The sequence below is a fragment of the Erpetoichthys calabaricus genome, chromosome 9, assembly GCF_900747795.2.
Source record: "Erpetoichthys calabaricus chromosome 9, fErpCal1.3, whole genome shotgun sequence".
Lineage (NCBI taxonomy): Eukaryota > Metazoa > Chordata > Cladistia > Polypteriformes > Polypteridae > Erpetoichthys > Erpetoichthys calabaricus.
In genome coordinates, this window is record NC_041402.2 from 181,234,218 (window position 1) to 181,372,509 (window position 138,292).

Below are 138,292 nucleotides of genomic sequence, written 5' to 3' on the forward strand. Positions count from 1 at the left end.
GACCTCCTCCTAAAATCCTATCACTGTTTATACATAGCAGAAAAAAAGAGAGTGCCTTTTCAAACCCAATTACAACAAGGAAGGAGACATTAAAGGTGTGAAACTAAATAGTTAGTTATGCTCAGTGCTCTTGGAGTTGGCATACAAAAGCACATTTATAATAATAATTTTTTGAATTTATATAGCGCTTTTCTCACTACTCAAAGTGCTCTCCACTAAGGGAGGACCCATGAAGTGAACCCACAATCTCCTTACTGCAGATCAGCGGCGCTACCACTGCGCCACCATTTCTGAGCCTCTTCCTTCAGGTTCTGCTCTGGTATAATGTAAAACTTGACAAAATAGACCGTATTCTGAGATTTTAATCATTTTTAGCTTCATTTAAGCCTAAAAGATTATTTCTAAATCTAAAAAACATTTATGATTGCACCACTTTGTTTTCTGTAAATGTTTTTTGGTAATAGTAATAATAATAGTAATAGTAGTAGTCCCCTAGGTAAGTCAAAACAAGACGTTCACTTTTGGATGTAAAAGCCCAATAAAACCTGTAAAATCTATTCATATTAATTTGGTGAGTAGGTATTTTAAATTTTAATGTCATTTGAAGAGACAAGTCTGCATAATAGTGGATATGAAAAATGAGTGTAGCCATTGCAGATTACTGTGCAGCTGTGGGCTTTTCCAAACAACAGGGTCTACTTTATAGCACTTGTTTTTTTTTGTTCTCCCCCAAAGGCTCGATGGCTCCTGGCAAGAGGCTGAAAAAAGAAAAAGTGGAGCTACACTGCGAGTGGGGCCCCTGCCAGTTCAGCACAGCACACATGGAGGACTTCTGCAAGCATGTCGAAAGACACCTGAGTGAAGCTGTGGGGGCTGACGAGGAGGAGGCTCTGGGTAAGTCATATGTATAGCTAAATTTAGGACCTCCCACAGCATTTACTTTTGGAAGACTGTCAATGCAAAAAGTACACCATTATTTTAGTAATTGTAAAAATGGATGTTTTTAAATAACATGAATAAAAAAGCATAAAGCTTTTATTCGTAACATTTTACATGTGTTTGTAAGTTAAGAAATATAAGTTCAGGGTTACAAAAGGGAGTAAAATATGAACAATGAACACTTCATATTGATAAACACTGCTGTACTTAGTTGATTTGTTTCTTGATGTTGTCACATACAAATGATTTGAAATTAGTCTCCTATTCCTTGTGTTCATTTGGTAGCTTCTGGCCACAAGAGGCAAGTTTCATGAAAAGAGAATTTGTTGCGCCACATTATCTTAAATACTCCGTGCACACCACAAGGGAAATAAGATTTATATGACATGCACTCTGAAATGAATGGCAGTGGTTGTGACAGCATGGTTGCTCTCTTATTGAGTTCTAATCCAGTTGGAAAGGTTTTCCATAATGTGAGACTGTTTGATAGATACTTTATTAATCCCCAAGGGGAAATTCACATAGTCTCTATTGTAGGAATGGAGCTGGACAGTTTGACATCCGTGGCAGAGCGACAGGCACTCAGCAGGCTCCTATCAATTATGGAGAATCCAATGCATCCACTAAACAGTATCGTCTCCAGACAGAGGAGCAGCTTCAGCGGCAGACTGCGGTCACTGTCCTGCTCCACTGACAGATTGAGGAGATCGTTCCTCCCCCAAACTATGCGACTCTTCAATTCCACCCGGGGGCTTAAACTTTAACATTATTCAAAGTTGTTGTCTGTTTTTACCTACATTTTTATTACTCTTTAACATTGTTTTTTTTGTATCCGTATGCTGCTGGAGTATGTGAATTTCCCCTTGGGATTAATAAAGTATATCTTATCTATGTATATCTATCTATCGATCGCAGCATACTGATAAAAACAGTATTCATTAAAGAGTGATAAAAATGCAGGTATAACAGACAGTAACTTTGAATAATGTTAACGTTTACCCCCCCCAGGTGGAATTCAAGAGTCACATAGTGTGGGGGAGGAACGATCTCCTCAGTCTGTCAGTGGAGCAGGACAGTGACAGCAGTCTGTCACTGAAGCTGCTCTTCTGTCTGGAGATGATCCTGTTCAGTGGATGCAGTGGATTCTCCATGATTGACTGACAGGAGCCTACTTAGCTCCCGTCGCTCCGCCACAGATGTCAAACTGTCCAGCTCCGTGCCAACAATAGAGCCTGCCTTCCTCACCAGTTTGTCCAGACGTGAGGCGTCCTTCTTCTTTATGCTGCCTCCCCAGCACACCACCACATAGAAGAGGGCGCTCGCCACATCCATCTGATAGAACATCTGCAGCATCTTATTGCTGAGGTTGAAGGACGCCAGCCTTCTAAGAAAGTATAGTTGGCTCTGTCATTTCTTGCACAGAGCATCAGTATTGGCAGTCCAGTCCAGTTTATCATCCAGCTGCACTCCCAGGTATTTATAGGTCTGCACCTTCTGCACACAGTCACCTCTGATGATCACGGGGTCCATGAGGGGCCAGGGCCTCCTAAAATCCACCACCAGCTCCTTGGTTTTGCTGGTGTTCAGTTGTAGGTGGTTTGAGTCGCACCATTTAACAAAGTCCTTGATTAGGTTCTTATACTCCTCCTCCTGCCCACTCCTGATGCAGCCCACGATAGCAGTGTCGTCAGCGAATGTTTGCACGTGGCAGGACTCCGAGTTGTATTGAAAGTCCGATGTATATAGGCTGAACACGACCAGAGAAAGCACAGTCCCCTACGGCGCTCCTGTGTTGCTGACCACAATGTCAGACCTGCAGTTCCCGAGACGCACATACTGAGGTCTGTCTGTAAGAGAGTTCAGGATTCATGCCACCAGGTATGAATCTACTCCCATCTCTGCCAGCTTGTCCCTGAGGAGCAGAGGTTGGATGGTGTTGAAGGTGCTAGAGAAGTCCAGAAACATAATTGTTACTGCACCACTACCTCTGTCCAAGTGGGAAAGTGATCGGTATAACATGTAGATGATGGCATCCTCCGCTCCCACCTTCTCCTGGTATGTAAACTGCAGAGGGTCGAGGGCATTGCGGACCTGTGACCTCAGATGGTGAAGCAGGCCTGAAGTCATTCAGCTCACCAGGATGTGATACCTTTGGGACTGGGGTGATGCAGGATGTTTTCCCAAAGCCTCTCCCCTGTTCCAGGCTCAGGTGGAAGATACGCTGTAAAAGACTCCCCAGCTCCAACGCACAGGCCTTCAGCAGTCGTGGCGATACTCCATCTGGACCCACTGCTTTGCTGGCACAAAGTCTCCTCAGCTCTCTGCTTACCTGGGCTGCTGTAATTGTGGGTTGGGGTAGACTTTCTCCTATACTGGTATCAGCAGAAGGATGGGTGGAGGGTGCAGTACTCTGAGGTGAAAGTGGGTTAGGGTGGTCAAACCTGTTAAAGAAGTTGTTCATCAGGTTTGCTCTCTCCACGTCTCTCTCGAAGGTGGCTCCCTGCTTCGAGTTGCAGCCAGTGATGATCTTCATCCCATTCCACACTTCCTTCATGCTGTTATTCTGCAACTTTTGTTCCATCTTTCTCCTGTACTGCATCTTCGCCGCCCTGAGCTGAACTCTGAGTTCCTTTTGCACACACTGATCACCGCCTTTAAAAGTCCTTTTTTTTTTTTTTTTTTTTTCCTGGTTCAAAAGGCCCTTAATGTCACTTGTAATCCATGGCTTGTTGTTATCATAGCAGCATACTGTTCTTACTGGAGCTACAATGTCCATACAGAAGCTGATGTAGTCAGTAGTGCAGTCAACAACCTCCTTATTGTTCTCACTATATGATCCCTGCAGGATATCCCAGTCCGTAGTTCCAAAGCAGTCTCTCAGAGCCTGCTCTGCCTCAGGGGACCTCTTCCTGAATGAGCGTGTGGTTGTAGGTAACTCCCTCACTCTGGGTTTGTAGTGAGGTTGAAGCAGAACCAGGTTATGATCTGCTTTCCCAAGCGCAGGCAGCAGGGTGGCGCTGTATGCGTCTTTAACGTTTGCATACAGTAGGTCAATAATCCTATTTCCCCGGGTGTTACAATCCACATACTGGGAGAAGACGGGTAATGTTTTGTCCAGCGTCACATGGTTAAAATCTCCCGAGATTAGCACGAGAGCCTCGGGGTGCTGTGTTTGTAGTTTAGCAAAAGCAGAATGGATGATGTCACCCGCTATCTCCACGTCTGCCCGAGGAGGGATGTAAACAATAAAAACCAATGACGTGTCCAAACTCTCTGGGCAAGTAATAGGGACGCAGACTTACGACCAACAGTTCGATGTCCCTGCAGCAAGTGGAGATTTTGACGTTTACATGTCCAGGGTTGCACCACCTTGTCTTCACATAGAGAGTGAGTCCTCCTCCTTTCCGCTTCCTGCAGGTATTTGCGTCTCTGTCCGCTCTAACTGTGCTAAACCCGGGTAGCTCCACGTTAGCATCTGGGATTCTAATTGTTGGCCACATTTCACAAAAACGCAACACTGCATTCTCTGTAGGTCCTGACATTTTTCACCAGCGCAGCCAGTTCGTTGATCTTATTTGGTAGAGAGTTCACATTTCCCAGGATCACTGAAGGCTTGTATCGCCACTTCCTCGTTAGTCGCTTAGCCTTTAGCTTCGCACCAGTTCTGCTGCCACCAATGCCGCCTTCTTACCTCGTCAGGTAAATAGGGAACCACACCGGCACGGGCCTTTGTTCTCGGGGCTTGAAGTTGACTACCTAAATAGACGAGTCTCGCCGTGTAAAAATCCATTTCCAAGTAGTAAAAAGTGTCCAGGAAATGAGTCCACATAAAAGAAAGTGGTAGGAGTGATCAGAAAAATAGAGAAAAAGGTAGAAATACAAATTTGTACGCGGAGCTGCTGGAAAGGCTGCCACTGTTGGTGGTGCCCGAGTCAACCTCACGTCAAGCACATTTGTGAAAATACGTCAGTTTCTGCTCTGTGCATATGTAGTGTCCACAAGAACACTCATCCTCGTTGAACCATCGAGCAGCTGACCTGTTGCCATGTTAAGTAGACTATTCACATACAGTCTGCTGTCAGTTTGATGTGCTTTATTTAATATGTTCTCTTCACTGGACAAAGGTGAGAGAAATCCCAGAGTTCAGGTCTATAGCCCTGTCAAATCAGCCTTACATCACAAAAGGGTTAGTGCTTAGTTTAGGTTGAAATGCTAACCGATAGAGTTTAACAGAGCAAGCCATACTCGGTTATAAATGGGGAATAGTAAACCTTCACAGGCAACCATAATTAAGTTGGACTTAAACATATTCTTTAAAGGGCAATGTAATAGTATTGTAACAGTCGGAGTGTACAGGAGCAGGTGGCAGAGAGACAGCCCGCCAGGTGGTTCCACAGAAGTGCAAATGTTAGGTGGCATCTCGTCACGAGGATGAGATGGCTGGTTAATCATTTGAAGGTCACCATTTTGTGATTAGGCCATGACGGGCAGTACTGAACTACAAACACCATAGGTCTGAATATCAACTGTGTTTTTGTTACAAAAAGACATTTGCATACACCAGTGATGTTCAGTAATACTGGGAGCGACACAACAGCATGCTACAGGTGGTTGTATTTCAATTTATGCTAATGTTCTGGTTATATAGACCACACACCCTTGAAAGAGGAAATATGTGGGTTATACAAGGGGGTTGCTTATAGGATTTTTGTTTTAGTAAAAAACCTGAGGTATGTAAGTTACACTTGGATACGGTTTTATTCAGCGGCTTGGGGGAATATGGTAATCGGGCAATATTTGCACTGCATAATTGAGAACGTAATCATTTTTCTTTTAAATTGAAATCTTTTGTGGGGATGTTAATGCTTCTTTTCATAGTGACCTCTATCTGGTTCTTGTATTTACACAGGCGGCATGTTGAAAAATATAACGTAGGCAAATGGAAGAAAGCCTAGACATGTGACGTCCTATTTACTTGGTACTATTGACATTCCGGTTTTTGCAAACAAAGCTGTTAACTCTGTACTGACGTGGTGCTTTTTTTTCTCTTTGCCCATTTAATTTCGTATTAAATCTTTGTATGTGATTTCTAGTAGCCCATTTTTGTAATAGCCAGAGTTTTTTTTTTTTTTTCTCTCAAATATGGTTTTATTTCTATTCCATTTCTGTTTTTATTCATGCAGAATCTTATGATTTTGGTCACCTCTGCCAATTCTTTTGTCATCTGTTGTTGTTTCCTTTAGGTACATTATTAATGATGCAAAATTTAGTTGTTTTGCATGAATCCCATCAGGGCACCATATAGATAGCCATTCTGAATATTGAATCACATTGGAATTCATTATTATTTAGTATTTTTTTTATATATTATTTAGTACCGCTATTATCAAGCTCAGCCCTCAAGGCCCCCCCACTACCTCCACGCCAGGTCCCTAAAAAATAGGGAATCTCCCTCTTACGATAGCCCAATACCTGAGGTAACCAAAATGACACACTGGAAAACGGGGGACCGGTGTCAGTGAGAGGGTTAAGTACATCCTACCAAAGCTAAGGTTTGGATTAGGGGTGGGTGATGGTTGTGGGTTTGATGGTTTGTCTCATCAGAGATATTTCAGAGTGATAGAATGGGTATGTACCATCACACAATGGGGGGGCGGGGGATGGAAATTGCTAGATAGAAAAAAAAAAAAAAAACAAAAACCCATGTTTAACAATGAGGCGGAGGCGGGTTGAAAAATAACCCAAATCACAAGCCCAAAAAAAGCAGCCCGCAAAAGCCCTTTTTTTTTTCTCCACAGATGGCAATCAAAAATCAGCCCAATTGGCCGAGAGTACCGCAGACCTGGCAATGCTGCCCCACCCAAACCTTACTCACTAGTGTCTGCAAGCTTTTATCCCAACCAATTTCATCTTTTAATTGGACTCGCTATGTTAATTAGGCAAGCTGTTATTTCTAAGTGGTTATTTTTGTCTACTGTGTGGCCTACTAAAGGAAGTTGACTTTGGAATGGCCACAAATGGCTTGCTTTGGGACACATTTCTCATGATACTGCGTAAAACTTGTGAATTTCTGTCTCATATGCACAACTAGCCGTGTTACCTGGCTTTGCCCAGGATATTTTGTAAGGCTGTGGGCCTCAGTTAATTACATAGTACCTCTCTTACACCTGATTAACTGCCGGCACAATAACAAAGTACTCTTCTGCATGAAGTATTTGTATGGTGATTTTTTGGTGTTCTAGTGGTTAACGTTTACTCAAGGTGATGAGATCCAGCAACTGCACTCTGATATCCCCCCCGGCTTAAGACATCCAGTTAACCATATGGGGCCAATTTAAAATCACCTATATGATAGTTTAAGTGTAAACGTGTGTGTGCGTGGCACTCCATCCAGGTTTGGTTCCTGCCTTGTAGCCAGGAAATTCACCTGCTCATCATGACCATGAACAGATGAGTGATTCCTGAAATCCTGTCCGGTTATGTTTTTCACCAAACCAAATACCTAAGCACTGCCAGTGGGAGTAGGCTGGGATGAAGCTTTATGCTTTTTGATATTAAATGTGTACCAGGATGTGACTTCACATAATGAATCAATATCCATACTAGATGTATAAACTGATTAGAGATAAAAATTTGTAGGTGGCAAAAAAGTGCCACAGATGAACTGAGACAGCTGTACTGGGTAAATGCTTTGTGGTAATAGTATGTTTTGTATCCAGAGGAATACAGCTGCTTGTGGCAGGAATGTGGATTTTGTGTGATGGGTAACCCGGCAGATCTGGTGCCACATGTCTACTTTCACTGCTACCACACCAAACTGAAGCAATGGGGACGCCAGGTTCTTCAAGGACAGGAGGAGCTGGGCTCCTGCAGCCTTGATGTGCAGAACAGAAACATCATCCCTGACATTCAAGAGAGTTTCACTTGCTTGTGGGAGCATTGTGAGGTGAGTGACTGACAAGGTTGTATATATAGTTGGTATGTTCTGAAGCTGTAAGAAGGGAGGACAACTTGCTGGGCAAAGAGATTAACCATCATGCCTTGGAGTGTGTCGTTCTAACCTTCCAGCTTTTTACTTTGCAGCAAGACACCTTTGAAAACCCTGAATGGTTTTACCGTCATGTGGACATGCATGGCTTATGTGTGGAGGTGCCCTCTGGTGCCAAAGAGGATGCAGCCTTAACCTGCGGCTGGCGGGGTAAGAAATTTCAAGGTGAAAAGTTACCATGTGAGGAGTTGTTCTTGTTGAGTGCCAACTGATGCTTTGCCTATCGTCTAGCCAGGATGCGAGGCTGCTTTCAGGAGCCGCTTTAAGCTCAGGGAGCATTTGAGGAGCCACACGCAGGAGAAGGTGGTTGCCTGTCCGACTTGTGGGGGCATGTTTGCCAACAACACGAAGTTCTTTGATCACATCCGACGGCAGACGTCCATAGAGGGTGAGCCAGGAATACCAAGTGGCTTTTTAATGCCCTCTTCACGCATCTCAGAATTTACTGTTTACCTCCTTCAGGCCAACGCTTCCAGTGCTCCCACTGTTCTAAGCGGTTTGCCACAGAGCGTCTGCTTCGGGACCACATGCGAAACCATGGTGAGTTTCTTGAGGAACTTTTGTGTAAGAAGGAGTGCATTTGTGACCAGGGTATTTTGGAGTAATTTATTAAACAAAGCTTCAGACTTCACCTTTTAGATTTACTATATGGTATTGTTTCCCATAACAATTAGTTACAAATCTGTTACTCTAATTGGTAGGGGATTATTAATGTAGAGCATAGGGTCTTAAACTATGGGCCATGGGCCACAAGTCATCTGAATTTCGGTTACACAGTGAAGTGGTTCACAATTGTAGTCCTTCGGGTCACATGTGTTTTACAGAGTGTCTCTTGCGATGGATTAATCAAACTTTAGTGCCTTCTCATTAAACGTGGTGGCGATTCCCCGATGGTGGAATGGACCTGTGGCAGCGATTTATCCAAGGGGAAACCTGACACCTACATCAGCGATTCTGCCAGCAGGACCCTGGGTCTCAAAGACACAATAAAGGCCAAATTGCGTCGGAAGGAAAAGTTTTAAAAACCACTAGCTTTAGAGTCTTGTAAATTATGATGCACACACAAATGGGTCCCATGGGGCTCAATGTAAAACTTTTCGGTACAGGATCTTTTTCACTTGTATGTGGGGTGACAGTTGGTTATTAGTATTAAGAGATATGGGATTACAATAATGTGCAGTAAAACTCCACTTAAAACATTATTTTGAATATAAACAAACACAAGTGCATTATAATAAAAGAGAAGTATTCAAATTCCACTCAAAATGCTGTTAATTTTATATTTCCAAGTACAAGACATTGAAGCATATTAAGGAAATAGTGTAGACAGATGTGCAAATACAATTCAAACACAGTATAGCGTCATGTGGTGGGTGCGGCTCCCAGCCTGGCCTGGTATAGCACAGTAAAAGACAGGGATGTCTGGCATTTGGAGCAGGCTGTCGATGGTGTTTTGTCGTGTACAGTCTTATGGTTTCCCTATTTTCCCATTTTATACTGTTTATTGTGTAGACTTGACCAAAATGCCTCCAATCACATTCACTTACCACTCTGTGGTCAGATACACAACTCCCATTTCATCACTTCCACCACCTTTCCATCTTTATCTATAACCTCAGGCAATTAGAGTGAGAGCAAATATGAAGGAGAAAGAACTACACTTTTAACTCTGTATTATAGGTAATAAATTTTATTCTAACTAGTGCTAAACAAGCAAATAGAACGTGGCTTTTAAACTAAGACAGTGCAACCTGATATTGCTAGATGGGTAATTTCAGATGGCAAAATGACTTATAGTTGCATTTGATTCATTTTGGTCCGCTCATCATCAGCACAGGCCCACACAGCCTGCTTTCGTCAGGATGCAACGTGGCAGAGAGACAGCAATCCTCTTTATTGTCCCTGATAATTGCTCCTTCCTGGGCCATTTACCAATAAAATAGCTAAGGCACAGCTCATCCCCCAGTTGCTTTGTTAAGGCAGTTTATGGCCTTCTAGGTTCATTTGCCTCCAGGCACAGTCACCTCTGCCAGACTGGTTTGATACATGTTCCATTCCACAAATCCCTCATCCCCCACCTCCTTTCCACTGCACATAAATTTCACATCCCGAGTCAACCTAAAGACTGGAGGAGATGGAGTTGGTTAGGTAAATATCAAAGCACTGCTGTTCTCAGTGAAGTAAGACGTGCTTCTGTGAAGCACTATCTAATATTACATTTTGCTTTGTCTCTCTTACAAATAAAGATACAAAATATTTTTCAAATTATATACAACATGTCACACCACCACAAATAGTTTTATGGGAAGACTGTTCCAGAGATGCGCGTAATGGGACTCCATGATAGTAGTAAGCATGGAATAAAATAGTGAATTTTGTTGAATGCTTGACGACTGCTAAATTCTTTACTGACATTGCTGCAAAATAAAGATTTGTTTCACTAAAACAGAAATCTGTTAACTTTTAAATTGCACTTATTGCTTGTTAATTTGGATGCGGGGAACTGAATTAATTAAACACTGTGGCAGAGGGAGCAGTCAGTGCATTTCTGGGAAAGGGATTAAAAATTATAATCCAGTGCACAGCTCTGTGTGTGAGATGTACAGTTGATTTAAAGTGTTCAGAGCCTTTTCACTTTCTGCACACTTTATGCATCCATCCATTTTCCAACCCGCTGAATCCGAACACAGGGTCACGGGGGTCTGCTGGAGCCAATCTCAGCCAACACAGGGCACAAGGCAGGAACCAATCCTGGGCAGGGTGCCAACCCACCGCAGGACACACATAAACACACCCACACACCAAGCACACACTAGGGCCAATTTAGAATTGCCAATCCACCTAAACTGCATGTCTTTGGACTGTGGGAGGAAACCGGAGCGCCCGGAGGAAACCCACGCAGACACGGGGAGAACATGCAAACTCCACGCAGGGAGGACCCGGGAAGCGAACCCAGGTCCCCAGATCTCCCAACTGCGAGGCAGCAGCGCTACCCACTGCGCCACCGTGCCGCCCCACTTTATGCATTGTAGTTTTCATTTTAAATGGATACATTTGCCAGTTTTGGTCATCAGTATACACTCGGTAACCCATAAAGACAAAGTGAAGACGTGTTTCAGAAAGATCTGGAATTCGTTTCAAAATGCATCTCATTTTTACTTTCTCTTATACAAAGTATAGGGAAAGTATTGTAATCGTCCAAAAATTTGATTTCAAGATATTGATGAATCTGTTTTAGACCTCCCTGAGTCCGAAAATGCCATTTTTGCAATTTTGTGTGTGTATGTAAACACAATGAGTATGCATTCATTTAAGTCAACCAAATTTTGCATACAAGTACAGTATTCAGTACAAAACGTAGATTTCTATCAACTTTTGAGCTATTTCCGCTAATCGGAAGTGGTAATTTTACCTTTTATTCATGCAGCTGCAGAGTCAGATTTATTGAACCTTTATATAATAATTGTTCAGTATATTATTAAGTTGATTTGTTTTGTTGTTGATGGTTCTTTAATGTACATAATGTAAAAATATAATCATTGTCTTGCGGTTTACTCCTCATATCAGAGTATACTAGAAAGTCTAGGGGAGACTACTCTCGATTTTTTTATACTCGAAGCCTGAGTCTGGAAGGTGACCAAGAAGCCAATGGTCACTCTTAACAGAACTTCAGACGTGTTAATAATACTTTTTATTTATATAGTGACTTTGCGATGCCCAAGGTACTTCAGAGTCTCATTAAAAAAAAACAGCAGGTATATAACATTGGAAACGGATGCTTCCTAAATAGGACATTAAAAAAGATAGATCCAGGATATACAAATGCATTAAATAGAATTAAAGTTAATAAAGCAGAGTAAAATGCAGTAATCCCTCCTCAATCGCGGGGGTTGCGTTCAAAAACCCCCTGCGAAAGGTGAAAATCCGCGAAGTAGAAACCATATGTTTATATGGTTATTTTATATTGTCATGCTTGGGTCACAGATTTGCGCAGAAACACAGGAGGTTGTAGAGAGACAGGAACGTTATTCAAACACTGCAAACAAACATTTGTCTCTTTTTCAAAAGTTTAAACTGTGCTCCATAACAAGACAGAGATGACAGTTCCGTCTCGCAATTAAAAGAATGGAAACATATCTTCCTCTTCAAAGGAGTGCGCGTCAGGAGCAGAGAATGTCAGAGAGAGAGATAAAGGCAAACAATCAGAAATCAATAGGGCTGTTTGGGCTTTTAAGTATGCAAAGCACCGCTGGACAACGAAGCTGGTAGGAAGGGAGCAATGTAATGGTAGTCTTTCAGCATTTTTTTAGAGGAGAGCGTCCGTATCGTCTAGTGGTGTGAACAGCCCCCCTGCTCACACCCCCTCCGTCGGGAGCAGAGAATGTCAGAGAGAGTGAGAGAGACGGGGAAAACAAACAATTAAAAATCAATACGTGCCGTTCGAGCTTTTAAGTATGCGAAGCACCGTGTGGGAAGCATGTCGCTTGACAAACCAGCTGCAAGAAAGGGAGCAACGTGAAGATAATCTTTCAGCGTTTTTAGATGAGCGTACGTATCGTCTAAGGGTGCGAACAGCCCCCCTGCTCACACCCCCTCCGTCAGGAGCAGAGAATGTCGGAGCAAGAGAGAGAGAAAGGCAAACAATCAGAAATCAATATGTGCTGTTTGATCTTTTAAGTATGCGAAGCACCATGCAGGAAGCATATCGCTTGACAAAGCAGCCACATTTAAGCCCAGCAAGGAAAAGAGCAATTTGAAGGTAATCTTTCAGTGTTTTTTGAGGAGCGGCCGTATCTTCTAGGGGTGCGAACAGCCCCCATGCTCACAATATATTTGAAGAGTTTTATTTAATAGGTAATACGCGCTCTGGTTGGGTAGCTTCTCAGCCATCTGCCAATAGCGTCCCTTGTATGAAATCAACTGGGCAAACCAACTGAGGAAGCATGTACCAGAAATGAAAAGACCCATTGTCCGCAGAAATCCGCGAAGCAGCAAAAAATCCGCGATAAATATTTAAATATGCTTACATATAAAATCCGCAATAGAGTGAAGCCGCGAAAGTCGAAGCGCGATATAGCGAGGGATTACTGTACTAAAAAGAGAGCCTACCAAACAACTTATTTGTGATATAATGTGCACACACAAATTACACTGAGCATCTGAACAGAGAGGAAGACTGAAAGAGGAGGCAGAATGTCCGGTTGAGTTAGAAGTCTTCCTGATCAGATCAGTTGTTTTGTTTTCATTTTTAAAAGAATGAATGGAGCCAGCTGATCTAATTTAGGGAGGTCATTCTAACGTCGTTCTCTGTTAAGATGGGAGAACCTGTCAAAAGGATGGCCATCTCATCAGCGCTCCATCAAACAAACCTGTTTTAATTTTTTTTATTTTGGCTATTAAGTTTAGATCGACAGGCTAAAATTGCAAATTTTATCGTTAGTGTTATAGATTTAATAAAGTGTGCAAAAAGTGTAGGGGTCAGAATACTTTCTGAATTCATTGTATGTACATCGTGTTGCTGTTCTGGCATTCTGACATTTAGTTGTACATTTTAATTGGAATACTTTGCATAAATGTTGCAGCTACTTTCACCTGGCTTGGTTTGGGGTGGGGGGTGTCAGTTCTCTTGTTAAGGATTTACACTCTATTGCCAAAAGTATTGAGATGCCTGCCTTTATATATAATATATATATATATATATATATACACACACACATGAACTTCAGTGACATCCCATTCTTAATACACAGGCTTTAACATGGAGTTGGCCCACCCTTTGCAGCTCTAACAGCTTCAACTCTTCTGGGAAGGCTCTCCACAAGGTGTAGCACTGTGTTTATGGGAATTTTTGACCATTCTTCCATTTGTGAGGTCAGGCACTGATGTTGGACAAGAAGGCCTGGCTCGCTCGCAGTGTCCAATCTAATTAATCCCAAAGGTGTTCTGTCGGGTTGAGGTCAGGGCTCTGTGCAGGCCACACAAGTTCCTCCGCACCAAACTCTCTCCTCCATCTCTTTGTAGACCTTGCTTTGTGTACTGGTGCGTGTGCAGTCATGTTGCCATCAAACTATTCCCACAAAGTTGAGAGCATGAAATTGTCCAAAATGGCTTTGTATGCTGAAGCATTAAGAGTTCCTTTCACTGGAACTAAGGGACTAAGCCCAACCCCTGATAAACAATCCCACACCATAAACCCCCTCCACCAAACTTTACATTTGGCACAATGCAGTCAGATAAGTCCTGATCTCCTGGCAGTCGCCAAACCCCGACTCGTCCATGAGATTGTGTGATTTGTCACTCCAGAGGACATGTCTGCACCGCTCAAGAGCCCAGTGGCGGTGGGCTTTACAACACAGCATCTGACGCTTGGCATTGCACTTCGTGATGTCAGGCTTGGCTGCAGTTGCTCGGCCATGAACACCCATTCCATGAAGCTCTCTCTCTCTACGCTGCACTGTTCTTGAGCTTTTAGAGGTCTGTAGCTATTGACTCTGCAGAAAATTGGTGACTTCTGCACTCTGTGTACCTCTGCATGCGGTGTCCCCGCTCTCTGATTTTACGTGGCCTACCACTTTGTGGTTGAGTTGGTGATGTTCCCAATTGTTTCCACTTTGTTAAAATACCACTAACAGTTGACTGTGGAATATTTCGTAGCGAGGAGATTTCATGAATGGACTTAATGCACAGGTGGTATCCTATCATGGTTGCCAGGCTTGAATTCACTGAGCTCCTGATAGCGACCCATTCTGTCACAGATGTTTGTAGAAGCCGTCTGCATGCCGAGGGGCTCGAGTTTATACACCTGTGGCCATGGAAGTGAGTGGAACACCTGAATTCAATGACTTGGAGGGGGGTCACAATATTTTGGGCATTTATAGTTTAGGGTTAAATCAAATGACGTTTGCAGTTGGCAATAGGTATGTTTCTATGAGTGTGTTGGCTACTAAAACTAAACAATTGACAAATGTCCGTTGGGGTGTCAGCTCTACTTTTTAAAGGGTTTCCCACTCAAGTGCTGGTGGCAGAGTTGGATAAGAGTGGCGTCAGTCCAACTCCTCAGCCCTGATTGTGAAGCAACATGAAAACTAATTGATATCTAAATAATTGTGAGGCTGAAACTTGTCAATTACTGACTGTAAAATGAATATGAAAAATCAACTAAAACTGTTGCCTCTTGTGTGCAGTGAATCATTACAAGTGCCCACTGTGTGACATGACTTGCCCCTCGCCCTCTTCCCTGCGGAGTCACATCAAGTTCAGGCACAGTACAGAGCGGCCTTTCCACTGTGAATACTGCGAGTACAGGTACAGCATTCTTCTTACTTGAGGGGTTTGTGGCCGAGTGCCAACATCTGCACATCTCATTTCTGTGTGTGTGTGTTTCTTAAGCTGTAAGAACATGGTGGACCTCCGTAAGCACCTTGACACGCACAGCTCAGAGCCAGGGTACCATTGTGAGTTTGCAGGCTGTGATTTTGCTGCACGTTCCCTCTTCTCCATCAAGACCCACTTTAAAAAGGTTCATGAGGTGAGGATGTTCAGAAATGTGACGGTGAAACACGGTCTTCTCTTGACATGACTTCAGTTCTACATGTGGTTTTTGTCTTTTTAGGGAGATCTGGTGCCACGCTATAAGTGCCATGTGTGTGATAAGTGCTTCACTCGAGGAAACAACCTGACTGCGCATCTGAGGAAACAACACCAATTCAAGTGGCCATCTGGACACCCCCGCTTCAGGTGCCACATAATGAGTGTCACTTCTCCTTCTAAGCTTGTGTCTACCCTTGTCCCTACTACTTTATCATCTTAAAGGATAAGTTTGGTATTTTTCAAGTTGAAATTATTTCTTGACAAACATGGTATCTATGCATTTGCCACACAATTGTGTTCTAAAGTTAAGCGCTTTTTATAAATTAAATATATATCGTGCCCACTCTGGTGCTTTACAATGGAAGGTATTGGGCACGGAGGAAAAGCTTAAAAACCAAATGCGTCCATTCTTCAAGACCATTGAGTATTGATTCGCATCTTCCACCGCATGTCTTTGAAAACAAATGGAATCTGGAAATACTGATTGCTTTGCATATTCCTCGTAAGAATACGTCGTCTTCTCGCTTGTGTGAATTCTCACGTAAGTAAGGAAGTAAATAAAAACAAATCCCATCACCATAAACCTTTCGTGCCACTTGGTTGGGTCTGTCGGGAGGAAACAGCAACCCGTGGGGAGGATGAAAGGTTGTTGTGCCGGAAGACTAATTGCTGAGCTATCACGCAAGGCTGGGCTTTTCTTTAAAATGGCAGGATCTCATGATGTTGGTGATTTTTTGTTGAAAAATGCCATGAATAAGCTATTTTACAGTGTGTGTAATCGCAAGACATGGGTCAATACACGACAACTGACTTGGCTTGAAAAAATAGATGTACTTGGTAAGTTTTTAACCTTTTCCTCCATGCCCCATGGACTATAATGTAAAGTGCTTCATTTTTTATATATATAAATTTTACACACCCCAGTAACGGCATGCAGTGAATCCACTTGACCTGAGCATTCCTAGTTTTCCTCCTCTTTCTCTGTACGTTTATCATTCGTTTGCTCAGAGGTTGATGCGCTTGCTGCTTCCTGAGCAGCTCTTCTTTTCTCCACCCTAGCGGCCCGCTTCTCTCGTCAGCATCTTTTCGCGTTAAAACAAGATTAAGTCAGTATTTGTGTTTGCAATTATTTACTACGTTTTGCTTAATTTTTCACTTAAGCTGGCACTTAAGTCTTCCATCTGTCTCAAGATATGAAGAGGTAGGGGAAGTGATGGCGAAGGTGGTAAGGTTGAGAACGGCGCCCATACGCATGTGCCGCCCGGCTATCCTGCTGGCCAAGAGTTGATTCTACAATAAAATAAGAAGAGGAATAACCGGACAGTAGACGTCACGTAGTATATTTGTACCAAATTTCAGGTCAATAGATCAAACGGTTTATGAGCGATGGGTGATTTTAAAATCCTGGACGGACAAACGGACAGCCATGGTAGCGTATTATATATATAAAAATTAGCAAATTATTTTTAAGATACTGTGTGTGTCTATGTATGTATATATAATAAAAATTGTAATTTTTAGGAAGTGATTAACTTAAGAACCCAATTTAATGTGGCAAATGAATATATAATAATACATTTTATTTATATAGAGCCTTTTCCATGCTCAGGGTGCTTATACAGTATAAACAGCAGGGTATTTGTAACATAGGATACTAACATTTTCTACATAAAACTGTAAACAGATAAATACAGGATATACAAATCATTAAGTAGAATAAAAGAAAACAAACTAGAGTAAAATACCAATTTCAATACTAAAAGAAATGCCTGAAACAAATAACCTCATTTGTGATATAATAACACACATACAAATTTATGCTGAGTTCCTGGACAGAAAGGTAAACTTAACCTAATATTCTGGTCCCTCTTAAGTTAAAAGCCTTTCTGAAGAATCGGCTGACCTTATTAATTTCAGAAGTTCGTTCCAAAGTTGAGTGCTATACAGCTGAAGGCCTTGTCACCCGTAGAGGGCAGGTTAGTGTGGGGCACAACAAAATTGCAAGAATCGGAGGATCTTGGTGGACGAACAGGAGCAGTGGCAATGGAGAAGGACACGGATGCAGGCCAGTGCGAGGCCATTTAAAGTTTTTGTAGGTTATTAATAATACTCGGTTCAATTCTGTAAGGCATAGGATGTTTGTGAAGAAAGTAGTTTGACTTGAATAATCCCGAACCTCCCCTTTAAGCCTAGGCTCTAACACCAACACTTTGTGTCTTGTGTTTAGGTACAAAGAACATGAAGATGGTTTCATGCGCTTGCATCTGATTCGCTACGAGAGCATGGAGCTCACTGAGCAGCTGATGCGGGAGAGAGAGCGGCTGTCTGGGAGGCCAGACGGTGAAGATGGCTGTACGGAGTATGTGATGCTGGGAGCAGCCGAGGCTGATGGGGGAGGTTTAAGAGGTATAGTACTCGATAATGAAAATCCAGCAGTGGCCAGGAGTCCAGAAGATGATGAGGTTCTTGCCCTCGATCCCATTATTCGTGTAGAGAATCGGACCAATGAACACGGCGATAGTGAAACGGTGTATTATGTGCTAAGCAGCTCGGGCCCTGAGGCAGCCAGCACTGCTTCAGACGTTACTGCACACAGCCTGCTGCAGCTGGACAGCGGTGTGCCATCGGACCTGCATCCGGGGATGATGAGCACATGAGGGGAGTGTTTATCGACGTGTGCCTGAGGACTCGCACGGACACTTGTGTTTAAATTTAAATAAAGTTCTAATTGTATGGAAATCCTTTCTTTTGGTTTCTCAGTACAGAAGCCACTTTTATCGACCCATTCTTATTTTTGAAAATGTTTGTTTGACGGGAATTTTTTAAATTCCTTTTATCAATTCAAATTTGTACTTCTTTTGAGATCTGAAGTGTGGTTAATGTTCAAAGTATGACTTGAAGATTGGTGACTTGTCTTTCACTTCGTATTATCTCAGCATAACTGCTGGTTGGCGGCTCGTGATCAACGGCCTTGGTTTTTCACGACATATTTGCAGCAGAATATGAACTCTGAAGAGACTGTTAGCCTGGCCTTTGCTTAAGAGATTATTTCTGATCAATTTCCTCCAACTAGCTGTGAACCCCCCCTAGTCTCACTGAGATTGCACCAGCTGGGGGGTTGGGGGTTGGCTGTAGGGATCTGTGGTATCCAGAATGAACTCCAGGCTGGTGGTAAGGCTGTCCTCCTGGCATTGCAAGAAATCTTTGATTCCATTCAGGAGACTGGCGTCAATCCAACTGACTGGAAAATGGGACTTGTCCTCCCTCTCTGGAAAGGGAAGGGTGATCGCCTGGATTGTGGCAACTACATGTGGATAACACTGCTCTCGGTGCCGGGTAAGGTCCTTGCTAGGGTCGTCCTCAATAGGATCAGTGATCACTTGCTCACCTTCCAGCAACCGGAGCAGTCTGGTTTTACATCTAAGAAGTCTACCATCGACCGCATCATGGCACTGAGGGTTCTCATGGAGCGCAAATGCGAATATTAGCAGAGTTTCTTTGCAGCCTTTGTCGATTTTTCTAGAAGTGTTCGACTCAGTTGATCGAGCTGCCCTGTGGGACATCCTGAGGGTTCGCAGGATCCCCTCGAGGTTGCTGGACATCATGGCCGGCCTGCACACTGGTACTGTGAGTGCTGTGCAGAGTGGAGGCAGGACCTCTGCGTTTTTCCCAGTTGATTCTGGGGTTCATCAGGAGTCTGTTCTGCTCCTACTCTGTTCAGTGCTTGGACTGGGTGTTGGGCAAAGTCATGGGGTCCAGCGGCTGTGGGGCATCTGTTGGTGAGGAAAGATTATTATAATAATGAATTTTATTTATAAGGCACTTTACATTAGCAGTAAATCTCAAAGTGTTATATAAGGTTTCACGGATCTTGAGTTTGCTGTGATCTTCGCAGAGTCAATGGAGGCTCTGATTGGGGCGCTCGAGAGACTGAGTGAGGAGTCTGTGTCTGGGCTTGCGAGTGTCCTAGTAAAAACCAAAGGTCCAGGCCTTTACTGACCTCTTGGGCACAGCCATCAGCAGTGTGTCTGTCTGTGGAGAGAGAGAGAGAGTCGACCTCATCAAGAGGTTTACTTACCTTGACGATGACCTTCATGCCTCTGGTGACTCTTCCTATGACGTCAGTAGAGAGATTGGGAGAGCTTTGTCATGAGGTCACCGGAAGGGGGTGTGTGGCGCTCCTGATATCTTTTAAAGACTTGAACCTTCGTCCTTTGACAGAGTCCTGGTGCTGCCTGTCTTGCTATATGGTTGCAAGACATGGATGCTCTTCAGTGACCTGAAACGAAGACTGAACTCCTTTCTATTCAGAGAATCCTTGGGTACCGCAGGTTTGACTTTGTGTTGCTCATGGAGTCCCGAATGAGGCACATGACCTGCATTGTGAGGGAGTGTCAGTTATGGCACTATGGCCATGTGGCGCGTTTCCCCGAAGGTGATCCAGCTCACAGGACCCATGTTGTTGGGGACCCGAGTGGCTGGACCAGGCCAAGGGGATGTCCACGTAACACCTGGTAGAGGGTCATTTCCGGAGGGTGGGACCGGACCGCATATCTGCCTGGGGGGTTGCTAACTGGGATCCTGCGCTGTTTCGTCATGTGGTAGGTGCGACAACACACTGTACCGGTGCCTTGACTTGAAACTCAAAAGCTGAAATTGCATTTGGCTTTCAGGGTCTACTCAACGTGCACAATTATTGGCACCCCTGGTGAAGGGGGGGGGGGGTGTCACGTTTTGTTGAATTACTTTAATCTCACACTGGACATTAATGACAGAATAAGTCCGGTCTTTAATTGAAGTAACTTTGTTCATACAAATTTCTAGGGATGCCAATATTCCTGGCACATGTAATCCCTGCTCAAGAATTTATTTTTTTCAAAACTACACTTTCTCAGAACAAAGTGTAACTGAAGCATTTCTTCCATTTATATCAGAATTTTTGGGGTCGATCAGAGTGTGTAGGAACTTTAAGTCCTGTGTCACTGGGGTAGAAGTATGAGGTGGTGCTGAGGACAAATTATCTTCTTTATTTATCAGCACAGAAAAGATAAGAGAACACAATTCAAATGAGAGAAAAGTGTGCTGACCTTCAGCAGTCAGGGTATGGATATTAAAAAAAAAAAACAAATCACCACTTGCTTGAAAATGGCCACAACTAGAGTTAGAGCAATAATTAAAAAGTTCAAATCAACTGGAATTGTTACGAAGTTGCCTAGAGGACGACCCAAGTTTATGTTGCCCCAACACACACTGAGAGCAGGATGGTATGAGAGCTAAACTGTAAACTCCAAGGGTCAATGTTAGAGAAATACAGAAAAGCAGAACATCTCGGGGTCACGAATTCCCCAAAAACTACCATGACAAGTCGCCTCCATGCCCAGAAATTATTTGGAAGGCAAAAGTCCTTTCATTTGACTACAAGTGCCTGGAGTTTGCTAAATGCTACTGGATGTCTGAATGTAAACGAGTTCAAAGGTCGAATGAAACAAAAATTGAGTTTTATATGGCAACAAGAACAAGGTGGGTTTGGTCTAAGAAGCAGGACGGCTCTACCGAAACAAACCTGATCTCCACTGTCGGATATGGTGGACGTTCTGTGATATAGTGCTGTTTTTCCACCAAAGGCCCTGGTAACCTTGTTAAGGTTTATGGCATCATGGACTCCATGGGAGATTTTAAATTTAAATCTGGCTGCCCCAACCAAGAAACTATAACTGAGTCCTCTTTGGATCTCCCATCAGGACAATGATCCAAAACACGTGTCCAAATCAACGCAAATACGGTTAAAGGAACACAAAATCAAGCTTTTACCATGGCAGTCTCAGTCCCCGGATGAAAACCGCATTGAAAACCTGCGAGGGTGGGGGCATTGGAACAGTCCAGAACTCCCACCACCTGACCAGCGTGGTGAAAGCGATAGGGGTGCACGTTCAGTGATTGCACTGACTTCAAGGAAAGGAGCGGGGAATGGGCTGGTCGTGAGTTTCATAAACGGCGCCCCTCGATGTCCATTGTGCGCGTTTAATATCGTCAGACTTCGAGGACCGCGGGGTAGGGGCAGTGACGTAGCTGTAGTACGCGCCAAAAGGGGCGGGGCTTCAATTTGTCGCCCTCCAACGTATGGTGGGGATGAGCAAGAACGCATTCGGATTGATAACGAAACGAAATTATACATTGTGAATTAGTTGTTTATCTTCCTAGAAATTATTATCGGTGTAATGTTTCTGTTTATTTTTGTTATTGCCTCATAAATTTCAACTGCCGTGTCTGATGCCGTCACAAAAGGACCATCTGAAAATTATTTTTGAAGCATTTGTGGATGAAAATCAGGGAATTGTACTTTTTTTTCATTTGAGTGATATTTTTCCGAACCCTGCTGCTTACACATGAAGTGTTCTGAGGCTTTTGGCCAATAATGCCGCACCCCAAAAATGTGCCGCCCGGGGCGGACCGCCCCCAGCTCCGCCACTGGGTAGGGGTGACCCCCCTCGGTGTCCGAAGTGCGCGTCCCTTGAGTTGTTGGATCGGCGCCCCTCGATGTCCATAGCGTTGACGTTGGTGGGTTGTTTCACGGTCTGGAGCGCGTACCGCTTCAGTTTCAGAAACGGTGCTCCTCGACCATATCGTAGTAAAAAGGTCCGGAGCTCGTACCTTAAATGACGCCCCGTATCGTTCATTCAGTATTATTGGACTTCGAGGACGGGGATCGGAAGCCGTGAGTTTCATAAACGGCTCCCCTCGTGTGACGGAGCCCTAAAGAGGGTCGCCTAATGGACCGACCGGCTCCGTGTTCAACGGTTTGGGGACAATATTTTTAAATTATGGTCTTTGTGTGTGTAGTTTTGGGAAACTGGTATAGCATTTTGGGGAAATGTGTGTATCCTAATTGGAAAAATCTGTAATAGGAAAACAAAAGGTGAGTTTTTCATTTAAAGCTATGACAAAAATACAAAGATTCTCATGTGTCAATCCGACATTACTGCACTTTTCTGAACGCACAATAAGAGGAGGAAGACAGACCAGCGAATTAAACCGTGAGATAAACTTCAGGTAGACATGGCACACTGATCAATAACTTTTGATCGTGCCCGACCATGCAGGACCCACTTTGTTACAAACAAATAAACGAAGAGAACGCTATGTGTGTCTTCCATGGTGAACGGTAAATGTGAGATCAAGAGGCTGTGCCGTGGCTGCTCGTCTCCTGCCAGAATCCTGCTTGATCCCCCTTGAGTAGATTAGCAGGCCTGGGTGGGGGCTGCCGTCAGCAAGGACCGGCCGAGTTGATCTTCACAGGTTGTGCTCGGAAGACTATGAAGTGCACCTTTGCCTGGAGCTCCTGAGTGAAGATGAATGTACGGCTTGTCCTGCTGCTCACCGGGTCCGTCCTGGCCTGTGCCGAACAAGAGCCGGGTGGAGATGCAGGTAACTCGGTTCAGATGTTAGATGGAGTTTTAGAAGCTCGTGGTCGCCGGCATCGCTCCTCTATTTGCCCTCCCAGCCCAGCTGGATTGGCTGCCATGATGAGGAGCTGATTACTGTATCGCTATGCCGAGGGCCACTTCTAATTCTTATTTTTATATTTAATGAATTGTTTTTTTTTCTGGTTTGGTATGATATAACACCAGCACCTGGCACGTATTGGTCAGGAACTGCCCCCTTGTGTTTGGGGGGCTGCAGAGGAAAACATAAAGAGCTCAAACAAGACCTCTGCGGGGATGGCAAGTGCTGCTGGCTGGGATCCAAATCCTACTGCAAAGGTATGGCATTGCCACTCGGCAAGGGGGCGCTAGAGAGCGCTTATCTTGTGCCTCACTCCCTCCTCTTTTTCAATTTTTATTTTCTTCAAATCCAGTGAACTGTGGGAAGCCGGACGCAGACTTCAATTCTCTCGTTTTTGGAAATGATTGGTGGGTTGGCTCGGTGGTGCGTTACGCTTGTCGCCCGGGGTTTTTGTTGGTTGGGGATCCCGCTCGGGCTTGCCAGTCCAATGGCAGGTGGACCCCCCGACCCAGCTGTCTGCGTGAGTATAAACTGCATTGAGGATTGAAAAATTAGGCCGAAGTGTTGCTCTACCTCGAGCTCACCCACTTTGATGTCTGTCCTCCCTTGCTCAGGGATCTGTCTGCGTGGACGCCTAGAGATCAACGAGAAGGACATCGATGGCAGCTGTTCATCCACATGTTCAGCTAAAACCCACCTGGGCTCCCCCAATCATGGCTGCATCAAGATTGACCACTGTGTGACCAAACAGTCGGGCTGGAAGCGCTGGTTTGTGCGCTGCGACTTCTGTGAATGCGACTGCTTCGTGCCCTGCAGTGAGTCCCTCACGAGTCCTCTACATTAATGACCAGCAGGGGGCGCTGCTAACCCACCTCACCAGTGCCTCAATATTCCCTTTTTTTTTTTCTTTTTAGGGTTTTCTGGCTGAACTGCCCTCTTGCCACAGAATATGAACATGCCTGTCACCAGGCTAAGACTCTCACAACTACCGTGCCATCCATCGCTGGCCCGCCATCTGTAATCTGATGGATTAGGAATGAGCGATTTGTGGACGGCCGCCCTGCAATCTGCTGCTTCCGAGCCGAATCCTCTTAGCGGCTGGTTTGGATTTGTTATGGTTTTGAAAAAAGGGTCAGTTAAGCTGAAGGAGGGCCTTCCTGGACTGCGTGTCATCTTGTAGACTTTACATTGACCACAGTGGACATTATCTGTTTAAGCGAGGCCGTAATGAGAGATGATGAGAACTGCGCAGCCTGGACTCGAAAAAAACTGGAGCAGCCTGAAGTGGAATAAAAATCTCATTGGGTTTTTAATGTGCGTGCGGAGCGCCCTCTTGTGTGCGCCGGTGGCTACTGCAGTTTGTTAAAATGCGCCTGGAGAGGAGTACAGTAATCGCTTCTTCCAAACGCCCTAATCCAGAGCAGAGGTGTGACCAGAACATCATGTGTGGGTGGGCATTTGGCTTGTCTGGGGGGGCAAAAAATATCCATCCCCATTTTTGTAGGGGGGTCAAATAATAATAACCACATAGTTTTATATAACATATAAAAGCAAAAATTGTGGCATAAATCATAACCCATTGTTCAATAAAATTAACAGAGGCAATGGAACATGTATTATTATTTTTTGTGAACAAATATAGAACTACATCTACAAGGTAAATATCAATAAAGTCAAATGTGTACAACATATGAGAGCAAGAACAGAAACGTGGCTTATTGTAGTCATGGGAGGCTATAGGACATCAGTTTCCAGTGTTTAACATGGATGTTATCTACAGGACCAGTCTGCGGTTACTCTTGGCAAATTCTGAAATAAGTTCATTCATGTCTAGATGTTGTGTGATGTTTTTCTCATGTGTCAGAATGACTAAATTTCTCTTCCTTGAATGCAGCATTGTTCGGCGGAGTGGAGTGAGAATGCGGTTCAAAGTAGAGAAAGAGCTGAAGACACACCAATGATGAGTGCTGTGATGCAGACATGGTTCTGACGTGCGGAATACTAGACGCGTGTTTGTGGAAGCCGCCACCGTCTTTTTCTAGAGCTTTTTTCCAATTAGTGTAACCGTGTTTGGTGAATATGTCCTCGCGGTCCGAAACACTAAATTTGCAGCAGGCAAAGCAAAAGCTGCCATCACGGACAACAGAATATTCAAGCCACGGTCGAGACTGATACCAGCTTGCACTAAGACATCTGAGTGTCTTTCCGAATGCGCGCTTGAGATAATTGATTAAAACTTGCTGGGATGGCCTATCCATATTTAAGTCAGGCAGACCGGACTGTATATTTTGTTGAAGGCAGAGGTTTGGAGTACCCGACACGGGCGCAGAGCTGGAGGATTGTGTAGGCTTATCTACATCTTTTGCAGTTTCAGTTCCCGTCGTGGGTGTGCTGTGCTCCGTGTCGGTAGCAGCGGTGCTGGGCTCAACTGTGTAGCCAGCAGCTTGCGGAGGGACAGAGGTTGAAGATGTCTGCTTTTTAGTAAGCCACCTATGCATGGCCTTTGGTGTTACCAGCCAGAAAATAAAAGAAGAATGGAACGTATACACTGTTTTAATTAAAGAATGCGGTCAACAAGTTCAAAATGTGCTGCAAAATGTGTGGCAAAGTGAACCGTGAGCAGCACGGTGCCTGTCTAGTGGAGGAGACACTGACGGATACGCCGCAAATTCAAACGGGCCGATTGGAAAGCAACTCAGTCTTGAAAATCAAATGTTATTCTTCTCCAGGGTTTTCATTGGACAGACAGAGCATTTCGCAGGGGGGCACGGCTTGTCTCTGGGTGGGCAGTGCCCACCCCAGCCCCTCTGTGGTCACGCCTCTGATCCAGAGGTGGGCAAAGTTGTTCCTGGAAGGCCGCAGAGCCTGCAGGTTTTTGTTCCAGCGCAGTTGCATAATGAGAAACCAATCCTTGCCAAACTCAGTCCTTATTTAATTTCATGGCTTGTTTCGTACTTTACAGTAACTCTGCCATGTCAGGTCATTCTCATATCCTCGATTATTTTTTTTTCCTCTCTAAGGATATCATAAAAATGATTTGAAGTCTAAAATGGATAAGCAATTCTCAGTCCTTCACTTTCCTTCCAAGTATTTAATTAAAACAAATAGTGCATGATAAATACACACGGGTGTAAATGGAAATAAGCTAAATGGAGAATTGCTGGTTTCTTTTGTCATTTGAGTCTTATTGCTAAAAAAGAGCAATTAAAAAACCGAGACTACAGCTGAATTAAGACTAAAATAAGCAATAAGCGTTCAAAATCTTAACTAGTGAGACCACTAAAATAAAGCAGAAGTGTCACTTGAGCAATAAGGGGCTTCAGCAACAGGGTTAGAACAAAAACCTGCAGCCACTGCAGCCCTCCAGGAATGACTTTGCCCACCCTTACCCTAATTCATAGCAGGAGTGGGGGTTTGCGGGAGTCTATCCTGGCTAGCATCGGGCACAAGGCAGGAACAACACCTGGACACACACACACACACACACACTGATTTAGCATTGCCACATCTCCCCAAGCCGATGCCACATTATGTCACCTCAAGTTGTGGGGTGTGTCAGATTTGCTGACTTGAGTTGCTGATCTTTAAAGTTACACGACTGAAAATCACTAAGGGCTTGAACCCTAGTCTCACTGCTATGAAGTAACAGCGCCAGCATGCCACTTAGCTATTTAGTGGTTCACTCATGACTCTAAACTGGCACAATGTTATCCTACTATTAGTGAGAACAAATCTGTTGATGTGACATCTCTCCCGGGATTTGTTCTTCCCTTGCTGCACTGAGTTTGTTTTTTGAGGGCGGCAGGGTGGCACAATGTTTAACTATGCTGATTCACAGATCTGGCATCCTTTATTCCAGTCCCATGCCCCAATTTGTGGGTTCTCCTCCGACATCCCCAAAGAAGTGCAGTTGTATGGTGGTGCCAAATGTAACCTTTGTGAGTGGGCCCTGTGATGGGTGGGCACTGCCTTATGCCCATTTCTACCAAGGTAGGCTCCGGATGCCTGCGACCTTGAATTGGAGTTTATTAGTCAAGCTGATGTCACGTTACATGATTTCCAGTTGTAGGGTATGTCAGACTCGGTGCCTGCTGTTGCTGATCTCATCGCCCTCAGGGTGCACCCGCTGGGTATGTCACGTTGCACGACTGGTAAATCTCTGGGCAGGTCAACTTCTGCGACTGAGTGAGGACATTCCAGCACAGTTCCACATTTCCAATGTTTCATACGCTCGCCTGTTTTTCTCACAGCCAATGACGTGCTGCCTGGCAGAGCTGGTGCTGTACGAAGAGGTAACTGGTACAACGAGTTCAGCCGCAATCTCAAATATTTTTTTTTTTCCCATCTTGTCATGGTCTGTGAAACAGGAGACATCAGACAGACGAGCTTCTCTTCCAAAACACCCTCATCCCGTATTCCTCATCGCTGCATTCTTCTTCTGCATGAGCATTCATTGGATGTCAACTGTCACATGCACACGGGGTTGGGAGTCTCTGGTGCTAATAGTGACCTACCACACTACGGACCACCTGGTTTGGGACCGTAGTGGGTGACACCTCAGCACCACATTGGAACGGGTAGATGAGGTATGTTACGGTGTCTGGAGTGCCAATCCTGCCATCGATCCCCCTGGTTGTCCCTGTAAGGTGGAGGACCTGCCTGCAGGGGTGGGTGCAGATTAACGTCATCCCAGGTTAAGGGCCCTGCTCAAGATCACATCCGAATTAATTCCTGCCTGATGATATTAATAATGAACTGTTTTACTTTAGTTAGAAACAAAAAGAATTGAGTTAAAAAGATTAGGAAGAACCCAGCGCCATGAGGGGCCAGTGGTGGCAAGACCCCCACCACCTCATCTAGACACAAAATAAATCCTTAAATGTCACAAACCGTCTACTAAAGCAGATGGCCTGCTAGTAGTTTGGGACCAACCAGGACTGAAGGGGTAATAAGAGAGGCACGAGAGAGGCAGATGTTCAGAACAAAAGGTAATTTTATTATTGCACGATAGAATAGAGAAACAAAAAAAAAACAGTTGCTGATGTAAAAAGGATGCACAAAAAACATATAAATAATCCTGTGACAAGACAAAATCAAATTATGAAGAAAAAAAAAGGAAAGACGAAAAATAGAAATTGGAAAACACAGAGGCTCTTACCCTAATATATATATATATATGTATATATATTCAGTCAATTCCAGTCCATGTAAGGGCATCAGCAGCCTTAAAATAAAACAAAACTGGACTCTGTTTCAATCCAGGTCAAAAGTACAACTCCTCAAAAAAAAATCTCAGGAACTTAACACACTCCTTTACATCAACCACCAGGCACCTATTAAGTCTGGCGTGCCTCGCACTCCCTAACCCTTCATCTCAATTCTCTCCAAACCAGCGTCCCCCATCTTGCGGCCACAACTGTACTTATAAAGTCTTTTCCATTACCAGGGTCGGCTTGCCTAAACATAGGGAGATACCATTTAAGACCTGCCGGGGAAATCATACACTTAGATTATAAATCAAAATATCCCACAGCAAAATATACATAATAAAACAATAAACAACAAAACAAGAATTCATTTATACTTAACTTCGAGGTTACTAAGATATAAACGTAAAAATTACGGTACACGTACACTACTACTCCAACTTGGACTCCTCCTATAGATGCCTTTTGACCTTCCCAGGCACCCGTCACGGCGTTTAGCTTCGGCGCCTCCTCCTTTAAATTACCGCTCGGTAAAAGTGGTGTGTTACGTGCGAGACTTGCACCTAAAACATACGGCGAAACGTCTTTAAAAAAAAAAACCGAAACAAACGACTTGATGGTAAGTCCAAAAATCTTGCAAAAGTAAAAAAATGTTTCCTTTTTTTCCGTTGTAAATTTGCTGGTATATTGCTCATTGCGGTTCATACGTAAAACTTATTGAGAGTCTTGTCCCAGTATCTATCTGTATAGGGTGGTCCAGATCCAACTATGCAACCTTTAATGCAATGCTATGACCACCCTGTACTATAGTGTATCAGCGTCACAGTGAGACTGTAGCGTCATATTAAGAAACATTTTTATAGAATTTAATACAACGTCTTGATTTTGTATAGCGCCCTTCACTGAGTGCAGGCACAGAGCGCTGAGAACAAATGATACAAATTACAAAATAGAGAGCTGGGGCCTCATGTATAACGCCGTGCGTAGAACTCACACTATAACATGGCGTAAGCACAAAAGCGGGATTGTGCGTACGCACAGAAAAATCTAGATGCAGGAATCTGTGCGCACGCATACTTTCACGTTCTTCTACTACATAAATCCCGATTTGCGTGAAAAGTAACGCACGTGCACGCGCCTTCTGTCCCGCCCCAACTCCTCCCAGAATTACGCCTCTTTGAATATGCAAATCAATATAAATAGCCTTCTGTGAAAAGACAATGGGAAAAGCACGGGAGAAAATATAAGAATTTCAGCGAATACCAAGTGGAGGCAAAGGAAAAACGTACTATTTGTTGGTTTAAACAGTGATATAATCAACAAAAGGAAGCTGATCGAGTGACAGTGTGTCGGAGAAACTCGAAGGCTCAACTTCACAAAGTCGCACAGTGCCCGAAATAAAAAAGAAATCACATATCAAAGTCGCCGTGAAAAAGCGAGTCGTAGCCCACCGTCTGAGTGTCATATGAAAGCTTATTAGGGTACAGACAAAAAAAAGGCACACAGTGGGGAAAAAAGCACGAAATGTCAACTTTAATCTCGAAATTTCCACTTTAATCACGTAGTTTATTTTGCCATTAAAGTAGAACATCTTAAACTTCATCTTAAAATCGTTTAATTTACTAGTTTCTCAAATCCTATTGTAACTAAAGTGGCATGTTAAATGCTTTGTTCTGTATTTGATCTTCTATGTGCTCTATGTGTATGAATCACTACCTGCTTTTTAAACGGGCTTTCTCTTTCTCAGACGGGACACATACTCCATTACATTCTTGATATTACAGCTCTCTGAATAATTAAAATACTGAGATGTATACGTGATATCTTTTTCATGATGATAGGAATGAAAGCATGTTATTAAACATGGGAACACGGTGGCGCAGTGCTTGTTCATGTCTCACGCAAGAGGCTTGCTGCGCCATGCGCAACCTTCAGTTAAATAATTTATCACAGCAGTACTGTCTCTTTCAAACGTACTAACCTCCAATTCCTGTCCTTACTTTTCTTTCTCCAAAAACTCAATCGCCACACAATAAGCTATGTAATAGACGTGAAGCCATCTGTAAGCTTAGAACTTCGATTCTTCAAAACTTTTAAGGAACATTGAAATATCTTAGTAGTACGTGTTTAATTATTATATCCGTCTATCTTTCCAGTGTCGCGTCAGCACCAGCAATAATACAGCGCAAGGCAGGAACAATTACTGAACTAGCTAGCGCTGCGGCACCGTGTCCTCACATGTTTAATTATTAACAATACAGATTATTTAAATGAAGTTAAAGTTTTATCTGTATAATATAATCAACATGTTTTGCTGCATTTCATCTTAGAAATGAATACCGTCATCATATGTAAATACGCGCTTTATAAAGTGGCGCAGGTTGTGCAATATTATAACTGTAGTGCAAGTTTACAGTGGGGTAATTGTACTTATAAGTCCAAATATTTCTACAAGGAGCACTTGATGGACTGATTTAGTGTGTTTAGAGTTCTTGGGATGAAACCTTTTCTAAACCGCGAAGTCCGTACAGGGACTAAAGCGTTTGCTGTGGCTCAGGCAGCATCTGCTTCATGCTGTGTACCGATAATTCTCTTTCCAATCAGCTGCTGCTGTGATTTCCCACTCAGATACAGTGATATAAATACTCCGAGTGGTGCAGTGAGAGTAATGTGGAAAAAGATGATCTGCTGTGGCAGCCCTTAACGGGATCAGCTGAAAGAACATGCAGTGAGAGTTACAACGCTAAAGCAGTTCTGGTATTTGGAATACTATGGCTATTCCCTGGACCATTATATTGCTGCAGGTTAATTACAATCAGATGCATTACACTAATAAACAATATGCAGTTAATTTCAGTGTATTTATAAAGCCGCACCAGGAATGTGGATTTAAGAAAGAAAGAGTGATCACACAGGAACAGTAGCACTGCTTTGACACTGGGTGCCGCCAGTCTGCAAAACCGGGCGGATAAATTGCGTACGCCAAGGAATGAGTTACCGTGGAAATGTGCGTGGCTTTACGCCAAGTTTAGGTTTTATACATCGCGATTTGAGCGTGGAAAGGTTCGTACGCAACATTTCTGTGCGTACGCACCGTTTATACATGAGGCCCCAGGTGCACAAAGAAATGGAAATTTGCTAAAACAAAACACACACGAACAAGGCAGAAACTGATGAAACAAAAATGGAAAAACGACAAAATCTGGCCTAATTATTAATTGATGAGCTGTGGCCAGTTGATAATGGAGGAGATTAAAATTGTAAGAGAAGGTAAAAAATAAAGTTACAGTCCTGGAGACCTCAGCCAACTGGCCGCCCACCGCCTACCCGCTCCTTTACAGTATTTATTTATTTACTGAGCAGATTTTAAAAAACAACATTAGTTATACTAAAGTGCTGTACAGTAGGCTGAATATTAACCCTTAAACCGCCACATACTGCACCCTACTTTTTTGCTGCACTTTTTAAGGAAACATCACAATTCACCAAGAAAAAGTAGTACTAGGGTGTTGTACCGTGTTAGCCATTATAAATGTAGTGAAAAGTCAAGTAAAATGACACCTTTTATTGGCCAACTAAAAAGATTACAATATGCAAGCTTTTGAGGCAACTCAGGCCCCTTCTTCAGGCAGGATGTAATTGCCAAGAAAAAGTGAAATTTTAATGGAACACGTATTTTTATCATGCAAAGACCATCATAATTACTGCAACACTGAACATTTTACACAGTGCCAATGAACTGTAAAGCCTATAAAAAAAACTACTGGAACACTCTATTGTTATATGTAGTAGGTGCGACTGACGCCATTGATGAGATCAGTAAATCACCGAGCCGACTGCGCTTGAACTGGCTGCACGTGAGCACACAGAGGCCAACGCTGACGCTCGCCGGCTCGTCTAGTGCAGCGGCTGAATCCCAAGGACAGTGATGCTGAGCCGCTAGGGGGCGCCAGTGGTCACGAACTGGACTGATCAGCTCCTGCGTGCTGGCAAATTGCACTGGGAACCGACTATAGCCAGCTGTGGCGGTTTAAGGGTTAAAGATATGTAACGTATACTAAAGCAAATGACAATCAAATCAGAACGTAATAAGAAAACAATGAAATCAAATGAGAAAGGTTAAAAATAAGCAGTAAAAAGCCAAGCCAGGAATAGAAGACCGCGGAATCAAAAGCCAATGAATTCAAACAAAGTCTCAAAGTGTCTGCAGATTTGGGACAATCAGATACAGTGCCCCCCATAATGTGTGGGACAAAGACATGTTGTTCCTTGATTTGCCCCTCTGCTCCACAGTTTAAAATGACAACTCAAACAATTCAGATATTTGTGATTAAAGTGCACACTGTAGATGTTCATTTAAGGGGATTTGCAGACATTTTGTTTACGCCACACTTTTTCTTCAAGGCCACCCCAACCTCCTTCATTTCAGGGCACCATAATGTTTGGGACAATTGGTGTGACAGGTGTTTGTGACTCCTCAGGTGCGTTTCTTGGCTTCATAAGATACCTCAGCCTGCTTCTGCCCTTTGGAGTCTGTAGTTGCCATTGTTCAGCATGAGGACAATGAAAGCCAAAGGAGCCATTCTGAGGCTGAAAGCCAAGAATAAGACCATTAGAGACATCAGTAACACCTTAGGAGGACCAAAATCAACTGTCTGGGATATCATGAAGAAGAAATAAGGTACTGGTGGGCACAGTCATCACAAAGGGACTGGTAAACCAGGGAAGACCTCCACTGCTGGTGACAGAATAATCCTGACAATGGTAAAGAAAAAGCCCCCAATGCCTGTCCAACAGATCAGACACAGTCTCCAGGGGGCCGATGTGTGTGTGTCGGAGACGACTACCAGCAGAGGACTTCATGAAGAGAACTACAGAGGCCACACTGCAAGATGCAAACCACAAAAACAGGATGGCAGGTTACAGTTTGTGACAAAGGACATAAAAGAGCCAGTGGAATTCTGGGAAATGATCTTGTGGACAGACGAGACAAAGATGAACCTCATCAGAGTGATAGTGAGGAACTGCCCGAGATCCAAAGCAGACCACCTCATCTGTTAAACATGGTGCTGAGGGTGGTATGACTTGCGCATGCCTGGCACACCTCTCCAGTGATAAGGGGTGGCACAATGAATTGCTAAGGTGTGGAGAAACATCTGATCTGCACAAGATCCAATAAAGACCTCCAAACTCAGTGGACAGCACTTCATCCTACAACAAGATAATGAGCCAAACAAACTGCTGAGGCAACATAGGAGTTTATCAAAGATAAAAAATGGAAAATTCTAGAATAAGCCAGTCACTGAGTTCAAATCCAATTGAGCAGGCCTTCCATACTCTGAAGAGAAAACTTAAGAGGAACAAGCCCCCCAAAACAAGGAGGAGCTGAAGATGGCTGCATTGAGGCTTAGCAGAGAAGACCCTCAGCACCTGGTGATGTCTGTGAATTGCAGACTTCAAGCAGCCATTGCATGTGAGGGATATGCGACAAAGAACTAAATATGACAACGACTTTAACAGACCTGCCATTGCTGTGTGCCCAACATTATGGTGCCCTGAAATGGGCGGGGGGGCATGTAGAAAAAGTGTGGTGTGACCAAAATGTCTGCAGATCCCCTTAAATGAACGTCAGCGATGTGCACTTTAATCACAAGTCTGAATTGTTTGATTTGTAATTTTAAACTTTGAAGCAGAGGGGCAAATCAAGTAACACACATTATGGAGGGCAGTGCATGCAACAGAAGAAGCAGATCGTCTTTGGACTTGAGATGTGACCGTAGAATAAACAGCAGCTGTCACTTAGTGGGCCTAAGACACCTTGAGGGAGTGAAAGGCCATAAAGATCTGAGATGTACCGCGGAGACCAACCATGTAGGGCTTTAAAAGCAAATGACAGAACCCTGAACTGGATTCTAAATGTAACTGGTAGCCAGCGTCGTGTGGCCAGCACTGGGAGAAGATGCCTGTAAAATGCCTGGCCGCCGCACTTTGGACAAGCTGTAGATGTGGTAAAGGGGTCCCCAGGTTCACCCCTTATGTACTTACAGTATGTATACATGTTAATGCATGTGTTTTACACAATAAAATTACAATTTGGTGAAAAGTGTAGACTAAAGAAAGCTAAAACTAAAATGTAAAGCCCAAACGAGTTTACCTAACAAGGCAACTAACAGCAACAAACCAAAAACGGCAGAAAATCGACCCCCCTATTAAGGCTGGCACTCCCCACACATCAGTGACCCACTGAAGGATCCGCTCGCCTCCCTCAAGCATATATAGCCTGTGGGCGGTCCTTCAGCGATGACATCACAGTGGCCCCGCCTCTTGGGATACCACCCACAAAGCCCAAAGAACACAGGAGAACAACACAAAATACATAGAAACTAAATAAGAAATAAAGAGAGTGTCAACAAAATGAATCAAATTAATTAAAAATAATACATAAGGAATAACAGAAAGGACAAAAGAAATAAAAATCAATATACGCAAGGGCTCACACCCAGGGTGAAACATAGCATAAAGAAGACCTCAGTCTTCAGATAACTAACATGAAGTTATCTCCAGGGCTGGTCCATCTGCAGGACGGTCACCATGTAAATCAGCCCATCCAGTGTGTGAGCCCCCCACCGCCTCGGCGCCGTCACTCTGCTCTAACCTTCACTTTACTGCTCTCCTCTTTGGCATTTGATTCATCGTCTTAATCAAAGGCTGGAAATGTTTGTCAAAAAACTACACTGCATGGCGCCACTTACCGAGTCACGCTGGTGATGCTCTGTCCTTGGAAATGAAATGACTGAGATTTGTCATTCACTTGTCTGGATGGCTCGGTGACTTTCTGTGCTTGTGACGCCTGTTTGACCCGCCATTACAGGGAGAAGAGGAGGCTTTGTGAAATCGTCTCAGGCACCGAGAAGGATGGACGTGTGGGAGTGTGGGTGACGATACCCACCTCAAAATCTCAACATGTGTTACAACTGAAATTCCAACTTCTCTGAAATTCCCACCGGAGCATAAAGGAAAATCCATTTTTATCCCATTAATTAACAGTCATAAGGATGAAACATTCAAAAAGATGATAAAATACATAAAAGATAAAAGACGAGCTCTCATCCCTCCAGCCATTAACTACAAGCAAATTAATCAGCTGATAATTAGTCTTAGAATCTCACCCACTTGTTCCCCCCAAAGATATGTGGCATGAGCAGTGTGTGTGTGAATAAAGAGAGAACTCGAATCTAAATCACAGCCATCTGTTTTCTTAGGACATTTGTTTCCACTACAGGACCGTAGAGAGCTCAAGCCCCTCACATCACTACTATCGGGGTGTCAGGAATGTGTGACTCCGAATGGGAACTCAGTCAATTACAGATTACACTCATCAGGACAACTTACAGGAACAAACTAATCTAACAGTCATGTCTGGGAAGGGACACCAGGAACATCATGACAAAATGTACAGAGACACAGGGAGAACATGCAGTCCACACAGGGTCAGGGTGTTAAATGACAAAAGTCTATGGAGCTGCCAGTCAGCGTGTTTGGTTACAGTTGTCTCGGGATCAATGGTGTCTGATCCATGGTGTGCTCAAAGTGTTGAGATAGACCCTCAGAAATGGACAGAGGCAGGTCTGAGTTCAAGTTCAAGCTCATTGTCATGAGGACATTAAACAATCACATTCTTACTTGTGTGTCTCCTCAGAACGATTGATAAAAATAAAATACCAACAAAAGACACGTGGGACATGAAATGCAAGGTATCTTCCTATCTATTACCTTTCATTATCTATCTATCTATCTATCTATCTATCTATCTATCTATCTATCTATCTATCTATCTATCTATCTATCTATCTATCTATCATATAGTGCCTTTCACATCTATCTATCTATCTATCTATCTATCTATCTATCTATATGTTATATAGCACCTTTCATGTCTGTCTATCTATCTATCATATAGTGCCTTTCACATCTATCTATCTATCTATCTATCTATCTATCTATCTATCTATCTATCTATCTATCTATCTATCTATCATATAGTGCCTTTCACATCTATCTATCTATCTATCTATCTATCTATCTATCTATCTATCTATCTATCATATAGTGCCTTTCACATCTATCTATCTATCTATCTATCTATCTATCTATCTATCTATCTATCTATCTATCTATCTATCTCTATCTATCTATCTGTCTATCTCTATCTATCTATCATATAGTGCCTTTCACATCTATCTATCTATCTATCTATCTATCTATCTATCTATCTATCTATCTATCTATATGTTATATAGCACCTTTCATGTCTGTCTATCTATCTATCATATAGTGCCTTTCACATCTATCTATCTATCTATCATATAGTGCCTTTCACATCTATCTATCTATCTATCTATCTATCTATCTATCTATCTATCATATAGTGCCTTTCACATCTATCTATCTATCTATCTATCTATCTATCTATCTATCTATCTATCTATCTATCTATCTATCTATCTATCTATCTATCTCTATCTATCTATCTGTCTATCTCTATCTATCTATCATATAGTGCCTTTCACATCTATCTATCTATCTATCTATCTATCTATCTATCTATCTATCTATCTATCATATAGTGCCTTTCACATCTATCTATCTATCTATCTATCTATCTATCTATCTATCTATCTATCTATCTATCTATCTATCTATCTATCTATCTATCTCTATCTATCTATCTGTCTATCTCTATCTATCTATCATATAGTGCCTTTCACATCTATCTATCTATCTATCTATCTATCTATCTATCTATCTATCTATCTATCTATATGTTATATAGCACCTTTCATGTCTGTCTATCTATCTATCATATAGTGCCTTTCACATCTATCTATCTATCTATCATATAGTGCCTTTCACATCTATCTATCTATCTATCTATCTATCTATCTATCTATCATATAGTGCCTTTCACATCTATCTATCTATCTATCTATCTATCTATCTATCTATATGTTATATAGCACCTTTCATGTCTGTCTGTCTATCTATCTATCTATCTATCTATCTATCTATCTATCTATCTATCTATCTATCTATCTATCTATATGTTATATAGCATCTATCTATCTATCTATCTATCTATCTATCTATCTATCTATCTATCTATCTATCTATCTATCTATCTATCTATATGTTATATAGCACCTTTCATGTCTGTCTGTCTGTCTGTCTATCTATCTATCTATCTATCTATCTATCTATCTATCTATCTATCTATCTATCTATATGTTATATAGCATCTATCTATCTATCTATCTATCTATCTATCTATCTATCTATCTATCTATCTATCTATCTATCTATCTATCTATCTATCTATTATATAGCACCTTTCATGTCTATCTATCTATCTATCATATAGTGCCTTTCACATCTATCTATCTATCTATCTATCTATCTATCTATCTATCTATCTATCTATCTATCTATCTATCTATCTATCTATCTATCTATCTATCTATCTATCATATGCTCAGGTCTGTCTGTCACGCAATTACTGCTGATTTACTGGGTCTAGAACTTTCATCTTGGTCTTGACCAAAAGCCAATAACAAGATACATACTGAAATTGCAAAAATGTGAGGTGGTAGCGGCCTCACCAAACTGACCTCTGCTTGTGAGTCTCTTTAGCAAAGTGACAAGGTGGAAAGAAAAAGAAGACCAATTGACATCTGCTGAGCATCAAGCAAATCGCAGAGGCCAACGCCATGGCAAAGAATACCAAAATAGGAAGAAGTAAAAGAAGAAAAGCAGAGTCATCTGCTGAGCATCAAGTGCGGGATACATAATGTGGGAACTAGAAGAATGTAGAACTACATGTAACGTGGTGTCCAGATGTAACTACTTGGTCTAGAACCTTGATCTTGGTCTGGTTTCTTCCTCAGGTTGGTTGCTGCCTTGCCCTCATTGCTTCCAGCTCTTCCTGAAGCTCTCATGACAAATACATTACAAATTTTTGAATCAATGCATTTTATTGCTACAAATTTTTCTGATGCACCATCTGTTAGAATGATAAATGCAGTGTATTTTATTAATACATACATTACAAAATACATTTCAATAGATAGAGCATTAGAAGCGTTCGTTAACAGTGAGGTCTACATTGATTACTTAGATTTCAACCCCCTTAGATGAAATCCGAGCACTGTAGCATAGTGATAATAATAATCTGAAATTAAAATACATCTAGCACTGGATATTGCATATGAGAGGATATTTCATAATCAGCCTATTTATATGAGTCCAAGCCAGCTAAGTGTACAGAGCAGAGTGACGCACTTGATATCATTAATCTTCGAGCGGCCTACACATTCTAACCTTAACGCCTGTCTTCACTGTCTTATCTCTTCTTGCACAGAGGGACCACTTTTGAGGGTCCGTCCCATCCGTTGTAGCTCACAGTAAACACATTTTCTATCTGTCTAGCCCTCGATGTCATAGAAGATGATCAGTTTTCGGCTCCTCTTATCTCATAGTGTTTACAGTCTCTGGCCTCTGTAGACGACCTTTCCTGTCTCGCTCTTTTCTTTTTCTGGGCACAGTGGCCATGCTGCCTGTCCATTCTAACATCTCACAGCATGGCGATCGCTCAGACAGCCCCACTCTGCATTTCCTCTCTCCACTCATACTGACCCCAATGGCTGTCCACTGCATCTTCTGACAGTTTAAAAAGTGAAGTCCCTGCTGTTCTTCACAGGTCCCAGCAATGACATCCCGTCCATTCTACCCACAGTCACTTCTGCACGGCCTCCCTCACCTCCAGTTGAGAACTCAGGATGTGCTTTCTGTCCAAGAGAACCTAAGAAATGTGACAGACAAGACTCGGCCCGTTGTGCTCCTTATGCCAACTTATTGTTCATTTGTCCCAACGCCTAATCCAGACACTTTGCAGAGTTTTCAAGCTTCAACTCCATGTTGTTATAGTCTGTTCTGGATTACCCTGACCCTGGGCTTTATGGGCTTCCCCTTAATTACCACCAAGGTCAATGAATTTTCACAGGGGGGGTGGACAGATAGATTATTACAATACAAATAAAGCCCACCTTATTATAAGAGTCACAACAAATATGACCGAGAGTGCATAAGCAACAGATGACAGCAAAACACACAACACAACTCCAAAGGGTCTTTCAGGAATAAGTCGAACAAGCCAGGCTGGCCAATGTAACTGTAGGCAGTGAGAGTCCTTCTAAAATCATAAACCCATTGGCGTTTCACAGATCTGATACCATCTAGTCATATTATTTAGAGAACCTGTTGTGGATCTAAATGAATTAAGGTTTCTTCTGGAGTCCTGGGGCCTCATGTATAAACGGTGCGTACGCACAGAAATGTTGCGTACGAACCTTTGCACGCTCAAATCGCGATGTATAAAACCTAAACTTGGCGTAAAGCCACGCACATTTCCACGGTAACTCATTCCTTGGCGTACGCAATTTATCCGCCCGGTTTTGCAGACTGGCGGCACCCAGCATCAAAGCAGTGCTACTGTTCCTGTGTGATCACTCTTTCATTCTTAAATCCACATTCCTGGCGCGGCTTTATAAATACACTGAAATTAACTGCATATTGTTTATTAGTGTAATGCATCTGATTGTAATTAACCTGTAGCAAAATAATGGGCCAGGGAATAGCCATAGTATTCCAAATACCAGAACTGCTTTAGCGTTGTAACTCTCACTGCATGTTCTTTCAGCTGATCCCGTTAAGGGTTGCCACAGCAGATCATCTTTTCCCACATTACTCTCACTGCACCACTCGGAGTATTTATATCACTGTATCTGAGTGGGAAATCACAGCAGCAGCTGATTGGAAAGAGAATTATCGGTACACAGCATGAAGCAGATGCTGCCTGAGCCACAGCAAACGCTTTAGTCCCTGTACGGACTTCGCGGTTTAGAAACAGTTTCATCCCAAGAACTCTAAACACACTAAATCAGTCCATCAAGTGCTCCTTGTAGAAATATTTGGACTTATAAGTACAATTACCCTACTGTAAACTTGCACTACAGTTATAATATTGCACAACCTGCGCCACTTTATAAAGCGCGTATTTACATGTGATGACGGTATTCATTTCTAAGACGAAATGCAGCAAAACATGTTGATTATATTATACAGATAAAACTTTAACTTCATTTAAATAATCAGTATTGTTTATAATTAAACATGTGAGGACACGGAGCCACAGCGCTAGCTAGTTCATGAATTGTTCCTGCATTGCGCTGTATTCTTGCTCTAACGCGACACTGAGGATAGACGAATAGAATAATTAAACACGCACTACTAAGATATTTCAATGTTCCTTAAAAGTTTTGAAGAATCGAAGTTCTAAGCTTACAAATGGCTTAACGTCTACTACATAGCTTATTGTGTGGCGATTGAGTTTTTGGAGAAAGAAAAGTAAGGACAGGAATTGGAGGTTAGTACGTTTGAAAGAGACAGTACTGCTGTGATAAATTATTTAACTGAAGGTTGCGCATGGCGCAGCAAGCCTCTTGCGTGAGACATGAACAAGCACTGCGCCACCGTGTTCCCATGTTTAATAACATGCTTTCATTCCTATCATCATGAAAAAGATATCACGTATACATCTCAGTATTTTAATTATTCAGAGAACTGTAATATCACGAATGTAATGGATTATGTGTCCTGTCGGAGAAAGAGAAAGACAGTTTAAGAAGCAGGTAGTGATTCATACACACAGAGCACATAAAAGATCAAATACAGAACAAAGCATTTAACGTGCCACTTTAGTTACAATGGGATTTGAGAAACTAGTAAATTAAACGATTTTAAGATGAAGTTTATGATGTTCTACTTTAATGGCAAAATAAACTACGTGATTAAAGTGGAAATTTCGAGATTAAAGTTGACATTTCGTGCTTTTTTCCCCACTGTGTGCCTTTTTTTTGTCTGTACCCTAATAAGCTTTCATATGACACTCAGACGGTGGGCTATGACTCGCTTTTTCACGGCGACTTTGATATGTGATTTGTTTTTTATTTCGGGCACTGTGCGACTTTGTGAAGTTGAGCCTTCGAGTTTCTCCGACACTCTGTCACTCGATCAGCTTTCTTTTGTTGATTATACCACTGTTTAAACCAACAAATAGTACGTTTTTCCTTTGCCTCCACTTGGTATTCGCTGAAATTCTTATATTTTCTCCCGTGCTTTTCCCATTGTCTTTTCACAGAAGGCTATTTATATTGATTTGCATATTCAAAGAGGCGTAATTCTGGGAGGAGTTGGGGCGGGACAGAAGGCGCGTGCACGTGCGTTACTTTTCACGCAAATCGAGATTTATGTAGTAGAAGAACGTGAAAGTATGCGTGCGCACAGATTCCTGCATCTGGATTTTTCTGTGCGTACGCACAATCCCGCTTTTGTGCTTACGCCATGTTATAGTGTGAGTTCTACGCACGGCGTTATACATGAGGCCCCTGGTCCTTCTTGTTAACAGTTCTTTTGGTCTGGCCAAATAGGATCACTCTGAAGAACCACCTTGGCATCTCGATTTTTAAAAGTGTAAGTCATGCAGCCCAAAATCTTAGTGAGCTGTTGTCTCAGATGCAGATCCTGGCCTGAGGTGGGCACACGGAGTTGAGGGATATTATGGCACATGATGGGTTACTTCTGATCCCGGCTGAGCAGAGTGAGGAGAGGCCAGCAGTGGGTATGCAAAGGCACAGGGACCCAGCAGTCAGTAGGGCATGGAGCTGTAGAAGACCTGAGCGGGCAAGGAAGAAGGTAGAGGGTCCGGCTACTGAAGAAAGCAACGGTCCTTTTCAGGTCTCACTACCACCAGCTTTCAACAAAGTGCTGAATCCATCACTCTGTCTCTTACACCCCCAGGTCATTACTATATATATATATATATATATGTTGTAAGTGCCATCATGGATGAACTGGCAGCCCAAGTGGGATGGAGGGTGGATCCTGGCCTCGCCGGGATTCAGAAAAGTCTTCAGACCCCTTCACTTCCTGCATACAAGTGTTGTGTTTTTCATTTTTAATGGCTCAATGGGACATTTTTGCCCATTAGCCTACACTCAATAACCCCTCAATACAAAGTGATAACTTATTATAAATTATGAATGAAAATGGGGGCTATGGAGAAAAGTGGCTGTCACTTCTAAACAGCTCATGCAATATTTTTGGAAAATCCCTTAAATTAAAGCTGACAGTCTACACTTCAATCACATTTTGATTTCTTTGCTTCAAATCCATTGTGGTGTTGAACAGAGCCAGAATTATTAAAAAATTATGAAAACTGTGTCACTGTCCAAATACTTATGGATCTAACTGTATGCATATATAGATATATTACATTCCTAGTTCTAAATCACAATATAATTATTTAGGTGGTTACCTAAATATATATATACTGTATATATATATGTATAGTCACAAATGAGCGAGTAGGAGGCAGCTGAAGGGCTTAAGTAATGGTAATACCACATCCGACCAGGGGGTGGCAGGGTGCACTAACTGTCTTTCTCAGTTACCTGCAGACCTTTCCTGAGAAATCCTGCCAGGTTCCGGTACATCAGAAGACATCACTTCCGGGTATGGGCCCTTCGATGATGTCACTTCCGGTTTCACCCCTTCAATGACGTCACTTCCTGTATGGACCTTTAAAGCCGCCATCTTACCACCAAGGAATCAATTCTGGTTTGGACTCAGTATTGTGAACATCTCTGTCAAAATTCTCAAAACCTTTTGCGGCCAGGGATATTATACGGATGGCTGCCCCAAACCTTTTTATGAAGTCTGGTCTGTGTTTTTATCATAATATATATACTTTAAAATCCTAAGCCTAAAAGTGCAGTGATTTTATACAGCAATTTTATGTGAAGTTTTTATGTCATGTTTTGTGTCACGCTTTAAATTGGGCTTATTTTAAAACCTACATATATATGTTTGGTTTCATTCTTTTCAGAATTTATCAAACTTTATTGTGATGCTGTTAGATTTTCAAATTCTTATTCCGTTTAAATTATATTCTAAAAAAATTCAAGAATTCACATCCCGCGGGATGAGACTTTGTGCCAAGAGATTTAACCACGCATGGAGCAGGAAATAAAAGACAAAGAGTAGATGACAAAGACAGCTGCAGTAGAGGCTTTTAAATGTTCGAAGCACCACACGAGGAATAAATCACGCAGCACGGCAGCAGCAGCAGCTGATCGAGCAAAGAGGAGGCAAAAAAAAAAATATTTGTTTCCCATTGTATCACCGTTTAAGAGGGGGTTTCGGAGGAGTGACTGCATCTCCTTGGGGTGCGTTCAGCGGGAAATGCGAGCGGCAAAGATGCGAAGTGGCTGGCATGTAGCGCTTTGGGGGTTGGCGAGCGAAGTGAGCAGGGGGCGAACCCCCTAATATATATATATATACTAGCCATCTCCCATGGCTCCGCCCACGTAGTAGTAAAACAGGACAGTGAGGAAGGCCCTGCCCGGCTCCCCACTCCTGACGTCACACATCCCCCTCCTCTCGGCACACATCCTGTGATTAGCGCGAATATGTCACTCCTGCAAGCGAACTATGATCCTTAACGCAATGAGAGAAGTCACAAAAGCAACTGGAATGTTCAAGCAAATTACAGAGAAAAAAAATTCTAAATCTGTTAAGTAGTTCTCTCGTGAAAAAATGGACAGGCAGACATTGGATTTTATTTATATATATATATATATATATATTTTTTTTTAAACATTTGCACCCCATGGCCCCAACCACAAGCCCCACCCGTGTCCTCAAACACTTTATAACTCAATCACTGATGCCAGATGAATGTTTTTTTATTATTGCTTTCCATCCTTTCTCGGCTCAAAGTGATCACCAGGTCTGCTCATTTCATGTGACCTCCCCCATCAACGTTTACCCAGCCCTGTCCCTGGTGGTCCTCAGTAACCGGCCCCCAGCCTATCCACTCTCCATCCCGGCTCAGCCCTTTACACTGCCCAGTCCAGGTCAGTTTAGAGCAGCCACCCCCTCAGGTTTTTCCCAGACAAGCCGATTGTCCATGTCTTGCGTTGGGTCTTTGGAGGGATATTTTTGGAGCGCTTGTCACTCTCATGCCAGTAGTTTTCCTCTGTAATTTTTCTTCGGTACCCAGGGCTGGATTAACCATTAAGCAAACTAATCACATGCTTACGGCACCAAGGAATTGGGGGGATGGATCCCACAGATATTTTCCTTTGCCAGATTTACCATGGACTATATGGCGCAAAAGTGCAAATGGTGCAGCTGAACCAGTTTCCACAAAAAGGGGGTCCCACGTTAAAAATTATATAATATAAAAATAATAGTAAAATAGTAATAGTAGAGGTTAATGAAATATATTAATCTTGGGAAAACAACAAAATGACAATCTGGTAGCTGCCTCGCGGTCCACCGAGGCTCACATGGTCGTTCTTGTCTTGGTCTGTCCCGTTAAGTCGCCCAGTGAGAGTGAGTGCACAGCTTATATTTGGGGGCACCAACATCTTATACGTGCATAGGGTCTCTAAAGGCCTTAATCCGGTCGTTATCCTGGGCACCATTACACACGTGGTTCACAGTTTCTGTAGCCCTCATTTTCAAAGTGATGACTATTCCAGGCGCCACCCGTTTGGCTGTGGATTTTCTGCTCGCTGGATGCCCCCCTGAACTCGCGCGTCTGTCGCCCTCCTCCCTGGTCCCTTTTGCGCTCCACCGGCCCTTTAAGAGCGTCGTGAGCGCGCAGGCGCGTACTCGTTACTGGATGCTCCTCTTCTGTCTGCAGCCTGCGCCAGCCGCGGGGGCGGGGGGGTAGGTGTGTGTGTTTGGGGTTAGGGGTGGGGGGAGGCCAGCATCTTCACCGCTTCAACGTCCTGCGGCTCCCGGGAGCGACTTCGCAGGGGCTTTTGCAGGTACGGGGGTCGGGGCTTATCTTTCTGTCTATCCAGTCACCCGTTTGACCTTCTGCATCCCTGTTCACCCCCTCCCGTCCTTCATTTCCTTCCCTTCTCGTCGTCGGTCCGTCTGTCTGCCCTCTTGCTGCCCCCTCTGCCTGACCGTTCCTGTGTTTTGCTCTGTCTGGTCTGCAAGTCTGTCCGTTTCGTTTGCAGTCCCCGACACACCCGTCCGACGGGCTCCTGCACTGCGGGACTCTCACGCTCCTCTGCACGAGACAAAGCGGAACTGGTTGATGCAGGAATTCTCCCGGTGGCTGGTGAGACCCACTCTGCCCAGTAGATCATACATGGAAAAGGATATCTGAGCATCAGGACACATTAAGTCGTCTGTGGAAGGGTGAGGGGCAAGCACAAATGATGTATCTGGGCCTCCTTTACCTAGGGGGAGGGAGTGTGTGTGTGTGTGTGTGTTGGGGGGGGGGGGGGGGGGGGGGGGGGTAAGATTTAGGACTTTTCCTGGAAACGGGGTGTCACAAAACCACAGAGAGAAAGCGATACGGGTGCAACTAAGTTGGGTTTAGGACAACCGTAAACAAAACACGGACCGTGTGCCAGAAAGTGCGCATCATGACCTCATCCGTGAGACATTAACTGGGGTGTCACAATTTGAACATCAGGACCTCCCGAGTGTAAGATGGATATCTAGAATGAGCAGACTTGCGTCCCTGTTTCTCTTCTTACCCTGAATACAAGAGCCTTTAAGAAAAGACATGCTTGGCACGGTTTAATTGGCCAGCTCGCCTATTGAACATGTGTACGCGTGCCCGTCTCTGTATTGTGCCACCTGCTCTTGTCTTCTTCTCGCCTTGTTACCTCTGCCCAACCGCCTGCCTCGTTTCATCTCTGTACAGGACGCTGCTGACCCAGTTCGCCCGCTGAGATGGCCGAGAAGGGTCTGGATCCCAGCCCTGTTTGCATCCCCCTGGAGGAGTCCGTCTGCAACGGTGCGACCCAAGAAACCACCCTTCTGGCTGCCACACACCTGAAGAAGGTGGAAAACCACATCACGGACGCGCAGCGCTTCTCGCACCTGCCCAAACGCTCGGCGGTCGACCTGGACTTCACGGAGCTGTCCTATTCGGTTCGGGAAGGGTCCTGCTGGAAAAAGAGAGGTAAGCTGCCTTACAGGAGTTGTGCATGTAGCAAGACGGGGCCACTAGAGGTCACCCGTGAGCCACGCCTCGCCTCACCTCAATACGGCCTAGAAATCACAGCGGAATTGAAAGCGCGGCGGAATAGGCAGGTAAACGAAATTACAATTAGAAATGGGACGGTGCGTTTTAATAATTTGGCATAAAAATAAAATGAAAATGAGGCGGTACGAGGTATGACTTGAGACTGCACTTAGGAACGGACTGATTTTAGCTCACGAGCCCCTGAGTGGATGCTTAACACGAAGCTGCCGTCAGCGCTTTGATCTCCTTGAAGGCGAAGTTCTCTCCACTGATTGGTCCGCGGCCGCCGTCACTAGCGCACGTGTTGTTTTTTATACACGTGTTCTGCCGCTCTGACATCGATTACCTTCTCCTGCCCCAGGAGCTCTATATTTAGAGCTGATGTCTAGCGCAGGAGACGCCCTAATTTCTGCGAACATGGGGGCGGGGAGTACCGTGCAGAATGCCAACCTGCCATATGTCGGATATCTGAGCTCCAGTGCAGCTGAAACCTAAGAGATGCTGCAGTGCTGCCACCAATTAAGAATCAGTAGAGCAACAGAGAGAGTAGAGATAGTGTGTCATGTAGAAAGTTACCAATGCAATACAGGTCACCCGTCTGGCAAGGAAGTGGCAAGGAAGTGTCACTCGTGTCACCATTAAGACAACCAGCCTTCTACTAATAAGCCACCTACACTTTTAAAAATAACGGTTGTAAAATGGCACTTTACTGGTTTTTGTGGTTCCTTTGGTGCGTCCCTGAAGTGACCTGCAACAGATTTGAATTAAGCAGCAGTATAAATACGCAAACTGAAACACGGCTACTGACAACTGAAAAGAAAAGCAAACAATCGCAGCCCAACATACTCAGTCCCGATAATTCCTAATGCTCCTTCCTTCAAAGTTGATTTAACTCTCTTCCATAGCTTCTTACATACAGTACCTCGTAGGACTCTGCAGAGCCATTGCTTGATAAGGAACCATTGCATTCTGTGAAGGGTTCTTTGTATATGAAATTGGTTCTTCGGTTTTGAAAAGACTCCTAATATGTGCAGAACACATAAATCTTTAATGTATAGTAGGTGACCCAGTAGGATCCAGGAGATCGTGAAATCCTCAGCTTGACCCGTGTTACTGTGTGCAGGGCTGTGGAGTCAGAACATATAACCTTTGAGTCCGACTCCTCGATTTATTATCCACCAGCTATGACTCCCAACTTCTCAATTTATGGTACCACTGACTTTTATTCTGAATCTGACACCTCCTTCTATGGTACCATCAACTCCAACTCCTCAATTTATGGTACCACTTACTCCAATTCTGACTCTGGCTCCTAAATTTATGGTACCACCAACTATGACTCCCAACTTCTCAATTTATGGTACCACTGACTCTTATTCTGAATCTGGCACCTCCTTCTATGGTACCATCAACTCCTCCTCCTCCTGTTACCTCTGATTCTAACTCCTCTATTTATAATTAGACTAATATTTTTTTTTTTGTTCTTTATTTCGCCTTATACAATTTTTCGTTTTAAGATTTTCTTAGTTTTCACATACTGCGGTGGGTTGGCACCCTGCCCAGGATTGTTTCCTGCCTTGTGCCCTGTGTTGGCTGGGATTGGCTCCAGCAGAATCCCGTGACCCTGTGTTCGGATTCAGCGGGTTGGAAAATGGATGGATGGATAGTTTTCACATACCCCTTGGGGTCAGAGCGCAGGGTCAGCCATTGTACAGCGCCCCTGGAGCAATTGAAGGTTAAGGGCCTTGCTCAAGGGCCCAGCAGAGTAGGATCTCTTTTGGCAGTGACGGGGATTCGAACTGACAACCTTCGGGATTCCAGCACAAATCCTTAGCATCAGAGCCATTGTGACTACTGTATAAATTTGCATATAAGTCGGGTCTTGAAACCCAAAAAATCGATCATAAAATCAGACCCCGACTTATACTCCCGTTCAAAACTACCACACTTTCTTGCCTCCTCCAATCTCCCACCAGTTTCTCAGACACATCGAATTTTGTTGCAGCAGCGCAGTTACCAATTTCTTTTGCCACTTCAACGATGTTTAATTTCAAACCAGCTTCATATTTTCTTCTGATCGAACGCTCCATCGTAGATAAGGGATGCTCTTACGATAAGGTGTATGAGGGTGTGAGATACAAAAAACACAAATCAGTGCAAATGTTGCTTCGGAATAGTTTGGGTATTACTGTGTGGTCACGTTGGCACAATAGAGAGAGAGAGAGAAGTGAGGAGCACACGCTGATACAGCGCATTGCCGCACCCACATAGAAATAAAAAGGCAGTGTGCCCCATGATTACTCTTTTAGGTGGGCATTAGCATATCATAATCTCTCGGACCAATAGCGTAAGTTTTCCGCATTCGACTTATATGACTGACATTACAAAATATGGGAAATTATAAGGTAAAATCAAGCCGTGATGTATCTGTGGGAGAACTTAAACACAAGTACATACTGTATGTTGATTGAAAGCACACAACATACGAGATACAAGGACCCTCCTCAGTGCCAAGCACAACTTCTAACACTTTTGGATGGTAACACTGCAAGTCAAAGTCAAACTGAACTTTATTGTCATCTCAACCATATACAAGTACTGTATACAGATAGACGAAATTGCGAAGCTCAGGGTGCACAGTGTAACAACATGACGTGCAAATAATAATTAAAAAATAAAATTAAAATTAAAACACAAACAAGACAAGACATTGTGCAAAGACAAGACAAAGACAAAGAAGTAGCAGCAATATTGATGTGTAAGATATGTAATATAATAAATAAATAATAAATAATACCGAAATGATCAGTGTATGATAATAGTTGTTTAAGACAGGTGTAAATGTTTCACAGCAGAAGGATAACAAGAGTGTCAAAATCCTTAAAGGTCAGTATGAGATTTTCAGTTCTTCTCTACCTGCACACTCGTCTTTGCAGGTCAGTGGCTCGCATGTATAAAAGTTCTGTTTTTCGAGGTGGTCGAGGCCGTGTGGAAGGTCCCAGGGGTCCGCCTGGTGTTAAGGAGTCTAACAGTTTGGGGGTAAAAACTCTCCTGCAGCCTGGCAGATCTGACTCTGATGCTGCAGTATCTTCTCTTGGATGGCAGAAGTGTGAAAAGTCCATGTGAGGGGTGTAAGGGGTCCTGCACGATCCTGCAGGCCTAGCGGACACTGCGTTTGTAAAATATGTCCTGCAGTGAAGGGAGAGGCACCCCAATAATGTTCTCTGCTGTCTTCACTATCCTTTGCAGGCGCTTGCGGTTGGATATGTTGCAGTTGCCATACCAGACAGTGATGCAGCTGGTCAGAACACTCTCAATGGTGCCTCTGTAGAACATGGTGAGGATGGAAGGGGGAAGACTTGCTCGCTTCAACCGCCTCAGGAAGTGTAGCCTCTGCTGGGCTTTCTTGATTAGTGATGAGGTATTATGTGTCCACATAAGTTCCTCAGTTATGTGCACACCCAGGAACTTGGTACTCCTAACAGTCTCCACATCTAAACCGTTGATGCTGAGTGGGATGTGGGCAGGTCGTCCACGATTATCTCTTTTGTCTTGTCGACATTGAGAGATAGATTGTTGTCTTCACACCATGCAGACAGCCGTTCCACCTCATCTCTGTATGCTGTTTCATCATCCCTGCTTATCAGTCCCAGCACCGTCGTATCATCCACAAACTTGATGATGTGGTTGGTGTTGTGCGTGGCTGTGCAGTCGTAAGTCAGCAGGGTGAACAGCGGAGGACTAAGCACGCAGCCCTGTGTCGCTCCAGTGCTCAGTGTGATGATGCTGGAAGTGTTGTAGCCCATCCGAACTGACTGGGGCCTCTCTGTCAAGAAGTCCAGGATCAGTTTTACAACCAGCCTTTGAGCGATGATTGTGTCTCTTTTGAAATCCGATGCGCTTGTAGGTTCAGTCTTTTCAGAGCCAGTAAAACGGGTGATTTTTACGTCACATACATTTTCTGCAATGCACTGACACTGATGATATTTCCCATCTCTTGTGATTTTAAAGTTTTCAAAAATTAAAATTCTTTCTGCCATTGTGATTTGTGCATGGAGTTTAAACTCCCATAAATATGAACGTAATATAGTGAAATTTGCAAAAAATTAGAAATCAGTCGTGTCAACTTTAAACCTGCTTAATCCAGACCAGGGTCTATGGGGGGTGAAGGGGGAGCTAGATCCTATCCCAGCTACCATAGGGCACAAGGCAGGTACAAGGCAGACTCAGAATATCGAAATCTCAAACTTGGCACCAGTGATGCCAAAGTTACAGACTCAGTGCTCAGGTCCCCAGCACAAACTGAATGTGACACAAAACAGGCTTAGCCTGGCACCCACAAAATCTCCTGAGGACACGGTGATCATGGCGCACCAGTAGACCCCCATATAGGGCATATTCAGTCTGAAACTGTCCCCGTGTTCAATAGATACTGCAGCACCAGTAAAGGTCTCACGTTCTGAATCAAAAGTACACCAGTGGAATGAAAATTAGGAGCAATGCAGCACCAGTAAAGCACACAAAACACGCTAATTCTGTCAAAAGCACATCCTCTGGTACATACTTGGCATAATACCCAAATGGTTCCCAATGTTTTGTCAAGTTGCACCTTAGACTCCAGCTAAAGAAATGCTTTCATTACGCCTTTGGTTTTTGGACTCAGGGTACAAGACGCTCCTCAAATGCCTGTCGGGGAAGTTCTGCAACCGAGAGCTGATTGGGATCATGGGGCCTTCTGGGGCTGGCAAGTCCACCTTCATGAATATCCTGGCAGGGTACCGGTGAGTCAATCACAGGTGTGTGTGTGTGTGTGTGTGTGTGTGTGCAGGTGTGTGTACGTATTGCAGCATGTGGTGCGTGTGTTCCTTTGTACAACTACGTGGATGCCAGTGTAACTCATCGTTTAGTAACCCTCACTGTCCGCTTACAGGGAGACAGGGATGAAGGGTCAGATCCTGGTGAACGGCCAGCAGCGGGAGCTCCGCACCTTCAGGAAGATGTCCTGTTACATAATGCAGGACGACATGCTGCTGCCTCATCTCACCGTGCTGGAGGCCATGATGGTGAGGCTCGTTCAATGCATGCATGTTCACTCACTGCCCGTTGTCTGTGAATCTCTCTGCTCACGGCTTGTCTTCTTATTCTTGCAGGTGTCTGCCAACTTGAAGCTGAAGGAGAAGACAACTGTGAAAAAGGAGCTGGTGAGTCAACCGTACAAGGTTGCGGAGTCCTTCGTGTGAGTGCCCCTGAATCTCACACTTGGTATCCCAAAGTCACTCTTTAGCAGCACGGTGGCGCAGTGGGTAGCGCTGCTGCCTTGCAGTTAGGAGACCTTGTTTCACTTCCCGGGTCCTCCCTGCGTGGAGTTTGCATGTTCTCCCCGTGTCTGCGTGGGTTTCCTCCCACAGTCCAAAGACATGCAGGTGAGGTGCATTGGCGATCCTAAATTGTCCCTGGTGTGTGTGTGTGTGAGTGTGTGTGCCCTGTGGTGGGCTGGCGCCCTGCCCGGGTTTCGTTTCCTGCCTTGCGCCCTGTGTTAGCTGGGATTGGCTCCAGCAGACCCACTGTAGTAGTTAGGATATAGCGGGTTGGATAATGGATGGATGGATATTCCTTCATAATTTGCAAGGGATCACTAGGAACTGAAATGCAGAACAGGTTTGTTAATCACCACTTCACCCTGTCCTGTGCCATCCTAGTGATGCCCGCTCCATGCCAGGCAGGGGTCTCTCACCTGGTGACACCACAAAGTGTTAATCTGTGGGTGTGCTGGCTGATTGACCGTGGTGGGCGCAGAGTGACAGCAGGTTTGTTGTTTTGTGGTTTCCTTTGTTTTCTTTTGTGCATCCCTCTCTACGGTTATCATTATTAATTTTTAACGAAAGCACCATTGTAATTTCTCTTCTGCTGCCGTGGTGTTTGCTAGGGGCAGGTGTGCTGCCACATGGAGCCTCTCCTCTCACACTTCTTCTCACGCATGATATACACACATTGAAGGATAGTGTCTGTGCATCCCCGGTGGCACCGTTAGTGGCACTGTGGTCTTACAACAAGGAGACCGGAGATCAAGTCCCAGATGCTCCCTGCATGGAGTTAGCATGTTCTCCCCGTGTCCAAGTGGGTTTCCACTGCGCTCACCTACAGTGCAAAGACATGCAGGCCAGTGGGATTGGAAATGATAAACTGGTCCATTTCTCTGTGTGTGTGTGTGTGTTCACACTGTAACAGACTGGTGTCCCATCCAGGGACTGTTCCTGCTTTGTGCCTGATGCTCACTGGATGAGGCTCCAGCCTCCCCACAGCCCTGTTCTGGATAAGCAGGTTTGGAAAAGGGATGGACAGATGAAATCGTAACCCCCCATACAGCACATCTACAGACACAAATTCACACATTTAATCTCTTTATCTCACTTCAGACACACACCGCACCTGTTTGACAGTCTGCCTCACTGCACACAAACCCAAATTTACAAAACTGGCAGCACACAGTGAAGCTCCATCAGCTGAAACCCTTGGATTAACACTCGTCATGCATGACAATGAAGCCTTTGTGCATTCAATAAAAATGTGATAAAAAATATCCATCCATCCATCATCCAATCCACTATATCTTAACTACAGGGTCACGGGGGTCTGCTGGAGCCAATCCCAGCCAACACAGGGCACAAGGCAGGAAATAAAACCCGGGCAGGGCGCCAGCCCACCACAGGGCACACACACACACACCAAGCACACACTAAGGACAATTTAGGATGGCCAATGCACCTCACCTGCATGTCTTTGGACTCTGGGAGGAAACCCACGTAGACACGGGGAGAACATGCAAACTCCACGCAGGGAGGACCCAGGAAGCGAACCCGGGTCTCCTAACTGCAAGGCAGCAGCGGTACCCACTGCGCCACAAAAAATATTAAATGTTATTTGTTCGCTCAGCTGTCCTTTATTAAATACTAGTCATTTAGCCCGTTACAATAACGGGCGCTAGAACAGTAGTGCATAAACATTAGTAGGAACAGTCTGTATTAAATGGCAAGGGACTTTGACCTCATTCTTTTTGTTGGTCGTATTTTTCTTTCTTTCAGCCTTTCTTTTGTTGATGTTTACTTGCTGAGCTGACTGTTCTTCGTGGGCTGCCGCCGTGTATTGTGTGTCTTTAATTTTCTGTGACAGTAATACTGTCTTGTACGGCTCTATTCAATAAGGGCGCGTAGATAATTTAGTTCAAATGGCTCTGGAATATGTGAAGAGCAACAGGTGCAGATCTTTATTTACGCGCTCCTTTATTCGCTGCGCCCAGTTGAGGTCGTCCTTTTGCGGCTCGCCTTTTTGTGTGCGCCCTTATCTTGTACGTCCGCTGGCTTGTACGTCCGTAATATACCTTTAATTTTCTCTGGCGGTAATACAGGCGTGCGCGTCGGTAATATGCCTTTAATCTCCTCTGACAGTAATACTGGCTTGTATGTGGCTGTAATACGCGTCACTGTATTGTGTACCTTTAATTTCCTCTCGCAGTAATACTGGTTTGTATTTCCGTAAAACGCCTCTAACTTTCTCTGACAGTAATATCGCGCGTCGCACAGTACCCCGCGCATGCGCACTTCATCAGAAGACACCCACACACGGACACCTGGGCACACATACGGATTTTATATATATAGATTAGATTTTGCTTAAAGTAGGGCTGGATTAAGACCTTTAGAGACCCAAAACATTTAAAAGATGTTGGTTCATTGATTGTGTGCCATGCTGGTCAATACTTCGCAGGATACTCCAATCCTGGGATCATCAATCGATGATCACGGGGGGGCTAATTTCCAAGATTATTGAGAGTTATAAAGGTAAAAGTTAAAATTTTATGCAAAGCTAAGTTAAAAGCTTATTTTTTTTAATTCAGTTTGTTCACCCACGTTACTGTAAGTGGTTCTGTTTGTGGTTTAAAATATAGAAATTTGACTTCTTCATCTGCAAATGTGATTTGACTTTACTGAACATAAATCAAACATTTTCTAGGGTGCGGGGGCATGAAAAGTTTGGGAGCCCCCGCTCTACATAGAAAGGGGGGTTTTCAATTTCTAAGGGTTTTTTTTCTGCTTTGGTTTGCCTGCAGGTGGATGAAATCCTCATCGCCCTTGGCCTATTAGAATGCGCGTACACTCGAACCCTCTGCCTTTCAGGGGGCCAGCGGAAACGTCTCGCCATTGCGCTGGAGCTCGTCAACAACCCGCCTGTCATGTTTTTTGATGAGCCCACCAGGTAATCCAGCTGTGTTTGGGTGTGGGGGTGTCCAGTGGAACTACAGTAGGTGTCTTATTTTTCGTTTTCTTTTTCCTCTCTCTGCTTCTCCTCTTCCTCCAGTGGTCTTGACAGTGCTTCTTGTTTCCAAGTGGTGTCCCTCATGAGGTCTTTGGCACAAGGCGGCCGCACAATCATCTGCACCATTCACCAACCCAGCGCCAAACTCTTTGAGATGTTTGACAAGGTGGGTCTCTCTGCTGCCCCTAGAGGTCAGTGGATGTGCTTCACCTTGGTAGTGTCATGGCTCAGCAAAGGCTCCAGAGTGTCTGTTCAACGTTTTGGTTATCTTTTAAATATTAATTTTGTTTATTGTATTGTTGATTTTGTCTTCTGTTCCTTCTGTGTGTTATTTAAATTATATTGTGCTGTTTATTCATTATTTTGATATTTTGCAAATACCATATCTGTATATACTGTGTATAAAATCCAATATCTGTCTGTCTGTCTCTGTCTGTCCGCTTTTCACGAGAGACCTACTTAACGGATTTAGATCAGGTTTTTTTCTAGAATTTGCTGGAACATTCTGGTTGATTTTGCGACTTCTGTCATCTTCCTAAGAATCACAGTTCACTTGCAGGGGCGCTATATTTGCGCTAATCCGAGACAGAGGCTGCGGGCCGAGAGGAGGAGGAAGAGTGACGTCAGGAGTGAGGAGCCAGGCAGGGCCCTCCTCACTCACGCGCCAGCCTCTGTTCAAGTCGGTGTACCTCTGCGTTTTGGAGAGTACAGTACATTGTCTTCACTTAGCTAGCGATGCCTATTTGTTTATTGATTTTTAAAGTTTGTTCTGTTTCACTAGTACATGGGCAGAGCCACAGGGAATGACTAGTATATATTTATATATACATATATATATGAATTATATATAAATATATATATATGTATATTGTAAAAAAGAATCACAAAACCAGGATTAAGGGTTGGAGATTCTGTCCCTGTGGCAGCACGGTGGCGCAGTGGGTAGCGCTGCTGCCTTGCAGTTAGGAGACCTGGGTTTGCTTCCCGGGTCCTCCCTGCGTGGAGTTTGCATGTTCTCCCCGAGTCTGCGTGGATTTCCTCCCACAGTCCAAAGACATGCAGGTTAGGTGAATTGGCGATCATAAATTGTCCCTAGTGTGTGCTTGGTGTGTGGGTGTGTGTGCCCTGTGGTGGGCTGCTGCCCTGCCTGGGGTTTGTTTCCTGCCTTGCGCCTTGTATTGGCTGGGATTGGCTCCAGCAGACCCCCGTGACACTGTAAGTTAGGATATAGCGGGTTGGCTAATGGATGGATGGATGGATTCTGTCCCCGTATACTGTAGTTTTCTTCAAAATGCAATCTTATGGTCAGGTTTGTAGAGTGTACAGCAGACAGAACATTAGCGGCAAGACGGACAATTTATGCAGTGGAAACGGAAATGGGGAAACAGTGCACTGAGGGTTATGGGATGGTGACATTGGTGGACCGGAGGAAAAGGAGGAACCTGGAAGCAACCCGGACGTTTGGTGTAGAATTCAAGGGGCTGTTTTCTTGTCTTTCCTGCCAAAATAAAGAGAGATCTGATAGTACATTGTCGCAGTCCCTTGTCTTGTGGTTTCGTGTTGCTCGTCAGGTCTGTAAGCTGCTCCCTAATTGCTCGTGTGTGACAATATATATATATATATATATATATATATATATATATATATATATATATATGCAGTATATATATTTTTGCAGCTGGAGATCCACAAAGGGAGAAAAGAATGAATCACGTATCATAAAGTAGTTTTTATTCCCGAGCTTTCAACCCCTACCAGGGGTCTTCATCAGAGGATAATGCTTAGACTTACAAGAATCAAAGGCAACACATTAAAGTGAGGTTGTTAAGTCAGTATGATCAAGGGGATGGGGGGTTGTATAGTTTATTTATTATGTACATGTTCTTCTTAAGTTAGCATATGCTGGATTTATGTCCAAGTGTCTGTTGATGGCGTTTTCATTTGATAGCCAAGACTCTGCCAACTCTCTGGCACTTTTAGTACTGGCCTTAAATTTTACTTTTACATTGTCCCAGTTGAATGTGTGTCCTGTTGATTTAGTATGTGCATAGATCAATGATAGTGCGTCCTTTCTTCTGACGGCGTTGCGATGTTCCTGCACACGTGTTGAGATTCTTTTTGAAGTTTGTCCTATGTATACCGTAGAGCAAGAATTGCATGGGATACTATAAACTGCATTTCGTGTTTCTGCTGTCGATTTCTTGTTACTGTATATACATATATATATATATATAGTTTTTTATATATATATATATATATATATATATATATATATATATATATATATATACAGTACTGTATATATATATATGTATAAAACTATATATATATATACAGTACTGTATATATATATATATATATATATAAAACTATATATATATATATACTGTATATATAAATATCTAGTTTTCTCTGTTGTCTGCCCTGTCCTCTTTGTGTGGAGCCTAGGGGGACAGGGCCGCCTGATAGTGCAACTGGTGGGCTTCCCCAGCAGTATAAATGGAGAAGCTGCAGCATTGCATTTCTCCACTCATTCTTGGATTTCATTTTATGCATTTTTGATTTGAATTCTCAGCTTTTCGACTCATTTCTTTTCATTATAAGGTACTGTTATTTAGTTTTTTGTTTTTGTTTTGGGTTTTGTCTGTTTGGCAAATCTTTTTGGTTTCATTTTTTACTGCTTTTTTCTCCTTGTATTTTTAATAATTTAAATCTTTTAGGGCAGCTGTCGACTTTTGTCGACACATAGGGTTAAAGGTGGATGTTGACTAATGTTGGCATCCCGGAGTGCAGGGCAGTGATCTGCTGTAAACATCGAGAAAACTCACCGTTACGTAATAGGTGGGCTCTCCTTGCTAGAAGGAAAGTTAACTTCATTGACTTGTCCTCAAATCCCTGCACGTGCGTGAGTAGCGTAGAGCAAACAAAGTCTAGAATTGGCATCGATATCGGGCGAGAGGGCGACACGTACACGCAAAGCAAAATACTTTGTGTGTATTATTCTTTTTTTTTTTGTATTATTGCTGAATTTGACTCTGGCTTATCGATCTCCGATTTTGATGCAAGTGATCAGGAGATCAAAAAATGAAAGTCAGGTACCTGCATCAGCTGATTTGTCCCCAGCTGACGCATCCATGGCAAGAGTCGCTCTGGGAGGACCACACAGACATTGATCCGTGGGGGGCAAGCTGGCTGCCAGACTTCACGTGCTGGTGGGCACCACGGATCACCAGCCACTCGACTACTTCAAGCTGTTTATTCCAGAAAGTGCCTGTCAGCTTAGGAGTGATGTGACAAACACGTACTGTATGTAATAATTATGTGAATTTACATGCTGTAGAGGCTCATGGAACATAAAGCAGGGAGACATTTGTCATAAAGAAGTATTTTTTGTTGCTATATGTATGAAATCATTGCTTTGTGTGCTTTTCAGAAAACTGAGTTTTTTGGAAAACACATTCAAGCCCTGGGGACAAAAAGGTAAAAAAATCAATTAGCCCTCAAAGAGTTTAATAAATCCTTAAAAAATAGTAAAGAAACTTTGAATGTTTTTGGGCAAGAGCCTTTTTCACAGTTTCTCCTTTTGTCTGTCATAATTCCTCTATTTATATTCATACCAGTAACGGCACACTGCATGATAACGTGCAGTGAATACACTCGACTGAGAGAGTTCCAGCTATCCTCACCCGATCAGCGTCTCTTTGTCGTCGCTGGATGGCTTTTTTGTTCTGCTCTACCCGCTGCCGAGAGTTGATTCTACAATAAAATAAAATAAAAATAAAAAGAGCAATAATTCCAAAACTGTTCGGTTTTAATTTAAAGCTGTAGTGCAGAGTTTCAGCATAGTATATGTGCACCAGATTTCAGGCTACAGGTTATTTTATTTTTGACCTTGACCTTCCTGGGTTGACCTTTGACCTTGGATGTCAATCCTCACCCCCGAAAGTGGACAGTAGACGTCACGTAGTACATGTGTACCAAATTTCAGGTCGATAGGTCAAACAGTTTGTGTGCTACAGGTGATTTAAACTCCTGGACAGACAAACAGACAGCCACGGTATAGTGTATTATATAAGAAGATTTATATTTATATTTACACTTATATTTTTATTTATATTTTATTCATTTGCATTTGTAAGCAATTTACTTTTAAATGATTCCTGCTAATCTTTGTTTACTTCCGGTCGTCACCAGTTTGTGTTGCTATAACCATTTCCTGTCTGTGGTTGCCACGGAGACCAGTCCCGGAGTTGGCGCGAGTGGCATCATTGGCATGACGGTATAAAGATTAACATGATTGAACCATAATAACTCGAGTTTGATGAACTCTGATTAAAAACGTTGAAAGTTTTCCTCCATTACTTTTGTTTGAACTTTTCTGGGTTATGTTTGGGTCTTGTTGACATCTCTCTCCCTGTTACTTTTCTAGTTAAGACCCCATTGCTTGTTAAATGGCTCTCCTATTGGTTATCTCATTAATTTCGGTTGCACTTCAGTGTTGACCTTAACATCCTCCTTTTGGGAACATTGTGAGCTTAAAAAGCCTTTGCTCAAGTTGTGAGCCTGTGCAGGCCACAAGCCTGCCTTTTGAGTTTGGGGGCTACATTTCAGACGTGGGGTGTGGGCAGGTTTGACTTTTGTTTGTTGAGGCCTACACCCCTTTTTGAGATTTTGGAGATCATAACAGGTAAACTTTTATGTGCAATGCAATGGTCAACATTGGCCCATTACCAGTATGAGGCAAAACTGCTCAGGAGCAAAGCAACTTTCCAGGTCTTAAAGTCCTCCATTTTTGTTTCTCTGCAGCTGTACATCCTGAGTCAAGGCCAGTGTATCTACAAGGGCACCGTCCCCAACCTCATCCCATACCTCAAGAACCTCGGCCTACACTGTCCCACCTACCACAATCCGGCTGACTTCAGTAAGTGCCTCGACATAGAGACAAGGTGTAATTCAAGTGATGTGATGTTTAAATTCCCCCTCATAACTGGGTCACTAAATAGAGAGCAGCCATTGCAAGTTTCGGTGGTCTGCAGACATAGCACGCCACAGCTCTCTTTTTTTATATGTCTTCATCTTCTGTGTCCATCGTGTCTTCTAGTTATTGAGGTGGCGTCAGGGGAGTATGGTGATCTGAACCCTGTCCTCTTCAAGGCTGTGCAGGATGGCATGTGCACCATGGAGGAGCAGAAAAGCATTTCCAAGAAAAACGAGTCTGTGTCCTCCTGTCCCAGCCAATGCCATAGCGTGAGTGTCACCATAGTGTTGTGTGAGAACTCCATGTTGTGGCCATTGCGCCTTTGTCCACTTGTGTCCAACTGTCTCTCTGTGTCTGTCGCAGCAGGACTTTGACCCTATTGAGAGCCATACCTTTGCCACCAGTACCCTGACTCAGTTCTGCATCCTGTTCAAGAGGACCTTCATCTCTATCTGCAGAGACACAGTAGGGCACCCTCATCAGAACTCCTTACCCTTCCTTCTGGCCAGTCCACTTCCTGACTAACCTGCCCACCTGTGTCCAGTCAGTTTCACTCTCTCATCTTCCCATTTACTGACTCAACTGTCCCTCTCTTCCCAGTTAATTTTCCTTTCTCACCTTTCCATCATCTGTCCATTCTATGCCTTGCCATTTCCACAAACCGGTTGTCCACCCTTCTTCCACACCTTTCCAGAATCTCCTCTAAACTTATCTCTAGTCCATTTTTAATTCAAATGTTTTTCATTTTTCATCTATTGATTCACCCGCTTACCTATCACCCATTGGTGTCCTACGTCAAGTCAATTTTATTTATAAATCACATTTAAAACAACAAAAGTTGACCGAAGTGCTGTACAGCTTCCATAAATACATCAACACACACTCACACAGATATATATATGGGACAAAACACAACCTGAGGTCTCGCTGCTTGTGACCTTGGAGAGGCGTCAGTTAATTCTTTAGAATGACCCCAGTGTAGAGGACGTGGACCCACCTGTGCTCGCTGCCCCAATGGCTTTCATAAGAAGTCTCTGGCAATGCCATATCTTAGCCGTATCGCTGGTACAGGAGTCCTATCAATCTTTGTCTCGAGAAAATACCTCCAGACAGACAATGTTTTTAGTGAAAACGTCAAGCTTTGCCCTCCATTACTGATCGGTTTCACTTGCTTGTTGTTGAGTCACAGCGTTTGCTTCGTTTCGACGATGTGTCTCTTCATCTGTGGCATTAGCACAACGTTATTCAAGTTCAAAGTTTATTGTCATGTGCACAGTAAGGACACACGTTTCCCTGTACAATTAAATTCTTTCTTTGTTGTCCACACCAAATGACAAAACCAACGTATAAAGATAAACATAAATAATAAGTAGCAGATAGATAATAAGTAACAGAGGCAGCATAAAGTATAAAACCAGAATAGAAGTATAAAGTGTAATGTGCAGGTAGGTGTGTGATGGACAAGTCAAATACAGTTGTGTGAGGTCGATAGAATGAGGTGGACCACCGTTATGAACTCCAGTCAGTTATTTAGGAGTCTAATGGCCTTGGGAAAGAAAGAGTTCTTTAGGCTGGAAGTCCTGCATTTCATACGTCTGTACCTCCTGCCTGAGGGTAGAAGTGTGAACAGTTCATGTTGGGAGTGGGTGTGGTCCCTGAGGATCGAGGCAGTTCTCTTGCGGACTCTGCAGTTGTAGATGCTCTGCAGAGAGGGCAGTGGGGTCCTGGTGATCTCCTCAGCAGTCTTTACCACTCTCTGCAGGCGTTTGTGGTCCATAGCAGTAGTGTTGCCGTACCACACGGTGATGCAGCTGGTCAAGATGCTCTCAACAATGCAGTTGTAAAAGTTGCCGAGGATCTTAGTCGAAGATCTTCCTCAGCCCCCTCAGAAAGTACAGACACTGCTGGACCCTCTTGACCAGCTGTGTTGGTGTTAAGTGTCCAAGTGAGGTCCTCACTGATGTAGACGCCCAAGTATTTAATGCTGCTTACCCTCTCCACTTCAAGCCCTCTGAAGAACAGTGGTCTCCTCTCCTATCTCATGTCCACTATCACCTCCTTCGTCTTTTCTGTGTTGAGTGTGAGGTTGTTGTCCTCACACCATGACACTAGACTGGCCACCTCCCTCCTGTAGGCCACCTCGTCCCCTCCAGTGATGCGTTCTATCACTGCAGTATCATCTTCAAACTTTAGGATGATGTAAGCGAACAGGATGCCAGGATGGTGTGATGGGATTCTGTTTCCGTGTGCAAACCAAAAACCACTGCAAGCAACTCCATCAAGGGCAAGGGATGGGGTCAAGAAAATATCCAAGTCAGTGACTATCCAGTTGAATCAACCATTAAGAAATGGAAAGAGTATGGTAGTGCTGGAAATCTGCTAGAGCAGGTCATCCACAAAAACTGAAGAAGAGGAGTGAGGGAGGCCACCAAGAGACCACTGAGAGCTCTATGGCTGAGATTGGCAAGACTCTGCAGACAACCACTGTGCCCGGGTGGTTCAATGCCACCGGGACTGAACTTGAGAGCCATTGGCCTAACCTACACAGTGAAGACAAGAGAACACACCAAGCAACTCCATGGAGAGGTGACTGAAAAGCGCAAACCAGGGAATGGTGACAAGAAAATATCCAAGTCTCTGAATATCCAGTGTCAAAAGAAAGGCCAAATGCCACAAAAAGGTTTGGGGTAGCCACCCCGCATAATGGAAGTTGGGTTCAGGAATAAGCAGTGAAAGCATTTTCCAACACTGAGTTCAAGACAGAACTGATTTATGTGAGACAGAAAGTCAGGGAGGGGATGTGAGGTCATCAAGGCCAGCACTGAAAGTGCGGTCATCGGGACTGGAACCAGTAATGACATCATTGATCCAGGCAGAATTTCCCATAACTGGTCTGCAGAAAAAAAGAGAGAAAGGGTTAGTACACTCTGCCACCCCCTGGTCCAGCATAGAATTACCCTCATTTGAGCCATTTAGCTGCCTCCCATGCACCCGTGTGTGACACCAGTTAAATCAATCATGAAGAAAAGGAACAACTAAAATGTCAGACCTTTCAAGGGGGTGAATACTTTTTATAGGCCCCGTATTTATCTTCCTCTGGTTCATTTTCTTCGACTCATCTATCCTTGTCTCTCTGTTTTGTTTTTCACATCCGCCTCTTGTCTTTTTGTGCTTAATTTCCTGAAGCTCGAAGTTCCATTTACCTGACTGCTCCACCTGTTGTTTTCTAGATTATTCTCTGGCTCGCGTTTCTGTTACTCTTTCTCCCGTCTATTCTCTGCATTTTCGGACTCACCTCTTCATGTCACACTCCTCCTTTCCTTTCTCACCCTTCCATTTGTCCTCACTTCTCTCCAGTCCTCATCTGCCCATTTCCACATTTCACTATTCGCCCCCCTTTCATTTTCATCTGTTTTTTCTCTTCTCCGTATGTTTGCTGATTCACCTGTCTGTCTCTCTAATGCTTCTGTCGGTGGTCCGTTTACAAACTTGCATATCCACTTCTCTTCATTTCATTTTTTTAGTCTCCTCTTACTTTCATACTACTCTGTCCCAATCCCCAACTCACCTCTCCATCTCTCTTTGTGCTCTGATTCATCAGTTCATTTCTGTCCGGTCACTTCATGGCCCGTCTCCTGATTCACCTGTCACTTTCCTAGAGTGTCTCTCTGTGTCTTTAATGCTTCATTTTTCATCTCCCCTTTGCCCCCCCCCCCCCCGCAGTTAATTTCTAGATTAAACCTTTCGTTTCTCACACTTTCATTTCTCCACACGTCTATCCAATTCTCATCTGCCCATTTCCACGTTTCATTGTTTGCCCCCCTTTAGTTTTCGATTATTTTTCTCTTGTCCATATGTTTGCTGCTTCACCTGCTTATCTCTCCAGCACTTCTGTTGGTGGTCCGTTTTCAAAGCCACGTATCTATTTGTCTCCAGTTTCCTTCCCAGCCCCTCTATCTGTCTCTCTTTTTTGGTCTAGTTCCCATCTTATCTCTTTGTTACTCTTCAGTTTATTTCCAGAAATACATTTCCTTCTCTCTCTCTAGTCCATTTTCCAGTTGTCCTCTCCAGTTTTCTGAGGTCCATTCCTAAACTCTATTGTCCATCACCTTTAACCTTTCCTCCATTCTTTACTCTTCCACAAATTTGCTTCTTCACCTGCTTACCGTGTCTGTCTCTAATGCTTCTCTGTGTGCTCCATTTTCAAACTCACCCAATTTTCTACCTTCCATTGTTTTAGTCGCCACTGACTTTCATACAACTCTATCCCATCCCTGTCTGCTCCAATTCCTATCTCATGTGTCCAGCTCACTCTGAGAGATTTGTCTGTTGATTTCTCTCTGCTCAGGTTTACTTTGTGGTCCATCACCTGATTCAGCTACCACTTTCCTAGATCTGTGTCTTAATGGTCCATTTTCCATCTCCCCTCGTTATTTTATTTCCAGGCCCACCTTTCCATTTCTCCACTCCTCTGTCCTCATATGCCCATTTCCAAACTCCATTGTCCACCACACTTTAGCATTCTTCCAGACCCCTCTCTGCCGTATGGTTGCTTATTCACCTCTCTGATGCTTCTCTTGGTGGTCCATTTTCAGACTCCCTTATCCATTTCTCTTCTTTCCATTCTTTCATTCTGCTCTGTCCCTCTCACTCCAATGGTCTCATTCATCTGTTCATTTCTCAATGGTCAGTTCCCAGTTCTTCTGTCTGTTTCTCCATGGTCTGTCTCCTGATTGACCTGTCACTTTCCTAGAGTGTCTCTCTGTGTCTTTAATGCTTCATTTTCCATCTCCCCTTTGCACCCCCCTTACCAGCTTATTTCTAGCTTGAACCTTCCATTTCTCTCCCTTCCATTTCTCTGCACTTCTGTCCGATTGTCATCTGCCCATTTCACATTTCATTGTTCATCCCCATCTAATTTTTCATCTATTCTTCTCTTTTCCACATCCAGTCTCCTCTCCCTTGTATGATTGCTTATTCACCATATGTGTCTCTTTGAGTCTTCTCTGTATGGTCCATTTCCAGATGCCCTTATCCATTTCTCTTCATTTCACAGTTCTGCCCCTCCTTCTCTCTGGTTCAGTTCCTCACTCTTCTGTCCCTCTCACTCTATCGTCTCATTTGTCTGTTAATTTCTCCCTGGTCAGTTCCCAGCTCTTCTGGTTGCCGTCTTTGTGGTCCATCTCCTGATTCAGCTGCCACTTTCCTAGATCTGTGTCTTAGCGGTCCATGTTCCATCTCCCCTTTGTCTGCCCTCATCATTTTATTACCTTCCATTTCTTCACTCTTCTGTCCTCATATGCCAGTTTCCAAACTCTCACACTTTAGCGTTCTTCCATTCTCCTCTCTCCCTGTTTGCTTATTCACCTCATTCACCTCTCTGATGCTTCTCTTGGTGGTCTATTTTCAGACGCCCATATCCATTTCTCTTCATTCCATTCCATTGTTTTGCCACCTCATTGTTTCACAGCTCTGTCCTTCCTTCTCTCTGGTTCAGTTCCTCCCTCATCTGTCCTTCACACTCTGTAGTCTCATTCATCTGTTAATTTCTCCCTGGTCAGTTCCCAGCTCTTCTGTTTGCCTCTTTGTGGTCCATCTCCTGATTCAGCTGCCTCTTTCTTAGATCTTAATGGTCTATTTTCCATCTCCCCTTTGTCAGCCCTCATGATTTTATTTCCAGACTCACTCTTCCATTTCTTCACTCTTCTGTCCAATTCTAATATGCCCATTTCCAAACCCCCATTGACTATCACACTTTAACGTTCTTCTATTCCCTTTTCTCCCTTATGGTTGCTTATTGACCTCTCTGATGCTTCTCTTGGTGGTCCATTTTCAGACTCCCTTATCTGTTTCTGTTCGTCTCATTCATCTGTGAATTTCTCTCTGCTCTGTTCCCAGCTCTCTCAGTCCATCTCCTACCTCGCTCTTCATCTTCCTCAAGTCTCTGTCTGTGTCTCAGTGCTCCATTTCTCCAATTCCCTCATCCACTGCTTTCTCTCCTGTTTCTCCTCTGACTCACCCTTCCATCTTCTACCAATCCATTTCCTAACCGGCTTGTCTTTTTCGGTCTGGTGCAGGTGCTGACGCACTTGAGGGTCATGTCACACATCTGCATTGGCCTGCTGATTGGGCTCCTGTACCTAAACATTGGAAATGATGCCGTCAAAGTCTTCAACAACACGGGCTTCCTGTTCTTCTCCATGCTCTTCCTCATGTTTGCAGCACTAATGCCTACAGTCCTCACCTGTAAGCCAACTGTAGACTCTGGGAGAGGGTGGCCATGATGGAGCAGCACAGGTGGCTGACTCTCATTCTTGCTTTCTCAGTTCCTCTTGAGATGTCTGTTTTCATGAGAGAGCACCTTAACTACTGGTACAGCCTCAAGGCCTACTACTTAGCCAAGACCATGGCAGACATTCCCTTCCAGGTGAGCTGCTACCTCATTAATTCTCCATTGCTGGATGGTATTATGTGTCATGGTAATAACCCTCGATGGCTTTTCTCTCAGATTATCTGCCCAGTCATCTACTGCAGCATCGTCTACTGGATGACCTGCCAGCCCCCCGAGGCCTCACGCTTCCTGCTCTTCACTGCTCTGTCCACCTGCACGGCGCTCGTTGCTCAGTCCCTGGGCCTGCTCATCGGAGCGGCGTCCAACTCTCTGCAGGTAATGTGCCTTTCTGTCTGAATTGCAGCGACCCTTTCCCGTGTGCACACTTATGGTCTCTGTCTCGCCCCCTCAGGTGGCCACCTTTGTTGGACCAGTCACAGCCATTCCGGTTCTCCTTTTCTCCGGCTTTTTTGTCAACTTTGACACCATTCCTAAATATCTGCAGTGGAGCTCATATGTGTCTTATGTCAGGTGAGTGGGGTGCAGAGCTGACAGTGGGTCATCTTTGATGACCCATGACCCATGTGACCCATCATGCCTTTGACCCATGACCCACATGACCCGTGGATCATTTTCCCGGCTCCAGATGCAGCGTCAGGAGATGAGGCTACAGTTGATGAATATCAGCCTCACGCTAACTGGTGCTGCATTGTTCACTGCCAAACTAGTTCTCATTGTGACAGCAAAAGTTCAATTTCTACGCTTTGTTTTCTTTTTATTAGTATAATTAATTTTTTTATGATTACTGTATACAAACCCAGTCGTTTACTAACCCAGTCTTTGCTTCCATTTGGGAGACTGGCGTCATCCCTACTGACTGGAAAACGAACGGGACTTGTCATCCCTCTCTGGAAAGGAAAGGGTGATCGCTTGGATTGTGGCAACTACAGTGGGATGACACTGCACTCGGTGCTGGGTAAGGTCCATGCTAGGGTCATCCTCAATATGATCCGTGATCACTTGCTCACCTACCAGCAACCGGATCAGTCTGGTTTTAAGCCTAAGAAGTCTACCATCGACCGCATCCTGGCACTGAGGGTTCTCATTAAGCACAAAAGCAAATATTGTCAGAGTTTCCTTGTAGCCTTTGTCGATTTCCGTAAAACGTTCAGCTCACTTGATCGAGCTGCCCTGTGGGACAACCTGAGACTTTGCGGGATCCCCTCAAGGTTATCATGGCCGGCCTGTACACTGGTACTGTGAGTGCTGTGCAGAGTGGAGGCTGAACCTCTGTGCTTTTCCCAGTTGATTCTGGGGTACTTTAGGGGTCTGTTCTTTCTCCTACTCTGTTCAATGCTTGCATGTTGAGCAGGGTTGTGGGGTCCAACGGCTGTGGGGTATCTGTTGATGAAGAAAGTTTCATTGATCTTGACTTAGCTGACGATGCTGTGATCTTCGCTGTGTCAATGGAGACTCTGATCGGGGCTCTTTAGAGACTGAGTGAGGAGTCTGGGCCTGCAAGTGTTCTGATAAAAACCAAAAATCCAGGCCTTTAATGACCTCTTGGTCACGGCCATCAGCAGTGTGTCTGTCTGCTGAGAGAGTGTCGACCTTGTCGAGAGGTTTACTTACCTCGGCAGTGACATTCATGTCTCTGGTGACTCTTCCTATGAAGTCAATAGACGGATTGGGAGAGCATGGGGGGTCATGAGGTCGCTGGAAAGGGCTGTGTAGCGCTCAGGATATCTCTTGGATAAAAGTCCAAGTCTTTACAGTCCTGGTGCTTCCTGTCTTTCTATATAGTTGGGAGACATGGATGCTATCCAGTGACCTAAGACAAAGTCTGGACTCCTTTGGTACTGTGGGTCTTCAGAGAATCCTTGGGTACCGTTGGTTTGACTTTGCGTTGCTCATGGAGTCCTAAATGAGGCACATTACCTGCATCGTGAGGGAGCCTCAGTTAGGGCACTATGGCCAAGTGGTGCGATTACCTGAGGGTGATCCAGCTCACTGGACCTTACCTAACACCTGGCTGTGGCAGATAGAGGGTCATTTCCAGAGGGTGGGACTGGACCGCGTGTCTGCCTGGGGGGTTGCCAACCAGGATCCTAAACTGTTTCGTCGTGTGGTGGGTGCGGCAACGCGCTGTACCAGTGCATGCTCCCCAACCTGACCTGACTGTATACACAACTGTACGTTTACTTTTTATGCTCTCTGCAATTCTGCATTCTGCATTCTGCCAGGAATATTTGTGCAATAAAACAAGAATAAAATGAGTTTTGGTGTGTCGAATTTAACCCTCGGCATTTTAATGGATAACTGCAATGACGTTCTTCTGTACATTGTTGTTGGTTCATTACACGCTTTGTGAGCTTAATGCACTTACCAACCCTGACCCTAAGCTTACCCCTAACCCCAACCCCAACTGAGTCTGATCCCTCTACACACTAACCCAAATACATATCTTAATCTTAACCAAACAACACCAAAAGCAGTTGTAAATCGGAAAACCCTTAACTAAAAGACTTTTTCCCAGAATCAAACCCTAGTGCTAAAATTCATTTTCCCAACCCTAAGGTTAACTTCATCCCTAGAACAATAGAATGTAAAGGTACACAAAAAATAATGGATTTTAATTCACCACTTTATTAGAGGGAATACAATTCAAAGTAGTAGAATAAGGAGAGAAAATTGGTAGAAAGTAATGGAGCAAAAACTGAAAACACCTCGGTGATTAAACAGCCCAAAACAAATTGGTTTTGATGGCCTGTGCCTTCTGGGCACCCATAGGACCAAAAACAAATAGCTCATGTTGCAGCATTGTGCATGGAGCCTATGGGAACCCTGTCTTTTTCCCTAAACCTAAACAGCAGAAAGACACGCGTTGCAACTGCAATGGTCACAGTATTACTACGTGCAAGTCGTGCGACTGCGACTATAAAAACAATGACACTAGTGTCAGCCTGAGCCAGTGCTGCCAGTGCCAGTCAGTCAGTCATCATCCAATCCGCTATATCCTAATACAGGGTCACGGGGGTCTGCTGGAGCCAATCCCAGCCAACACAGGGCACAAGGCAGAAACAAACCCCAGGTAGGGCGCCAGCCCACTGCAGCAGTGCCAGTCACAATTCCAAAATCACTTGATCATCTTATTCTGGTACCCATCAAGCGTACCAGGAACTCTTCTCATGGATCGATCAATCAGCGTTTGCCTTCCTCTGGCGGCAGCACATGACTTTGTATGATCTGTCATATTTTTTGTTCCGCAGTGTTTAATCAATCTGTCGTCTGACCTCGACTTAAACCGTATACAGTGCCAACAGTTCATGCAGGCCGCCCAGCCAAAAATGTACTCCCCATTTATGGTTTCAATCAATCTAAACATTTTCCAATATTTAGTTTTCTTGATGGCATTTTCTTTCAGAACTACAGAATCATTTCAGATCACATTACACAAACTGTCCGATCTCCCCGATTAAGATGGTTTACAGTCATTTTTAGACATCTTGACTGATATATCACTATTTTTACGCAGCTAGCGTAAACATTTGTATTAGTACAAGAATCAACAATGATGACATCACAACAGTCATGTGCATGTCATATTATGCAAATGGAGAAATCAAGTTAATTGATCGGTCTGTCATGCTAGAGATAAGTAAGTAAGTAGTCCTAATAATTCTTCAGCTATTTTCATTTTATTACATTACAGTGACATAGGAAGAAAAAACTTGGTATTGTCAGCATTATATTAAAATTTTGAACTACTATGGGTAAATTTTTATCACAGGTCAGTGGATCACGAACTCAAATGACCCATCCAATATTGTTGACCCGTTTGACCTATGACCCATTGTCAGCTCTGGTGTTGGGTGGACAGCTTTGGGGTTAAAGAGTTTACTTGTAATCCTCTGTCCTTCCCCAGGTACGGCTTTGAAGGTGTCATACTGTCCATCTATGGCATGGAGCGCCCAGATTTGGAGTGTGCCGAGACCTTCTGCCCATTCCAGAAAGCCGAGAAAGTTCTGAGTGAGCTGGATGTAGAAGATGCCAAGTTGTACCTGGACTTCATTATTCTGGCTATCTTCTTCTTGCTCTTGCGGCTGGCGGCGTATCTCGTTCTACGCTACAGGGTGAAATCTGAAAGGTAGAATGAGAAAATAAAAGACAAATGAAGTCCACTGGACCACGGAAAAAATGGACAGCCCGCACCTGAATTGGTCAGCAAACTGGACAATCTTGAACTTCCTGCCTCAGCATTGCTGGACACTGAGTTACCATCTTACAGCTGATATGCATGGCTGATGGGGAGGGGGGGAGCAGCAGTTTTTGGTAGTGAGCTTGCATGGCGGTCCCCCTGAAATTCATCCTGGGGAACCATTCTGTTGTTCTAAGCAGCACACTTTGATAACGGAGGTCCCAGTGTTCAGTACCATCAGCCTCTATACCAGAAGTCGGGGGCGCCTGCAGGAGGCGATTTCAGCATCAGGATCTCGCTTTTCTCGTGGTGCCCACCCATTTCCTGGGGTTCACTCTGTTACAGACATTGTAATATCGCACACAACAAGGCAGGCGCACACTCACAATATGTGCGCTCAGGTTCGTGGACTCTTAACAGGTGCACATTTTTACCACATACACCTGCCGAGGGCTTCACACACTTGACAAGAAACTATGCCCACCACAGAGGGTTACACACATTTACACCATTGGCTCTTCTTTATACACTTATACACACTTCCTGTCACACAAATGCTTATTCACGTGCACATGGATTCACGTGGTCCCCAACGCTGCACACATTATCATCCGCTTACACGCATATGTGTTTAAACTAACACATGTTTACGCCCAGGAGTGATTTGCACACACAGTTACTCACACACACACATGTGTGGACCTGCTTCCCTACAAATGGGGGCTGTCGCTCACCTTGATGAGAGTCACTCTCAGACGCTTCTACAGATTTTCAAACTTGCCCATTATCACAGACGCACACACACTTTTACACACGGACACTCACACACCCTCACTTTTAAACACAGGAGCACAGCGTATCTGAACAGCTGCCCATACAAACTTGTGTGCAAATGCTCCTATTGGCGCAAACTTGTAAAGATGCCCGCTTAAATAGCAGCACACACACACGTACGCAAACACATTTTCATACAGACAACCACGCCCGACCTGCATACTTGTGCTGAAGTGCCCTCATAACTACTTGCGCACTTGCAAACCTTCAGAAGGAGATTCACACCTGAATGGCTAAATGACGATGCCCGCCCACACAGCTGGGCTCCCTATTTTATATTTTTTGTTTGGTATTCGGCGCACTGTATTAATCCCCGAGGGGAAATCATCTTTTCACGTGACCTTTGGGGGGTCAGAGTGCAGGGTCAGCCATTATACAATTTTTTACGGGCTGTGCTTTAAAGCCCAACAGAGTAGGATCCCTTCTGGCAGTTACGGGATTTGAACTGGCAGCCTTCCTGATCCTTAGCCACAGGGACACCATTATATGAATACACACACACATTCACATAAACGTCATGCTTCTACGCCTTTACACACGCAGACCCACACACACAAACACGTGGACACAGGTGCTCACATTTACACACACTTGCATTCCTGAGGTGCCGCCGTGTATATACTGGACACGTTCAAATGTTCTCACACTGTTACATACGTGTTCACAGATGACAGCGATTCAAGACAGATGACTTGTTTGCTCACGGAGGGTCACGCTGGTCCATAACCCAATTTCATGTATACCCACATATATGCATACATGTCCACCTGTTAGTATTGCCACACATGTGCGCACAAGCAATAGAAGACCTACCACTATATACCTTAACAGGGTGTTAACAGACACTCAAGTCCCCACATGCGCACACACACACACTGATGTTTTATCACACACACACAATTCCTGGGTTGGCAGGCTGATGTGGTTTTCTGTAGATTTTAGGTTTTCTGTCCCGTGTCCTTCCTGTTCAGTTCAGCCTTTAAAAGTGGAATACAAACAAGTCTGCTTGGTGGGTGCTGATGACAGCAAAGCCAGGGTACTTTGTGAAAGACGATGGAGACGGGGACGATACGTCCGATGCTGACAAAGGCAGAAAGTCTTCAGCTCAGATATTTAAAAGTCCATAAGGCTCACTTGGCTGCTCCAATTTCTATTCTTAAACTTTTCTGACCAGAGTGATGGTGCTAAGGTGCTGTTGGTGGATGACGCGACTGTTGGCAAACAGGTATGGCACCACTTAACTATGTTATGGTGCCGTGCCAGTGGATCCATCTACTATCTCTTTAGAGAATTTATTGTTAACTTGTACCCATATAGAGACCAAATTAAGGATAGAATGAATGTTTGCACAAAGATTGTTCTGTGGTGGTCACCGCACGTCCACCTCAAAGTGCCCTCGAGTGTGTTAGTCCCGCTGGCAGGATCCGAGGTCACAGCACGCTGAGGGTCAAGTTAAGGGGAGCATGATATGCAACTTGTATATACTGATATGACAATAAAATGCATCTCCCCCGTTTCTGTCTGTGACGCTTCTAATTGTCCTTTGGCACGCTGTTCAGGTTTATATTGATGATGGCGAAACATCAGCAGTCAAAAACCAAAGGAAGGAGATGTGAGTGGATAGTGGAGATGAGCAAAGAAGCAAAGACAAGTGCCTGGACTTCAGGTGAGTGGTAAGAAACATTAAGGACAAAGGGGGCATCCTGTAGATTTGCATGTGCTTCTGCTAAATGGGCCCATATTAGTCAGTCAGCCAGTCATTTTCTAACCCTCTTAGTCCTGAACAGGGTCACAGGGGTCTGCTGGAGCCTATCCCAGCTACCATAGGGCACAAGGCAGGAACAAACCCTGGGTAGGGAGCCAGTCCATCGCAAGGCAAACACACACACACCAAGCACACACTGGGGCCAGTTTGGGATCGCCAGTCCACCTAACCTGCATGTCTTTGGACTGTGGGAGGAAACCAGACCACCTGGAGGAAATCCACACAGACACAGGGAGAACATGCAAACTCCACGCAGGGAGCACCTGAGATGCAAACCCTGGTCTCCTTACTGCGAGGCAGCAGCACTACCACTGTGCCACCATGCCACTCCTGGGCCAATGTAAAAAGTGTCTAAAGAGCACCATCTAACAGACAAATCCGCCACCTCATGCAGCTTTATATCTGAAATTTTAATTATCTATCCATCCATTCATTCATCCAGCCATTTCCCAAACCTGCTATATCCTGAGCTGGAGGTCATGAGGAACGTGGAGCAATCCATTCATTACCTAATCAGGTTGTTCAAGTTTAGGGTCCTGTAGACTGAAATATACAGTTCACATAGTGAACACCATCCAACCTCTGCTCCTTAAGGACAAGCTGACAGAGATGGGAGTAGATTCATACCTGGTGGCATGGATCGTGGACTATCTTACAAACAGACCTCAGTATGTGTGTCTCGGGAATTGCAGATCTGACATTGTGGTCAGCAACAGAGGAGCGCCGCAGGGGACTGTACTTTCTCCGGTCCTGTTCAGCCTATATACATCGGACTTCCAATACAACTCGGAGTCCTGCCACGTGCAAAAGTTTGCTGACGACACTGCTATCATGGGCTGCATCAGGAGTGGGCAGGAGGAGGAGTATAGGAACCTCATCAAGGACTTTGTTAAATGGTGCGACTTAAACCACCTACAACTGAACACCAGCAAAACCAAGGAGCTGGTGGTGGAGTTTAGGAGGACCAGACCCCTCATGGACCCCGTGATTATCAGAGGTGACTGTGTGCAGAGGGTGCAGACCTATAAATACCTGGGAGTGCAGCTGGATGATAAATTGGACTGGACTGCCAATACTGATTCTCTGTGCAAGAAAGGACAGAGCTGACTATACTTCCTTAGAAGGCTGGCATCCTTCAACATCTGCAGTAAGATGCTGCAGATGTTCTATCAGATGGTTGTGGCGAGTGCCCTCTTCTACGCGGTGATGTGCTGGGGAGGCAGCATTAAGAAGAAGGATGCCTCACGCCTGGACAAACTGGTGAGGAAGGCAGGCTCTGTTGTAGGCATGGAGCTGGACGGTTTGACATCCGTAGCAGAGCAACGGGCACTCAGCAGGCTCCTATCAATTATGGAGAATCCACTACATCCATTAAACAGTGTCATCTCCAGACAGAGGAGCAGTTTCAGCGACAGAATGCTGTCACTGTCCTGCTCCACTGACAGACTGAGGAGATCGTTCCTCCCCCAAACTATGTGACTCTTCAATTCCACCAGAGGGGGTAAACGTTGAACATTATTCAAGTTATTTTCTGTTTTTTACCTGCATTTTTTATTACTCTTTAATTTAATATTTTTTGCTGCTGGAATATGTGAATTTCCCCCTGGGATTAATAAAGTATCTATCTATCTATCTATCTATCTATCTATCTATCTATCTATCTATCTATCTATCTAGTGTATATACTGTATCCCTGATTTACAGTTTTGGGAACCCAGAGTTCCACAGGCAAGGAGCAGCAGCTGCACAAGCCCTGTCTGCCCCCCTTGGTTGTACACTTGGTACGAGGGACAACCAGAGACAGCTGACCAGAAGATCTAAGCACTCTGGATGGCTGGTGTAAAACACACAATTCAGATAGTCAAGTCAAGTCAAGTCAACTTTATTTATAAAGTACTTTACATACAACAGCCGCTGACCAAAGTGCTGAACATAGGCTAAAATAAATTTTAAACAAAAACAAAATAATAAATAAGTAAAATAAAATACAATAAATGAAACTAATTAAAACATAGTAAACACAACTAAACAGAGTTAAAACAGAGTAAAATCAACTGCTCACACAGGATCAAACGCCAAACCAAAGAGGAGGCCTGTCTAATGTGGATCGGCAGTGAATTCCAGAGCCTTGGAGCCACAACGGTAAAAGCCGTATCCCCCCTGAGCTTTTGCTGAGTCCTCGGCACAGCAGCTGAGCAGCTGATCTGAGTGAGCGGGAAGGAGAGTGCATATGCAGCATCTCAGCGAGGTAGGGCGGAGCAAGCCCATTTAAGGACTTAAAAACAAATAAAAGAATCTTAAAATGAACTCTAAGCTGAACAGGCAACCAGTGCAGTGAGGATAACACAGGTGTAATGTGCTCATTTTTTCGCGTGCCAGTTAAAAGGCGTGCAGCAGCATTTTGCACCAGCTGGAGCCGAGACAGGGTGGACTGGCTAACACCAACATACAACGAATTACAATAGTCCAACAGGGTTGTAATGAATGCGTGGATTACTGTTGTAAATTGATCGTTGGAAAGAATGTTTTTTATCTTCGCCAAACGTCTTAGCTGAAAAAAACAAGATTTCACCACCGCGCTGATCTGACCGTCTAGTCTAAAATCCTCATCTATCCTAAAACCCAAATTTGTAATAAACATCCATCCATTTGCCAACCCGCTGAAGCTGAACACAGGGTCACAGGAGCCAATCCCAGCCAACACAGGGCACAAGGTGGTGCGGGACTCTCCCCTGTTCCAGGCTCAGGTTGAAGATGCGCTGTAGAGGACTCCCCAGCTCCAACGCACAGGCCTTCAGCAGTCGTGGCAATACTCCATCTGGACCCGCTGCTTTGCTGGCACAAAGTCTCCTCAGCTCTCTGCTTACCTGGGCTGCTGTAATTGTGGGTTGGGGAAGACTCTGTCCTATGCTGGTATCAGCAGAAGGATGGTTGGAGAGTGCAGTACTCTGAGATGAGAGTGGGTTAGGGTGGTCAAACCTGTTAAAGAAGTTGTTCATTTGGTTTACTCTCTTCACGTCTCTCTTGATGGTGGCACCCCGCTTCGAGCTGCAGCCAGTGATGATCTTCATCCTATCCCACACTTCCTTCATGCTGTTATTCTGCAACTTCTGCTCCAGCTTTCTCCTGTACTGCTGCTGCTTTGCAGTAAGGAGACTGTGGAAGATTGTGGGTTCGCTTCCCGGTTCCTCCCTGTGTAGATAGCGTGTAGATTGAGTAGTGAGAAAAGTGCTATATAAATGTAATGAATTATTATTATTAAGGCAGGAACCAATCCTGGGCAGGGTGCCAACCCACCACAGGACGCACACAAACACACTAGGGCCAATTTAGAATCGCCAATCCACCTAACCTGCATGTCTTTGGACTGTGGGAGGAAACCGGAGCGCCCGGAGGAAACCCACGTAGACAACATGCAAACTCCACGCAGGGAGGACCCGGGTCTCCTAACTGTGAGGCAGCAGCGCTACCACTGCGCCACCGTGCCGCCAATTTAGATAAACAGGCAGGAGCAAACCCATGTAAAGATTTAAAAACTAGCAACAAGATTTTAAAATCAATTCAAAAACTGACAGGCAGCCAGTGTAAAGAAGCTAAAATAGGAGAGACAGAATCAGACTTTCTTGCCCCCACCAGAAAGCAAGCGGCAGCATTTTGGGCCAACTGTAACCTGTGTATCAGGGATTTGTTAATCCCAGAATACAGCGATTTGCAGTAATCGAGGCGAGAAAAAATAAACGCATGAGTAGCTATCTCAAGATCCATCCATCCATTTTCCAACCCGCTGAATCCAAACACAGGGTCACGGGGGTCTGCTGGAGCCAATCCCAGCCAACACAGGGCACAAGGCAGGAAACAATCCTGGGCAGGGTGCCAACCCACCGCAGGACACACACAAACACACCCACCCACACACCAAGCACACACTAGGGCCAATTTAGAATCGCCAATCCACCTAATCTGCATGTCTTTGGACTGTGGGAGGAAACCCACGCAGACACGGGGAGAACATGCAAACTCCACACAGGGAGGACCCGGGAAGAGAACCCGGGTCCCCAGGTCCCCCAACTGCGAGGCAGCAGCGCTACCCACTGCGCCACCGTGCCACCCTATCTCAAGATCCCTAGAAGATAAAACAGGCTTGATCTTACCTAATAGACAAAGTTGGAAAAAGCAACTCTTGACTACAGAATTTACTTGTTTCTCAAAAGAGAGGTTACTGTCAAAAATAACACCAAGATTGCGGACTTGAGGTTTGGAAAAGACAGAGAAAGAGCCGAGAAGTCCAAGACCAATTTGGGCTTTAGCTGATGGACCCACTATAAGCACCTCCGTTTTATTTTGATTTAGATCAAGAAAATTATTAGCCATCCAGGATCTTAGTTCAGACAGACAGTTGTGCAGTTAATTCATTGCAGAGTTGCAGACGGGAATATAAACCTGTGTGTCATCAGCATAGCAGTGAAAAGAAATGTTAAATTTCCTAAAAATCGCTCCAATACGGTGAAGGTATATGGAGAATAAAATAAGACCCAAAATGGATCCCTGAGGAACACCATATTTAAGAGGAGCAGTAGATGAAGAAGAGGAATTAAAAGTCATTGAAAAGTGTCTACCAGTTAAATATGACCTGAACCAGTTAAGAGCAGCCCCTTTAAGCCCAACAAGATGTTCAAGCCGCATCAGCAATATCTCATGGTCAATGGTGTCAAAGGCAGTGGACAGGTCAAGGAGGAGAAGGACTGCCGCATCACCTGAGTCAATAATAAGGGAGATATCGTTGAACACTTTCAGGAGTGCCGTTTCAACACTATGATAACGCCTAAAGCCAGATTGGTAGATCTCAAATAAATTATTGGAGTTAAGGTGATCAACCAATTGATTATAAATAATGCTTTCCAGAATTTTAGCCAGAAATGGCAGTTGGGAAATTGGATGAAAATTGGCTAAAACTCCAGGATCTAATTCTGCCTTTTATTAGACGGGGACGGACTGCAGCATGTTCAAAAAATGAGGGCACAATTCCCGAACTAATAGAATCATTGATGATAAGGGTGGGCCCAACACATCAAAGGCTTCCACTAAGAGATGTGTCTGTAAGATAGTCCACGATCCATGCCACCAGTTATGAATCTACTCCCATTTCTGTCAGCTTGTCCCTGAGGAGCAGAGGTTGGATGGTGGTGAAGGCGCTAGAGAAGTCTAGAAACATAATTGTTACTGCACCACTGCCTCTGTCCAAGTGGGAGAGGGATCAGTGTAGCATGTAGATGATGGCATCCTCCGCTCCCACCTTCTCCTGGTATGCAAACTGCAGAAGGTCGAGGGCGTGGCATACCTGTAGCCTCAGATGGTGAAGTAGCAGCCGCTCCATGGTCTTCATCACACGTGATGTCAGAGCGACAGGCCTGAATTCGTTCAGCTCACCAGGACGTGATATCTTTGGGATTGGGGTGATGCAAGATGTTTTCCAAAGCCTCGGGACTCTCCCCTGTTCCAGGCCCAGATTGAAGATACGCTGTAGAGGACTCCCCAGCTCCAACGCACAGGCCTTCAGCAGTCGTGGCGATACTCCATCTGGACCCACTGCTTTGCTGGCACAAAGTCTCCTCAGCTCTCTGCTTACCTGGGCTGCTGTAATTGTGGGTTGGGGTAGACTCTGTCCTATGCTGGTATCAGCAGAAGGATGGTTGGAGAGTGCAGTACTCTGAGATGAGAGTGGGTTAGTGTGGTCAAACCTGTTAAAGAAGATGTTCATTTGGTTTGCTCTCTTCACGTCTCTCTCGATGGTGGCACCCAGCTTCGAGCTGCAGCCAGTGATGATCTTCATCCCATCCCACACTTCCTTCATGCTGTTATTCTGCAACTTCTGCTCCAGCTTTCTCCTGTACTGCTCCTTTGCCGCCCTGAGCTGGACTCGGAGTTCCTTCTGCACTTGAGCTCATGCGGATCACCGCCTTTAAAAGCCCTTTTCTTCTGGTTCAAAAGGCCCTTGATGTCACTTGTAATCCATGGCTTGTTGTTAGCATAGCAGCGTACTGTTCTTACTGGAACTACAATGTCCATACAGAAGTTGATGTAGTCAGTAGTGCAGTCAACAACCTCCTCAATGTTCTCACTACGTGACCCCTGCAGGATATCCCAGTCCGTAGTTCCAAAGCAGTCTCTCAGAGCCTGCTCTGCCTCAGGGGACCACGTCCTGAATGAGGGTAACACAACATTATAATTAAACATGAGCTCATTTGTACAGAAACCTATTCCTGCCACTCAAAAAAAAAATGATTTTGGTTCCCTCACCATTCTTTGACCTCAGTGAACTATTAAAGTGCCCCCTTCTGGCTGCTTTAATATATGCAGAGTGATGAGCCTATCAAATGAAATTGTACCTGTGTGAGTGTGGCTGACCCTGACTGTGTAAGGGGGCCTGGTGATGGACAAGCTCTCCATCCTGGTTAGATGCCTGAGCTACACACACACACACAGATCAGCCACAACATTAAAAGCACCCACCCAAAACTATGTAGGTCCCACCACAACAGTTCAGACCTGTCAAGACATGGACTCCACAAGACCTCTGAAGGTGTCCTGTGGTATCAAGATATTAGCAGCACATCCTTCAAGTCCTGTAAGTTGTGATGTGGGGCCTCCACAGATCAGACATGAAATCAGCCAGAGCAGAAAATGCAAACGTTCCTCCCCCAAACTATGTGACTCTTCAATTCCACCCGGGGGTGTAAACATTAACATTATACAAAGTTATTGTCTGTTTTTACCTGCAATTATTATCAATCTTTAATTTAATATTGTTTTTTTGTATCAGTAAGCTGCTGCTGGAGTATGTGAATTTCCCCTTGGGATTAATAAAGTATCTATCTATCTATCTATCTATCTATCTATCTATCTATCTATCTATCTATCTATCTATCTATCTATCTATCTATCATATAGTGCCTTTCATATCTATCTATCTATCTATCTATCTATCTATCTATCTATCTATCTATCTATCTATCTATCTATCTATCTATCTATCTATCTATCATATAGTGCCTTTCATATCTATCTATCTATCTATCTATCTATCTATCTATCTATCTATCTATCTATCTATCATATTGTGCCTTTCATTTCTATCTATCTATCTATCTATCTATCTATCTATCTATCTATCTATCTATCTATCTATCTATCTATCTATCTATCATATAGTGCCTTTCATATCTATCTATCTATCTATCTATCTATCTATCTATCTATCTATCTATCATATAGTGCCTTTCATATCTATCCATCTATCTATCTATCTATCTATCTATCTATCTATCTATCTATCTATCTATCTATCTATCTATCTATCATATAGTGCCTTTCATTTCTATCTATCTATCTATCTATCTATCTATCTATCTATCTATCTATCTATCTATCTATCTATCTATCATATAGTGCCTTTCATATCTATCTATCTATCTATCTATCTATCTATCTATCTATCTATCTATCTATCTATCTATCTATCTATCTATCTATCTATCATATAGTGCCTTTCATATCTATCTATCTATCTATCTATCTATCTATCTATCTATCTATCTATCTATCTATCTATCTATCATATAGTGCCTTTCATATCTATCTATCTATCTATCTATCTATCTATCTATCTATCTATCTATCATATAGTGCCTTTCATTTCTATCTATCTATCTATCTATCTATCTATCTATCTATCTATCTATCTATCTATCTATCTATCTATCTATCTATCTATCATATTGTGCCTTTCATTTCTATCTATCTATCTATCTATCTATCTATCTATCTATCTATCTATCTATCTATCTGTCTGTCTATCTATCTATCTATCTATCTATCTATCTATCTATCTATCTATCTATCATATAGTGCCTTTCATATCTATCTATCTATCTATCTATCTATCTATCTATCTATCTATCTATCTATCTATCATATAGTGCCTTTCATATCTATCTATCTATCTATCTATCTATCTATCTATCTATCTATCTATCTATCTATCTATCTATCTATCTATCTATCTATCATATAGTGCCTTTCATTTCTATCTATCTATCTATCTATCTATCTATCTATCTATCTATCTATCTATCTATCTATCTATCTATCTATCTATCTATCTATCTATCTATCATATTGTGCCTTTCATTTCTATCTATCTATCTATCTATCTATCTATCTATCTATCTATCTATCTATCTATCTATCTATCTATCTATCTATCTATCTATCTATCTATCTATCAAACTTCATTTATAGGGGCCATACAAAATAAAGATGGCTTGATCTGTGCTGAGTAGTTAGCACTGCTGTTTCGGGGATCCAGAGGCCTGTGTTAAAACCCCACACCTGGTCCTGGTCCTCATGGAGTTTGCATGTTCTCCCTGTGACAACGGGGGCTGCATCTGCAAAGACAAGCAAGCACATTGTCTGCTGTCTGTAACCCTCTTAAACATCAAGGCTCTTCAGAGCGATGCCACAGGGGAAGCATTTTTGGTTCTCAAAAGACCTTTTCCATGAAGGTTCCAGAAAGAAACTTTTATATATTTAGAGACGCAACAGGCTCCATAAATAACTACATGAACAGATGGTAACAGATTTTGTGGAATACCAATGGCTCCTGATTTTATAAGGACTGTCGCTGCATAAATGCAGGTTTTCTTAACCTGTTCGTGTCCTGCTGGGTAGCCCACCATCCATTAAAGATTTCATTTTTTTTCCTACATATTAGAAAGTTTTTCAAACCTGAAACTACCAGCTTCATATGCCAAGAACCCGTCCCAGAATGAAATTGTACTTTGCCAAGCAAGAGGAACCACACGTCCCAGTGAAGAACCATCAGGTACCAGCATTTCTAAGAGTGTACCAATGCAGCGCAGTTGCTATTTGTTTTCTGAAATGGACAACACCAAGACGGCGTGTTTATGCGACAGTCCAGTAAACAGACATCACTTTAAGTTATCAAGCACCCATTCAACATTCTCATATTGTATATTTGCCAGTTTTGTATCCAAACCCACCCTCCATAGTTTGCACCACACTCTTAGAAATGCTGGTTCGTTAATGGCACTGTATAGTTTTTTACTGGTTGACTAATCACCATTGCATTCTGGGAAGGGTTCTCTGCACATGAAGTTGGTTCTTTGTGCTTTGAGAAACTTCCAAATAAAATCTTTAATGTATGGTGGGATACAGAACTCAAACGGATTAAGAAAACCTGCACTCGGCCTGTGTGATTGTATGCAGTGAGGGTCTTTTTAAACTCATGAGCCGTTGATATTTCACAAATCTGTTATCATCAATCCCTGGTTATTTATTCCATGGAGTCCTTTAAAGGTCTAAATGCATGAAGGGTCTTTCTGGAATCTTCACCGCTTCATTCTGAGAAGAGTTGTTTCAAGTTGTTTCTTGTTTTTTTCTGGTTTGAAAAACTTCCTAATATGTAAAACAAAAATCATTCATATATGGAATGTATGGCAGGCTACCTAGCAAGACACAAACAGATTAGGAACATCTGGACTTAGCCGACTGTACCAATGAGTCCTTTCAAAATCCGGAGCCATTGGTATTTCACAAATCTGTTACCATCTATTCATGGTTATTTATGGAGCCTGTCACGGATCTAAACAGATAAAAGTTTCTTTCTGGGACCTTCAATGAAAGGGTCTTTTAAGAACTAAAAATGGTTCCCCTATGGCATCGCTCTGAAGACCCACCCTGGCATCTTGACTGTTAAGAGTGTCTTCAGTCCTGCCTCCTCTTTCGTGTCCCCAGGGTTTAATGGACAGTGATGATTCCACTCAAAGAAAAAGGGAAGGTGGGGCTCCATTTATAACTTTCCCATGGGCAGCAAAAGTGCTTGAGCAATGGAAAGGCGCTATAAAAAAATAAAATGTATTATTATTATTATTACTGTGGTGGGTTGGCACCCTGCCCAGGATTGGTTCCTGCCTTGTGCCCTGTGTTGGCTGGGATTGGCTCCAGCAGACCCCCGTGACCCTGTGTTCGGATTCAGCGGGTTGGATAATGGATGGATGGATTATTATTATTATTATAGCCTACAAGTCAGGTGAAATTGCCCAGGTGCGCGTGCGCAAGTGGGCCCTGCGATGAACTGGCGCTCTGGCTTACAGTATTGCCTTGCGCCGAATCTGGCCGGCATACACGCCGGATTAAGAGAGTATGAAAACGTCAGGCCAGGATTTACGTGAGTGCGCACGAGTATTCCCTGTTATAGACTGATACACCGTCCAGGATTGGTCCCTGCATTGTTTGATCCAATAAAGCAATGGTTTACACGGGTTTGGAAAATGGAATCAAGAGAACTGTTTAAATAAATGCATCGTTGCAATGTTATATGAATAAGAAGTAGAGGCCTAATTTGTCGCGTTTACTTATAACTAATAATAAAGTGTTTGTTAAAATGAAATCATTTGTCTGAATAAATGATCTTTTCAGCGGAAAATGAGACACGAGAGTGCCACGCTGCAACTTGTCTTAGCGCCCCGGCCGAATAGCGACATCTAGCGGCTGTCCTTGCGACTCGCGTGACTTCCTTCGACCGAAGAGTTTCCGGATCTCAAACTCCAGGAAGAGCGGCGCGTTGGCGGGGGCCGCTCAGCAGGTCAGTGAGGTAATGGAATCAAAGTCTGATGCTTTTGAGTAAATCATTAATAACGTGGCGACTTTGTGATTGTAGCTCAAGAATCTACAGGGACCTCTAGTTTGCAGATGAGTTCAAAAATTGTTTTGGAGGTACGTGCCCCAGTCCATTCAAACAAGCCAAGGTCCCGGCGGGATCAATTCTGCTCTTAATGCTGTTATTCTCGAAAATGATTGTATAGCGCCTGCGGCAAGGAAGACACCAGGTAATCCAGCTGGGTTCACGGAGAAAAGTGTGTTCATTTTAAGACAAAGTCGAGGCGATTCGGAGCCCAACATATAAAAAAAAACCCTGGGGGCAAGTTTTTTTTGGAATTTACATCTGTGCGACAATGCATGTGTGAAAGATGAGGAATGATGCGATTTGTGAAAAAAAAAAGACAGCGTCACGACCACTTTCTAGTTCTGACACCGACAATAAATTACAAGTATATTACACGTGTTGTAAACACAACAGTCCCAAATGCCATTCTTTCACTGTTGTGTAAGACGCTATAGAAGATATCGCCCGTGCGAGCGGACTTTGTATTAAGTATGAAAGTTAGATCTTCCGTGAGTTTTTTGGGGGGGATCTCAAGGAAACGATCGGTTACTACTAACCCGTGGGCACGCGCCGGTGGCAACACAACGGCTATGCCTTCTGCATTACTTTTGATTTCCTGTGACGTGTAAGTAGTGCTGGAGTAGGGTGTTGTACCTTGTTAACCATTTTGGGTGCAATGAGAAATCAAGCAAAATGACACCTTTTGTTGGCTAACTGAACAAATGATAAAATGCAAGCTTTCGAGATGGCTCTTCTTCAGGCAGGTTGTTGTATGATGTGTAAGGCTATATATATATATATATATATATATATATATATATATATATATATATATATAACTGTCCAGTTGGGTCTGGGTACGTTGCATTTAGCATGAAAACGTTTAGTGCAGAGGATTTACTGCCCATCGATCATATCTGCTCTTGCCCGGCTGTGTTAAAGTTGCGGGAGAACTAAAAGCGGTTAAACGGAAACTCTCGCCTTAAACGTCTAATCGGGATGAACAGCTGTCGACCACGTGGTCGCTCGGCTGGTCTCCACGGTAACGGAGGTGTGGCAGTAGAGGCGCACTGATAACGATGGCAAACAAACTAAACTTTATTGGACAGTTTTGTTTTTTTAAAATAGTTTATAGCCAATAGCGGCACTAACGGTGGCAGCAAAATGACTGGCTCTAAACTTTTGTGCAGGGTTCCCGCTGTTGTTTTCGTTGTTGCTGGTGCTTTTATAGTCGCTAATTTGGTCATTTCTCTGGTGTTGTAGGCACATGTTTTGTGGTAATTAGTATTTGTATGAATAACATTTGTGAGCTTTTAAAATGTAGAGAAAAGCCAAGCAAAATGACACCTTTTATTGGCTAACTAAGATTACATCTTGCCTGAAGAAGGGGCCTGAGTTGCCTCGAAAGCTTGCATATTGTAATCTTTCTAGTTAGCCAATAAAAGGTGTCATTTTGCTTGGCTTTTCTCTACATTCATAATGGCTAACACGGTACAACACCCTAGTACTATTGGCTAACTAAGAAATGCTAAGGCAGAGAAGGCCTCTGGAAACAGCAGAGACTGCAGAAGCCAAAGATTGGGCAACATTAGACGTTTTGACACTCATAGCTGAAATGGATTTGTGTGTCTGCGGTTTTATGTGAGAAGAGATTTGCAAAGCTGAAACTTACAGTCAAGGCTTTCTGGTCTTGCTAAATTATCAGCTAAAGCGAGTTGGCGAAACGCATTGATTTCAATGACGAGATTCGCAAGTCCTCAGCTTTTAAAGGCCAGGAAAGGAAAGGTCTGAAGATGTTTACAAAGTGCTGAAATGCTTGTGTATTTGTTATTGCTTCTTTTTAGGGTGTTATTTCATTTATGAGTATATTTTCATTTGTTTAAAACTTCTACATTATTTGGACCTTTATTGATTATGCAAACATGCAACAGCAAAGTTTAACGTTAAAATGAACATAAAATTGGTGTAGTTCTGCAACGGTTTTACTTCAGATTCTATTGTTTACTTAATGAGTTTTTACTTTAACCACATATGTAAATGTAATAACAGTGGAATATGCACACCCTACATGTCATTTAAAGATGTAATTCAAATTTTGTTAGTTGTTTATGTTACTACTGTTGCTACTACATTCATTGATATAGGGGAATTTCAATTTACGAGTAACATTAGTACCAAAAATTACTAAGGATTCTGTGTGGTCAGGTACAGGAGGAGGTCCATAGTGGTGATGGTGGGGGGGGATCGAGGTGATTATATAGTGCCTTTCACATCTCTCTCTCTGTATACTGAATGTTATACTCTTTTGTTACTTTACATATTTTTAGACACTTAAAAACTGATACTTTTTATCTAAAGCAGGTTTGAAATCCATAAATATGCCTCAGTTCAGTGTAGGTGAATAAACAATTTCATGTAACACCTTTCCATAATGAAACTCATTACACAACACAATAGAATACGAAAAAATTGTGAAACCACAAGTGAATCAATGGAGAGCATACTTTATTGTATGTAGTGCCCTTTCACAGTGAATGCTGTCCCAATGCCCCTCACAGGAATTGCATGGTTAATTTCATCCTTCTCCTACAATGGACTGGCACTCCATTCAGGCATACATGGACCCGTGATCTGGCCTGTCATGCCCAGGCTCGGGGCGCTAATGAAAACTAAACCAGCTGAGTCTTGGAAGCTGTGTGCTGATAAAGAATTTGGGCTTCCTGAAAGGTCAGTTTTGGGTTAATATTGCCATTCCAGGAGTCTTGTAAGCTCTCTGTACCCTGAATCAAATAGGGCTTACTACCTCTGTAAGGTATGACAAGTGATTTATTTATTAATAGCTGTGTTACCCTTATAAAATGGGTTGAAATCTAAATAATCAATGCAAACCTCGTCGTTTACGTTGGCAGCACACCATGAAATCCATAGGTCTGTGTTATATGTCAGTTGGTATGGGATTCCTAAAAGCACTGTTAATGTTTGTGATGTACCATCTGTTGGAATGACACATTCAATTCAGTCAAATGCTGTTAGGTATAGAATTAATAAAAAGAGTGCTAATGTTTGTAATGCACAATCTGATGGACTGACAAATGCAATTCATATGTCTCTGTTATATGCCGTTTGGTATGGGATTCCTTAAAGCAGTATTAATATTTGTGATGTACCATCTGTTGGAATGACAAATTGAATGCATATGTCTCTAGTAGATGACATTTGATATGGAATTCATAAAATCAGTGTCAATGTTTGGAATGAGCCATCTGTTGGAATGACAAATGTAATGCATAAGTCTCTGTTATGTGTCAGTTGGTAAGGGTTCTTAAAAGAATATTTGTAATGCATCATTTGTTGGAATGGTAAATTCAATGCATAGGTCTCTGTTATATGCCATTTGATATGGAATTCATAAAGGAATGTGATGTGCCATCTGTTGGAATGACACATTTAATGCATAGGTCTCTGTTATATGTCATTTGGTATGGGATATTTAAAGGCAGTGTTTAATGTTTTTGACCCGGCATCTGTTGGAATGACCAATTCAATGCACAAGTCTCTGTTTTACGTCAGTTGGTATAGGAGTCATAAACGCAATGTTATTGTTTGTGAGGTGCCATCTGTTGGAATGAAAAATGCAACATATACGTCTCTGCTATGTGCCATTTGGTATGGGATGCCTAAAAGCAGTGTTAATTTTTGTGATGCACCATCGGTTGGAATAATAAATGTAATGCATATCTCTCTGTTCGATACCATTTAATATGGAATTCATAAATGCAGTGTTAATATTCATCTGTTGGAATTATCAACACATAGGTCTTATATGTTATATGTTATTTGGTATGGGATTCTTAAAAGAATGTGATGTGCCACCTGTTGGAATGACAAATACAGTGCATAGGTCTCTGTTATGTGTCATTTGATATGAGATTCATAAAAGCAATGGTAATGATTGGGCTGTGCCATCTGTTGGAATGACAAATTCAATGCATAGGTGTCAGTTATATGTAATTTGATATGGGATACTTAAAAACAGTGTTAATGTTTTTGAGGCCCCATCTGTTGGAATGACAAGTGCAATGCATGCATCTGTGTTAGTTTCCATTTGGTATGGGACTCCTAAAAGCAGTGTTAATGTTTGTGATGTGCTATCTGTTGGAATTACAAATTCAATTTATAGGTCTCTGTTATATGTCAGTAGGTATGAGATTCTTAAAAGTAGTACTAATGTTTGTGATGTGCCATCTGTTGGAATGACAAATTCTATGCATACATCTCTATTAGATGCCATTTGGTATGGGAAACATAAAAGCATTGCTAATGTTTGTGATGTGCCATCTGCTGAAATGACAAATTAAATATTTAGGTCTGTTATATACAATTTGGTATGGAATTCATAAAAACAGTGCAATTGTTTGTGATGCACCTGTTGGACAGACAAATGTAATGCATATGTCTCTGTTATATGTCAGTTGGTATGGGATTCCTAAAAGCAGTGTTAATGTTTGTGATGTGTCATCTGTTGGAATTACAAATGCAGTGCCTTTGTCTCTGTTATGTAGATAGATAGATAGATAGATAGATAGATAGATAGATACTTTAATAATCTCAAGGGGAAATTCACATACTTATTGCAGATGTTGAAGGACGCCGGTCTTCTAAGGAAGTATAGTCGGCTCTGTCTTCTCTTGCACAGAGCATCAGTATTGGCACTCCAGTCTAATTTATCATCCAGCTGCACTCCCAGGTATTTATAGGTCTGCACCCTCTGCACACAGTCACCTCTGACAATCACGGGGTCCATGAGGGGCCTGGGCCTCCTAAAATCCACCACCAGCTCCTCGGTTTTGCTGGTGTTCAGTTGTAGGTGGTTTGAGTTGCACCATTTAACAAAGTCCTTGATTAGGTCCCTATACTCCTCCTCCTGCCCACTCCTGATGTAGCCCACGATAGCAGTGTCATCAGTGAAATTTTGCATGTGGCAGGACTCCGAGTTGTGTTGGAAGTCCGATGTATATGGCTGAACAGGACCGGAGAAAGTACAGTCCCCTGCGGCGCTCCTGTGTTGCTGACCACAATGTCAGACCTGCAGTTCCCGAGACGCACATACTGAGGTCTGTTTGTAATGTGCCATTTGATGTGGAATTCATAAAAGCAGTGTTAATGTTCATCTGTTGGAATGACAGATTATCAATTTATTAAATTTCTTAAAAGAATGTTTATGATGCACTATCTGTTGGGATGAGAAATGCAGCGCATGTGTCTGTTATGTGCCATTTGGTATGGGATTCCTAAAAGTTGTGTTAATGTTTGTGATGTGCCATCTGTTTGAATGACCAATTTACTATATAGATCTCTGTTATATGTCAGTTGATGTGGAATTCATAAAATCAGTGTTAATGGTCATCTGTTGGAATGACAAATTCAGTGCATAGGTCTCAGTTATATGCCATTTGGTATGGGAGTCTTAAAAGCAGTGTTAATATTTGTGATGCGCCATCTGTTGGATTGACCAATTCAATGCATACTCCTCTGTTAGATGCCATTTGGTATGAGATTCATTAAAGAAGTACTAATGTTTGTGATGCACCTTCTGTTGAAATGACAAATGCTATGTATTTTATTCCTTGGAACAACAGAGATATAGAAACCAAACTTCCCCAATAAGAGTAGGAATTTTTAGCTTTAGAGAGGTTATGTCTGGGTTGACCTGCTTGGCTTGTTGCCACTGTGACCCTCACCAGGAATAGCAAATAAGATTATGACATGAAATTAATTGTGCATGTTTGATTTCATAAGGGAGTTAAACAGAGCACTTTGATTACATTTAGTTTACATTATATAATCGTTCTCTGTAGTCTGTACTTTTCCAAGGAGATTTACCATTTTTCCCCATTGGGCATTAGCAGGTGAAGTGAGGTTGTGGGGTCTTGCAGGTGTTTCGTAGTTTCCATTGTTTGTGTAACTGGCAGGTAAAGTGAATCGCTCAGCATAACCCAGTGCTGGATGTTTTTACTGCACTTCATCACTTCCACCACTAGAGGGCAAATTTGTTCCACCAAAGCTGCTCCGCACGGTAGCCTCCTTCACAAAACAGGACAAGTTTAGCAAAATTCCTCATTGTCACTGCAAATTTCCCTCAGGCAGGCAAAACAATAAACATCTATACATTAAAAGTGATAAATTCAGTTGGAACAGTAGCACTCGACATTACACTACCAACACCTTCAAGAGCTAATCACTGAAGCCTGACATGGACAGAGCGGTTGGTCAGTCACCCAGTGCGATGCTTGTTGCTCACTGTCTGCAAGGTCAGATGTCAGGACATTTACTCCATTATTTTAAATATATTGATCATTAGGTGGACTGGCGATTCTAAATTGGCCCTAGTGTGTGCTTGGTGTGTTTGTGTGTGTGTCCTGCGGTGGGTTGGCACCCTGCCCGGGATTGGTTCCTGCCTTGTGCCCTGTGTTGGCTGGGATTGGCACCAGCAGACCCCCATGACCCTGTGTTTGGATTCAGCGGGTTGGAAAATGGATGGATGGATAATTCCAATTGTGAGTGCCAACATTGATGGGTTAACATAAAGAGATACAGAGCTTGTGTTTTATATTTGTAATTTGTTTACACCATTTTAAAGAGATCTGTTTTCACTTTGACATTAAAGAGTCTTTTTCTGTTACGGCCATCTTGATTAAGAAATTAAAGAGAAACAGCGCTGCTGTCAATCTGTTAGGGCAGGCGGCTATCCACAAAAAGTTAAGAAGATGAGTTAGGGAGGCCATCAAGAGACCTCTGGGAACTCTGAAGGAGTGACAAGCTACAGTGGATTAGAGATGGGAGACGCTGTGCAGACAACAACTGTGCTTGGGGGGGGGGCTTCACCAATCACAGCTCTATGGGTGGTATTGAAGGCACAGGAGAAATCAAAAAACATCGTCCTGACAGGGCTGCCAGCTTTGTGCAGGAGAGGACAAGCCTGGTAGAGCAGATGGATGTGTGTGAGTATTTGCTAGTTTGTGTTTCAACAGATTTGCTATGATCGCCCAATTCATTGCAAAATGGAGCCACTTTAAATAAGAGATATGGGATTGATTGTTATTGTTATCTGGGGAGTGCTTGGTTGTGTTTTGCCCGACGTGACACTTTCTATTGATTTTTGTGGCTCCCGAGGACTGCTGTGTCGAGTCTGAGTCGAGTAAAAAGTGAATCAGCAATTAAAATTGGTGTAAGTGCAGTGCATAATGGAGGGCTGTTGTGTTGTGGCGTCAAGAATTGGCCATATGTGCCGCTGGCCTGGACAAACCAACTTGGCAACATGAGAAGAACTGTCGAAATCTGCCGATAGGCCATCTGCTTTGGTTGTGCCCTATTAAGCATAATTACACCAGTGAGGCCTTATTGATTTGGATTTCTTAGACCATTAATTGAATTAGATTGCTGAAAATTGCATGGGCAATGATTTGTCATAAATGGGGCTGGCACAGAAATCATAGACTACAATCTGAGTGCTTGCAACAACACTTTTAAAATAAATTGGCATAGAGGTGTCATGAATAACCCAGCATCAATGTGCAATGTCATCCCTCAAGAAGTCTTCTCACACCTTGGAGGTCTGCATGTTACCCTGAAGTGTACTGCAGAACAGGCCACCCACCTGAAGCCAAGCGTGTTCAGGCCCGGCCAGTACTTGGATGGGAGACCACCTAGGAGAAGCTGCTGGAAGTGGTATTGGTGAGGCCAGCGGGGGGCGAAGGGGGTTAGGGCTTACCCTGTGGCCTGAATGTGGGTCCCAATGTCCCAGTGCAGTGGCGAGGACACTGTGTGCTGTAAAAATGGTTTGGATAAGACATAAAACTGAGGTCCTGACGGTCTGAGGTCATTAGAGATCCCTGAGCATCCTTCGTAAAGAGGAGGGTGTACCTCGATGTCCTGGCTAAATTGCCCACCATAGCCTAGTCATTGTGGCCCCCTGTCTCTAATTGGCTATCCCTGTCACTTCTTCAAATCCTAATAGTTCATGTGTGGTGAGCAGACTGGCACAAAATGGCTGCTGGCACATCATCCAGGTGGGTGCTACACATTAGTGGTGTCTGAAGTGGCTCTCCTCTTGCTATGAAATGCCCTTTAAGTAGTGAGAAAAGTGCTCTACAAATGGAAAGAATTGTTATTATTATTATTATTAATATTATTATTATTACCAGTAACGGCACACTACATGTTTCACTTGACTTGAGCATTCCTAGTTTTCATTCTCTTTCTCTGTACGTTTTGCTCAGAGGTTGATGCGCTTGCTGCCTCCTGAGCAGCTCTTCTTTTCTCCACCCTAGCGGCCCGCTTCTTCTCTTCTTTCGTTGGCATCTTTTCACGTTAAAACTGATTAGGTCAGTGTTTGTGTTGCGATTACTTAGCACGTTTTCTTTAATTTTTCACTTAAGCTGGCACTTAAGTCTTCAATCTGCCTCAAGAATGATTTAAGATATGAAGAGGTAGGGGAAGTGATGGCAAAGGTGGTAGGGAATGAGAATGGCGCCCGTATGCATGCACCACACGGCCACCCCGCTGGCTGCTGGCGAGAGTTGATTCTACAATAAAATAAAATAAAAAGAGGAATAAAAATCATCACCCCAAAAGGAGATAGTAGATGTCACGTAGTATATTTGTACCAAATTTCATGCCAATTGTTCATAGGGTTTGTGAGCTACAAGTGATTTAAACTCCTGGACAGACAAACAGACAGCCACTGCAGCGTATTATATAAGAAGATTATTACAGATCTCAGAGTAGAGCCGCTGCTCCTCCGCATCGAGAGGAGTCGGATGAGGTGGCTCAGGCATCTGATCAGGATGCCTCCTGGATGCCTCCCTGGTGAGGTGTTCCGGGCACGTCCAACTGGGAGGAGGCCCAGGGGAAGACCCAGGACACGCTGGAGGGACACCAGACCTTGCTACGCCACTGGCCTTCAGAGTGACATTTACAAATATATGACCCCCAAAGAGTAGCTTATTCACTATTCAGTTGGCAGCACACGCACTGACTGCTGGTTATGCTTCATATCTCATCAGCATTCTTGACACACACTACAGGTTGGCTAAGAAAGAACGTTTCATTTATGGCGGCGATTGAGAGCGCATGTGCTCCGCACCCTCCATGTGTTCTAATTGTGCTGATGCAATTCCACAATTCATACTCATTCAATACAAATGAAAGTATTGAGTTGTGTACAAAAAAAAAACAAAACAAAACACGGATTTTACTTTTGACCTTAATTGAAATATTTAGTTGTTTTTAAAAGCTTTTAATTCTGATGCTTTAATCAGTTTTAATACAGACTGTCCAACAAAAGGATAACAAGGACAAATATTTTATTTAATATCAAAATGTAGTTTTTAAATATTGGATTGTTTTTTTTTTTTTTTTCTTAGTCTGATCCAATGTTTTTATAATACTGAAAACCATTTATGGTCTTACCTTTCTTTGTAAATGAAGTCCATGCGCCTCTCCTTCTTCACAAAAATCTCAGTCACTTTCTTGTAAAAGTCCTCCTTATTTTCCTTTAGTTTTAAAAGTCTTAATCTTCCATTTTGGCAGTCAGTCGGAACAAAAAATTCAAATGAACGGGCCGCCGCAATGCGCTTGACTTTCTGATGTCGCCACCTTACTGGCGCCTCTCCGTAGCGAGCACCTGTTGGGCTCACATGTGCCCCCTTCAGGGCGGCACGGTACTGTCTGCCTCACCTTGTGCCTTTTAACTGTAGTTTTATGTCTGATCAGCAAGACTAAATATGTCACACACCTTCATTAAAGATATTAGCCAGACTGTGGAAAGTCAGGGTGTATATTAAACGTGTCTGTAAACATTATATTGGCGGCATACAGAGAGACAGCAACAGGCACGCGCCAATTGCAGGCATCACCCCAGTGTGTGAGGGAGAGCGCAGTCCGCGGTGAGGCTCGTCGCTGCTGCACCTCACGTTTTTCCTCTGTATTTAAATAGGAAATGAGTCAATTCAGAGATTTTGATTATAAACATGATCAAAATTATTGGAATCATATAGAAAACAAATTTATAGCACAGACCAGTGGATAAATGTATTTTATGTTATCATTATAAGTTTTTTTTACTTTTCATGCCTCCCCTGAGTGTAACGCCTACGCCACTAGGGGGCGCACTGCCCAAGCGAGGCTCTTCCCCAGTCGGTGTTGGGCAGATCCCCCAGCTAAGCTCATTTTCTCTTTGCTCTCAGCTGTGTGGCTTTTCCCAGAATTCTTTTTATGTATTTTTTTTTTCCTGGTTTCCCAAAGACATTCCTCTTCTATTTCAGTGCCTGTCCATTTATTTTTAGTAGTTGGCAGCTGCTTGCCCTAACTCTTACAACTGAAGGAGAGTTAAGTGGGGTTGGAATTGTGACTTTAACCGCTTGGTCATTTCGAAGGCCTTGCTAGTTGAAGTCAGAACAGGCAATGCAAGGCCGGGGCCTTTTTTTTTTTTTCTTGTTGTTTTGTCAGACATTTCTGCAGAGTACTTCTGTAGGCATCTGCAGTCTGACATTTTGCCAGCATGCAGGTCAATGGGCGCTGAGAGCTTCACAATTTAATCTCTGCTATTGTATTTCAGAATCTGAGACGCGCTGGTAAGGAAGCATGCAGGCGTGTGTGTGGCGTCCCCCCCAGGTCGTGGCCTCGCTATGGAGATGGGGTGAGTACTGCAGATAGAGCTGATTCAATGGTATGTGTGTGTGTGTCTGTAGCCGGTGCGGATTTAGGCAGACATTTGTATGTTTCTGACAGGCTTCTTCTTGCTCTGATCCCCAGGTACTCCATTGAACTGTAGGTCAGCCCACTTTAAGCCCAGCAGACAGACACTGAGGTGAGATGGTGGGTGTCACTGCCTATCTGAGGTGGGGTGTTGGGCTGCCTAATGGCAACGTTGAAACTTTTTTTTCACTTTATTGTTCAGATTGGAGAGTCATGGAAAGTCCAGAGAGCAGCAGTTGGCTCGGCATGGTGGAAGTGTGGACAGGACCTTCGGCTCAAATTCTGCCACTTCAGGTAAGGACCTGCTGTGACAGCAGGTGGCTCAGTCAATGCTCCCTTCCAATGTCATTTGTATGTCACTCTGATCTTGTGGTCCTTCTCTATTCCCAGGATTCCCCCCACCCCGGTTGTCATCCCTATCCTAAAAACTAACACCCTTACACTTTGAACTTTTGGTCTTGCACATCTTTGAGGACCGTTCCTTTGCAAAGCACTGCACAAGGGGGCATGTAGAAAGTAAAAATGTGAGGTCTGAACACACAACGGGAGGTCTGAAAATCGAGAGTCCACCTTATGAGAAGGATTTAGGAGTCATAGTGGACTCGACACTATCAACTGCCAGACAGTGTTCAGAAGCCATTAAGAAGGCTAACAGAATGTCAGGTTATATAGCGCCTTGATATGTGGAGTACAAGTCACAGGAGGTTCTGCTCAGCTTTATAACACACTGGTGAGGCCTCATCTGGTGTCCTGGGGGCAGCACTAGAACAAGTCCAGAGAAGAGCAACCAGGCTGATTCCATTAGTACAGGGGATGAGTTAGATAGACAGATACTTTATTAATCCCAAGGGGAAATTCCCATACTCCAGCAGCAGCATACTGATAAAGAAATAATATTAAATTAAAGAGTGATAACAATGCAGGTATAACAAACAATAACTTTGTATAATTTTAACGTTTACCCCACTGGGTGGAATTGAAGAGTCGCATAGTGTGGGGGAGGAACGATCTCCTCAGTCTGTCAGTGGAGCAGGACGGTGACAGCAGTCTGTCGCTGAAGCTGCTCCTCTGTCTGGAGATGATCCTGTTCAGTGGATGCAGTGGATTCTCCATGATTGATAGGAGTCTGCTCAGCGCCCGTCGCTCTGCCACGGATGTCAAACTGTCCAGCTCCGTGCCTACAATAGAGCCTGCCTTCCTCACCAGTTTGTCCAGGCGTGAGGTGTCCTTCTTCTTTATGCTGCCTCCCCAGCACACCACCGTGTAGAAGAGGGCGCTCACCACAACCGTCTGATAGAACATCTGCAGCATCTTATTGCAGATGTTGAAAGACGCCAGCCTTCTAAGGAAGTATAACCGGCTCTGTCCTCTCTTACACAGAGCATCAGTATTGGCAGTCCAGTCCAGTTTATCATCCAGCTGCACTCCCAGGTATTTATAGGTCTGCACCCTCTGCACACAATCACCTCTGATGATCACGGGGTCCATGAGGGGCCTGGTCCTCCTAAAATCCACCACCAGCTCCTTGGTTTTGCTGGTGTTCAGTTGTAAGTTATGACGAAAGATTAAAAGAGCTGAGCCTTTTCTGTTTATTTATTTATTGAATTTATTTCAAGCAAGTAACATTCCATTCAATCAAGGTAAACTCAACAAAACTAAATTCAATTCAACCCCAACTCGTGAATAAGGCCAACAGCCCGAGTAAAACTTTTGAGAGTAGTAAAGAGAGAAAGGAGTCTTTCTCCCCGATATAAAAGTTTATTCTAAAATGTTACTGATGAGATCCTGCCAGGTTTTAAAAGAGTTTTGCACAGATCCTCTAAGGGAGAATTTGATTTTTTTCCAATTTCAAATAATAACAACAACAGCCATATTACTAACCGAGAATAAACCGGATATGGACACAGGTACACAGCGATGGGACCATGAGACGTACTGCGCAGGCGCACGTTTCATACACCACAAGCGAAGTTTTATCCACTGCGAATGAAGGAGTCACGGCCCAAGAACGAAAGAGCTCAACTAACGTGAATGAGAAATGAGGCAACAATGTGCCCACAGCTAACGACTAACGACACAGCCACACACAAAAGAGGATTCTGCGCTGCACCCTAGAGTCAACCGTGAGAGGCTACGGAGGCCCCACAGGTCCATAAAGATAGAACGGAAGGTGCAGGCGTCACCGCCATAATGTGAGTGGCGCTACTGCGGAATGAAGGCGCAGGCGTCGCCGCCATATTGTGAGTGGCACTACTGCGGAGTGAAGGCGCAGGCGTCACCGCCATAATGTGAGTGGCACTACTGCGGAGTGAAGGCGCAGGCATCGCCGCCATATTGTGAGTGGCACTACTGCGGAGTGAAGTTAGGAATAATGTGCTGCTTGGGGTTGTACAAACCGCTGAACGCTTTACACCAAATTCAAACACAATACAGCTCAACGATACAAACACAAGCCTGCCTGGATAAGATCAATGAACGCAGGCGCCTACAACGTGCGTCTGACACTGCGGAAGCAAAGCAGGCACGGGTTCAAAATGAACAAGCTCGACTGACGGATATACAAGCACGAGCCCGCTTGGATAAAATCAATGAACGCGGGCGCCTACATCGCGCGTCTGAAATGCCGCGGGCAAAGCGGGCACGGCTCCAAAACGAACGAGCTCGACTAATGTATTTCAGGATACCCAACGCCGGGGGTAGGCGAGCGAAGCGATCAGGTGGCGGAGCCCCCTTATCTATTTCTATAGCACATTTTCATACAAACAACACTGAAAAAGTATAACCTCCATTCAACTTAAAATAATTTAGGTAATGATTCACACTTAATATTTTCAATCTGGAACAATATAATTCTTTTTAGCTTATTGATCCCACAATTTTTAAGTTGAGGCAAATCATTTAGAGTGATTGGGTGCAATTCACTTGTTTTATACTGAAGTAAATCTATTTTTTAAGTTGTTACAATTTAAAAAGGTTTATTGGTCGTAACCTGTTTTTATGCTATTAGAGATATTATGAACATGACACATTCCGATGCTGTACTTTTTACATTTATTTAAAAATCTATTGCAAATACACAAGCATTTTGCAGTGTAAATCTTAAATATACAACAAAAAATTATTCAACGTTTCTACAGCTGTCTTGAAAGTATGTTTTATTACGAGTTCTTATAATTAAAATTAACAGTTGAGAAACAGGGTTACTTACCAGAAATCCTCCGTTATAAAAGTCTGATGCTGAAAATGACAGACCTGCATAGCCACGTCCACTCCACTCAGGAAAGTGTTCTTCTTTTTTGGCAGTTGGAAAGCCAGCACGCTGGAAAGTTCGACCGGATGAATATATATATCTCCCACACAGCACACGAACAAACTAAAATATTAGGTTGAAATAGGATTTTTATGTTTATTCCCTCCACCCTAACTTACTTTGGTACAAACAAATTTTTTAACTTTGATTGAGATCTGAAACCAAATATTTCAAGCTACAACATTAAATGACTAATCTTAAGTTGCTTGAAAAAGAAAATTTACGTCGAATGAACAACATCAATGTTACACTTTTTTCAATGAATGTAGCTCAAAGTGCTTTACATGATGAAGAAAGAGAAAAAAAAGACAAAATAAGAATTAAAATAAGAGAACACTAATTAACATAGAATAAAAGTAAGGTCCGATGGTCAGGGAGGACAGAAAAAACAAAACAAACTCCACAGATGGCTGGAGAAAAAAATAAAATCTGCAGGGGTTCCAAGGCCATGAGACCACCCAGCCCCCTCTAGGCATTCTACCTAACATGAATGATCTCAATCAGTCCTCATTGTATTCAGGGTTCTCATGGAAGGACTTGATGATGACGGTCATGTGGACCTCTGGTCTTTAATAGTATATGACATCAGTTACCCACTGACTTAAAAGAGCTGGGCTGGGATTCTCTCAGTTCATCAAGACAAGTCTACATGCCAATAGTGAAGTAAAGGCCATTAGGGTCTTGTTCAAAAAGCGGATACCAAAAGCCCCTACTACAAACCCGTGGGGGTAAGGCCAGGTACACCAGGGTCCCTAATCTTAAAAATTTAGATTAGGTGCCTAATCTTAAAATAGTGTAAGGGTGCCTAATCTTAAAGCTGAACCCTGGTCTATTCTGATGGCGTCCGCTTTTTGATAACAAGATCCGGCCATTACAGTTTGTTTGTCCTTCTCCACTTTAAGCTCCTCTGTGAGCCCAACTGAGAGTTTTGCACTTCATGACTGCAAAATCCCATGAGCAGCACATTTTAGTGTTTTGCCAAACAATGCCAAGTGAACCTTGGGTATTTTGCTCGTCACTGGCCCCAACAACAATGCAACCTTAGAATTTCCATATCCTAATCCACAGGCACCTTTATGTTCCACTCTGCCTTTTCTCTGGGGGTCCACATTTTTGCACCTCCTGCCCTTTTTAGCTGCATTCACATGTAATGCGTGAAGCACTTCTTGTGAAAGCCCACCAGTAGCGTAGCGTGGGTGTCAGCCGCCCGGGGCGGAGGAAAATTCCGCCGCCCCCTTATTTAGGTATGGTTCAAATTTTTACAAGATATTATTATTATTTATTGTGAAATTTTGCCGCCCCCTAAAAGTGCCGCCCCCACTACGCTACGCCACGCCACAGAAGCCCAAATCTGTCTGTCTGTCTGTTCACATAACGCAACTCGACCCCCAGCACCCTGTGGACCTACCCATAGGGTCACGGGGGTCTGCTGGAGCCAATCCCAGCCAACACAGGGCGCAAGACAGGAAACAAACCCCGGGCAGGGCACACACACACACACACACACACCAAACACACACTAGGGACAATTTAGGATTGCCAATGCACCTAACCTGCATGTCTTTGGATTGTGGGAGGAAACCCACGCAGACACGGGGAGAACATGCAAACTCCACGCAGGGAGGACCCGGGAAGCGAATCCGGGTCTCCTAACTGCGAGGCAGCAGCACCACCCACTGCACCACCGTGCCGCCCTTGTCGAGACATGGCAAACTTAATCTAAAAAAAACTTTTGTCAAGAAACTTCTCAGTTTTCCTGATTGCACTGTAGCAATTTTTCAAAAATTTCAAAATTTTTTAAAATTTCCCAGTTGACAAATCTCCTCCGTCTTAAAACTTCAGTGGGGAGTGAGTTTACCATTTCGGCCTGACGTTGAGAACGCTTGGCTGAACTTGGTTGGTTATTTTGGATTTTTTTCCACTCGTCTGACAACTGCTCTGGTGCCCAATACAAGCGAGTCAGACGGGCGGGCAGAGCGCACACGCAAACAGCTGATAACACCGCACTTGCTGCTTTAGATAAGTTAACCCTTTATGCTTCTAGCGACTCTTTCTTTCTCACCTCTGTCTCTTTCTCATGCATCAGGGTATCCTGACCTCTGTGCTCCTAGTGTTCTGCCTCCACAAAAGAAGGTGAAAAGTTTTAATTACAAGGATCAGGAGACGAAATAATGGTCAGAAGTGCAAGCAGAAAGTGTTACCAAAATTGTCGCCCAGCCAAATACGTTAAATCAAAAATCAAACCCCGATATACCCAAAGGTGGTTTGTTAAACAGGAAAAGTTTTATGTTGAAGAATCGCACACCAAACGTATTTCTTTCCAGTCTCGGTTGAGTCAGTAATGCACACACCAACCTTTATGACATCACACATTCCTGGGTGGTTCTGGGATTGATTAGCAATGCAATGGCTAGCGTCTGTACCGATACCGGAAAAAGATCAGGAGATGAGACGTTGGCAAGATATCCAGACAGAGTCTTCCCAAATGTTGATCAAAGACCTTAAAGAAGCACTCCACCCTAAAACTAGACATTTTCTCATATATTACATACCCCATGTAGTCTGTAGTTGGGGCCGAGAAAAACTTTGAATCGCATGTCGTCATGCAGAATGGAGAGAAGGAAGCTTATGACAGACATAACGGAGAACTCAATGGTGGCCAGTGCTGTACAACAGCAAGTGATGGGAAAAAACATCCATAGGGAATAAAAAAAAATTAAAATTCACGTTGCTCATCATTCGCATTTCAGATATCCAGTCACTTGCTCAAAACACGCAAAAAATATCAATAAATAGTTACTTCTGGAATTATCACTGCATACAGTGGGTTGAAAAAGTATTCAACCCCCTCTGGAAAGCCACCATATTTCCATCTTACAAAAATCACAAATGCAGAGTCTCACAGTGAGCTTTTATTTCTCTATGTACATATTTTGAAACATTTAGAGCTTGGTGAACTAAACAAATGCAAATTGAGAGTCATGTTGTGAAAAATGTTGTTGAAAAAGTAATGGACCCCTTCACATAACACATTATTATTAGCAGCAGCCTTTGTGGCAATTAACTGCTTGCAATCGCTTTGGATCGCCATCTACAAGCTTAGCACACCTGGATGGAGGCAATTTTTCCCATTCTTCCCTGCAGAACTGTTCCAACTGGGCAAAGTTTAAAGGCTTTCGTTGGTGAACTGCAATTTTGAGATCACGCCACATATTTTCAATCGGATTCAGATCCGGACTCTGGCTAGGACACTGCAAAACCTGAATCTTCTTACAGCTTCTTACATGTAATATTCGATCATTTTCCTAAATAAATAAATGACCAAGTATAATATTTTTGTCTCATTTGTTTAACTGGTTTCTCTTTACCTACTTTTAGGACTTGAGTGAAAATCTGATGATGTTTTAGGTCATATTTATGTAGAAATATAGAAAATTCTAAAGGGTTCACAAACTTTCAAGCACAAGTGTAGGCTGGTTCACTGTGCTTCCAGTTGTCTTCCACTTCACTATGATGACACACTGAGGCTAAGGAGCTTGGCAATCATCTTGGTACCACTGTCATCTTTAAACTTCTTAATCACAGTGGTTCTCAAGTCATTAGAAAGTCCCCTTGTCTTCATTTTTGTCAGCCACTTGTACTTATTACTCAGTTGGATGTTCCTAAGAACTGGCCTGGAGACCAGTCAACACGCTAGAGGATGAATGGCTCGATTGTTTACACCAGTTTTCATTACCCTTATTGCATTGTTAACAATCATACAGTCTCCAAGCTATGAGGGGTCGAACACTTATTCAACAGCAGATCTCACTGATATGTTCTTTATCGTTGCAGCATAATTTGATTTTCAGGATTTTTAGTGAAAATTTATTGTCCAAGAGGCCCTCATTTATATGTAACAGTATGAAGCTATTTTTGAAGAAAAATATTAGAGGAAACTTAAACTTTGTCTAGGGGGTCAAATACTTTATCAACCCACTGTACGTAAAACGGTAAACCCAAAGACTCACTTTTTTAGTAGTGTAGACATATCATTAAGACTCTCTATAAGGCCCCAGCATTCTGCGTCTTCTAACTACTGCAGCCTTCCCTGTCTGAATTTGCAATTCGCCCCCCAACTTTTCACATCCTACTGGCCTGAACCTTAAGATTCCACCACTCAGTCTTCATCCCTCTGATAGCTCCTTCCCCAGACTCCATGCTTCCTGGTCCCCCCCTCATGCTTCTTACATCTTTCTTCTTCATCCCCACTTATCTCTTCCCCTGACTCTTTGCTCCACTAGTAAATATCTTTTCTAGTTCTCAAATCTTTCTGGCTTTTTATAGCCCCTTCCTCTTTACCAGTTTCCTGTCTTCTGGTCTTTAGGCCTTTTCTCCAGCCTTCACACATCTTTTTGTCTTCTATCTCGTTACAAAGCTCTGCACATCTTGGCCCCTCTTCTGGTCATCTCTTACCTAAAGGCTCCAGCCCTTTTTGCTTGTCTTCTTGCATCTCTTTATTCCTTCCCCTCGTCGCCACACCAAGCTTGCTGACTGTCATGTCTTTCTGGCCCCTCCCTCTCCTCAAGGCCCCACCTTTCTGCACCGGACTCTACAAAGCTCCACCCTCTTGATCACGCTCCGTCTTCAGAATCTCCTTTACTAGCCCCCACCCGCTCCTGTATGCCCTTCATCACTCCACACTTATTCGTCAAATCTTCCTAGCCCCTCCTTCTCCTCATGCCACCACTTATCTATTCTGCTGACACTTAGCCCCACCCCCTTTTATTCTTTCCTATTGGCCCCTCCCTCTCCTGAAAACTCTTCAGCATTACACACTTCCTGACAGTCAAATCCCTCTAGCCCCACCTCTCCCTTCTCCTGACTCTACCAAGCTCCACCCCTTTTTTCATTCTTTTTTCGTACTGGCCCCGCCCTCTCCTGAAAACCCTTCAACACTCCCCACTTCCTGCAGTCAAACCTCTCTAGCCCCTCTTTCTCCTTAAGGTCCCTCCCCTCTCTTCCCCTTACCCACTCTATAATGCTCCACCCTCTTGGCCGCACTCTGTTTTCAGAATCTTCTTTACCAACAACCCCACGATTCTCGAAAGAATCGCAAATCCAAGACTGGCAATCACTTTCTGTTCCCTCCGATATTTGTAGGGATTGCCTGTTCCCTGTGGCATCTGTGCTTATATACTGCACAACCCGGCATGCACGCTGCACTCATGATAAATGCTTTTCCAGCAGGGTGATCTACCACGTCCGCATCACGATTTATGTACTCCATCAGCGACTTGTAGTTATTGGCCCTCAGTGCAGGTTGGTTGTTTTTAATCCATTGGAGATCATGTGATTGTGCTCGAACATAATCGTCACCTAAGTATTGTTGAGTTAGCTTTCCTGCATTGATTAATGGATCACACTCGTCTCTCACTGAGAGTCTGTAGGACAAATATTCTTTCATTGATACCCGTGATCTTTTCTGTGCTTGATTTGTTTTATATCTGCAAATTACAGCACTCCATCCTTCCTGGCCAGTTGGAAACAAAATGGGGTATGTCAAAGTATCAAGTTTAGGTTGGTTGGTTCCATCAGGACGTAAATGCATGACAATATCGCGGTGAAACGGAGGCTCACCGTCTTTACTTTGAGACACAATTGCCACTTCATTAACGATGGGTACATTGTATCGTCTCGGATCCTGTTCTTTGTCCTTTATTAGCACTACAGCAATTTTAGTTGGTGCCACACCGTCCGCCCCTGCTTTTGTATTGGCTTCTTTTTCAACCTCATGTAGCATTTTTATAGAGTTTGCTAATGGGTGATTGTTTATGAATTCAGCTACATTTCTCATTATTAGCTCTGTGCATTGCTTGTTTTCAGGAAGGTTCATTCGTTGATAAACTGCGTCATCTAGATCTAACACATACATTTGGGCACATTTGCGGTGGTGATTTGGCTCAGGGTGCACTCTTCCAATCTGATGCAATATTTGTCCACACACGCGAAAGCAGTATGGGCCATTCCCAGGTGGTGGCTTGATATTTACCCCGGTAGATGCAAAGGCAAATGAACTATTGTAGGATCTAATGCATTCCATAAAGCTTTTACATATCCAAAGGAGGCAGCTTAACTGGACCTTTTTGACAACAACGTGTAGCCCTTCTGCAGTTTCTTTTTGGATCCGTGCCTCTCTTACATGTAGTGTTTCAGAAGCGCGTTGTAGGCGCCTTTGTTCATTGTTTTCATCCATACAGACTCGGTTTTGTGTTTCGTTTTGGAGCCGTGACTTCTTTGCTTCTGGTGTTTGTGAGGCGCGTTGTAGGAGCCTCCGTTTATTGTTTATATCCATGCGGTCTCGTTTTTGTTTCTCTGTTACTGAATTACCGTTATGTGCCACACAGAATGCTGGCACAGTGGATTAGAGCAAGTTTAGTTTACAGGTTGTGTTGTTTGGGCGCCACCTACTGACTCTGGGAAGCCGCTGCGTTTGACTCTGGGGCGCTGCGGAGCAATGCGCATGCGCTTCGGTGCGTCCGCCGTGCATAAATTAAACTGTCGTTTAGTAATATAGATTGGACCCCACCCCCTCCTGAATGCCCTTCATCACTTCACACTTCCTGCCCGTCAAATCTTTCTAGCCCCTCCTTCTCCTCACATTCCCACCTATCTCTTCCCCTGACTCTTTGCCCCACCCCTTTTTCATTCTCTTTTCTACTGGCCCCTCCCTCTCCTGAAAGCTCTTCAACATTACACACTTCATGATAGTCAAATCCTTCTAGCCCCTCCTTCTCAAGGCCCCACCTCTCTCTTCCCCGACTCTACAAAGCTCCACCCATTTTTCATTCTTTTTTTTTCTACTGGCCCCTTCCTCCCCTGAAAGCCCTTCATCCCTACATGCTTCCTGCCAGTCAATCTTCTCTATCCCCTCTTTCTCCTTAAGGTCCCACCTCTCTCTTCCCTCCCGACTCTATAATGATCCACCCTCTTTGCCCCACCCCTTTCTCATCCTCTTTCCTACTGGCCCCTCCTGTCCGAAAGCCTTTTAACACTCCATGCTTCCTGCCTCTGACATCTTTCGGACCTTTCCCTCTCCTCAAGACCCATCGTTCTGCAAGGCTCCCCCCTCCTGGCACCGCCAACAGTCATTCTTGGCTATTGTGGCCCCTGCATCTTCTGAACGCTGCTGTTTTCTCTCCTGCAGACCCTGTGCAGATTCACAAGCAGAGACTTACACTGTGGTTCAGCCACATGCCTCGAGAGGAAAAGCAGTTTGGAGAATTATTCTCTCCAGTGGCCATGCATGTGGATCCTCTGATTGTTGAAGCCCATCCACAACAACATGGGCACAAAGTGACCTCCATAAAAGACCAGGCTTTGCTTTCACAGCAGCAGCCCCTCAGTGTAGCCCAGCTCTTTGACGATTTGACCGGGTCTGAACTGAAACACGGGCAGAATGTTGTTTTGTATGGTGGTGTCGGGACCGGGAAAAGCACGGTAGTCCAGAAGCTAGTTCTGGATTGGTGCTCTGGAGTGGCACTATCCCAGTTTGGCCTGGTCATCCCGTTTTCCTGTGAGGACCTGTCAGTGTGCACCCAGGCTATATCGCTGCGGAAGCTGGTGGCTAGGAAGTACCTGCACCTCCGAGATGTTCCACAACTCAGGGGGGACAGCACCTCTGCACATGATGTACTCTTCATCTTCAATGGCCTGGAGCAGATGAAACTGGACTTCCGCATTTCCAGTACGGAACTCTGCAACAACCCAGATGAGCCTCTCAGTGCGGCTGGCATTCTGGTCAACCTGCTCCGCAAGTACCTTCTGCCAGAGGTGAGTGGCACCCCTACTCCACCCATTAACTTCACGTTCACCTCTCAGGCTAAACTCTCATTCTATTTATTCATTTCAGGCCAGCATCCTGGTGACTAGCAGAATGTCAGCCCTGGACATGGTGCCCACCAAGTACGTGAACCACTATGTACAGATCCGAGGCTTTGGTGACATTGAACAGCAGCGTGCCTACTTCACCAGCCGCCTGGGCCATGGTTCTGAGGAGCTCATGAGTCTGCTCTACATGAATCTGCAGCGAGAGTCCCAGCTGGCGGCTGCCTGCTTCTTGCCCTCATACTGTTGGCTGACTTGTGCCATCCTGCACTTCCTGCACTTCACTGACTCTCACGCCCCCCTTTGCTCCCTGACTGGCATCTACACTGGCTTTCTGCGACTCAACTTCGCTGGAGAGATCTTGGTGGCAGGTGCCAGTGGTCCACAACAGAGCATCTCACTCATGCGCTACGTTGTCAAGACGGTGGGTAAGGTGGCATATGAGGGTATCCGCGCCAAGAAGACCTCCTTCACTGATGAGGAGTTACAGGAGTGGCTCGACACCAAGTCCCAGACAGATGAAGAACTCCAGCAGCTGGGGGTCTTACGCACAGATGTTTTGGACTTCTTCATTGCTCACCGTCTAGATGGCAACTCTGATGAGACAAGACACGTTTTTGTTATTCCCACCATGCAGGAGTACCTTGCTGCCCTGTATGTGGTTCTGGGTGAGAAGAAAACTGTGCTGGAAGTGCTGGGGAAGGAGGTCTCAGAGGCTATCGGTCAAGTCAGTGAAGATCTGACCACCTTGTTGAACATCTTGGCCAAGTTCCTGCCTCTGCGTGTCTTTGCCTTTTTTAACTTGTTGAAGATGTTCCCCAGCTTGTACCGTAGGATCAGCGGGCGCAGCAAGGGCAGCATTGGCCACACCATGGCCAAGGAGATGTTCAAGGAGGAGGACCTGATGAATGAGGATGTCTTGGATCAGGTGGAGCAAAGCTTGCTGGGGGTACAGGGCCCCGCTCCCCGTGAGCAGCAGACCAAAGACTCCTTCGAGCTCTTCCCTATCTTCATGGGCGGCCTTCTGGCACACAGTAACAGGGTCCTGCTGGAACATATGGGGTGCAACATCAAAAGTTCGTCTGTCATCCAGATTGCCCACACCCTCAAGAAGCATCTGATCAGCAGCAGCCAGAAGAAGCTGCCCCCCGAGGAGCTGGTGGACTTTCTCTTCTTCCTGTATGAGTTTCAGAACCAAAGCTTCACGGCTGAGGTACTGCGCTCCCACAGCCGCCTCAACCTGTCATCCGTACGGATGACACCCCTCAAATGCTTCGTCTTGACCTCCGTCATGTCCACACTTCCGCCCACGCATCTGCTGGATGAGCTGGACTTGTCCTCCTGCCATCTGACCCCGGAGGGGCTGCTTACACTCCTGCCTGTCCTGCTCCGGTGCCGAAATGTTAAGTGAGTGTCAGGTCAGCCGCGTGACCTCAAGTGTGTGGAGTGACCACCAGATGACCTTTAAATTGGCTTTTCTCTTTTGTCTTCCAGTTTGCAGTTTAACAACCTTCACCCGGTGGCCTGCGAGCACATCAGAAGTATTCTGCTGGACAGCAACTGCGCCATCCAGTCCCTCCAGTAAGTGCTGAGACTCTTTAACTGCCGATTTCAGACATTACAGGACACTATGGTCCTCTTCAGTAAGAACTGAGCCACTCAAACTGCTGATTTCAGACATTACGGCGCACTATGGCCCTCCAGTAAGAGCTGAGACTCTTAATGTGATTTTGAATATTACAGGGCACTATGGCCCTCCTGTAAGAACTGAGCCACTTGTACTGCTGATTTCAGACATTATGGGGCACTGTGGCCCTCCAGTAAGAGCTGAGACTCTTTAACTGCTGATTTCAGACATTACAGGACACCATGGTCCTCTTCAGTAAGAACTAAGCCACTCAAACTGCTGATTTCAGACATTATGGGGTACTGTGGCCCTCCAGTAAGAACTGAGCCACTTGTACTGCTGATTTCAGACATTACGGCGCACCATGGGCCTCCAGTAAGAGCTGAGACTCTTAATGTGATTTTGAATATTACAGGGCACCATGGCCTTCCTGTAAGTGCTGAGCCACTCAAACTGCTGATTTCAGACATTACAGGGCACTATAATACCTTCCAGTAAGAGCCGAGACTCTTTAACTGCCGATTTCAGACATTACATGACACTATGGTCCTCTCCAGTAAGAACTGAGCCACTCTAACTGCTGATTTCAGACATTATGGGGCACTGTGGTCCTCCAGTAAGAGCTGAGCCATTCAAACTGCTGATTTTGGACATTGCGGGGCACTACGGTCCTCCAGTTAGAGCTGAGCCACTCTGACTGCTGAGATAAGACATTATAGGGTACTATGACCCTCCAAAAAGTGCTCAGACTCTTAATGTGATTTTGGACATTACAGGGCACCATGGCCTTCCTGTAAGTGCTGAGCCACTCGAACTGCTGATTTAAGACATTACAGGGCACTATAATACCTTCTAGTAAGAGCTGAGACTCTTTAACTGCCGATTTCAGACGTTACAGGACACTATGGTCCTCTCCAGTAAGAGCTGAGCCACTCAAACTGCTGATTTTGGACATTACGGGGCACTATGGCCCTCCAGTAAGAGCTGAGACTCATAATGTGATTTTGAATATTACAGGGCACTATGGCCCTCCTGTAAGAACTGAGCCACTCTAACTGCTGATTTTGGACATTACAGGACACTATAAGGCCCCCAGTAAGAGCTGAGACTTTCTAACTGCTGATTTCAGACATTACATGACACTATGGTCCTCTCCAGTAAGAACTGAGCCACTCTAACTGCTGATTTCAGACATTATGGGGCACTGTGGTCCTCCAGTAAGAGCTGAGCCATTCAAACTGCTGATTTTGGACATTACGGGGCACTACAAGGCCCCCAATAAGAGCTTAGACTCTCTAACTGCTGATCTCAGACATTTCGGGGCACTACGGTCCTCCAGTTAGAGCTGAGCCACTCTGACTGCTGAGTTAAGACATTATAGGGTACTATGACCCTCCAAAAAGTGCCGAGACTCTTAATGTGATTTTGGACATTACGGGGCACCATGGCCTTCCTGTAAGTGCTGAGCCACTCGAACTGCTGATTTCAGACATTACAGGGCACTATAATACCTTCCAGTAAGAGCTGAGACTCTTTAACTGCCGATTTCAGACGTTACAGGACACTATGGTCCTCTCCAGTAAGAGCTGAGCCACTCAAACTGCTGAATTTGGACATTACGGGGCACTACGGTCCTCCAGTTAGAGCTGAGCCACTCTGACTGCTGAGTTAAGACATTATAGGGTACTATGACCCTCCAATAAGTGCCGAGACTCTTAATGTGATTTCGGACATTACAGGGCACTATGGCCCTCCAGTAACTGCTGATTTGGACATTATGGGACACTCTCATTTTTGTGCTTTTTCATCATAGCCTCTGTGACAACCCGCTGGCTGAAGAGGGGGCTCGCATCCTGGCAGAGACGCTGGTCGGCAGCCATTCCCTCAAGCATCTCTCTCTCATGCACACTGACCTGGGTGATGGAGGTGCCATTGCCCTGGCAGCCCACCTGAAGGACAATACTGGACTGGAGGAGCTCAACGTGGCATACAACTCCATTTGTGACCATGCCTCCCTGAAGCTGGTGGAAGCATGTCGAGACCACCCAACTTTGGACCGAGTGCAGTGAGTATTAGGCTCCCCCTTACCGTATGCCCTTCATATCTTTTTTTTGCCTACATGTGCTCATCGTGACAAGTTTATTTATTTTTTTTGTTTTTTGTTTATTTTCCAGTCTCTACCTCAACCCAGTGAGTGAAACTGGAAAGCTGGCCCTCCATAGCGCAAGCCAAGGCAACCAAGGCAAAGTGAAGATGCTGGTGTCCGTCACTCAGGGAGAGAACGTCTCGGAGTACTGGGAGGTGATCCTTAATATTGTGAAGAAGAACAGTGCCACCTGGGACCGGGCCCGGGTTCAAGAGCACCTGCAGCTGTTCCTGCGTGATCTGGAGGGCGGACGGCGCACCTCTCGGAGCATCTGGAAGAAAGGGCACTTTCGCAGGGTGGAGAGGGAAGTGCGAGATGTGCTCAGAAGGTTGGGACACGACTGAAAGTCATTCGCGCAGCCCCCTTGTCTGAAGGTGGGAGTCTGGGGTGCAGTATAATGCAACGTATCCATAGTGCTTTTGACTCTCTGGAAAAAATCCCGGGGTGACAGACACTAGAGGATGGCCATAAGTGCCTTAGCTTCTGTTTGCAAAGGGGGTGCCCAATATTTTCATTGACACAGCTTGGAGGAGGAATTATATCAATTTGCTTGCTCTTCTCCTCCACCATGGACAGCTCTATGCAGACATGGACAAATGTCCAGATTTGTCCAGCACAGGAGATGCGTAATGCCACTAGAGTGGTGGCACCCACTTTTCTGACAATATGGGCGCTTGCAGCTACACATGCCAGTGCCAGTGCCTATTCACCTGCCAGCAGAATAAACTGTGTGGTGGAATTGGTCCAAGTCTTTCCTTATTTTATTTTATACCATGGGGTCACTGCATAGTGTCAGGGCACTGGCCTCCTCCTGCCAAGAAGTGACTATTTAGTGGCACTGGCACACCCTTCCCGTTTTAACAATGGAGTGCGGTATACGGCTGCACTTTCCATGATCTGCCAGCAGGGGGAGCTGTATATTGTGAAATGTGTAAAACATTGGCCACTTCTGTAACTGCTAATAAGAGAATGTTTCAAGTGGCTCGGGTCCTCTCTCCCCTTTCTGCCTGAAGGTGGCGCTGTCTAGGAACGCCAGTGCACTTTTACTTTTCTCCTTCTGTCAATCTGGGAATGTGTAGGCCTTGTGCTCACTGAGAGCCAGCTGAGGAAGTGGGGATAGTTTGGGGCTTCAAGGGAAAGTTAGGCAGGCATTAGTTTTATTGGGTGAAGGGATGTTGTGCAATTTGGGGGGGGGGGGGGGGGGGGGTTTGTTGTTTAAATAGTATATCACAGTAGATCTAATCAAGTGAGTGAGCGAGCGAGAACAGTGCGCGTTAGCAACACCAAGATGACTGTGCGTTCATCATTTTTGAGGAATATGCCATTAAGAGAAGATGCATGAAGTTATTACTTCACAATCATGGATTATACTAATTTGCCACATGAAAGGGTGCTCTAAAGTGAAGCATGTTTTATACATTTTAAAAAGTAACAAGCCTATTGTGTTTTATAATGGAGATTAAAGGGTACCAGAGTCCAAATGTGATAAAAAGTGGCAAAAGTTTAGTTTTAAGAAAATGGGCCTTCCGTGTTTCTGAGCTAAGCTTGTGACGACAAAAGTAAACTGGAAATTAATATGTTTTATCACAGCAGCCCCCAGGATATTTCGTAAGGCAGTTGTTATGTTGGGCAGCATGGTGGCGCAGTGGTAGCGCTGCTGCCTCGCAGTAAGGAGACCTGGGTTCGCTTCCTGGATCCTCCCTGCGTGGAGTTTGCATGTTTTCCCCGTGTCTGTGTGGGTTTCCTCCGAGCGCTCCGGTTTCCTCCCACAGTCCAAAGACATGCAGGTTAGGTGGATTGGCGATTCTAAATTGGCCGTAATGTATGCTTTGTGTGTGTCCTGCGGTGGGTTGGCACCCTGCCCGGGATTGGTTCCTGCCTTGTGCCCTGTGTTGGCTGGGATTGGCTCCAGCAGATCCCCGTGACCCTGTGTTCGGATTCAGTGGGTTGGATAATGGATAGATGGAGTTGTTATGTTTCAGATGGCTGGGGTTCAAATGTCTCTTTTCTGTTTGCTGTGTTCATCTTTTTAATGTTGATAGTGCTGATCGTTCAGTTTCTTTATGCCTAGGTAACTGCTGCTGTGTGCCGTGTGTCTTGGCAGTTCATTGTATGCAGCTGTGGTGTGGTGAGTGTCGGCGGATTTGTGGTTGTTCTGACGTTTTTGTGACTACTGGATTTTTGACCCCTTTTTTGCTGTTTATTTTTGGATTTGTTTGCCTCTGGATTGTATAGCGGGTAACTCCTTTTATCTCTTGTGCTTCATTTTGCAACAGAGCATTTTTTGTAAAAAAAAAAAAAAAAAAATTCTTTGTAGTCCTCTTTGTGATTAACCAGGGTATGATGGCTTCCCCCACCCCACCCTAGTGGACATTTTTGAGTGCTTAGGAACTCTCTAGTTCACAACAATCTTTTTCTTCTTAATTGATGTCATAAACAAATAGTAAGGAAGCTAAAGAGGAAAAGGCATTTTCATGTATAGATTTTGAAGAAGGGTGGCACGGTGGTGCAGTGGGTAGCGCTGCTGCCTTGCAGTTAGGAGACCCGGGTTCGCTTCCCGGGTCTTCCCTGCGTGGAATTTGCATGTTCTCCCCGTGTCTGCGTGGGTTTCCTCCCACAGTCCAAAGACATGCAGGTTAGGTGGATTGGCGATTCTAAATTGTCCCTAGTGTGTGCTTGGTGTGTGTTTGTCCTGCTGTGGGTTGGCACCCTGCCCAGGATTGGTTCCTGCCTTGTGCCCTGTGTTGGCTGAGATTGGCTCCAGCAGACCCCCGTGACCCTGTGTTCGGATTCAGCGGGTTGGAAAATGGATGGATTTTGAGGAAACCCCACCCTCACATGCGCCCCCCCCACCCTACCCTCACATGCGCCCACCCTAAACCCACCCCACCCTCACATGTGCCCACCTGTGACGATGCGGGTTCTGCTCCACACTCCCATGCAGCTTCAGGGAGCTCTTGAACTCGACACCGTCGGTAACGTTACTGATGAGCTCACCAGTGAGGCACAACAAATGGAGCAAGGGGATGGTGTAAAAAAGTGCCAAGTGCTTTTATTAAAATCAACAACAAAACATTCAAAAACAAAGTGTCCAGATAAGTAAAGTGCAGTGCATTAATTCATTAAATAAATAATCCATAAAAACAAGTGCTGAGTGGAGGTTAAAAATCCAATAAATAGAAAAAAAAAAAAACGTTCCTTTAAAATAATGAGGTTAAAACAACGGCTGGAAGCAGTCCATTAAAAACACAAAGCCCGTTGTCTTCTTTTACCTGGTGGCTCCCCTGCTTCTCCCATCTGGGCTCCGCAACAGGAGAGTCGCCCTTCCTGCAGCAGACCTTCTTTCCATTCCTGATCTGGAGGCCTCCCGATCCCTGGCTTCGGTTGTGCTCTCCAGACCGAGACTTAGGTTCCCCAAAGGCCAGGACGCTCACATTGGGGAATCCATCACCCAAGTCTCCTGACTCCCACTGACTTCTCGGCCTTATGCGGCCAGCCATCCTTCTTCTGATCACTCCCGCTCTCTACTAAATGCTCAGCAGGAGCGACCATTACCAACTGCCGTAGGTGTTGGCCTAACACCCCTGCTAGGGCTCACTGTCCAGCTGCCTGCCTGCGAGCCTTCGTTCACTCACACCGGCTCTCTCCTTGCTGCTTCCTGCAACCTCTATTTCTTTTTCCTTCATTTTTATCTCTCCCTCTCCCACTAGCCGCCTCGTGCTTCCCTTTATAACGGGGACGTGATTCACCTGTGGCAATCAGCGGCTCCCAGGAACAATTACGGATGCGGATGACTCCTCAGCTGGTGCTCGCATCACGAATTCCCCGAGAACCGCTTGGCCACACACCACCACGGCCCCTCGCTAAGCCGCGAGAGCAGCGATTATTTATTTAAAACTGGCCTTTTTGACGTGAGCTGTGGACCTGCTACACCACACCACCCTAAACCCACCCCACCCTGAAGCTATCTAAGAAAATGGATTAAATTAGAACTGGTGGAACACGCCAGTCACAGACAGGGCCCAGAGGTCCACACGCCCGGCTGAGGAAACAAATCTAATAGAATAGTGTCGCATTTGAAATCGGGGGTTCGCTGTCAGCCATGACATGACCATGGAGGTAATGTTGTCCCATTTACTAATAGTTATGTGCAGGTCCCCCATTAATCAGCAAGGTTGTCAAAAGAGAGTGGGCATCGTGTTTGGATTATGATGAATGCTTGCTTTCCTACATTTGCTTCTGCATTTCTGTTTCTTCTGTGGCTGTGTTCTGCCATGGCTTGTAACACCATACAGATGGCCGTTCAAATCATACGATTATTTCTTTCTTAAATGGCACCGGCGTCTCGCTTATTTTACATAGACCACCAAGCAAGATTCACGCCAAGTGGCAGCATGATGGTGAGGAGCGCACAGAGTAGTTTCATTATTCTTTGCACAAAGTCAATGAATCTGAACTGAAGTGCTTACACTGCATTTTCTTTTTATTAGAAGTCTTAGAGGGCGGCGCGGTGGTAGCGCTGCTGCCTCGCAGTAAGGAGGCCTGGGTTCGCTTCCCAGGTCCTCCCGATGTGGAGTTTGCATGTTCTCCCTGTGTCTGCGTGGGTTTCCTCCCACAGTCCAAAGACATGCAGGTTAGGTGCAGTGGTGATCCTAAATTGTCCTTAGTGTGTGTGTGTGTGTGTGCCCTGCGGTGGGATGGCGCCCTGCCCAGGGATTGTTTCCTGCCTTGCGCCCTGTGTTGCCTGGGATTGGCTCCAGCAGACCCCCGTGAACTTGTAGTTAGGATATAGTGGGTTGGATGATGGATGGATGGATAGAAGTCTTAGGCTTTTAAAGAGCCGAGCCACTTGCACATTGCACTTTTGTGTTGTGCACACACATGATTGAAGTAAAAAAAACTGATATACTCAGTCCGCCTTTTTCACTTTTAATAACAGGGCAGATTAAAGCACCTCACACCAATTATCGAATGTTCAGTCGCGTGACGTGTCTCTCTTGTTGAGGATATGGTAATAAAAGAACGGAGGACAGTTTTGAGTGAGTAATCTCACTGGTACCAGTCAGTCCGTAAATCACCGTTGAGGACGTGCAAACTTCATGCAGATCCTGAGGGTCTGAGGCAGGAATGACAGCCCTGTGCTACCCCTCTGCTTCTGCTACAACGTCAGTACTAAACTTACTCAACTTCCGCCTGATTAAAATGAAACTTATGTTGTCTGTCTTTCTTGTCACTTGATTGCATGCTGGCTGCGTGCGGCTCAGTCTTTTTCTCGCTCACACACACGTCTTCATTATCATACCGGTGGCAGCTGCCAATACCTTTGTGAAATATCAGAATAAGTTTCTGTATAGTGAAAGAGTGTGAGAAACTGTAAGTGTGACTGTTTAAGTTATTATTGTCTAGCGGTCTACAGAACAGAGACGGCCATTATCATTCACGTTCAACAATATCGGTGACAGCACTTGGAGACGAATCCACAGCATGCGTATGACGAGCAGCAAAATGAAGTGCAAATGGCTCGATTTCACTTTTTTGTTGTTCTCATATTGACTCTGATGCACTATTTTATTATATTTGTGCAATCTCATGGCACGGATTGACACTCAATTACCTCTTTGGCTTAAAATATTGGTATTTTCTCAAAGTTTTAAGGCCTTTTTTTCACCCCGATACCCTACAGCTCCACTATACAACACACCATGCTTCACTTTAGGACTCAGTTTTTAATGTGGCAAATTTTATATCAAGTATGATTTTGAAGAAATAACTTTGACTTGAAAAATTCAACTGTTATGCTTTAAATGTGTTCTCGTCTCCATCCGTCTGTTTCCTGCAGCTGCTTTATCTAATTCCGGAGGCAGAGACTATCATGATAATGTCAAGGTGGAGGTAGCAATCAGCTTAGTTAGTCGCAGGGCACACTCGGGCACATGCCCGCGCTTATCTTGGGGAACTTTATTTGAAGAGGGTGCCCAGGCTGTGGGCCTCGTCAGTGGAGATTTCTGAGGGGTGCTTGGAGATGAAGGGAAGAAAAGCAGGGGTGTTAGCTGAGGTGGGAATTGTCAAGGAGGCCCCAACACAATATTATCGTGGTACGTTGGATCACACTGTGATAATGTTATTGTTGTTTTGTAATATATTAAATATAGTGATTAATTTCTGTAATGTGTTCCTCTTTATTATTCCATTTGTGGCTGACCAAAGCAAAAGTTGAAGTATTCATGTTAATATGGTTAATAAGAAATGTGCCTTTCTTTGTTGCTGTCGCCCAGAAGGTTGATGTCAATGTCCTGTCTCTACCACTTGGACCACTCGAAATGGATTCTGTCAGGTCAGCAGACCTAATCTTGTGCCCAAAGTCCACTTAATATCTATCTATCTAATATGTCTTGCTGATGTTGAGGAATGGAGACACAATAGTTTATGGTGGCCTAACTGTTGCTACTGGTTGAGACTGTTGTAAGGTTGGCACTGGGGCTCCAGTCTTTGGTCTGAACATGATGATAGTGCGGGGTGGCCCTATGCCACCGGGATCCACCAGGAGCCTCTTGAACCTGCCACCGCCGATAACGTTTCCAAGGTGATGAGCCAAGCAAATGAGGACACCAAACAGAACAAGGGGAAGGTGAAACAGTGGTGAGCGCTTTTATTAAAACAGTCCCCACCAAAGGGTCCAAAAAGTGCAGTGCAAAAGTTCAGCAAATAGAGCATCCAATCAAAAGTGAGCAGTGGAGGTTAAATTTCAAACAAATAAATCCATTAAAATGAGGTTAAAACCACTGGCAGGAAGAGAGTGGAGTTCGACACCTGTGATCTACAGAGATAAGTGTGCCTGAGCAACGCTCGTCCTCCAGGGGGCGAGCACCTCTACAAACCGCAGCCTAAGGCCAGGTTTATACTTATAGAGCAGACGGTCCTGCCACACAAGTGTTGTCCTGTTTATACTTGCACGCGTACTTTACGTAAATCTAGAAGAATCCACCAGGTGGCAGTGCGAGATATCATCACGGTGAGAACTGGTTCGGCTTCGCTGTGTTATGAATTACCTGCAACATCCATTAAATTCTGAAGACACCTTACCACAATATCTCTGAAAAGGATGTTTAATGATTAAATCCATCAATCCAGGGATGTGTCCATTCCAACAAGCATTGAGCACGAGGCAGAAAGAATCCCATTGCAAGGTGAACACCAGCACACACATACACTGGTGTCATTTTAGTGTCACCAAATCTGCATGTCTTTGGAAGGAAACCAGAGCCCTCTGTGGAGACCAAGCAGGAAAACATGTAAACTCCAGGCAGAGAATACCAGCGACGTGACTCCCTGTGAGACAGCAGCGCTACCCCTCCACCACCGTATCACCCCCATGTGTGAAATTATTAACAGTATTCATTATTTAAATGAAATTAATGACTTATCTGTCAAATGTAACATACATACTTGAATACATTTCATCATGAAAGTGATATCAGGTATAAATCTAAGGATTCTAAACGTGCAGAGAGTTGGAATATCATGCATTTAATGTGTTCTGTGTGGTGATCTATTGCTGTTTGCCGCTGCTGTCTGGTCAGGAGGAAGCCCCAGAATAAAAAGACGGTATGTGAGACTTTTCAAATGTATCGTGTCATTACGATGGGGAATATGCCTCGCTTGAATATAAAAGCACCACGAATGCATCTGTATGTCAGCATTTTGCTTCACCACATCAAACCATTCATCAAACATCAAAGCACACACACCAATGCTGTAGGATCCACATAGCGGCTTTCTGTCACATGTAGATGGTACACGGAGACTCTGACGTCACATTCCAACTTTTATCACACTGCGCCCCCTGACTGTTTGCTGGTACTGCAACTCGCGCACACGTCATGTTAATTTCTGAGGACCTGCTCAGAGGACGCGTCAAATGAATACTGGGAACGGGTGGCAGCCATGATGCGTGCGCGTACGTGTTCTGAGCGTGAAGTATAAACGAACCCTAACCCGTATACCACAGACATATAAACAAGGCACACATGCCAGCAGTCTGCCATCATATACACACTGTTCATGAAGATCTGGTTGGTCAGATAGCATGTATGGCCTTTCCAAATCAGAGATCTGCTGCTCTGCTGGCCTAAGCCTGGACATCACTCAGAGTTTTAGTGAAGAAGATGTTTTTGTGTTTATTCCCTTGGACTGAGTACTGGAGTTGTGCGTGATGCTTACTCCATTCCCCACATATGTGGAACCCTGGCATCTTCTCTTTGTAACATTTAATAAGACAAGACAATTGAAAAATCTCTTGACAAGCAATTTCTTGAAATCTTGGAGATTATCCTTTTAGTGATCAAGAGCACACAAACAACCATGGACTGGGTGAAGGACTCAAAACCCAGGATGGTCGATCTGTGAAGCCATCAGCAGCAGCCACTGTGCCGTCATGCTGTTGGGCCCAAGTTCTAACCCTTCCCTCCTCACAGCAATACCACCGTCCTCTTCATCTCATGCCGTAGTTCTTTTTCTAGGCCAGTGGTTCTCAAACTGTAGGGCGGGCCCCCCTTAGGGGGGCGCGAAGATGTGAAAAAAAGAAAAATTGAATCAAAAATATATTGAAACCAAAACAAAGTAACTTAAACTACATTCTGATACTAGAAAAATAAATATAGAGTTAGATAAATGTCGATAAAAGTTAAGTAGGTATAATAAAATATGAATCTATGATGTATCATTAAAAGAACTAATTGGTATTAGTGGGCTCCTTTCAAAAAAACGTTAGGGGGCACAATTAAAACTGTTATGAAAACTCGGGTCGCAAATACTTAAAGGTTGAGAAACGCTGTTCTAGGCTGTTCTCTAACCAGGATTGCTCATCTTCCATGACTCACACTCCAACCTCCTGTTCTTTCAGGAGTAGATGTGCAGTTGCCACTTCTTCATTATTATGGACTCCCTCTAGAAACGCTGTTTGCCTTGCCCCTCTTTCTATCCTACAATATAAATAAAACTCTCACTTCTCCTTGTCTTCCTTGCTGCAGCTTAGCATAGCAGCTATGCCAATTTACCCACCATCCTCAAAAACAGAACTGGCATTCTGTCTTTCTTTTCCTCATGATTTCCAAGAAAGGCAGAGATGCCATCTTCCTCTTCGCCAAAGATGTCTAGAGAAGCACAGGTGTTGCTGAAGACGGGTGGACACAGAGGTGAGCTCTAGAAATATTCCCAATCTCAGCCCCACTTCCCACTGAAGCCCAGAAGTGAACAGATGCAGACTTGCCATCTGTGCAGCCTCACCATGAATACAATTGATATGTGGTGTCCAGCAGGGGGCAGTGCTGGTGCTGTTTTTACTGTACAGTATGTCAATGATTTGTAAAGGAAGTCTCGATGCATGCTCAATAATCCAGGTAAGGAAATCCTAGAAATTTGATTCTGTTCATCTGGACAAAGTTTTTAAGTGGGAAGAGATATTTCGAGACTTATCCAAGTCTCTTCCTCAGTCTCAATTGACTGCAGGTTTCCCCAACCTTATAAACAGTACCTTTGCTTAATCACAGAGACTAGCACCATTGACAAAGGGCCAGTTGATCAGTGATATGCAAATTGTCCACTGATTAGTAGACGTGTGAACCATTCATAGAGGGTTGAGGAATGGCTGCAATCACAGCATTGTAAGATGGCGACAGATATGAGAGAGGAAGGACATCCACTGCCTAAGCGAAAACCCCTAGTGATCCCGTATGTGTCAGGAGTATCGGAACAGCTGAGGCGCATTTTCTCGAAACACCAGGTCTCAGTGGCTTTCAAACCCCAAAACACGCTACGCCAAAGATTGGTCCATCCCAAGGATCGGGTCCCACGGCACAAACAGAGTAACATAGTTTACGCAGTTAAGTGCCAGGAGGAGTGCCGTGAATTGTACATCGGGGAAACCAAGCAGCCACTGGCTAAGCGCATGTCACAACACAGAAGAGCTTCCTCATCAGGCCAGGACTCCGCAGTCTATTTACATCTACAGGATAGTGGTCACTCCTTTAAAGATGAAGAGGTGCACATCCTGGACAGGGAGGAGCGCTGGTTTGAGAGAGGAATCAAGGAGGCCATTTACGTGAAAAAGGAACGACCATCTCTGAACAGAGGAGGGGGGCCTAAGGGTACATCTGTCGCCATCTTACAATGCTGTGATTGCAGCCATTCCTCAACCCTCTACGAATGGTTCACACGTCTACTAATCAGTGGACAATTTGCATATCACTGATCAACTGGCCCTTTGTCAATGCTGCTAGTCTCTGTGATTAAGCAAAGGTACTGTTTATAAGGTTGGGGAAACCTGCAGTCAATTGAGACTGAGGAAGAGACTTGGATAAGTCTCGAAATATTTCTCCCACTTAAAAACTTTGTCCAGATGAACAGAATCAAATTTCTAGGATTTGTAAAGGAATATAGATAGATAGATAGATAGATAGATAGATAGATAGATAGATAGATAGATAGATAGATAGATAGATAGATAGATAGATACTTTATTAATCCCAATGTAGTGAGAAGTCAAAATTACCCCTTTTATTGGCAAACTAAAAAGATTACAATATGCCAGCTTTTAACAGGGACCCTCAGCAGCCATTCCACCTGCGCTTACATCCTGCCTGAAGAAGGGGCCTGAGTTGCTGTTGCATATTGTAATCATATTGTAATCTTTTTAGTTTAGTTCTCAGCAACTCAGGTGTAAGCACAGGTGGAATGGCTGCTGAGGGTCCCTGTTAAATTCCATCTAGAATGCCACGATTACATTTTGCTTGAAGAAGGGGCCCGAGTTGCCTCCAAAGCTGGCATATTGTAATCTTTTTAGTTTGCCAATAAAAGGGGTCATTTTGTTTGACTTCTCACTACATTCATAATGGCTAACACGGTACAACGCCCTAGTACTAAAGGAATATAAATAACAAGATGGTTACATTTGCAGATAACATCAAGTTAGGTGGACTGTCAAATAATCCATTGAATCATTACAGAGGGACTTGGATGGAATGCAGACTTCGGCAGATTTGTGGCAGATGAAGTTTAATGGCAGTGAACGTAAATAACAATATGTAGTGTCACAGAAGGCTGGGGGCCAGACCCAGCCGGGACACCTGGAAGGACCGGGAGGTGGTCTATACGTTCCCCGGGCCACGAGGGGGCAACCGCCATGGATGATGAGGGGACCACGGGGACGGAGCAAGGAGGCTCAAACCCACTGGGGCCCTTGGCCACTACCAGGGGGTGCCCTGAACGTTGTGGAGCCCGGGAGATTGACACTTCCGCCACACCTGGGAAGGTGGAGGAAGGACCTTCCAGGGATGCCCAGAGTGCTTCTGGGTGCTTGTGTGGCACTTCTGCCACACCGGGAAGTGCCGCCGGAAGTGGAAGAAGGAGCTCTCTGTCTTAGTCTGCACATTTGGCAGAGATGGGGAGAATGCCTAAAATCATCAGAGCAGATCAGTGGTTGATTATCTTAATTGCACACGTAAGGATTCTAAAGTACAGGCATCTGAAAGACAACTCATGAAATCAATAAATGCAACACACATACGGCACTAAATAATTACACTAGTGATTGTTCTTTTAGAGCAAGGCAGAGCTTACCATTATAAAGAAAGAATAAATATAAAAGAACACACATATTCAGTCATGTGAAAAAGTAAATACACCCCATGGAAATGGTTAACATTTGCAAAATATTTCAACAGGCAAACATTAAATCTTCATGTAGACACTACATACAGATAAAGGTGACACACTTCAGAAATAAAACTGACATGGTGTGTTCATTCTCATAATCCAAATTAGCATAAATGTTGATTTGTCACCTGGGAAAAATAAGCCCACCACTCCATTTCTCACCATTTCAAATGCATCAAATCAGAATCGGGTGCTCCAGATGAGATGCCAATGATTAGGACATCCGTAGGGATTGTGCAGGTGGACCTGATTGTCTGATTTAAGCCACAGACAGTGAGGGTCTGGTGTTCTCTTTGCTATTAAAGTGTGTGTGGTGTCCTCATGCCAAGATCAACAGAGTCTCTCTAAGGCCCTCAGAAGGCCTAGGAGTCTGGCAAAAGGTTTCAAAGGATCAACAAAAGATTTGAAATCAATCATTCCACTGTAAGCAAAATCCTCTACAAATGACTCTTTAAATGACTGCTTTTAATTTGTCCAGGACTGGTCGGCCCAGCAAATTCAGCCCAAGAGCTGACCGTTTCATATCAGAAGACGTTTTTAAGAACCTCAGAACACCCAGTGTTAAAGTGTGTGCATCTACAACACGAAAGAGAAATATGATCTGCATGTGAGGTGTGCCAGGAAAATGCCTTTGCTATCCTAAAAGAAAACACACACACGCACACACACACACACACACACACACACACACACACATATATATATATATATATATATATATATATATATATATATATATATATATATATAAAATCAGCTGTGCTAACCATCTAAGAGGGGTTGAAATTTTAATATTCAATGTAAACCTCAGCATTAAACGTTTGAAGTACACCATCTATTGGAATGTATTTTGTAAGGCATTTAGAAATAATATGCATTGCATTTGTCATTCCAACAGATGGTGCATCACAAACATTTGTAGTAATGAAAATGCATTATTACAAATATTTCTGCCATCTGTTGGAATAACAAATGCAATGCATATGTCTCTGTTATATGCCATTTGTTATGTCATTTGTTAAAACAGTGTTAATGTTTGTGGTGCTCCATCTGTTGGAATGACATATGCAATGCATATGTCTCTGTTATATGCCATTTGTTATGGTATTTGTTAAAACAGTGTTAATGTTTGTGGTGCTCCATCTGTTGGAATGACAGAGACATAGAAATCAGACAGAGGTCTCTGTTATATGCCATTTGTTATGGTATTTGTTAAAATAGTGTTAATGTTTCAAGTGCTCCATCTGTTGGAATGGCAGAGACATAGAAATCAGACTAAGGTCTCTGTTATATGCCATTTGTTATGGTATTTGTTAAAACAGTGTTAATGTTTGTGGTGCTCCATTTGTTGGAATGACAGAGACATAGAAATCAGACAGAGGTCTCTGTTATATGCCATTTGTTATGGTATTTGTTAAAATAGTGTTAATGTTTCAAGTGCTCCATCTGTTGGAATGGCAGAGACATAGAAATCAGACTGAGGTCTCTGTTATATGCCATTTGTTATGGTAATTGTTAAAACAGTGTTAATGTTTCAAGTGCTCCATCTGTTGGAATGGCAGAGACAAAGAGCAATCAGACAGACACACAGATACCCAGACACCTATCCTTTCATTAAAGTGTATATATACAAGTATACATTTATATGCAGTATACACATCCACATATCCTCTTTAATAAAATCCCTGTGTGCGTCCAGGTATCCATGTGTGGGTGTCTTCTGATGAAGTGCGCATGCGCGGGGCACGGTGCGATGCGCGATATTACTGTCAGAGAAAGTTACAGGCGTTTTACGGAAATACAAACCAGTATTACTGCGAGTAATAATAAAAGTACACAATACAGTGACGGATATTACAGCCACATACAAGCCAGTATTACTGTCAGAGGAGATTAAAGGCATATTACCGACGCACACGCCTGTATTACCGCCAGAGAAAATTAAAGGTATATTACGGACGTACAAGCCAGCGGACGTACAAGACGGCATCCTTCAATAAGGGCGCGCACAAAAAGGCGAGCCTCAAAAGGGCGACCTCAATTGGGCGCAGCAAATAAAGGCGCGTGTAAATAAAGATCTGCACCTTTGTTGCTCTTCACATATTCCAGAGCCATTTGAACTAAATTATCTACGAACGCCTTTATTCGCCGCGTTCAATTGAGGTCGCCCTTTTGAAGCTCGCCTTTTTGTGCGCGCCCTTATTGAATAGAGCCGTACAAGACAGTATTACTGTCACAGAAAATTAAAGACACACAATACACGGCGGCAGCCCACGAAGAACGGTCAGCTCAGCAAGTAAACATCAACAAAAGAAAGGCTGAAAGAAAGAAAAATACGACCAACAAAAAGAATGAGGTCAAAGTCCCTTGCCATTTAATACAGACTGTTCCTACTAATGTTAATGCACTACTGTTCTAGCGCCCGTTATTGTATACGGTATATTGTCACACATGTGCGAGTAGGAGGACATTGTATGGACCAAGCAAAGGTAATTCCACGCCAGGCCAGGGTGTGGCGGAATGCATTAAACCTTCTCCTGTTGTCTCTACAGACAAGCCGCGGGAAAGCCTGTCTGATCCAGAGCTGATGACGTCATTTCCGGCACCCAGCATGATGTCACTTCCAGTTAAGGCACCCAGAAGATTGTCACTTCCGGAGCACAGACTGACGTCAGAAGAACATCACGCCACTTCCGGTCTGATCCCTTAAAGCTGCTGTCTTTGCAAACCCTCACCAGTTCTGTTTTGGACGCAGTCCTGTGAATATCTCTGTTCCTTTAAAAGCCTTTTGCAGCCAGGGAAATTATATGGGTGGCTGTCCCAAACCTTTCTGAGTGTGTCGAGTTTTACCCTTTTCACAATATATACAGTATATGTATATTAACACTTTTAAATATAAAAGACTTTTTTTTCTCATTAAAAATTCATAAATGTTTGTACCTAAGGGTCTTGTAGGGTGGGCACCATCCTCTGAGGCCCACCTGGAATGATGATCCTTTTCTGTTTTAAGGAAAGGTGACACACATTAGATAGTTGTTTGGGAAAGAACTGATTTAATTACCATATTCGTGATTATTAATATATTGACATTAGCTGTGGTCTTAAAAAATATTTAGGGAAAAAAATGATTTTTATTTGAGAGTCAGCTGAGTCACCTTGTGATTCCCCCGGCATCCGCTTAAACTCCATCAGTTACTTCAGGATGGCCTCCCATAGGACTATTAAGTCATTTTTAGGTGACATTTCTGGTGTACTCTTCCTCCTTTCAAAAGAAGACCAAGTTCAAGGAGGTAAAGTTCAATTGGGTTTAAAGTGGCATCTATTGATGCCAGCAGAGCCCTCAGTGCTGACAAATGTTTTATTACTTGTTTGTTAACATTTTATTCTGTTTAATTCAATTCAGTTTATTTTTGTATAGCATTCTTCAGTTGTGCAGGCACAGAACACTTTGACAGGTAAAATGCAGATATTTATTTTACAAATTACTGTAATTAGTACACATAGTGACACAGATTAGTCAAAAAAACATAGAAAGCAAAACAGACACTGATTAACATAAATGGAGCTCAGCAATATCTGTCCATTATTTAGGGGGTCTTGACATGGTATTTGGAGTGATGGGTCCTAGCCTGGCTAAACGAGAGCCTGGAGCCGGGTCTGGCGCTCTGGTTTGAACGACGAGTTCAGATAACTCAGCAGGTCCATCCATCCATTTTAAGACCCAATTCTCCAGAGGAGGGTTGCAGGGAAGCTGTAGCCCACCTCAGTAAGCAGGAACAACACCTGGGCAGTGCGCCAGTCCATCCCAGGACCTTCGGCCATTTAAGGCTTTCTATGTTTTTAAATCCACCCAAATCTTCACTGGGAGCCAGGACAGGGACTTGAGGCCTGGGGTTATGTGTTCGTACTTTTGGGTTCTTATAATTGCATTTTGAAAGAACTAAACACAGCATAAAGAACCATTTGAAGAGCCAGTGAGCGCCGCATTGCAGTCATTAATCCTGCTAATATTTAAAAGTGAGCCTTTTATTTTGAAGGTGAGTAGTGAGACAGGAAAAAGTCAGGAAGTAGCTGTCTTTGTCTCATTTGTCTTTTGGATGGGCTGTCAGATAGAAGCTCAATGGCTGTAAGTTTATTTTGTACTGGCTTGGCATTCCACATTGACAAATATATTCTTGTCATAAAGTAAATGTCACGTTTCTGATAGCACACAGTTGTCCTGAGGTCGTGATGTGGTGCTGTTTCAGTCGTCTCCTCGTTTGGTATTACTGCTCTGAAGGGGTTTGTGTGGTTCAGATTGTTTCTGTCACAGTTTAGTCTAATCGGTCTGCTGCCATTTCTAGACGTTTCACTCTAATTCACTTAGGAATTTTGGAAAGTTAATTAATGGAGTGTTGGCTTTTGTTTCCAGACCCGTTTTATTGGCTGTTTCTTCTGCCATCAATACTTGGGAAGTAACACGTACAGAAAGGGAGGACAGTGGGAAATGAAAAAGGAGAACGGCACAAAATGTCACTACTTTCACTTGATTCTTTAAAAGTGTGGGTTCCACTTTGAGATTAGATTAGATTATTTATTTATAAAGCGCCAAAGTTCTGTACAATGAAACATTAAAACAAACACACACAAAATAAAAAAATCAATTATAACATCCACCACAATCCCATCATACACCGCGAAAGGCGGACGACAACAAGTAGATCTTAAGACGACTTTTAAGAACCTCGATAAAGGACGAAGACCTGATGTGGAAAGGCAAGTCACTCCAAAGCCGAGGAGCAATAACTGAGAAAGCTCTGCGTCCCCTCGACTTCAGTCGAGATCTTCTCACGACAAGGAGTCGGTGACCAGATGACCTCAGTGCTCTCGGTGCCACATACAGTGGCGTAGGAAGGTGGGCGCGGCAAACACCGGTTACCTGCTCTGTATTAATGCGCCTTTTTGTTACATAACATAACATGTCAAATAATTTACGTGGGCTTTAACAATCCCTAATTGCAGCAAATTGCGGGCGAACGATGTGATGCCGTAATGATTTAGTGTGCGTTGTGTGGGTGGAGGGGGTGTTCTGTCTCGTTTCTTTTGAACTGCTGGTGCTCAATACACAAACAACCGGTCCTGTGATCCACTGTCTCATCCCTGCCACAAATATATCATCGCCCCAAAGTCGTTCTGTGCAACAAGATGATATTTTTAACCCGAACATCATAATAATATAGTGGGAGCGAAACGTTTTAGACAGTAGGGTGGGTAGGTATTGTCCGCTCTAGAACCGACCATAAAGTAGGCTACTTTACTTTAGGATCGTTCTACGAGCGAACGGACAATATCTCCCTCCCCATCCCACTTTCTTAAGGCCCCTATATATACGAGCCGGGACACACGTAGAAATCATGTGTCCCAATTCTGGTTAATTGGCGATTTGGCGTAATCTTGCTGGCGTGCTTTCTGCAGATGGCATCCTTATCCACGCCTAAGAAGATTTCTAAAAGCCGCCAAAGTTCCAAAAGGAGAGTCACTTAGTTGGACTTCCTTAAGATTCTTAGAGTTTGTGGTTGAATATAAACTTTTAGACTCACTTCAGCATTAAGAGTTTTCTTAACTTTATGTGTTTCTGTTGCATCATGTGAGAGGAGTTTTTCGAAACTCAAAATACTTAAGAATTATCTCAGATCCACTATGAACCAAGCACGACTCTCTAGCTTAGCCATTTTGTCAGTTGAAAATAGTGTAGCTGAAGGTATCGATTTTTTGGTATCGATCAGTTTTTCAAAATTTGCAGAACAAAAAGTTAGAAAGAAGAGATTCTAAGTATCATGTTAAAGTACACACCCTGCCCGGGATTGGTTCCTGCCTTGTGCCCTGTGTTAGCTGTTATTGGCTCTAGCAGACCCCCCGTGACCCTGTGTTCGGATTCAGCGGGTTGGAAAATGGATGGATGGATGGATGTTAAAGTACAGTTTGTTGGATTAGAGCCTAGAGAACGAAACTTGTAAACAATTGAGTTTTCATTAAATTGTATAATAATAATAATAATAATAATAATAATAATAAAGTTATGCACTAGGTGCTATCACTATGAAAAAAGATTTCTTACATTGTACATTAAACTGGCTTATTAATAAAAAGGCATTTCACTTTTTTTATTCATAAAAAAAGTTTACAAAATAATTAACATTATGCCCTCTTTACTTAACCAATTGAATAAAAAAATTGCTTCCTCAATAAATTTCATTTTATATTTTGGTGGACAAGTTTAAACTCCGCACCGGGTGCCACCAGACCTTGCTACGCCACCGGCCACAAAGGGGTGATTTTGGAGTGAGACCATGCAAGGCTTTAAAAAACAAAACAACTAGATTTTAAAATCAATACGACACCTCACTAGTATTTAGTGGAGAGAGAGAGGGGCTAAAATGGACGAGATGTGATCTTTTCTTTTCTCGACCCAAGTAAAAATCTCGCTGCCGCGTTTTGAACATGCTTGAAGGCGCGACAGAACAGATTTGGGCAGCCCACCTATAAGAAATAACAATAATCCGGCCAAGTACTTTTGTGAAAGAAACGGTTTTAGTTTAGAAAGTGGAATTTACTACCGTGGGGATTAGTTTTTCAAAACTTAGTGACGACTCGAAGATGATACTTTTATGAATCATTGTGAATCATTGCTGCCAAGGAGCCGAACTTAGTGCCGATTTCAAATGCAGATGTGGACCAAATAGTGACCAAAATAATGACCTCTGTTTCTTACAACATTGTAAGAAATGTTGTGCCATCCAATATTTAATATCCTCAAAGTGTTTCAACGGCTTTTTTTTTTACAGACAAAGTGATGTCAAGACTTTGAGGTGCAACTGCGTATCAGCCTAACAAATGATAACGCGACATCATGTTTGTAAAAGATGGGCCTCAAAGGGAGCAGATGGGGCTACTAAACGTCCTCATCTTCCCGGACATGTCCTCATTTTCAAAGAGCCATGGACTGTCCGGGAGGAATTTATAAAACATTGAAAATGTCGGGAAGTTTGGCTCCTAAAATTTGAAAATCTCCATATTCTTATCATTGGTAAAAACTGAAAGCCAATCATCAGTCAGTGCGAACACCAGAATCTTCACTTCCATTGCGGTAGTAAACAAGGCAGACATTGACGAGTATAGTCGCGAATAGTCGATGTGTGTGTCCTGCTTGGCTTTTTCACTTCATCTGTAGTATTAGGGTGTTGTACCTTTACATTTTGCCTGAAGAAGGGGCCTGAGTTGCCTCGAAAGCTTGCATATTGTAAACTGTTTACTCACTTCATCTTTTGAATTCAACTTTATGCTCTTGGCGAGTAAACAGTTCATTATAGATGTTGTTCCTTTTGTTAATTATTTGTAATAGATAGATAGATAGATAGATAGATAGATAGATAGATAGATAGATAGATAGATAGATAGATAGATAGATAGATAGATAGATAGATAGATAGATAGATAGATAGATAGATAGATAGATACTTTATTAATCACAGGGGGAAATTCACATATTCCAGCAGCAAAAAATATTAAATTAAAGAGTAATAAAAAAATGCAGGTAAAAAAAACAGACAATAACTTGAATAATGTTCAACGTTTACCCCCTCTGGTGGAATTGAAGAGTCGCATAGTTTGGGGGAGGAATGATCTTCTCAGTCTGTCAGTGGAGCAGGACAGTGACAGCAGTCTGTCGCTGAAACTGCTCCACTGTCTGGAGATGACACTGTTTAATGGATGTAGTGGATTCTCCATAATTGATAGGAGCCTGCTGAGCGCCCTTCGCTCTGCCACAGATGTTAAACTGTCCAGCTCTATGCCAACAATAGAGCCTGCCTTCCTCACCAGTTTGTCCAGGCGTGAAGCATCCTTCTTCTTAATGCTGCCTCCCCAGCACACCACTGCGTAGAAGAGAGCACTCGCCACAACCATCTGATAGAACATCTGCAGCATCTTACTGCAGATGTTGAAGGATGCCAGTCTTCTAAGGAAGTACAGGCGGCTCTGTCCTTTCTTGCACAGAGCATCAGTATTGGCAGTCCAGTCTAATTTATCGTCCAGCTGCACTCCCAGGTATTTATAGGTCTGCACCCTCTGCACACAGTCACCTCTGATGATCACGGGGTCCATGAGGGGCCTGGGTCTCCTAAAATCCACCACCAGTTCCTTGGTTTTGCTGGTGTTCAGGTGTAGGTGGTTTAAGTCGCACCATTTAACAAAGTCCTTGATGAGGTTTCTATACTCCTCCTCCTGCCCACTCCTGATGCAGCCCACGATAGCAGTGTCATCAGTGAACTTTTGCACGTGGCAGGACTCCGAGTTATATTGGAAGTCCGATGTATATAGGCTGAATAGGACCGGAGAAAGTACAGTCCCCTGCGGCGCTCCTGTGTTGCTGACCACAATGTCAGATCTGCAATTCCCGAGACGCACATACTGATCCTAATTCACCGTAACTAAGTGAATTTATTCAAAATGGAAATTATAATTATAATTTCTTGTTTTCTACGACTGTGGTGGGTTGGCACCCTGCCCAGGATTGGTTCCTGCCTTGTGCCCTGTGTTGGCTGGGATTGGCTCCAGCAGACCCCCGTGACCCTGTGTTCGGATTCAGCGGGTTGGAAAATGGATGGATGGATGGATGGATGGATGTTTTCTACTAGAAAATTTCAAAAACAAATGACGTCATTTTTCTACATAGTCACCTTCCTTTGCGATGCATTTTTTCTCAGCGTCGTACCAACTTTTTAATGCCCAATTCCTACTCCTCCCACCTTCACCGTTTAAAACGAAAATATAAAAGTGCGGAAACTTTTTGAACGTCCCTCGTAGGTGAGATCTTATTTTCGATTCTTCTTTCAGCATTTTGAACTTTCATACACCCAGGGACAGTCTGTCATATTTAAGTGCGAGTAAGTACTGCTTTGTAATAGTTTAATGGAAAATATTGTTGTTACCACCCATTATAATTGTAGATGAATGAGTCAACTATTAAAGTTTCAGTTTATTTTAAAAAATCACACGTTTATTCTGTCATATAAATTCAATATCTTTTTAGATATCAGTTGATCAAGTAGTAAGCCACTTCTTCAAGTAATTTTCATAATTCTTTCATTTACATAAATTCAGGAATGCCCATTATGTCGAAAAGAAAGTGCAAGTTCACAGACCACTTGAACCACAGATATCCTCGTTTTCAATTCAATTGAGGGGCCAAAGCTCACAAAATTCAATTTCAGTAGCGTGCTATGTAAAGATTTCTATTCAAATTTATGCAAGAACCCAGATTTACTGAGAAAAAATAGTTTCAGTGGAAAAATATAAAAGAATGTAGATAAATGCCGTCCATCATGCTTTATCCTAACTACAGGGTCACAGGGGTCTGCTGGAGCCAATCCCAGCCCACCGCAGGGCACACACCAAGCACAATTTTAGAATTGCCAATCCACCTAACCTGCATGTCTTTGGAATGTGAGAGGAAACCCACACAGACATGGGGAGAACATGCAAACTCCACACAGGTGAACCCGGGTCTCCTAACTGCGAGGCAGCAGTGCTACCCACTGCACCACCATGCCGCCCTAGATAAATGCAAATAAACTAAATTGAAAATTGTAAAATTATTTTGATTTCACTAGAAGTGAATATACCATGTGTATTATTTTTTACAGGTTTACAACAGTTAAGCTATCCCAATAAGAATGGAAGGAATGTAGTCTGTTAATTTAGGAGGCTTGACATTTTCAAAATATTTATTGGCTTATTAGTTTGCCAGTGACTGTGATTATGGCCATCATGTCATAATTATAGTGATAAGCTGCTACTAAAGGTTTATATCATTTTTTAAAAACCATAAAACCCATCAACAGGCGGATCGGTGCGGCGTCCGCAGTGATGAGGGCTCTGCATCGGTCTTTAGTGGTGAAAAAGGAGCTGAGCCGTAAGACAAAGCTCTCAATTTACCAGTCGATCTATGTTCCTACCCTCACCTATGGTCATGAGCTATGGGTAGTGACCGAAAGAACGAGATCGCGAATACAAGCGGCTGAAATGAGTTTCCTCCGCAGGGTGTCTGGGCTTTCCCTTAAAGATAGAGGGAGAAGCTCAGTCATCCGGAAGGGGCTCAGAGTAGAGCCGCTGCTCCTCCACTTCGAGAGGAGTCAGATGAGGTGGCTCGGGCATCTGATCAGGATGCCTCCTGGACGCCTCCCTGGTGAGGTGTTCCGGGCACGTCCAACCGGGAGGAGGCCCCGGGGAAGACCCAGGACACGCTGGAGGGACTATGTCTCCCGGTTGGCCTGGGAACGCCTTGGGATTCCCCCGGAAGAGCTAGAAGAAGTGGCCGGGGAGAGGGAAGTCTGGGCATCTCTGCTCAAGCTGCTGCCCCCGCGACCCGACCTCGGATAAGCGGAAGAGGATGGATGGATGGATGGATAAAAACCATAAGAGAGTATAAAAGGCGTATTGTGGCATCCTAGGGAAAGGTGTCCTCAAAAGTCCTCATTATTTGACCCAAATGTCCTCATTTCCAGAGAAAGAGAGCTGGCAGCCCTAGGAGCAGATGAAGGGTAAATAGAAGGGGAGGCAGGATAGAACCGCGTGGGAGGCCTTGTGTGAGAGGAGCTGGCTGAGAGAAGTTCCCATCTATGTTACTGTAGATCTGCCTTTAAGGTAAAGGACTCAAACCATTTCAATGCACAGCCGTGAATGCCTCTATCTATCTATCTATCTATCTATCTATCTATCTATCTATCTATCTATCTATCTATCTATCTATCTATCTATCTATCTATCTATCTATCTATCTATCTATCTATCTATCTATCTATCTATCTATCTATCTATCTATCTATCTATCTATCTATCTATCTGGGGCACTGATTTAGAACATTGCATTGGAGAGACCTCATCAGCTCTAGTGTCTTTACCGAAGACAACAACTTAGTATTCTGCAATGACATCGGAAACCTTCTGAAGAAAATTGGCCTCTCAGAATATAACCCAAGTGAGTGGCATCTTTTCATCGACAGTTCAAAACGCAGTTTGAAATATACTCTTTTAAATAAGAGCAACAAATATGGTTCCATTCCGATTGGTCACTCCGCCAGAAAGAACGAAGAGTACAAGGTCATCTCTTTAGTCTTGGAAAAGATGAATTACCAAGAACATCAATGGGTGAGGGCAGCATGGTGGCGCAGTGGGTAGCGCTGCTGCCTCGCAGTTGGGAGACCTGGGGACCCGGGTTCGCTTCCCGGGTCCTCCCTGCATGGAGTTTGCATGTTCTCCCCGTGTCTGTGTGGGCTTCCTCCAGGCGCTCCGGTTTCCTCCCACAGTCCAAGGACATGCAGGTTAGGTGGATTGGCGATTCTAAATTGGCCGTAGTGTGTGTTTGTGTGTGTCCTGCGTGGGTTGGCACCCTGCCCAGGATTGGTTCCCTGCCTTGTGCCCTGTGTTGGTTGGGATTGGCTCCAGCAGACCCCCGTGACCCTGTGTTCGGATTCAGCGGGTTGGAAAATGGATGGATGGATCAATGGGTGATTGGCATAGACTTGAAGATGGTTCATCTTCTTCTTGGTCAACAAAGTGGATTGCTTTTTACGCCTTTGGGATAGTAGAGCCAAACATGAACGTTGGGTAAGAACAGATTGGCCTTCGAGGGAATACATGGTGGTTTGAGGACAAAATATAATCAAACCTTTGGTAGCACGAGATAGAATCCTACTGCCACCACTACATATAACGCTAGGCCTGATGAAACAATTTGGAAAGACTTTGAATGAAGACAATCCATACATTGAGTACGTAGCGCTTACGTTACCCGGTCTCACCATGGAATAAACGAAAGCAGGAATTTCCGTTGGTCCACAGATCAGACAACTCTATAAATGACCCAACATTTCATAGCATCAATGAATGAAATCGAATCATATATCCGGTCTTCATTTGTTCTTGTTGTGAAAAACTTTCTTGACAACAAGAAGGCAGACAACTGCACACAATTAGTAGAGGATTTGCTCTTTCATTTCAACAGACTTGGCTGTAACATGAGTGTTAAAGTCCATTATCTGCACAGTCACTTGGATCGCTCTCCAGAGGACCTCGGTGACTTAAGGGAAGAGCAAGATGAGAGATTTCACCAAGACATAAAAACAATGGAAGCCAGATACCAAGGTTAAGATGGGCTGCACACATGATGGCAGACTATTGTTGGAATCTTATGCGGGATTGTCCTGGCATATCCCACTTAGAAAAGGAGCTTCTTGTGTGTCGAATGACTGGAATGTTTGTATCACAAATCTGTGCTTTTGGTATGAAATAAGTAGATTTTCCTGTAGTACACTTTTCATTTAACATTTAATATGTTCCCTTTATGCTTAAAAGATATTAATTTAAACACTACATTAAAATATCCTGATTTTTTTATGGGTGATCCGAGTGAAGAGTGGTATATGGCATATGTTCTGTATCTCCAAAACTAGTGCTGATAGGGCAAAACTGGGGCCATTTGTGGAATCAGCAGGTCAAACATACCCAGAAACAGGTCTAACATTTGAGGCTCCAAAATGTGTGTTGGCTGGTGTTATTTTTTAAAGTAATGAGTAACCTAACACATATCTTACTATATTGGAATAAAAATACCTGCGTTGCTATTATCCGAGCAGCACTGAGTGTAAGGCGAGAAGAACACATCCCAGGACGGCGCCCTCCAGTTGGGCTCAGCCACTCAGCCAAGAAGAAGGGGGTGATGCTCGCAATCTGGTAACAGAAACCAACAAATGATAGATAGATAGATAGATAGATAGATAGATAGATAGATAGATAGATAGATAGATAGATAGATAGATAGATAGATAGATAGATACTTTATTAATCCCAAGAGGAAGTTCAAATACTCCAGCAGCAGTATACTGATTGTTTACTGGAATTGAAGAGTCACATAGTGTGATGGAGGAACGATCTCCTCAGTCTGTCAGTGGAGCAGGACGGTGACAGCAGTCTGTCACAGAAGCTGCTCCTCTGTCTGGAGATGATCCTGTTTAGTGGATGCAGTGGATTCTCCATGATTGACAGGAGTCTGCTCAGCGCCCGTCGCTCTGCCACGTATGTCAAACTGTCCAGCTCCATGCCAACAATAGAGCCTGCCTTCCTCACCAGTTTGTCCAGACGTGAGGCGTCCTTCTTCTTAATGCTGCCTCCCCAGCACACCACCGCGTAGAAGACGGCGCTCACCACAACCGTCTGATAGAACATCTGCAGCATCTTATTGCAGATGTTGAATGATGCCAGCCTTCTAAGGAAGTATAACCGGCTCTGTCCCTTTCTTACACAGAGCATCAGTATTGGAGACACTAATGAAGTGTCTGCTTACTTTTAATGCAGTTATTTGCTACCGATATGTGTGATGGGGTGACGCAGCAGCCAGTGTTTACACCATAGTGGCTCAGGTTGACCAAAAGTAGCATTGCCAGATGTCCCTTATATACGGGACATGTCCCATATTTGATCATTTTGTCCCCTGTCCCGTACTGACCTTTCAGGGACACCCAAATGTCCCGTATTTAGTTCATTTTCAAATTTCGTAATAAAAAATACATTTTTACTACCTTCTTACGGTACTTGGTTGTAACTTTATAAATAATTATACTTTGTTTTCTCAGTTTCTCTTGATGAAAATAACCCAAATGTAACGAGGAAACGAGTGTTTGCTGCCTGTCTGTAACTTGTTCAGTTGCTATGGCTGGCTGAGGACAGCGACACGCTTACCGTTTTGCTCTCCGGCCGCGCTGCTGTGCAGTTCTGGATCAGCATTGCAACATGCGGGGTCAACAAAGTGTGCTGTTACTAATTACCACGGCCCTCTTTTTTTTTCTAACTGCCTGTATTAAATAATAATAACATTTCTCTGTTGTCTGTATTAAATAAATATTTTCAAATGATTTCACTTTTACATATTTTTTTAGCTTGTATTAAATCATTTTCAAATGATTTTACTTTTGTTTTCCTCATAACCCATTAAAATCCTCGCTTTATGTTTTTAACTTATGTTAAGGTGACCATCCGTCCCCGTTTTCCGGGGACAGTCCCCTTTTTCGGACAACTGTCCCCACTCAGAAACATGTCCCCGTTTTGTCCCCGGTTTCAGCTGGTTCACTTTTTTGAATGTATCTCATCACCACGATAATTTGAACTCGGCGCGCGTGCGCGGTGTTTTGACGGAGATTATGCTTTACCGTATCCTGCAACTTTGGCGAGAAATCACGTGATATGCTTTCGCTTTGTACTCTGTAGTGTTTAAAGTCCCTACTCGTGATCTGTAGACCCCCCCCACCCCAAGACACCCTGAACCCCCCATGTCCCCGGATTGGCCCAAAAAATTCTGGTCACCTTCCTTATGTCTCTACTTTTATATGATATATTGGTCTGGGTAGGGGGCATGTATAAATGTATAGGCCTATACTAATATAGAGAGATATTTTAAGAGTGTCCCGTATTTCTAATTTTCTGATCTGGCAACCGTAACTAAAAGGGGATGGATGTGATTTACCTCATAGCATATGAATGGCTGAACAAATTTATAAAACACAAGAAAATAATCACGGATTTGGATTCCTGTCAGCTGAATATGACGTTTAACTCTTCTTTTTTGCGCAGTTTAATGACGTGTATTTTGCCAAAGGAGAAGTCCAGGAGTGGACGTATGGACATAAACGGAGTTTTTTTAGGAAACCTGAGGCCTCGTTTAGATTCGAGCGTGAAAATCTGCACAGTGCAATCAATCAATAAAGCCCAGGAAAATACATACACCATGTGAACTTCAGTAGGCGTTGCGCCCTGGGAACCAAGCTACAAACTATTTTATAGCATTTCAGGAATTCTTTACCGCTCTGATGCTGATTTTTCTGGTCATGAAACAGGTCATTACGATAGCAATTGACGAGAAGAATTCATAATTACTTGCAGAATGACGGTATTTGAGGGTTCCTGTAGAGTGCTTCCTTTTTCTATTGCAAGATTTGGCTCAAAATTCCTGCCTTGTGCCCTGTGTTGGCTGGATTGGCTCCAGCAGACCCCCGTGACCCTGTGTTCGGATTCAGCGGGTTGGATAATGGATGGATGGATGGACTAATCAGCACATCGTCTTCACATAACAGGCTGAAGTTTCGAGTTTGGTATTTTTCCGTCCAGCCGTTTTAGCTCAAGAACGTCCTCGAGAAACTGTGACACATACCAGACATAGACAGACAGACACACCTATCATCGAGATGTCGAAGTGTTCGATATCAGGGGACCCTAAAACGTTGCGATCTGTCGAAAACGGGTGATCAAAATTTTGGACGAAACTAAAGCTTCGGTCCTCCCCCATAAAAAAGCAACAGATTTATAAAAGCTGGCGTACACACATTTCTATGCAATTTGCCCTTTATAAACCACAATCACCTTGTAAATAAGCATAAGTGAACGCAGGGCCACCTTAACGTATGGACACAATGGGCACTGGACGCCGCCATCAGGAGCATAGGGACCCACGAGGTTTCTGATGCCCATGTATGTTTCTGTTTTGCTGTCAAAACAGGGGTCCCTGCACTCTACTTTTCCCGGGGGTGCCAGGGGGCTGCTATGATGCTGTTAAGATGGCCCTGAGTGAACTTGCCTCCAGTGCTGACCCGAATCGTCCATATATGGATTGTGCTAATCAACCTCATGCATATACATTCAGGATGGGGCTGCAGAACTTCGTTGACTGGCAGAGCAGAACTCCCACCTGATGCATCAGGACCCCCGCCACCAGCATTCAAGAGTATCTGGCTGTGCTCTGCAGCTGAGAGCTCAAGATCCTGCACAGCATTATAGCGCCTCTCCTCTGAGTTTGGGGGGGGGGGGGGGGGGTCCAGGAAAGTGGTAAGGTGCCTAAATATGACAGCTTTAATAGACCCACCATTGCTGTGTCCCAAACATTGCGATGCCCAGAAATGGGGGATCGTATAGACCAGCATTTCTCAACCTTTAAGTATTTGCGACCCGAGTTTTCATAACAGTTTTAATCGCGCCCCCTAACATTTTTTTTGAAAGGAGCCCACTAATACCAATTTGTTCTTTTTTAATTAATGATATATCACAGATGCATATTTTATTATACCTACTTAACTTTTATCGACATTTATCTAACTCTATATTTATTTTTCTATTATCAGAATGTAGTTTAAGTTAATTTGTTTTGGTTTCAATAGATGTATTTTTTTCATATTTTTGATTCTTGTTTTCTTTTTTTCACATCTTTGCGCTCCCCTTTTTTGTTACTTTGCGCCCCTGTTTGCAATGTGCACCTTAATTATGTCTAAATTGTTTGATTTGTAATTTTAAACTGTGGAGTAAATCAAATAAAAATGTGTTCTTGTCCCAAACATTATTGGAGGTCACTGTAGATGTGCCCCCCCCCCCCCCCCCCCCCAAGTCCACCCCAGCTCTATTAATCTTAATATTTTGCTGACAGCATTGGAAATAGAGTGGATTCAAATCTACAGGCCCACTACTGGCTAACGTTAACATGCGTCTTCTGTATGTGGGTATTGGGCTGTATGTGAACATTTCTGAAATTGAGAATATGTAAAATGATTCCCGTCACTTAATTTGTATTCTTAAAATTACAGAACATCCACAGACTGGATAGATAGACCATAGACCATAGATGACTCAGGCACCGCCACGAGTGGCAGCTATTCCAGCAGCTCCATGTATGACTTTATTAATAAAGTATCTATCTATCTATCTATCTATCTATCTATCTATCTATCTATCTATCTATCTATCTATCTATCTATCTATCTATCATATAGCACCTTTCACTATATCTATCTATCTATCTATCTATCTATCTATCTATCTATCTATCTATCTATCTATCTATCTATCTATCATATAGCACCTTTCACTATATCTATCTATCTATCTATCTATCTATCTATCTATCTATCTATCTATCTATCTATCTATCTATCTATCTATCTATCTATCTATCATCATATAGCACCTTTCACTATATCTATCTATCTATCTATCTATCTATCTATCTATCTATCTATCTATCTATCTATCTATCTATCTATCTATCATAGAGATAACACTGTCCTGCCGACTATACCAAATGTGATATCTATCTATCTATCTATCTATCTATCTATCTATCTATCTATCTATCTATCTATCTATCTATCTATCTATCATATAGCACCTTTCACTATAT

The 138,292-nt window shown here is 43.8% G+C and overlaps 4 protein-coding genes across 9 annotated transcripts in view; all 4 read left to right on the forward strand.

Annotated features, from left to right (window-relative positions):
- The window catches only part of hinfp (histone H4 transcription factor), a 19,890-nt gene extending 1,574 nt beyond the window's left edge, over positions 1 to 18,316 (forward strand). For both annotated transcript variants that reach the window (XM_028808520.2, XM_028808521.2), the window contains exons 2-10: positions 736 to 894; positions 7,659 to 7,885; positions 8,023 to 8,137; positions 8,223 to 8,375; positions 8,450 to 8,527; positions 15,172 to 15,292; positions 15,377 to 15,515; positions 15,600 to 15,724; positions 17,805 to 18,316. In XM_028808520.2, coding sequence (XP_028664353.1) covers positions 741 to 894; positions 7,659 to 7,885; positions 8,023 to 8,137; positions 8,223 to 8,375; positions 8,450 to 8,527; positions 15,172 to 15,292; positions 15,377 to 15,515; positions 15,600 to 15,724; positions 17,805 to 18,234 — 1,542 coding nt within the window. In that variant the 5' untranslated portion in view covers positions 736 to 740 and the 3' untranslated portion in view covers positions 18,235 to 18,316. The remainder of the gene's footprint in view (positions 1 to 735; positions 895 to 7,658; positions 7,886 to 8,022; positions 8,138 to 8,222; positions 8,376 to 8,449; positions 8,528 to 15,171; positions 15,293 to 15,376; positions 15,516 to 15,599; positions 15,725 to 17,804) is intronic.
- A 4,244-nt stretch (positions 18,317 to 22,560) lies between these two features.
- Positions 22,561 to 24,364, forward strand: si:ch211-117m20.4 (CUB and sushi domain-containing protein 3). Its single transcript, XM_051931496.1, has 5 exons — positions 22,561 to 23,002; positions 23,206 to 23,337; positions 23,433 to 23,600; positions 23,695 to 23,895; positions 23,995 to 24,364. The coding sequence occupies exons 1-5, from the start codon at positions 22,927 to 22,929 to the stop codon at positions 24,006 to 24,008; spliced, it is 591 nt and encodes a 196-aa protein (XP_051787456.1). The 5' UTR covers positions 22,561 to 22,926; the 3' UTR covers positions 24,009 to 24,364.
- Positions 24,365 to 45,147: 20,783 nt separating this feature from the next.
- Positions 45,148 to 72,626, forward strand: LOC114656914 (ATP-binding cassette sub-family G member 4-like). Of its 3 annotated transcripts, XM_028808524.2 has the most exons (15): positions 45,148 to 45,236; positions 46,133 to 46,393; positions 51,120 to 51,237; positions 51,387 to 51,519; positions 51,607 to 51,657; positions 54,564 to 54,709; positions 54,812 to 54,935; positions 59,576 to 59,690; positions 59,871 to 60,016; positions 60,111 to 60,212; positions 65,825 to 65,993; positions 66,074 to 66,174; positions 66,256 to 66,414; positions 66,491 to 66,609; positions 70,004 to 72,626. In XM_028808524.2, exons 2-15 carry the CDS (start codon positions 46,162 to 46,164, stop codon positions 70,227 to 70,229), a joined length of 1,941 nt encoding a protein of 646 aa, XP_028664357.1. In that variant the 5' UTR covers positions 45,148 to 45,236; positions 46,133 to 46,161; the 3' UTR covers positions 70,230 to 72,626. The 3 variants fall into 3 exon arrangements, with proteins under 3 accessions (XP_028664357.1, XP_028664361.1, XP_051787916.1); XM_028808528.2 differs by lacking the exon at positions 45,148 to 45,236 and having other exon boundaries at positions 60,114 to 60,212; XM_051931956.1 differs by lacking the exons at positions 45,148 to 45,236; positions 46,133 to 46,393 and having other exon boundaries at positions 51,173 to 51,252.
- Positions 72,627 to 83,458: 10,832 nt separating this feature from the next.
- Positions 83,459 to 115,515, forward strand: nlrx1 (NLR family member X1). 3 transcript variants are annotated; one of them, XM_051931955.1, is made up of 11 exons: positions 83,459 to 83,538; positions 94,238 to 94,318; positions 94,435 to 94,489; positions 94,580 to 94,671; positions 104,874 to 105,499; positions 105,579 to 106,960; positions 107,048 to 107,134; positions 108,994 to 109,245; positions 109,355 to 110,401; positions 110,438 to 113,818; positions 114,146 to 115,514. In XM_051931955.1, the coding sequence occupies exons 2-9, from the start codon at positions 94,264 to 94,266 to the stop codon at positions 109,668 to 109,670; spliced, it is 2,865 nt and encodes a 954-aa protein (XP_051787915.1). In that variant the 5' UTR covers positions 83,459 to 83,538; positions 94,238 to 94,263; the 3' UTR covers positions 109,671 to 110,401; positions 110,438 to 113,818; positions 114,146 to 115,514. The 3 variants fall into 3 exon arrangements, with proteins under 3 accessions (XP_051787915.1, XP_051787914.1, XP_051787913.1); XM_051931954.1 differs by having other exon boundaries at positions 83,459 to 83,547; positions 110,438 to 115,515; XM_051931953.1 differs by having other exon boundaries at positions 110,438 to 115,515.
- Positions 115,516 to 138,292: the final 22,777 nt, after the last annotated feature.

Excerpts from the sequence above, each read along its gene's own strand:
- nlrx1 (XM_051931954.1), top strand. The coding sequence starts at position 94,264 with ATGCAGGCGTGTGTGTGGCGTCCCCCCCAGGTCGTGGCCTCGCTATGG. Across the intron at positions 94,672-104,873 it reads CTCAAATTCTGCCACTTCAG|ACCCTGTGCAGATTCACAAG; the intron begins GTAAGGACCTGC and ends TCTCTCCTGCAG. Across the intron at positions 105,500-105,578 it reads GCAAGTACCTTCTGCCAGAG|GCCAGCATCCTGGTGACTAG; the intron begins GTGAGTGGCACC and ends TATTCATTTCAG.
- si:ch211-117m20.4 (XM_051931496.1), top strand. The coding sequence starts at position 22,927 with ATGAATGTACGGCTTGTCCTGCTGCTCACCGGGTCCGTCCTGGCCTGT. Across the intron at positions 23,003-23,205 it reads AGAGCCGGGTGGAGATGCAG|CACCTGGCACGTATTGGTCA; the intron begins GTAACTCGGTTC and ends ATATAACACCAG. Across the intron at positions 23,601-23,694 it reads CCCCCGACCCAGCTGTCTGC|GGATCTGTCTGCGTGGACGC; the intron begins GTGAGTATAAAC and ends TCCCTTGCTCAG.
- LOC114656914 (XM_028808524.2), top strand. The coding sequence starts at position 46,162 with ATGGCCGAGAAGGGTCTGGATCCCAGCCCTGTTTGCATCCCCCTGGAG. Across the intron at positions 66,415-66,490 it reads CGGCGTCCAACTCTCTGCAG|GTGGCCACCTTTGTTGGACC; the intron begins GTAATGTGCCTT and ends TCGCCCCCTCAG. Across the intron at positions 66,610-70,003 it reads TCATATGTGTCTTATGTCAG|GTACGGCTTTGAAGGTGTCA; the intron begins GTGAGTGGGGTG and ends GTCCTTCCCCAG.